Source organism: Lytechinus variegatus, chromosome 12 (assembly GCF_018143015.1).
Source record: "Lytechinus variegatus isolate NC3 chromosome 12, Lvar_3.0, whole genome shotgun sequence".
In the NCBI taxonomy this organism is placed as follows: Eukaryota; Metazoa; Echinodermata; class Echinoidea; order Temnopleuroida; family Toxopneustidae; genus Lytechinus; species Lytechinus variegatus.
The window spans coordinates 367400-511578 of record NC_054751.1 but is presented as its reverse complement, the minus strand read 5'-3'; the positions used below and the strand labels follow the sequence as shown (position 1 = coordinate 511578).

Below are 144179 nucleotides of genomic sequence, written 5' to 3'. Positions count from 1 at the left end.
TTACATGATAAAACCTAGGAATGTTCCTACATACTTGCAAAGAAAAATTTAGATAATTGCTTGAAATCAAAATTGTTAACACTATTATTCATCTTGATGTGCTAATCTGCAACACATTGAAATCACAAAACATTTCAACCAATAAATGCAGTGTACTGATAAAGCAATGAAAACAAATTTGCTAAAAAAATGTAAGATACACATGTATTGTCAATCAGCAGTGCTCGTCGTTTAATATGAATATCTTTCCAATTGGAGAGAACGAAATAAGGCTCACACTTAACAGTAGTTTATTGCAGTAAAACTGCCATATGGCATATTTTCACATATACCACCATTTATATCAGAACAAAATAGGAACCCCACATAGTGCGTCTCGGACACCTGATTTCCTCAAATATTGGTGTCAGCTCGTCAGTTCAGATTGGCAAAATACCAGGGCACTTTTTCTTAACTTGCAACTGATCGGAAACTATTTCAATTTAGAATGAAATGAATGCACGTAGACATCTCTCACCGTTTGTGGCAAAGCGGGTTGGACCATGAGAGGGAGAGTCGAAGGGATGGTATGATAAGGCACCATAAAAAGTCCTCCATCCACGGTCCCTGCCGGTATATTAACCATCCGGTGGGATTGCGTAGGGGGCAGAGCGGGGGTTCCAGCTGGTAGGTGTGTTAAGAGGCTGCAGTCTTTCCCCACCGGCTGGTGAACGGGATGAATAGGGATCAGATCGGTGTGGTAGTAGGCGGGATCTGTGGTTTGCCACATGGCCAGGCTACAACAACAAGTGGTACGGACGGAGAGAAGAGGGGGAACCACCTAGGGGAACCACAGGAGCGACGACGGCAACACCAACGGAGGCAGGCACTCGAGCTGGAGCTGGTAGCGGATCGTTGCTGGTGGGAGAACTTCTGCAATCAATGTGGTCTCAAAAAAAGCACACGTGTGCATAAGTTTGGCTACCAGCTACTGAAGCACGTCGCCATCGTTGAGACACACTCATCACACACATGGGCTTCTCAACGACTATCACCTAGCTCATCCGTCCCTCTCCACAAAAACCATTTGCATATCAGCCCTCATTTTAATAGCCATGAACTAAACCGACCAATTGGGGTAAAAGGTGTATCAGTAACATAGGACACAATGGGGGAGGGGCTGTTCAGCATTGTTCATATTGTAATCCTTTACAAATAAAGGAGTAATCATTTGTGTACCTCACCACCAACGACACCACGGAGTACTGCACAGCTGTTGTTTCCACATGAATATTTGATAACAAGTAACAGTAGCCTGTATCAATATGGGAATATTCATACAAAAGACTGGGGTTGGTAGACAACCAACATCAATCTCCTCAACAATTTTTAAACACCATTTTTTTTTATTCATTCTGTCTTTCATTCATTTTTTTACAGACCATCCCTCCCCCCCCTCTCTCTCTCTATCCTACATCCTCTTTTCCTTCATTATTTTGCAGAGTTACTTTTTATTTAATTCATTTAACTCTCATTCTATCTCTCTTTGGAAATTTAATCACACATTTTCTTCAACAACAGAACTTTTACACTTCTCATGAATTTACTCTTCTCATAAACTTAAAACCTGAATATTTTAAAGACGAATCACTTCTAAAGTTCTTTATAAAAAATTTACTTTACAATATAAAAGAATAATTACAAAAATATACTTCATGCATAATATGTTAACATAACATGAGAGACGCATGAACGCCAGACATAGCAACAACTTGAAGTGCCTACAGACTACACTGGAAGTACTTTTAGTATAAACATTTAACAGGTAAATAATTTCTCAATACCAGGTTCTCAGGAAAGTAACATTAAAATTTCATTGGCTTTGTAAAATGGGGAAAAAATATATAAAGATATTGCCCAGAAGAAGCATGTTGACTGAATGTAACTTTATATTTAGTTTCCTGATTGTTCCACGTTGTCCATTTCAAGTACAAAGCCGAGTCAAGGATGTGTATTAAAAGGAGGGTCAAAAAGAAAGATAGGAAATATGAAAAAGTACTGGTAGACCAATGTAATGTTCAAGTAGGACAATGGATATAGTCCCGTTTTAAGTTATTAATATTAAATATCACTGCAACATGTGGTATTGTGTTAGTGGTATAAAGTGTAGTGTTTAAAATGCCCCTCCATTTTGGGGGGTAATTAATGTTTACCATGCATGTACGACAAAATTTTGCACTATAAAGTACATACACTCAAATTTTACATTTTTAACAAATAATACCATGTCTTGAGTCGAGACTAGAATAAAAACCTTAGCCGCCACCTACATGAGTGTATCTAGTCTCACTACTTCAGACTCTACATTATGTATTATGTGAAAAACCTAAGATTCATGCCAGCAGACTAGTGTCTGTCTATCACAGACTAGCATTTCTATAATAACTAATACTGGATTTCCAATCCAAGCATGAAAGCAGGTATAGCCATGATCCATGCTTGAGCAGTACCTCTATCAGTTGGGATTTGATAACATATGTTTGAATTCACATGCTTCACAAAGAAACTTGGACTCTCCGTACGATTCCATATCAAAAGACCGATTGATAGGCCTGGGCATACATGTACCAGTAGGTATTTCTTGAATGATTAATTTTTGCTTTGTTTTCCCTTTTTACATAAAGATACAGTACACATCTGCAGCTCACAAAATTATTTGCTTTAAAAATTGTCTCTTTGCTCAAAGATAAGATTCCTCTTGGGTCCATGGTACACAAGTTTTGTTCTGTATACAAATTCTTCAAAATGCTTTGCAAGTATTGAAATGCCTGGACACTATGTTTCAATCCGGGGGGAGGGGGAGGGGGCACTCAGTATATAATGCATAGTGGACCCCTATTTTTCCACTCAAGTTCCGTTCCAAGGCATAGCATTTTTGTCTTATTGAGAAAAAGAACAAAGAAAGCTGCTCCAAAGCATAGCATTTTCTTCTTATCTAGAAAAAAATCCGCTCCAAAGCTTCGCAAATTTTTCGTTACGCCGTTCCGGTCGCATTGATCTGCTACAATGAGCTGCAATTTCGGTGAAAAGCGGCTGCAGAGCACTGTCCGACCGTCGCCTAAGCGCGAGCACACCCGGCGGCCATGCCGCTGGGCCAGCTGCATCATACACGCATGTACCGTTCCATAGGGATGCATACACACTCACACGCCGGCAATCCGTTCTAAGGACCCCCGTTTTCACAAGCATTTGTAGTTCCGAAGCCCGTTCCAAGGACCCTCCTTTTTACAATAAGCCCGCTCAAAGGCCCCCGTTTCTTGTCTCGCCCGCGGCACACCCCCACCACTTTTTTGGTTGAATGCCCCCCCCCCCTCCCCCCCGTTTCAATGCTATTTCTTTTCCCACAATAACAACAAAATTGGTCACTGATTAAGATATATGCATCTGGATGTAAAAGAGGCTGAGGGTAAATACCAGCAAATAATTTTCCAAAAAACCCCACAACTTTAGGTCCTTTCCTGGGGACCTTGTAAAGCCTGATACCTAAGCAGCTTCCTAGCATTCCCCTTTGTTTTGTCTACATGTATGGTGAAAAGCGAGAATTAGTGATTTGAGGTTCATGTATTCGTGGGATTAATTAATATGTCCATATATATGATAGTAAAAAAAAGTGAAACCTGACAAATCCCAATTTAAGGAAAAAACAATTTTATGAACACATAATTATCATAAATATGGCCTGAAACTGATAGAGTATCTTCTCCAGAATAATTTGATACCATATTTAAATGTTGTATTCGATAACACTTGGATAATCAGGAGTCATTTTTTACCCCGATGTAAAATTCCATTTGTCACAAACCAATTACCATTCAGTGTACTGTTCGAGTATCTTCTCTGGAATAATTTGATACCATATTTATGTGGTATGTGTTAGCACTTGGATAATCAGGAGGTATTTTTTACAGTGATGTAAAATTTGATTTTCGCCAAATCAATGCATGGCTGCAGCCTTCAATGAATGAGTCCAGATGCCAATGGTGTCATAATCCTACATGAGTTAGTAAAATATTTGCAAACCCATTCCAAATGAAATTAACTTGATAATTGATACTAAAAAGTGTTCTCAAACAATTCTAAATGTTAATTTAATTATTGAATAGGTACTTTGTAATGGATTTTAATGCAACCCTTGTAGGATTATGACATTGACATCTCATTTCATTAATTGGAGTCATGCCGTACTTTGTCAAAATTTACACCATGCACATCACTGCAAAGAATACCCACTAATTATCCAAGTGTGAAGACATAACACATAAATGTCATATCAAATTATTTGAGAGAACATACTCTTTCTGGCTAAATATAATGATTATGTGCTCATGTTATATTTTTTCCTTAAATGGATTAGTTCGGTGTCAAGTTTTTTTTTTTACTCACATGGTTAATAGTGCTGTTACTATAAAATTGCACTCAACTGCGCTTAATACTTGTTATATTACTACCCCAGCTGTAGCTGAGCTGCAATTTCAGCGATAGAGCATTCAAGAAATAAGTCCTACTGGGTACCCATTCACAAATACCTCCAAAACCTCACCTGGGTCGAGTGCAGCACAATGTGGATGAATTTCATGCTCAAGGAATATATGCGATGGCATGGATTCAAACTCACGACCCCCTGTTTTAAGGTCCAATGACTAAACCACTAGGCCACAATGCTCCAATTGACACTAATAAAGAAATAAAAGACTAGATGTACAGCAATGTCTGGTATAGAGACTACACTTGAGTTTGGTTGCTATTTTTTTTTTACAAGTAATGACCAAATGTCATGGAAAAGTTCTCTGCACACATTAGTAATGTCATAATGATTGATCACCTTGTTTTGTTCTGAAATTAGCAAGAAATACTTTACCAGACAAACTACATAATGGAAAGAAGTAAGGTAGTGGATCGTATAACCAAACACTTTTCATTTATTCACTCATATCAAACAAATTATTCTCAAAGAATTCACCAACTTTCACTATAAATACACAAATACCTACAGAACATAGATATGTAAAAATTTGGCCAAAATCGTTTTCCTTTTTTTCGATATCAGCTTCCAATTGGAACCCTCTTCGCAAGTGAAATATTTTGGTCACTTGAAAATGGTAATGTATCTAACGCGTGTTTTCTGTGGGAAAATTTGAGAAAACAAATCATTGATGACCATATTTTATCATTTTGAGATATAAAGACTTTGAAAATGTATTTTTGACCATTTTTACATCATCTTTCTGTTCAAGTTCCCTTAGGAAGGATGTTGCAAAGTTTTGAGCGCACAAAATTATTTTCTGACGCGTATGATGCAAGCATTCGGTAATACAAGGCCGGTCGGTAATGCAGTCACTCACTATACCTAAACGTTATTTTAATCAATAACCAATGAGATCCCTTGAAATCATCAAGAGGAATATCAGAAATATGATAAAATTTGTAGATTGCAAGATCACTGTTCAAATTATGTGAAAATGTCATAGACATATCAAACAGGTGTTGTACCTCAAATTTATTATTGAGCAATGTGCATAAATGTTTGCTTTTGACAGTCATATTTTAATTAACATATCACAATGTTTGCAGCTTTGGTATTCATCACACTTGATGTATTAAAGGGGAAGTTCACCCTGACAAAAAGTTTATTGTAAAAATAGCAGAATAAATAATAAAAAATATTGACGAAGGTTTGAGAAAAATTCATCAAATAATTAAAAAGTTATTAGAATTCCAATTATTTGATTTGTGACGTCATATGCGAGCAGCATTCCTACATAGCGAATGGTAAAAAAAACAATGAAATGTCATTTTCTCATAAAATTGAAAATGGTTTTCACTGTACCTTTTGTATATCAATAGACAAATCATTTCACACCCGATCATGAATAGAAAACAAAATTAAGTCATCAGCAACCATATAAAATTTGAAATTCATGCATTTTATATTACATAACACATGGGGCAGCTGCTCGTTTATGACGTCACAAATCCAAAACTTTGAACTCTAATAACTTTCTTATTCTTTAACGGATTTTCCTCAAACCCTCACCAATATTTTTTACTATTTTTTCTGCTATTTTTACAACAAAGTTTTCTTCAGGGTGAACTTCCCCTTTAACAGTTTACACAACTGATCGTAGGACTGTCTGTGATCTTTGGGCACATGTGCAAAAGACATAAAATGGTTGCAAAACTGTTGCACAGCCAATTATGAAAGAGGCTTTCCCCTAATCATAATCCATACAAACCCCAGGGGCCTGTCTCACAAAGAGTTATGATTGATCCAATCAATTGCAACTATGGAAAGCCAGCAAAGTCATCATATAAAATGCATGTTTGTTCCACAAAAAATCTAGATATGAATGTATATCCATGAATTCATTGATTTCTTGACAATTTGGTGTGATCTCCTCTGTTTTTAAAAGACATTTTGCAAATTTCCGGTAGAAAAAATTATGACACTGATGGATTTCCATAGAATTACGATTGATTGGATCAATCGTAACTCTTTGTAAGACGGGGCCCTGAAGCTCAAATTCAGGACAATCCATTGTTTTCTTTCCAGGATGAACAAAACTGACCCTTGAGAAGATGGAATAAATTAAAAAATAAAGGAAGCATGGCATAGTAAAGAAGTATCAATCTCGCGTTTCGTATTACCCTTATTTGCGTTCTGCCTTACCAGCTGTTGTACATGCAGTTAGTAATTACAGATTTGTCCACATGGATACTTTCCATATAAAGTCTTAATAATATTAAAAGTAATATATTTGTACACTTCACAATGCTCTGAGTCTCTCATTTCTACTTCTTGAGGTCATATAAAGTAACAACTGCAATTCTGGGTGCTGATTTTATGCACTCTACATGCTGTTTTTGCACCCTAAGGGCTAAAATCAGCACTTCGAAATGCAGGTTCCTGAAGATCATATTTTTGTGCACTTTATTTTGGGAGTGTAAATATACATGTAGACGTAGAGGGTATTTTTTTTAAACAACACAAATGATTAAATTTCTATTCCTGCATTTAAATAAAATAAAATTGCACACCCTTTGTTTCTATAGTTTTAGCATACCAGTAGAATCTACAAACCATATGGGATTTTCAAACGACAGTTCCTTATATTAATGGAAACAGATACCTATGCATATAATTATTCCAATGATATTTAACATTGAAAAAAAGTCAAAAGATGTACATGTTTACAACCCTTTTATGACCTTTATTGCTCCATTGCAAAAGACTGCGAACTTGCAGCAATTACCAATGTTGCATCATTGCAATGAAAAAAAAATGGGCCCTCCAAAACTGTTCATTATTTTCACAAACCAATTGCCCCAATAACCCAAGCTTGGTGTCATCCAAAAGCTCATATTGTCTTTCCCTAGTACATGTATGACTTTGTTCAATTCTGTTTGAAATCGATTAGCATGTGAGAATTTTAACTGAATAGGGTATATTCCACTATCTGTGATTCAGGAATTTTTTCCTTAACTCTTGGAATATTTCTGGTATTCCAATATCATATAAATACTTCATTACCCGTATATGTCCAAGTTTCATGAATTAGATTCATATACTTTCTATGACATTTCAAAAACTGAACCTTAAGGTTAGGATTTTGATGTTGATTCCCTACCATGGTCAAGTTCATTGACTCTAAATGACCTTTGACCTTGGTCATGTTACCTGAAACTCAGGCAGGATGTTCAGTAATATTTTATTAACCTTTTGTACAAGTTTCATGAAATAGGCCCATATAATCGCTAGAGGGTATTCATTTGTCTAGCAATCTACTATGGTCAACAAGGAAATTCGTGATCACTCTCGCAAAAAGTGTTCACTGGCTTTCTAGGAAATTCGTGATCACTCTCGCAAAAAGTGTTCACTAGCTTACAAGTTCACGAGCTTTCGAGTGCCGCTGCAACTCTTTATCAAGTAACGAAAATTGTCTATCGTACTCTATTTATACTAATCTCCAGGACCGTACGCACGAACGCGAGAACAATAGGTGGGCACTGATCCATTGTGTGATTGGTCAGGAGTTATGCAAATAAGCCGGGGGTATATGCAAATACGCCGTGGGTCGGCAATATGCAAATGAGACCAAAATTGGCGGGCTCGCTAGTTTCCCGTGGGCGGGGGTTGACTAGCTGAGCGGTCCCTCGATCGGGGCCGGGAACAATCGGGTCGGCGTGCACTGCCAGGTAAGGGGGTATTGTGATGTCGGATGGTTCGCATCCAGAAATCGGGGATGTCGATACTTTCTAAGTTAAAGATTGATCAATGTTGACACCGCCACCGTCGTCGGAAAAGCGACGCATATAGTCTCACTCTGCTACCCAGGCGAGACAAAAATTACCATGATGACCAAACACTTGTTAATAGTGAAATCTAATGTTTTGGATGTTACATTTGCTTCATAAAAACAACATACCGTCATCTTCTGAAACCGCATGTTAACATTCTGATTTGTTTATTGATTTCTTGTATTTATATTTTACTTTTTTCATTTGTATGTTTAAAGAAGAGTGTCGCTAGGACGAGCACATAATACGCCTGCCTGTAACGCAGAAAAATGAGTTATTGGTCATGCAAGAAAAGTGAAAGGTTGCAACTAAACCTTTGACCTTTTGACCTCCAAATCAATAGGCTTCCTGGAATCTATGCTAGTATCATACACACCAAATTATATGAGCCTACGTTAGATTAAACTAAAGTTATCACATTTACAAGGACTTCAGAAGGGTAAGATGAAAACATGTCACTGTGACCTTGACCTTTTGACCTCAAAATGAAGAGGCTTCCTGTGATCCATGCTAGTATCATACACACCAAAATATATGGGTCTAGGTTAAGTTAAACTGAATTTACTGCATTTACAAGGTCTTCAGAAGGGTATTAAGATAAAAGCATGTCATTGTGACCTTGACTTTTGACCTACATATCCGTAGGCTTCCTGGGATCCATGCTAGTATCATACACACCAAATTATATGAGCCTAGGTTAAGTTAAACTAAACTTATTCTGCTTACAAGGACTTCAGAAAGGAAAGATGGAAACATGTCACTGCGACCTTGACCTTTGACCTCAAATTCAAGAGGCTTACTGGGATCTATGCTTGTATCATACACACTAAATTGAATGAGCCTGTGATAAGTTGAACTAAAGTTAGGGCAAGTCCAAGAATTCGCGCGTGTTACGTATGGGACATTTCAGAGGCTTTAATGACCTGAAAAATAGTGTTAAATGACTTTGATTAGATTGAATACCCTCATGATGGTAGACATCTAGGAGAAGAATAATCATGCAAAAAATTGTGACATATGACCTTGATCTTGACCTTTTAGAGCGAAAAGATGCGCCGTTACGTATGGGACGCAGAGAAAAGACAGTTTTTAATACATTAGTTTCAAGTTGAGAATTCTCTGAAAGTATTTCACTTGACAACTTGAAACTTAGTGTGATAGAAGTCTCAATAGTATAGTACATTTATGGCAAGTTTCATGTCATAAGCCAAATCCCTCTAATTACAGACTCTAATTAAACAAATTAATGACATGTTACGTATGGGACAGTTACGTATGGGACATTTTGTCCCCATAGAGAACGTACACAATTTTCCCCATAATTCAAAAATTGAAATAATTTAAAATATGGAAATAACAAAAGAGTTTCTTTCTTTTTAAATGTTCTACTGAGACATATTTGATATCACTGAAGGGGAAATTAGCCATTTCAACCTTTTTATTCCTTGTTTTTCATGGTTTTATGAATTTCTTATGTATTTCTATTGTTTTTATTTTTTCATATTTTTCCATTTTCACATTTTTTTTGGCTTCATTTGTATTCATTAATCAGTATTCATAACAAATCAGTGTTTAAAAACTAAAGAAAAGGTAAATAATCAGTTTTTAGAGCACTCTTCAAATTTGTTTTTCTCCATTCACTTTGTACACAAATCTCCCCATTGACATTGTGTGTAAATGTCCCATACGTAACATGTTGTCCCATACGTAACAATTTTTTAATTAACTTTTAATTAAAAAGTAAACTCCATTTTTGAAACTTTTTGTGGTATAACATTTTCATACTTAATAAATTAGAACTTCCCAGAGATGCAACAATACAAGTATTGTATTATGAGAAATAACTTAAAAAAACATCCTCAAAATGTTACGTATGGGACATTCCATCCTTGGACAAGACCTAATTTGCATAATTAATTAGATGACACCACTTTTTTCTGCCAAAAGTAATAAGATGTAAGGGGGTCCATGTCCCACCTATGACTGAATCTCAGAAGTTTTGTTTTCATTTTCTATGAGTTTTTATAATTGTCCCATACGTAACGCCCATTTTACTGATTATGCAAATTAGGTGCCCCAAATTAGCATAAATATGCATATTATCAAATATTTCTTAATGAAATTTTGAAATTCCACATTTGGGCTTTCTTACCCCACCAAAGATAACTTCTTAAATTAAAGATTAAATTTTGCCTTCCAGGGTGACCTTTTCTTGGACTTGCCCGTTAACACATTTACAAGGACTTCTGACGGGTGAGATAAAAACACATCACTGTGACCTTGACCTTTGACCTTTCGACTTCAAAATCAGTAGGCTTCCTGGGATCCATGCTAGTATCAAACATTAAACTATTTGAGCCTAGCTTAAATTAAACTGAAGTTTTGCGTTTACAAGGAAAAGTTAGCGGACAGACGGACAGATGGGCAGACAGACACCGAGCGTGATACCATAAAACGTCCTGTCTAGGATGGCCGTATAAAAAGTGAAGATATGAAATAAAATTAATTCAATTAAATTCTAAATGCTGAGTAAACATAAAACAAATTGGAACCAAGCACAAGCCCTTCAGGAACCCATTATCAACAGCAACTCATTGAAATCTTGAATGTTCAAATCGGAATAACACTGTTGATAACCTTGTTTGCCCTCATTTCTTTTTTAAACTGAGCCCAAAACAACTCTTGACCATCTTCATCTTCTGTGACTAACAAATAAGGTTTGTTCCTACTTAGCAAGAGTCTCACAAGATACGGTAAATTTTCTTCCTGGATATCCTCCAGGAATATCAAGACAATCTTGTCCAACTTGGTGTCGTTCACATGCTCAACGGCCATCCGTAGCTTGGTCATGAACCAAGCATCCTCCACTGACTCGTTACTTATCAACAATGCTGTCTTGAAGCTGTTATCAAGATTATGATATAAGGCATTGAGATAGTACATCCCTGGATGAAGGGCTTCATCTCCAAAGGCTACTTTATGCAGATGAGGCATCCTTTCTTCAAGTGCAGGTCTCAAGATTTCATTAACCCACTGGGTGTGATCATCATGGAACATGATGTTAAGCTGGTATTCATAGTCATCTGGATCAGCATCGTCTGTGATTTCATCATAGCCAATGACGGCTAGTTTTAGAAGAAACATCTTGTGGTTGAACCACCAGCGCTTGTAATACACCACAAGACAAAGAAAGGCGACTACAACAAGGGCAATGCTGACACCAGAAACTAGGATGGTGTTGATGTCGCAGTATTCTTCTGGATGAAATGACCAAACTGGCTTGTTATGAAGCCCACTGAATGAATTACTAGAACAGAGAATTTCGTCCTCATGTCCCAAAGACACATTGGTGGTACGAAGCCAATTCATAAACCAAGACAGCTGACAGTTACAGGTGAATGGATTTCCTGAAATTGGTAGACTGATCAAAGAGGGCGGCATAGTCATATCGGCTGTGATTGTAAATATCTGATTGTTCTGTAGGTAGAGTCGTTTTAGACTTCTTGTGCCTTTGAACAAGTCCTTATCTATTGATCTTATCCTGTTGTATTGGAGAAGCAGATCATGCAGATGGTGCAAATTCTGGAATGCATGTTTAGAAATATTCACAATCTTATTGGAATTTAGCCTGAGCTCTTCCAGTCCAGTCAAATTCTTGAAAACCAGTGATGTGATTGTAGCCAATGAACAAGAAGTTAGGTCAAGTAACTTCATCTGCTGTAGAGGAGAAAACATCCAGGACACGTTGGGCAAAGTCACCAAAAGGTTATTCCCACTCAATCTGAGAGTGTGGAGTGATATCAACCCATCGAACAACGATTCTTTGGTTTCCTTGTTCACCAAATCATGATATTCAATGTTTGAGTGAGACACATTTAAAATTTTCAATGCAGGGGTGTGTGTAAACTGATGCATGGAAGCAAACTTTACCCCATAAGAAGTGTAAGAACAGTCCAAGAAGACAAGGTTCCTCAACTCTGCAAGAGTATCATCCAGAAAAACCCAGCTAATGTCCTCCATTGTAAGAGTAGTGAGAGCTGTCATCTCTCTAAAAGTGTCATTGGCAATGTTGTTAAGTTGGCTATTCCCTTCCAGTCTCAAAATCTCCAAGCGAGACAGGCCCGTAAACATGAGTCTCACAATAGAATATAGATTATTAAATGACAAGTTAAGTATCTGCAAATGTGTGGTGTTCCAGGAACCATGTTCTATTTCATTAATGTTGCTTCTGAATAGATCCACTTTTCTGAGTGATGTGCAACCTGCAAACCATGCAGGATCTAGGGTGTACAAGCTATTTCTTGCCAAGTCGATATATTTCAAATTTCCAAGACAAGTGAAAGCCCCATGCAGAAGACCTTTGATCTTGTTTTGTGACAAATGCAATACTTTCAGCATTATCATTCCACAGAAAGATTTGTTGGACATGTCATATATTCTGTTTGTACTAAGAGCAAGGAACTCCAGGTACTTGAATCCCAAGAAGGCAAAATCAGGGACCTTTTCAATGTTGTTATATCTCAAATTTAATATTTTAGTTTTGGGGAACTGTTCCCTTGAAACATTAGTAGAATCATTCAAAGGAATGATGGAAACAATCTGTGATCTTTGGACTGATAATCTTGTATTCTTGATTCCCAAGAAGGAAGAAACCTGAAATTTTCCAAGGTTTATATGACTCGCGTCGAGTTTTTCTATCCAAGAGAAACGTGAAAACACCCTCTTTGGGAAATGTGTCAACTCGTTGTCCCCCAAGTTGAATTGATAAATTGAGCAGTTACTGAAAGATTCAAAGTCTGTTTCTTCTACTGATGTCAATCTGTTGTGCGAGAAGTCAATCAAGGTAATGTTTCTCAACTTGGACAATCCTGAGCTCCCTGTCCCAGATTTATCATCACAAAGTCCATTCAGATGTGGAATTTTCCAGAAATAGTTGTGAGAAAGAATCAAAGTTGAAATGCTTGGACTGTTCAAAATCAGATTTTCAGAGACATTACTAAGAGCATTGTTGTTCAAAATGATCTTCTCAAGTCTGCTGAGTTTTGTAAAAGTGCCGCTGTCGACGACATGGATGAAATTGTGAGAGATATTCAGAATGCGAAGGAGGTTGTACCTTCCCAAGGACTCATTGTGAAGAATTGTGAGGTTATTATATGACAGGTTCAATACTTCTAAGGTGTTTGGCAGGGACTGAGGTACAGAGGTGAGGTTCAGATGAGAGCATGTTGCTACAGTCTTTGTAATGGAAGCACACTTGGGTGTTCTTATGGCATTGACACCGACACAATTATTCCACAGAATAAGGAAGGCAAACAAACATAAGGTACAAATATCCATCTTCAATGTTAACGAAATTCATGAAAGTGTTCAGTGAAGTGGCATCAGTTCAACAAAAGTTTTCTTTTTTTCAAATGCTGCTCTCAATTATAAAGAGGAATATCATTATTCTTGACAAATGACAAGTGTGCATGGTGAAGAGGCTTCAGCAAAAACTACCTTTCATTGTGTTAAGCCCCACTTCACGAAAATTGCGTGACGGAGTTACAAAATTTTGATCATTAAACTTCATTCAGGTCTGTTTCAGTTTCAGAATCCACAATAGCAATGTCTATGATTATTTGATTATTGTATTGCAGTAAAGATTAACTTGTTAGCCATTACGTCAATGATATAACCTACAAAAGTACAAAATCTTTACGCATCCTGATGTAAGAGTACCAACAAATTATCTTCTTTAATTGAGAGCTTTCAGTTTCCATTCCAAATATTTTCATCCCCTTCACAAGTATATTTTTTGTTATTATGCACCATCAATTGTTTGAAGTTCACTTTTTTTCTAACAGTAGTTAACTGAAAACCGGTTTTGGGAAGATCGCTTTGCTAGCATTCCCATTTTATCAGCCGAAAGGGGTTTTCAAAACCACTTCACGTAAAGTGGTCTTGTTGCTATAGGAACGCTCTCAATAGGGTGATATGTTATGTGCGAAATTCCAAAGCGTAGTGTAGACATTCTACACACAGTGTGCAGAGTAGCGCGCTCAAATAGTGTGAAGATCGCTTACTGAAGATTGGTCATGTCCTCACGCTTGCTAAAACCAGTTTAACGAGGCAAAGTGATCTTGAAAGCTTTATCACGAGGGGGCTTTCCGAACTGGTTTGGAAGATCGCTTCCAAGACCACTCTCATTTCATGTTAAACACGATTCCATTCAACTAGTTTTAGGGCAATAATGAGAACAGGGTCTTAGACACCATTCTCATTATACATTCTAAAACTAGTTTACTGGAAACTGGTTCAGAATAATAGTTTGGAAGATCGCTTTGCTAGCGTTCCCATTTGATCAGCAGAAAGTTGTTTTCAAAACCACTTCATGTAAAGTGGTCGTATATATATGAACGTTCTCAATGGGGCGACATGTTACGTGCGAAATTCGAAACCGCAGGGTAGACATTCTACAGACAGTGTTTGGAGTAGCACGCTCAAAATGTCCGAAGATTGCTTCCAGAATCTGAACGGATGTGTCCTCACTTACGCTGAAATCAGTCTAACGAGGCAAAGCGATCTTGAAAGCGTCATCATGAGGTGGTTTTCCTAACTAGTTTGGAAGATCACTTCCAAGACCCGCTCTCATTTAACTAGTTTTAGGATGGTAGTGAGAACGGGGCCTTATGTATACTGGGAATTCACCTTCAGTAAAGTATATAATTAGGGCATGACACAGAACTTTGGTTGCCCACATGCCCATGGCAAGTAAAACAACATATGGACAAGCACTTCTCATAAATATGAAAATGATTCATCTTGTATCACAGCAACTATATGAGAACTTGCAGTGCAATATATATATATCATTGTATTTTATAATACCATGATTTGTGTTCAGTGTTAATTATCTTTTTTATCAAAATTATTATTACTTTATTATCCATGTTTTATTTATCATTATCATTATTTTTATTATCATTATCATGAGATCAGCTCAATCTATAGATAATTTAGCATCTTATCTGTCTTGAGTATCAAGCCACTTTAAATGCATGAATATATTGGCAAAGTCAGTATTAGTGCCAAAGAAAAATGTGACTGCAAGCAAGTACATGATCCTTTTTTGTTTGATCTCACCAACAGAGGGCACTTGTCAAATTAGTAATTGCATCAATATCAAGTGTATAGATAATTACGAGCAATTCATTAAAACATTGCTGCAACAGAAACTGATTTAAAGGGGAATTAACCCTGGCGAAAAGTTTGTTGTAAAAATAGCAGAAAAAATAATTTTGAAATACTGGTGAAGGTTTGAGGAAATCCCTTGAATATTAATCAAGAAAGTTATCAGAATTTCAAGTTTTTGATATGAGACGTCATAAATGAGCAGCTGTCCCAAAATGCATTAATATCACTTTTCAATGGTTCATGACTACTGATTTTTTTTTCTCTTTAGGAGCACAAGTGAAATGATTTTTGTATAAAGATATACTGAAGGTAACTGTACAATAATAAAACATCTTAATTTTTTGTTATACGGTATCGGTATGTAGGAAAGCTACTTGCAAAAATGTCACAAATCAAATAATACAAATTATAATAACTTTTTTATTGTTTGATGGATTTTCCTCAAACCGTCGCCAGTATTTCAAATCATTTTTCCCGCTAATTTTACAATAAACCTTTTGTCAAAAAGAACTTCCCCCTTATAATGCTAGTTAAACTTTAAGAATATATATATTGTTTTAAAGATCATACATGTATTCACCACGACTGTCTGATACTAAAACAAACAACACAATACGGTGAATACTTACATTAAAACTTTAAAAAATGGTCTCAGGATTAAAACAAATCAATGTGAGAGACCATCTACTCATGATTTCTGACTAATACTCTCTGGTGATTTTAATACATGTAGTGGTGCATGAAACATAGCGAAATTCATGTTCACTTAATGAGCACAAATATTGTGCACATGTGCAGTAGAACGACTACCGAAGCTTGAAAGACTGCTTCAGACCACACTGAGCATGTACATGTACATTACTTCAAGAAATTATCCCATAGGTTCAGCTGAGTAAGCAGCCAGAAATTACTTATAAATATAACTTGGGCATATTGAGGATTGAACCAAGTCATTTGTACATGTAAATGGGTGAATTTTCTTCCTGATTACTCATTGCCACAGAAGTCTAGATCTATTCAACAGAAAAGTAATGAATTAGAATGCACAAGCAAAATTATCAGATTCTTTCAATTTTTTTATAGAATTCATAAAAAAAACTTACAAGCAGTTTGCATGTAATGGCATAGCTGTATTATACTTTGATGACTTTTCACAGAATTTTGACAAACTTATCTGATTTTTCTACATTTATTTTTGTTTTAAATATTTGATTTCGGCATGGACTTTCTTTCCCCTTTAAATACGTATATGTATGGTGTCATTTATTTCTGACTGATCCATACTTTTTTTACCTCCTTGATGATCAGTTATTGCTATACATTCACATTTATCAGCTTGACGGAACACTTGCAAGAGGCCTCATTGCTTTAATAGGCTTAATACAACGAAGGACACGCCATCTGTTCTTTATTTCATTATCATACATGTACATTGCTCTGTTTATTTTAGTTATCTATGCAGGCAGCTTCAAGCAATATATAATAAGTTTGTTCAATCCACATCAATACTCATTGTTATAAAACTGCTTTGTAAATTGTATTGAATTCATTCTCTATAATATTAATACAGAAAAATTCTACACTACATGTAGATCATCATTCATCCTCCACATTACTGTACAAGCAAATTTTTTTTATCAAGTCTTCGCACCAATTTATCAAGGCTACATGTATGTTCTATTTTGGACATTATAAAGGGGAAATTTAGGGACAGTGATCTTCCGTTTCTAAAAATTGCCTTTTCCGTTTCAGAAAATCTCAAATTTTGTTTCAGCATGTCTGAAAACGGAAATTCCATTTCCCCATAGACTTTGTGTACAAGAAAAATTGACAATTCCGTTTACATAGAAAACCAATACGTAACGAGTAGCCATGTCAAAATGCTAGCGCTGCTCAAAATTTGCATCTACCAATGTACTAACATCGCTTTAAAATCCATATTAATCGAAGAGATTCGAGCTCATAAAATATTTAGGGAAACATAATCAACATGAATATCACCTTTCATATTATTAGCATTATTTTATTGTTAAATGCGATTTTATCGCTGATTTGGGGACTTTTCGGACATCGTTTTGAGCAGTCGACGACTTCCGAATATCCGCCGTTTGGATTTGATGAATCACCATGATCATTATACTATGATTGAACGTAGAAGGCAGCAAAACACGGCCGGATTCTGCCTTCTATGCGGACATAAGTGTAAACTAATTTTGATACAATCGAGTGATGGAGAGGCTTGAGTGTAGTTACGATGTGTTGATTGTCACGATTGTTGTTGCAAAGTGAGATCGTGTTTTTTCAGTTGATATTCGTATTTTGTTGAGGATTTGGGATCAATTTCTGTTGCTTTTTTGTGCATTTTGAGAAAAAACATGTTTTCCGTGATTTTCCTTTTGAAAAGCCACTTTCCGTTTCAAACAGCCGATTCTGTGAATTCCATCCGTTTTTCGCGATCGCGGAAAATCACTGTCCCTAGAAATTCAACGACGATATTAGGTTTTCAGAAAATCAGATAGAGAAAGCATTTGTTAAGATTTGATGAAAATCCATAAATGAATAAGAGAGCCAGGAGTTGTTGTTTTTTCGGGTGTGTGTGATGTACATGTATATGCAGTTTCCCTCACATATGTTACATAAATTTCATGAATTCTAAATTTTTTCATGAAACATGAATACAAAATAATTTTCTTCGAGAAGGTGGTATGAAATGTGCCTGATGATATTTAATAATTATCGATGAAATGAATTAAATCAACGTTTGTCTGTTTTAGATAAGGTAAATTTCTTTGTAGCACTCAGTGCACAGGACAAAAGAAGACTGCCCATCCACTACACAACAACAATAAAATGTATGTAATAAGGGAGTATAAGTACAACATGGAGTCTAGTCAAATGCATAAAAACAGAGATAACCACAAAAATCAATATTTATTAATCACAAATTAAATCCATTGTTATCCCATTATGTATCATGTATGAATACAGTACACACATACATGTACATGCAGGAAGTATGAAATGAGGTGAAAGGTCATAAATGTAAAACACAACAAAAAACCTTACAAATGTTTCTGGAATAGTAAAATATATCGTACTTCCTTGTTTTTTGTCTTTGATCTGACAGAACATCAGCTAAATTCAATTAGTTACCCATTAGTAAGAAATCAAAAGATCTAAAGTTTTCTAATGCTTGTTTGTTGAGAAAAAATTTGATATCGGGCAGTGTTGTTTTTTTTTTCTTCTCTTTAGAATTTTTTTTGTATTTCTTTAGGGGATTTTTATACCTACATGTACGCTATGTGTACATCATGATCCAATACAGGGGGGTGATCTTTTTCTGGGCCCTGTCTTACAAAGAGCTATGATTGATCTGATCAATCTCAAGTATATGGAAATCCATCACTGTCATAATTTTTCTTCAGGAAAAAAAAAACAGTGACTACATGTATATGAATATGCAACTGTACATGATTTCTAGAAAATATTTTGAACAAACATGTAATTTTAGATGTTGACGCTGCTGGCTTTCCATAGTTGTGATAGATCAGATCAATCGCAACTCATAGTCAGACAGCCCCCCAGGTATTCATATACATCAAATTGATTAGAATCATGCTCTTGCATGCATCAATCAATAAAAATAAACTATTATGTGCAAATGGAAATTAAGGATAACTTCTAGATAATCTCCTTTTGAAATACCCCAACCTGTAGAATAAATTCAAATGTTTAACATGGAAAAAACCCAAACACAACAATACAAATAAAACAAATACATGTATGGCACGCTCATAGGGAAACAATTAAATATATATTTCACTTGAAAAAAATATGTTTCTCTTCCACTAAACCATTTCACTTTTAAAAATTGTATTCCACTTTTGATATTAAAAAAATATATATTTTTTTTCAAAAAAATATATTTCACTTTTCAAAAAATATATTTCACTTTTCAAAAAAAATATATTTCACTTATCAAAAAAAATATATTTCACTTTTCAAAAAAAATATATTTCACTTTTCAAAAAATATATTTCACTTTTCAAAAAAATATATTTCACTTTTCCAAAAAATATATTTCACTTTTCCAAAAAATATATTTCACTTTTCAAAAAAATATATTTCACTTTTCAAAAAAATATATTTCACTTTTCCAAAAAAATATGTTTCACTTTTCCAAAAAATTCATTTCACTTTTCAAAAAAAAAATATTTTTTTCGACGAAGAATCATTCCAATTAATACATTTTAATTTTGAGAGAAAACAAATTCTTTCACTTTTTATATACAAAGCTATATATCTGTCTCTTTATCTATCTATCTCTATCTATCTATCTATATCTATCTACATCTAACTATCTATTATTCAGGGGCCGCGGAACGGTTTTCAGAGTGGGGGGGGACCATGCAAAAAATCACAATCATATGGTCATTTTTACGTTTTTGTACACGGTTTCGGAAAAAAGTGGGGGGGGGGGCTGAAGCCCCCCTCCCCCAGTTTTCGCGCCCCCTGTTAATATATCTATCTATCTTCTATTAATCTATCCACCTATCATTTATCTCTCCAGCCATCTATCTATTTATCTATCTTTGTTATATGTATCTGTTTGAATATGTATGTCTGTTTGTCTATTTATCTTTCATACTAGTATATCCACTCATTTGTTTAAATAATTATGTATGTTTATCTCTGTATCTACGACAGACCATCTCATTCGTCCGCACGATGAATTAAAATCTAATTTCACTTGTTACATATTAAATCTGAGATAAAACAAATCCTTTCACTTTTGTGGGATAACACGTACGGCTGCAGTACTTAGACCGTAAGTAAATTTCGTTCTTCACGTAAATATCCATTCCTCTCGCTACGAAAAACATTTCACTCATGTTGCAAATTCAAAATACGTTCCTCTTTTTTCTCGGCCTGTAGGCGGCGCACACCATTGTTGGTGGGACGAGGACAATGCACCACGAGGTGGGCCCATAAACACAAATCGTGAAGTTTGAATTTATCGCTGATTATACACAGCTGCCAGGGCAATCAGCTGTTGCATTCGGCCCTACGATCAATCACTAACCTTAGCACGGTCTGGCAATGCGTTTTGTAGGCATGAGGCATGAATACTTTATACATACACTATCTACGGAGCTGAATGGTCAAGGTAGAAGTGTTGAAATTTCCCTTTTCTCCCTTCCGTCTGTCTTTTACTTCATTGACATACGATGGTCATAATGATTGATGAAATGAAGCTTACAAAAAGCTACATTTCACTGGTCAACTCACTTGTACCTGCACTGCAAAACCAAATTCTCTCCATTTTGTCCGAGACATGATAAGGGGGGGGGGGGTCACCATCTTTAGAACAGACATAAAAAGTGAGTATTCGGGACTGAAGTTGGATGATGACGTCATCGCTCAGCCCGAAAAGGTTGGTGTTGGCCATAGAGATACTTATAACGCGTAATTAGTATACATCTCTGTGGTGTTAGCCGAGAATGTCCATGATGTCATTACCCTACTTCAGTCCCGTATACTCACTTTTTATGTCTGTTCTAAGAATGGTGACCCCCATTCATGTCTCATACAAAATGGAGAGAATTTGGTTTTGCAGTGCAGGTACAAGCGAGTTGACCAGTGAAATGTAGCTTTTTGTAAGCTTCATTTCATCAATCATTATGACCATCGTATGTCAATGAAGTAAAAGACAGACGGAAGGGAGAAAAGGGAAATTTCAACACTTCTACCTTGACCATTCAGCTCCGTAGATAGTGTATGTATAAAGTATTCACGCCTCATGCCTACAAAACGTATAGCCAGACCGTGCTAAGGTTAATGATTGATCGTAGGGCCGAATGCAACAGCTGATTGCCCTGGCTATTGTGTATAATCAGCGATAAATTCAAACTTCACGATTTGTGTTTATGGGCCCACCTCGTGGTGCATTGTCCTCGTCCCACCAACAATGGTGTGCGCCGCCTACAGGCCGAGAAAAAAGAGGAACGTATTTTTTGCAATTGAGTGAAATGAATTTGCAACATGAGTGAAATGTTTTTCGTAGCGAGAGGAATGGATAATTACGTGAAGAACGAAATTTACTTACGGTCTAATACTGCAGCCGTATGTGTCAGTGTTATCCAACAAAAGTGAAAGGATTTATTTTATCTCAGATTTAAAATGTGACAAGTGAAATTAGATTTTAATTCGTCGTGCGGACGAATGAGATGGTCTGTCGTAGATACAGAGATAAACATACATAATTATTTAAACAAATGAGTGGATATAAGTATGAAAGATAAATAGACAAACAGACATACATATTCAAACAGATACATATAACAAAAATAGATAGATAGATGGCTGGAGAGATAAATGATAGGTGGATAGATTAATAGAAGATAGATATATTAACAGGGGGCGCGAAAACTGGGGGAGGGGGGCTTCACCCACCCCCCCCCCCCACTTTTTTCCGAAACCGTATGCAAAAACGTAAAAATGACCATATGATTGTGATTTTTTGCATGGTCCCCCCCCCACTCTGAAAACCGTTCCGCGGCCCCTGATTAATAGATAGATACATGTAGATATAGATAGATAGAGATAGATAAAGAGACAGATATATAGATTTGTAGATAAAAAGTGAAAGGATTTGTTTTCTCTCAAAATTAAAGTATAACAAGTGAAATGATTCTTCGTCGAAAAAAAAATATTTTTTTTAAAAGTGAAATGAATTTTTTGGAAAAGTGAAACATTTTTTTTGGAAAAGTGAAATATATTTTTTTGATAAGTGAAATATATTTTTTTGGAAAAGTGAAATATATTTTTTGAAAAGTGAAATATATTTTTTTGAAAAGTGAAATATACTTTTTTTGAAAAGTGAAATATATTTTTTTTTAATATTAAAAGTGGAATACAATTTTTAAAAGTGAAATGGTTTAGTGGAAGAGAAACATATTTTTTTCAAGTGAAATATATATTTAATTGTTTCCCTATGAGCGTGCCATATACATGTATGTGTACAGTAAACTGATACCACAGCATTGAGATTTATTATCATGTCACAGTTGATGAAGTTTTTAGACAGCCAGTGCTGATGAGCATGAGAGAACATGAGATGGGTCTTCATCGGCCTTAGATTTTAGACTTTAGACAACTCGTTGGCATAGACCTTAGGCTGCATAAAGACCACTTTCCCTATTAAAGTGAAGAGTTTGCACAGCAGATTAGCTGAAATACTGCAATTTCTGCAAATACTTGGAGAGAACGTCCTCAAAGAAGATAAAGTATATCATTTTCAGTTTAAAACTACATAAAAAGATAATATAAAAACAAATCATGAATCTGTTCATGCTGCACACCTAAAGCAAGTTACAAATTTTGTGTTGTAAGCTGCTGATATACATGTTACATGTGATGTACTGCAATTTCTGCAATTGTGTGTAGAGAACATCTTCATAGAAGATATCAATTTCAGTTTAAAATTAAAGGTCAAGTCCCACCCAGAAAAATGTTAATTTTAATAAATAGAGAAAAATCAAACTAGCACAATGCTGAAATTTTCAACACAATCGGATGTAAAATAAAGAAAGTAATGACATCTTAAAATTTTGCTTACTTTTCACAAAGCATTTAAATGCACAACTCAGTGATATGCAAATGAGACAGTCGATGATGTCTCTCACTCAGAATTTCTTTTGTTATTTATTGTTTGAATTACACAATATTTCTTTTTTACAGATTTGACAATAAGGAACAACTTGACTGATCCATATAATAGTAAACAAATGCTAATTCTACATATTCAGGGAGGAATTAATCATTGTTTAACTTGACAATGAGGAGAAATTAGAATATTTCATACTTCATATAATAAAATACAAAAGAAATAGTGAGTGGATGACGGCATCAGTCCCCTCATTTGCATATCGGCCAGGATTTGCACAACTGTTTTGTGAAATTAAGCGAAACTTTATTGTCGTAACTTTCCTTTTTTACATCCGATTTTGATGAAATTTTAGTTTATGCTTGCTGGATTTTCCTCTTTTTATTTAAATCAACTTTTGTTGGGGTGGACTTGACCTTTAATAACAATGAAACTTGAATCTATTTGTAAAGCTTGCGACGCCGTTCTCGTTCACTGCTCCTAAAACTCTCTATTAATACCCCTTTCATAAACCCAATTATGCGGCTAATAGCAGCATAATTTGGTCATAAAATTGGAGGAGGACCAGAGTTATCTGCATTATTTTGATGCTGCTATTATCCGCATAATAGCAGCATCGGGACAAGATTTTGAGTTTATGAACGCATTTCCAAATAATGCGGATAATTGCCATGGTGCGGTCACAAGGTCACCCTTTTCCAACACAACCGCATCGGAGGAGGCGTGTCCAGTTGTCATGACGATTATCCGCCTTTTTCAGGACGGGCGCTCGTAAAAATAATGCGGCTTATTTTCGGAGTTTGTGAACGCAATTTTTATTGAATTATCCGCATTACTCCTAGGCGGCTAATTGGAGGATAGGTTTATGAAAAGGGTATAAGGGGATTGGCACTGGGTCATTGAATTAGGGGGTCGGTCAGCTTTTGGGAAAGATAGTTTCTCTCTATCAACGTCCAACTTGGATTGGGCTACATAACACAAAGATTTGCAATGAATTGCAAATACGAAAGAACCCAACTGATATATTCCCGGTCAGTATTTTAAACAGTGTGCATGCAGCAATAACCTTGATTGGTCATTGGTATTAAAGCGATTGATTGCAAACTTTTGTGTTAGGTTGCCCAGGTCCCAGTCAGGACGTTCAGGCTGCGTATTCAGACCACATTCCCTGAGCAAAAGATTTTCCATAAGGAACTTTTCAGCCCCACCCCCCCCCTTTATGATAAAAAACAACAACCTTGTCTCCTTGAGTACAAGTGAGGTGATTAGCACCAGCATCAATCGAGCATTTAAGTGTAATATTTCAAGGATTTCTAAAGATCCGATTTTTAGTTCAAACAATGAATTAATGCTGTAACCGATTTTTATTCCAATTCCCGATCCGATCCGATTTTCCCCTTTTTTCTACATTTTTCCGAACTCCGATTTTCGACCAGTGGGGAAAAAATCGGATCGGAAAAACCAAAACATAACAAGACAAAAAAAAAAACATGTGGCGACATGTTTGCCGTCAAAATGCGCTGGTGATTTGTTTAGATCTCAGACAAAAGCGGTGGAAGGAAAAGAAGATAAAGGGGAAGAAAATTATGATTTGTTTTTATCTGTGATATTAGCGGAAAGGCAGGTAGAGAAGAAGATTATGATTTGTTTTGATCTACGACATAATCGGGGAAGAACAAAACGATAATGATGATAATTGGTGATAATTTGTTTTGATCTCCGACAAAAATGGAGGAAGAAAAACAACGAAAAGACGATATGTTTTGATCTTAAGCGGAGGCAAATAAGATTTAGTTGAACACGCTGACATGCGAGGTAATATTTACGACTATCTGACTATACGTCCTCTAAGAGTTTACGATTACCTCCGCTATCACTACGATGTTGTAGAGAAGGTAAATATCATGGTGAACAACTCTGGATAATAATGCGTCTTTTTCGGGAGGTCATGCGACCTTTATGAGATTACGATTACCTCACTATGTTGTAGAGAAGGTGAATATCATGGTTAACCAATCTGGATAATAATGCGTCTTTTTCGGGAGGTCATGCGACCTTTAAGAGTTTACGATTACCTCCGCCATCACTACGATGTTGTAGAGAAGGTGAATATCACGGTAAACAACTCTTGATAATAATGCGTCTTTTTCGGGAGGTCATGCGACCTTTAAGAGTTTACGATTACCTCCGCCATCACTACGATGTTGTAGAGAAGGTGAATATCACGGTAAACAACTCTTGATAATAATGCGTCTTTTTCGGGAGGTCATGCGACCTTTAAGAGTTTACGATTACCTCCGCCATCACTACGATGTTGTAGAGAAGGTGAATATCACGGTAAACAACTCTTGATAATAATGCGTCTTTTTCGGGAGGTCATGCGACCTTTATGAGATTACGATTACCTCCGCCATCACTACGATGTTGTAGAGAAGGTGAATATCACGGTAAACAACTCTTGATAATAATGCGTCTTTTTCGGGAGGTCATGCGACCTTTAAGAGTTTACGATTACCTCCGCCATCACTACGATGTTGTAGAGAAGGTGAATATCACGGTAAACAACTCTTGATAATAATGCGTCTTTTTCGGGAGGTCATGCGACCTTTAAGAGTTTACGATTACCTCCGCCATCACTACGATGTTGTAGAGAAGGTGAATATCACGGTAAACAACTCTTGATAATAATGCGTCTTTTTCGGGAGGTCATGCGACCTTTATGAGATTACGATTACCTCCGCCATCACTACGATGTTGTAGAGAAGGTGAATATCACGGTAAACAACTCTTGATAATAATGCGTCTTTTTCGGGAGGTCATGCGACCTTTAAGAGTTTACGATTACCTCCGCCATCACTACGATTTTGTAGAGAAGGTGAATATCACGGTAAACAACTCTTGATAATAATGCGTCTTTTTCGGGAGGTCATGCGACCTTTATGAGATTACGATTACCTCCGCCATCACTACGATGTTGTAGAGAAGGTGAATATCACGGTAAACAACTCTTGATAATAATGCGTCTTTTTCGGGAGGTCATGCGACCTTTAAGAGTTTACGATTACCTCCGCCATCACTACGATGTTGTAGAGAAGGTGAATATCACGGTAAACAACTCTTGATAATAATGCGTCTTTTTCGGGAGGTCATGCGACCTTTATGAGATTACGATTACCTCCGCCATCACTACGATGTTGTAGAGAAGGTGAATATCACGGTAAACAACTCTTGATAATAATGCGTCTTTTTCGGGAGGTCATGCGACCTTTATGAGATTACGATTACCTCCGCCATCACTACGATGTTGTAGAGAAGGTGAATATCACGGTAAACAACTCTAGATAATAATGCGTCTTTTTTGGGAGGTCATGCGACCTTTATGAGATTACGATTACCTCCGCCATCACTACGATGTTGTAGAGAAGGTGAATATCACGGTAAACAACTCTAGATAATAATGCGTCTTTTTTGGGAGGTCATGCGACCTTTATGAGATTACGATTACCTCCGCCATCACTACGATGTTGTAGAGAAGGTGAATATCATGGTAAACAACTCTGGATAATAATGCGTTTACCGTGATATTCACCTTCTCTACAAAATCGTAGTGATGGCGGAGGTAATCGTAAACTCTTAAAGGTCGCATGACCTCCCGAAAAAGATGCATTATTATCAAGAGTTGTTTACCGTGATATTCACCTTCTCTACAACATCGTAGTGATGGCGGAGGTAATCGTAAACTCATAAAGGTCGCATGACCTCCCGAAAAAGACGCATTATTATCAAGAGTTGTTTACCGTGATATTCACCTTCTCTACAACATCGTAGTGATGGCGGAGGTAATCGTAAACTCTTGAAGGTCGCATGACCTCCCGAAAAAGACGCATTATTATCCAGAGTTGTTTACCATGATATTCACCTTCTCTACAACGTCGTAGTGATGGCGGAGGTAATCGTAATCTCATAAAGGTCGCATGACCTCCCAAAAAAGACGCATTATTATCCAGAGTTGTTTACCATGATATTCACCTTCTCTACAACATCGTAGTGATGGCGGAGGTAATCGTAATCTCAAAAAGGTCGCATGACCTCCCGAAAAAGACGCATTATTATCAAAGAGTTGTTACCGTGATATTCACCTTCTCTTCAACATCGAAGTGATATGTTGTAGAGAAGGTGAATATCATGGTAAACAACTCTGGATAATAATGCGTCTTTTTCGGGAGGTCATGCGACCTTTAAGAGTTTACGATTACCTCCGCCATCACTACGATGTTGTAGAGAAGGTGAATATCACGGTAAACAACTCTTGATAATAATGCGTCTTTTTCGGGAGGTCCTGCGACCTTTATGAGATTACGATTACCTCCGCCATCACTATGATGTTGTAGAGAAGGTGAATATCATGGTAAACAACTGTGGATAATAATGCGTCTTTTTCGGGAGGTCATGCGACCTTTAAGAGTTTACGATTACCTCCGCCATCACCACGATGTTGTAGTGAAGAGGCCTATCGTTGATCGGCGGTAGTGTCGCGCGCTGGAACGTCATTATCTTATTTTCCTTCCTCCGATTATGTCGGAGATCAAAACAACTCATCATCTTCTTCCTCCGCTTTTGTCGGAGATCAAAACAAATTCTGCCATCAGTGTAGCGTGCCGCATTTGTCCACGCGCCGGCCACATACAAATTTTAATGTATTTTTTTGTTTTTGAATATCTTCCGATCCGATATCCGAACCGATTCCGATTTTAGGAGCAAAACTTCCGAACCGAACTCCGATCCCGTAATTGCTCTAACTTACAACATTACAATGAATATTGTTATTTTTCCTGCGCACTTTGTGATAGATACGCTATTTTATTCATGAGTCCACTGTTTTTATTCATGAGTCCACTGTTTGAAGAGTGGACTCATGAATAAACTTGCATATCTAGACATGGTAACAGGCGTCAACTTGGCGCACTGTGACAAAAGCCCGCATCAGAATTTGACAATTTTTTTATACACGCGCCCGATACGCGCTAAATTAAGCGTAATTTATACAGGAAATCTGCATAAACTATGGACTCAACCGTGAGTTTTCAAAACCACCTTTGTGAATTCGGGCCTATATCATGCAGTTTGCCAATGCGGAAACCACGGGTCTGTGCCTACAGACTAAGTTGACCAGTCCTGGATCTTGATAACATTGAAGAGTAACTGAAGAGTATTTTAATTGCATAATTAATAAAGTTACACATTAGTTCAGGGTTGTTCTGACCGCAAAAAATGGTTTCTTGGATAATCATGGAGCAACATGGGTTGGGCTAGTGAGAACAGGCCTGGTTAGGGTATGGGAAATCCATTAAATCTTGCAAGGGAGTACTCCCTGATCTTATTATTATCACACACAATGCTTTCCATCCACCTTCTACTAGAAGCAAGCGAATATCTCCACACATTTATGTACAAATACCCTTTTTACACAGGCTAAAATTTCCTTAACCCCGTACTATAGGTGGGGCTAAATGGCAATTTAGCCCCACCTATAGTACGGGGTTAAGCTTAGCCCACTTTCTTTTTACACAGCATTTTTGCAAAGTGGGCTAACCCCAACTATAGTACGGGATTATTTGGCCCTGCAAAAAAGCAGGGTTATCCCACCAATTGCGGTGCTAAGAGCAATAGTACGGGGTTAAGATCGCATGTGTAAAACGAAAGTGGGCTAAGCTTAACCCCGTACTATAGGTGGGGCTAAATGGCAATTTGGCCCCACCTATAGTACGGGGTTAAGGAAATTGTAGCGTGTGTAAAAAGTGTACGAGTGAAGTACTTGTACTACGAATGATCGACAAAAACCACTAGTCCGGGGTTAGCGAGTTTCGTGTGTGAAAAGCAAGCATTCCTAATCCGGGGTTAGCGATAACAATTTGGCATGTGTGAAAAGGAAAAAAAATAGTACGGGGTTAAGGATAGTACGGGGTTAGCGATAGTCCGGGGTTAAGAAAATCCTGTGTAAAAAGGGCAAAAGAGAACAGGTCTTTCATCTTCTTAAAGCCAACTCCCCTTCCCCTTCCTCCTAGTAGAGTAAACACCTTTCAGCCAGCACTATATTCTTCACACGTCATGCAAAGGACGGCTTAATGAGACAAATGGTTTTATTCATTTTACTCTTCAACTTATTACAAAAAAAAATATTCAAAAAGGGATTACTTCAGAAGAGACAGTTCATTTTGTTCTTTTATGGGAGGGAGGTTAACATCGGGAAAAGAGAGGACACAAGCTCTCTAACAAAAAAAAATCAACAACTTCACAATGATATCAACAGAAAAAACTTTTTATTTGTCAATGAAAATGAGAATTTACAAAACCAGAAAGCCAGTGAGTTAAAGAGAGATTGGAATTGAATATTAACAATTATAATACGATTCATTATCTTTTATGAACAGCAAATAGTAATTAAACAGTGTTTTTATCTCAAATCATTCGGAATCATTTTCATGTGGTATCAGTCCGAGCATGAGATACTTATACCACACTCAAGAGTTATGATTTGGGATAATCTGACTTTGAACATTTGATAATCAAATTTAGGTGTATACTTACGTGTAATGTGTAAGGTGTATGCGTTGGCCCTACACATTTTTATTCCACTCAAATGGTTCATGAGTAGCAGGCTGAACATGCTACCTTACACATAGCTTTTGAAAAATTGTGAACACTTGTTTTAATTTATCTATTTATTTTCTTATCTTTCGTCAAAGGAGACAAATCACCAATGATTTGGCATAATAATAATATATGTGATTTGTAATGCGCCAAATCCACTCGGCAGAATGCCCAAGGCGCAGTGAAAGAAGAAAGAAAGAACGAAAGAGAACAGGTACAAATATAATAGTAATAGATCCAGGAACAATTAAGAGTAAGAGGCATTGAATGGACGAGTCTTAAGGTAATGTTTAAAAGTATCAATGGACGCGCATTCTCGGATTGTCAGGGGAAGACCATTCCATAGAACAGGGCCAGCATGAGCAAAAGCCCGAGCCCCCATGTCTTAACGGATTTAGGAATAACTAGGGAACCAGAGTTTGATGAACGTAGGGACCTGACTGGAGTGTATTTGCTGATTAGATTAATATTGTACTGTGGAGCAGAGCCGTTAATTGCATGGAATACAAGAAGGATTTTCTATTTAAAAAAAGATAGTCTCTCCCGTTTATGAAAACCTGTGATCCTGTTTCAAACTTGATCTAAAATGGAAATTCTGTTTTCTCATAGAAAATTTGGACAAAGCAAAAACGTGAATTTCATTTTGCAAAGGAAAATCAAATGAATTTTCTCATGTAAAGTAAAGGACAAAATGCACATCACTCTCCCCGACAGTGGTCTTACATGGAACCCTGGATAACTACAAATACATTTAAATCAAACAATAACGCATACCACATACAGTTACAACAAACATCCAATAAGATTTATCCAAAACAATTCAAAGACATTGAATATAAACTCACTATAGAGGCTTGTCAAATACTGTCCTGCCATTCATTGCTGCCATGGCTGTTTCTGCCGTCACACTGTCGAAGAATTCTACGAAACAGTAGGGATCACTATTTCCTTGCTGTAAGATAAAACAAAATAAAATGATTGAAAAATAGTTAGAATCACTACTTTTTTCTACAAATCATAAAATAAAGTTACAATCAGACAGAGATCATTACTCAAGAATCAAGATTCCAGACAATAACAATACACGATATGTACATGAGGCTACATCATACAAACACCTACATGTACAAGGCATCATGTTTTGAATGGGTAGACTTTCAAGCAACAGGAAAACAAAACCTTCAATTGGGTTTCCAGTTTTCACTTCTAAGAAATATACCATTCGCTTTGAATTATTACTTCACTATGGTACTGTACATAAAGTATGCTTTTCTCAAAACAGGGCTCCACATTAACTCTTTTTTCCTACCGGTCCAACCTGTTCATGTCGGGCCAGTAGATAAGCAGTTTTTTTTTAATTTTTACTGCTCCAAACCTAAAACTTACTGGTTCCCCAAAATTGAGAAAAACAATAAAATAGAATCAAGTTTATTTTGCTGTCATTTGTTGCTTTTATTGCACCCCCAAATAAAACAATACAAACACACACACACTATTCACATTATGAGAGTCATTTCCCAATTTTGGAGAGCCATTTTTGAAGATGCCATGGCCATATTTTTAATTTACAAAGATGAGAAAATATGATTTTTATCAGTTTGATAGATTTTTACTGGTCATGTTGGACCAATAAATCTGGCTATTTCTGCAGAATAACTGGCCCAATGGCAATCCTTTTTTCCTGGTCTGAGATCGTCATGCACTGCTCAAAGCATATTTCAACGAGGAATAAGGATTTCTTTTAAGAGAGAAATGCAAATTGAAATCTAAATATTTCAGGACAAGGTTCTGACCAATAGGCCCTGTTACATGTACAATAGTAACTTTACCATCCAGTTGAAACTGGTGATCAAAACCAAGGATTCTGTAGAAGCTACCACACATGTTATAATAACTTTTATGCAACAAGGTCCTAAACATGTGACATTTTGAAAATTTAAGCTTTATCTTTCAATCTACTGAAATTTTAGTTGTGTCAAAAGGTTCAAAAGACCATGAACCTGCAACAGAAGTCAAAATTATTGTTGTTTTTTCAAATAGATTCATAATGAAACCATATGGCAAATCATGGGACAAGACAAAAACAAGTGGAACACCTCTGGCAGTCTCGTATGCATTATGCGATTCAATATAGCAGCAGTGCTGACTTTGAAAAAAGCTATTGACATAAAATGACAATTATTCACAAAGGAAAACATTCATACATGTGTATGATACTGAAATACCGGTACTATGTCCACTGACCCAAAATGACCTTTGACCATGATCATGTGATGTAAGACATGTGCAAAACAATCATTTATACTTGTTTACCCTTATGTCTACATGTATGTTCTTCATTATGTAGATCCATAAACTTTCAAAGTTATGATATCAATATAACAAATTTCCCAAACACAGCCAAAGATCACTGACCTTAAATGACCTTTGATCTTGGTCTTGTGACCTGAAACTTGCACAGGATATTTGTTGATACTTGATTGCTCTTATAATTTATTAAATGGATCCATAAACTTTCAAAGTTAAGGTGGCAATTCAACAATTTTCCCCAACATGGGCAAAGCTCATTGACCTTGGTCATGTACAATGTAGCCTGAAACTCGCACAGGATATTTCAAAAAATATTTCCCAGGAAAATCATATCAACCACATTTGTTCCTGTGACACTTATGAATTAGGGTAACAATCTTGTCTTGTTTCTATAATCGTATCTGAACTAAAATACAAGTCCAATTTAATTCAAGTTCAGTAGCAAAAGACATGCACATTTGTTTTTCATGAAAAAGACAAGCTCAAACCAAAGGTTTTGAAAATGTTGTATTGATAGCAATTCAAATATAACAGTTTATGCCTGTTGATTCAAATTTAGACCAATTTTATTATTCCATAAAATTAAAGCTGGAAATAACTGAAAGGAAACAGTGAACCATGAATTGGAATACACTGAAATGAAAATCAATTCCATCTTGTATTAACATACACTACTCTTCTTCTTTGTTATGATAAACTTTCATTTGGCATGCACAAATTTCATTTTTTACTCCTTCATGAAACAAGAAAGAACTTAGAATCAGAAGATGATTCAAGAAAATTGAGTAAATAATCATGTACATGTTGTGCAAACTTTTATTAATTTCGTATCATTTAAGTGAAAAATGAGGAATGGTTGACCCATACTTCCCCACGTTTACTATCTTGAGCTCCTTGATTCTTGAGCTGGCGATGTTGAGTTACCATTGACATTGCCAGCTGTGGATTCACAGTCATTTTCATTTGAAATAGGGCCAAAATTTGGCTGAAATTTGATTGTTTAAGTTGACATTCAGACTATATTGTAGCTACATGTAATGTATCATATTAGGCCAAGTTGGTAGAGCGTCCGTCTCACAACCGGGAGGTCGGGGGCACTTCAAACCCAGGCCGCGTCAGACCAAAAGATGTTAAAAGATGGGAGTTGCTGCTACCCTGTTTGGCGTTCCAACAATTCAAGGGATAGAGCCTCGTCGATCTGGCGCTGCACGGTGGCTGCCAGGCCCACGATCAATTGGGCAAAGCAAATTTTCAGAGTATTTCATTTCATGTCTATTTCGAACAATAAATTATGGATTTTCATTTTCATAACATGTACTGATGATTTTGTCCAGGAATCCTGCAAGGGGCCTTTCCTTACCGATTCACATACTTCATCAAAGGCAAAACAATGGCAATGGAGAAAAGGCACTATGAAAAAAGACTTATACTCATAGCGAGATTCCTGCTGATAGATATGACACAGCCTAAAAATCTTGAATGTAGCAAATATAGGCAGTAGATCTCATCCCTAAATTGTGAAGAATTCTCACAAGGAATGACAAAAATAAAGATCTAGAGCAAAGCCAGGAATAAAGGTTGATTTTTAGCATTTGTATGGAGCAGAGGTAACAGTTTCGGTGAAAGGTTTTGCCGTGCTCGACTTTGTTTTTGCCGCCAAGTTCTTCATTTGTTTGTGGTCTACTGGTTAAAAAGGCAACAGGTGGAACCTGAAGCTCAACACTACACATAACCCAGGGAGCAGCTACGGCCCGTAAAAAAAAACTCGCAATAGAACCCCCCAAAAAAGGGGAAAAAATAAATCATGCAGTTACCTCGATGATATGGATGAAGGTCTATCTTGACACAGAATCCCGACATCGAGGCACAAACTGGACCCTCAAAAAATAGGAAAAGTGTTGTCTCGTTCGTTCTCCTTATTTCAAAATTGAAAAAAATGGCCATTCGTTACCAAGAACGAGAGCAACATAAACGTCTAACTTTTCCTTGTTTTGAGGGTCTAGTTTGTGCCTCGATGTCAGGATTCTGTGTCACGATAGACCTTCATCCATACAATCAAGGTAAATGCATAATTTATTTTTTCCCCTTTTATTTTGAGTGCTATTGCGACCCCATTTTAGAGAGACAGAGAGTACGTCTGCCTAGTATTACACGGACGAGTCCTGGGCTCCCTGGGTTAAAGAGAAATGCCAGTAGTTGCAGTAAACACTGATATCATGAGAAAGTCTGTAAAACAATGCTTGTCAGTATATCATCGAGGATCTAGATCTGGTACAGTTACATAAACTGAACTTTGTGAAATCTTGAAATCTACGCTGAAAAATGTTCACACTGAAGATAACCAACACAGATAGGCACACGTGGGACAGTGTATTATTATTGCTGGAATAAAGACCCGACGGAAGTGACCGAATCCGCGCTTATTTTGCTGATTTCTCTGCAATTACACAATTTCTTCCAGAATCCTTTGGCACATATTTTTTATTCATACAAACAGACACTTGGGTGGTCATTATATCAGATTCTGTAAAAAGTCATTTTCAGATCGTTACCAAAACTGGAATTTATCTTTAAACTACACCTAAACAAATGGGCACAATTCAAATCCAACTCTTGAATCAATGTCCAATGAATGGTGGCTAACATCAATATTTTGTCAGATCTATATAAAATGATTACCATAAATCTACTGTTAATACATTTACTTCAGTGCATTTATTCCACTGAAATTTAGACCCGACATATTAAAGCCAAAGTTAGGTGATGCGACAATGGAGCGTTGATTTCAACAATGAAATTTTTTAAAACTAAGAGAATCTGCAATTATAAAAAGGCTGTATTCTGACTATGATCTAGTCTCAACCATCACTCAGCTGGGCATGCCGGGGTGATAATTTCATGAATTTGGCTGGCCTTTTTCCTTTTCTGAACTACAGTAGGCTACTTCTTTATTTTTCATTGATGTGTGAAACCCCAGCCCCCCTCAAAAAAAAGCAAACAGATGTCAGATGGACAGCCCACACGGACTCAGTCAACATGTCAAATAACAGTCAAGAGCCATTATCAATATACACGTGGACATGCATTCAAAACGGACCTGGCTGAAAGTTAAAAAAAAAGGAATCTCACCTCTGCAATCATTTTACAACTCTTCGTCTTTGACGGAGCAATCTGTAAAAAGAGGTGGGAAACCAGCTCCTCTGTGACCCGTCGATCAAGGTTCCCAACATATCTGTCAATAAATTACAAATGTATTGTGATAAATTGGGGTTTCAAAATGTAAAACGAAAATAAAACAAGGTCAGGAAAGTTCTCGTTTACATCGCATTGCATTGCACACCACACAATACCGGTACCGGTTTACATGCTCGGGGAACTTACATGCTCAACACACACATGACACAGCGCGATAAAAAAATATGCGATAAGAAAAAGGCTTAATTTTACTCACAATGTTCTTGGTTGGGCATCATCTTCGTACATCTGAATATCAAAGAAAGAAAAGAAAAATCATGTTAACAAATGTAATGTCTTCATTCATCTAATATACAATAAAAACAACTAATAAGTGAATTTACTTACCATCCGCGAATACGGATCCATGTCCATGATTGTGTAGCCGTCCATATGACGTTCACATTTCCTGATGAATCGATAAAGAATCGGTTTCTAGACGTGATTCAAGTCGTCTAGATCTGATTTGATAGTTTATACGTTGATCTTCTATGCCGGAATTTTCGCGATGATTTCATGAATGTGAGGAACGGCTAAATATTGCTAAGAGACTAGTGTACTGATCTCGGCGACCTCGACGCAACTCGTGCAATGCACGCTGCCCGACTTCATTCATTCGGGCAACGCAAGTGGGCAAACCCAACGGGGCCATCGACTATTAGTGTACTAGTACAAGTTGTCAATATTAGGCCTATATGTATTCAAACCATAGAGATATACTACTAATTGTATATCTCTATGATCAACAGATATGTTGTGTGTGTGTGTTCGGGGCACAAAGAGGGCCTTCACTTGCATATGTATTCCCCTCAAAAACATTTTTTGCTCCTAAATGGGGGGGGGGCATCCATGGACCCGAAGAGAAAATACCGGGTATACCTTTTAGCTTTATTGTTTTTTTTTTAATGCATATAGCTTAAGTTGCTAGGTACATTCTATAAGCCTAAATAATTAATTCGCGCGAGTTGACTTTTTTTATATCAGAAAAGTTTTTTTTTTTTTTTATATATGTACTGATCATAGCTGGAGCATTGGTGGTGGAACGGGCGGGGTACTTTACTTCCCCTTCCCTCCTCCAAAAATCCCTTAAAAATGCCCTAATGAGGCTACCCTTTGTGAAGTATCACCTTTTCAATCTGCGCATTTTCTTCCCAGAATTTGATTCTCTTTTAGGCCTATTTGTATTGTGGAATAGTTACTTCTTTCTTTTTTTTATCATTTTGTTCTCTCATCTTTTCTTTTTACCTGAACTTGGCGAGCGTATGACATAGTCAGGTATATTTCAATCAAGGAACAATTTATGTCAAAAAGGTCATTTATCATCTAATCTTATTAGCAAAATTAGACCCTCCCACTGTTTTTCCAACTACCTACCCCCCTCCTTCACTTTTAAATAATTACAGTTATTCTAACTTAAATGTTCCTTTTGTTTGAGTTTACCCCCAAAAAATGAAACATGTTTTGAAAAATATGATTCGTTAATCATGGTGGTTTTTGTGATTGTATATTTTATGCATTTTTGCTCCCAACGGGTCATGCCCGTCGTAGAATTAAAAAAAAAGCAATTAACGAAGAGACATGTGCATCATTCTTCAGCCTAGAGGCGCTTCTCGCGTTTTTTTTTAACAAGTTCACACCTATAGTTACCAATAATGCATATAGCATTTCCATTTATTTTAAAGCAGGATAAAAGAGCATTAAATGCCTTACTCACGGGCATAGCTGCATGCCGCGGCCGGGGATCGAACCTCGGACTTTTTCATGCATAGCCAGGCGCCTTAGACCTCTCGGCCACGGCACCTCCACCGCGTTGAACACTGCCATCGATCGCGGTGACAAATATTCAATCTTTTTAAGTTGTGTGTATGATTTTTTTTAATTAATATAATCTCCTCATTAATCAGTTTGATTGAAGAATATGGTAAACGAGGGAGGAAAAAAAGAATCTTAACTTGAGTTTTATATACAGATTATAAGTGTATTTCCGTAATTCAAATTTTTGCTGTTATTGTATATGTTGTACCCGGATTCTGTTCTGTATTGATCCCTTCGTGATTATAATTTGTTAAAGAAATGTGAGCAGATAAAGTTTACATTTGAAATTCATATATATTCCTTTTCTTACCATGTTAAAATGTTTATGTGTAAACTTGAAACAATTATGTTTTAATGATGTCATGTTATATATATTTTTTACATGTGATATGAGGAAGAAATAAATATGATTTAAAACAAAAAAAATATTTTTTCGTGATAACATGGCTCCGGCTATATTATGTTCTCTTCAAGAGATAAAAAGTTGTCTTTCCTCTGACGGTATAAGTTGACAAACAAATTCACTTCAAGTAGAAGAATTTGCATTGACTGTACAATCATGCATGACTGTATTTATATACAATGAATTTACTGTCGTACAGATCTAGCAGTTGCTATAAATCAGACATGTCAATTACATTGAAGGATCCAGCTAGCTTTCACCGATCGGGGGGGGGGGGCGGGGGTAATATTTTCATCTACATTTTCCCCGACCGGCTGCTCAAAGCTGATATTTGTTGGTTTCTATAGTTAACTCTTAGCTTTATTCTTGCGAACAATGTAGGCTTAATTGTATCTCATATAAGCCCTGATTAAATAATACGAGCGCGAAGCGCAACTTATTTTTAAAATCTTATGTTGTCTTTTTACCTGAAATTTGAATTCTGAGCAATGTGTATGATACTGATCAAGATGCGTATGTAACTACATAATTAGGGAGCTAGAATTGCGATCTGAAATATTGAATATACTAGCCTGATAGAAAAGAGGCCTGTTAAAGGTCAAGTCAACCTCAGAAAAATGTTGATTTGAATCAATAGAGAAAAATCAGACCAGCACAATGCTGAAAATTTCTTCAAAATCAGATGCAAAGCGAAAAATAAAGACACTTCCAAACGGAAAATATCACCACCAGATTACTCAGCCTGTAAAGGGAAGTAAGGGGGAAGTTCGGACCTGATTAAGTTATAATAAGCAGCAAAAATATTGGTGAAGTTTAGATGAATAGGCCTCCTATCCTTAAAAAAAAATATTGACGATCAGTACGAGACGAGCAGCTCCTCTCTACGTCGCGTGATAATTATGAATTCAGAAAAAAAACTTTTAAAAATTTTAAAGTGATGTTTTTTTTAACGAAAATCCCATAAAAAAACAGAAAGAAAAAAAAGAGAGAGAAAGGGGGGAAGAAAGAAAGAGAACGAGAGAGAGAAAGAAAGAAAGGAAGGAAGGGAGGGAGGGAGGGAGGGAGGAAAGAAAGAAAGAAAGAAAGAAAGAAAAAAAGAAAGAAAAAAACCCCAACATTTCACATTTCTCTTATTATGGATTTTCATCAAGCTTTCACAAAACTTTTTATTTCCTTCTGCTCAGTAATAAGAACCAAATTAGTGTCATTGACCTCCCCCTTGACGTAGTTGTTGTAGTCATGCAATTCCAGGAGCGAAGCGAGCGAGTACAATATTCCTTTTGTCTTTTCTTTTTAACCAAAATCTAATTTTAATAATAATAATTGTATAGCCCGCTTTCCATCTTGATTGGATGCTCAAGGCGCTTTAGAGCCGAACAACAAAAACTATTTATTGTTGTTATAGATTTTGACATACCCGGGTATTTAAAGGGGAAGTTCACCCTGAAGAAAACTTTGTTGTAAAAATAGCAAAAAAAAATAGTAAAAAATATTGGCGAAGGTTTCAGGAAAATCCGTTAAAAAGTAAGAAAGTTATTAGAGTTCAAAGTTTTGGATTTATGACGTCATAGACGAGCAGCTGCCCCATGTGTTATGTAATATAAAATGCATGAATTTCAAATTTTGTATGGTTCCTGATGACTTAATTTTGTTTTCTATTCATGATCGGGTGTGAAATGATTTGTCTATTGATATACAAAAGGTACAGTGAAAACCATTTTCAATTTTTTTAGAAAATGACATTTATTTGATTTTTTACCATTCACTATGTATGAATGCTGCTCGCATATGACGTCACAAATCAAATAATTGAAATTCTAATAACTTTTTAATTATTTGATGAATTTTTCTCAAACCTTCGGCAATATTTTTTATTATTTTTACTGCTATTTTTACAATAAACTTTTTGTCAGGGTGAACTTCCCCTTTAAAAAAAAAATATTGTTCACCACTTTTCCTTTTTTTAAATCCTTCTTGCGTGGTCGTGAATTTTTTGTTTGTTCAATGACCAAAAGCCCCCCCCCTATTTGCTGTACGCCAGTAGTACTATGGTTGTCCTGGTAGGGGCACCCCGGTGATGCCATTGTAGGCCACTTTGCTCCCACCATCAGAGGTCTGTTTCACAAAACTTAGATAAAATTTGAAATAACAGTTAAAAGTTATTTACATCCTTTAATCTGATTGGCGGATATACAGTGTTTAATAGAAATTATGCATTTGTTATTAAAACAAGTCTTTATATGAAACAGATGCATGCTGCTCTACGGGCCTGTGATGACAATAATGGAGGAGTAATACCGTTACTTAGGAAAAGATAAATGTAATAACATTTGCAATAGAAATATTTATTTGCTTTAAGCCAAAATACGGAAATGATGATAAGCTTTCTACCCAAGACTGCTCGGATATAGGGTATGGGAAGAGTGGTTACACTTCGTAATTCCGAAGCTTCGTAATTCCGAAGGTTCTTTATTCCGAAGGTTCGTAATTCCGAAACACGTAAATTGCCTATACCTCGATGTTCGTTAATCCGAAAACGAAAAAGGGTTCGTTAATCCGAACATTTGTGGCGTAATTCCGACGATTCGTTATTCCGAAGGTTCGATAATCCGAAAACGAAATAAGGTTCGTTGTTCCGAAGGTTCGTTAATCCGAAAACGAAATAAGGTTCGTTGTTCCGAAGGTTCGTTAATCCGAAAACGAAAAAAGGTTCGTTTTTCCGAAGGTTCGTTGATCCGAAAACGAAATAAGGTTCGTTTTTCCGAAGGTTCGTTAATCCGAAAACGAAATAAGGTTCGTTTTTCCGAAGGTTCGTTAATCCGAAAACGAAATAAGGTTCGTTAATCCGAAAACAAAATAAGGTTCGTTAATCCGAAAACAAAATAAGGTTCGTTAATCCGAAAAATGAAAACCGGGAAAGCAGAGGCAAGGGGAGGGGGGAGGGGGCGGGGGACACTTTTGCCGTTCAATTATTATGAGGATGGGAAGGCAAGGGCGGCCGAACGAATTTTCGTTGGGGGTAAAGCCAAATTGAAACTCATACGTCAAAATGGGCACTTTGGTGATATTTTCACCTTAAGATTATCATCTGCTTGAAGTCATTGTGTGTTTGATAGTGATTAAGTAGAGAAAAACTTTTTTGAAGTGACTTCTTATTATGGCAAAATGTATATTTAGGCTTTATTTTTCGGGAGAGAGTATATGAGCGAGCGGCTTGGTAAAACAAATTCAAAGGTGAAGTTGTATAACGTTTTTTTTTTGTGGTCAATTATTCATAAAATGGCATTATTGCGAGGTGTTGCGAGCATGAATCACAAGCTAAAACTTTAGGTTATTTCAATAAAAAATGAAAATTAGTTTTTAAAAATCCGAGCAGATTTCTGCTGTCATTAAAAAGATTTGCATCTAACTAAAGAATTAACACGAGCGCAAAACGCGAGCTTAAACATACTGACCAGAAAAGGAACCTGTTAAAGAAAGCATTTAGTGACCTTTTTAGGATGCATATTTCACCAATCGAATGAGAGTGCGAAGCGCAAGCTGAAAATTTTCAATATTCCAGCCTGAAAACTTAACTTAACTTGTATACTTTAAAAAGAGTATTATATTTCGAAAAAAAAGCATGAAAGACGGCATATTTATTTTTGAAAAAGGAACTTTCCCATTTTGGAAAATATTAATTCCCCTGTTTTTTATTTCATTTTGATGCCCCTGCCTCCCTCCCGGCGGATCCAACTTTCGTCAAATAGAGGGGGGGCAATTTTGTTAGCCATATATTCCTTGATCGGCAGTTTAAAGTTGATTTTTGTTTGTTTCTTTGAAAGGGTAGTCCTAACAGTCAATAATCAGATTTATCCTTATAAAATAAAGTAAATATGTAATAACATGATAAACCCTTTTTAAATAATGCGAGCGCGAGCTTTATATTTTTTTAATATGATGGGCAATATGTTTGTGATCTTCAAAGCGAGATGCCTATGTAACTAAATTTAGATAATAACTGCTAGCAAGAAGCGCGAACAGAATTCTTAAATATATATGCTCTGACTTGATCTAAAGGGGACATTTTAAGAACTTTTTGCAGTTAGCCATAAAGACGATGCATGTTTTAACCAATGGCGGCGGAACTTTTTTTTTGGGGGGGGGGGCAAAGCAAAAAAAAGGGGCCAATAGGGGCAATTTGGTGGAAACGGATATTTTCACCATTAGATTATCATCTGTGTAAAGAGGTTGTGTGTTTTGTAGTAACTAAATTGAGCACAATATTTTTAAGTGATCACTAAAGTTATATATTAACGTTTCATTTCTGCGAGCGTAGAGAGCAAGCGGTTTGGGGAAAAAGTCAAATCTGAAGATGTAAAATTCACCTTTTTGGTCAATTACTGTTAAAAGGGCATCCTTGTGAGATGTTGCGAGCGAATCACGTGCTCAAACTTTTGGAAATTTCATGTGGGCCTAGAATGATAATATTGATATAGATATTATTTACCCAGGGAAGCCACTTCAGTTCTGAAAACTATTCTCCCAGCTATTATTTTTTTTTAACAAGAATGCTTAGAATGTCCAGTTTTCATGTTGGAAAATCGGAAAAATTTGGCTCACGTTTCTCGCTCGCATCAAGTATTGTTTATTGAGGGACCATTCTATTCCTGGTTACAAAAAAGAAGTATGAAATGTCCAGTTTTCAGGTTGGAATATCACAAATTTTAAGCTTGCGGTTCGCGCTCTCATTATTTAGTTCGTGAGATATATATTCTATTCATGAGTCACTAAATGCAGTCCTTAAAAGATTACTTTCTGAAGCCTGTTGTATAAACCTTTTTTACCTGAGAATACTCTGGTAAAAACTGAAAACTAAGGTTAGTCTGATTTCCGCCATTGACTTTAGCACAGGGCAAAACTCTTGTAAAAACAACCTGAGTTTTCTCAGGTAAAAAGTTTTATGCAACGGGCCCCAGGTCAGTATATAAACAAATTACAGCTCGCCCTCGCATTAATTCTTTAGAAAGATACACATCTTTCTCACGATTACAAAAAATGCTCCGAATGCTCACTTTACGTCTTGTTACATGAAATTTCTACTAGTTTGAGCTTGCGATTCGCGCTTTCAACATCTCACAACGATCATTATTAGTATTATTTTTATTTTTATTACCAGCAGAAGCTGTTATTTAAAATGACATCCCCTCCAATACAAATCCTATTATCTAGAGGTTGCTCGCACGCTTCCAACACACTTGATCCCCTGCATCTTTAATTAAACCAGCAAATTTGCTTATAGGCAGCAATATATTGCTCAGATAAAATCGAAATTAGCCTATGCTTGATCAGGGCGCCTATATTCTTAATGAAATACATGCTTTGGCCCCAACACACGCATGTATCATCGATCGTTATTACTATCATTGCATAATATCGTGTAATCTTGTAATGACAACATCGTTTTGTTACCAAAATGAATTATTTTCATTTTCGGAAATACGAACCTTATTTAATTTTCGGATTAACGAACCTTATTTCGTTTTCGGATTAACGAACCTTATTTCGTTTTCGGATTAACGAACCTTATTTCGTTTTCGGATTAACGAACCTTCGGAATTACGAACCTTATTTCGTTTTCGGATTAACGAACCTTCGGAATTACGAACCTTATTTTGTTTTCGGATTAACGAACCTTCGGAATTACGAACCTTATTTCGTTTTCGGATTAACGAACCTTCGGAATTACGAACCTTATTTCGTTTTCGGATTGACGAACCTTCGGAATTACGAACCTTCGGAAATACGAACCTTCGGAATAACCGAACCTTCGGAATTACGAAGCTTCGGAATTACGAATGTATGCAGGGAAGAGTATGGAAAGAGACAGAAAGGGGATAGTCCAATCCTAAGGGGCCAGGGGCGTGCGGGGGTACCATGAATCCCCAGGCATGAATGATGGGAAAGGAAAGTCAATGATTAATGTAAGGTAGTCTATATAGCCTAAAAATGCTTGAACATTTATTTGAAACCTAAACAAGAAAAGGAAGACTAAAATCAAGGGAGGGTGGGGAGGGAGGGGCTTGCTTTGAATTTGCTAGCTTGGACAGATCGCGAGCGAGCGAGCCAAGCATGAAGGAGCTCAATACCTCAAGCGCAAGCGCATTTTAGACTAGAGAGTACGGTAAACCATGGCTGCTCAAGAAGTCGATGCTGATTCTGGATCTGAATTCGATGACGATATGACGTTCCAGTTTTATCGAGATCGTCCTGAGTGGAGTGATATTAAACCAGTTCCTCAAGACGATGGCCCCAACCCTGTAGTCCGTATTGCGTACTCAGAAAGATGTAGGTAGACTTGTTTTTTTTTGCTGTTTAAATATTTTTTTTCTTCAGTCCCATACACTGGAAATTGTGCCATGGGCATGGCATGACTTACAAATTGAATTTGTGCCAGACGTGGAATTGTCATTTGGAAAGCAAGAAAAGTGACTGAACAGGAGAAGATGAGGGGGGGATCTTGACACCTGGCACCAAAATATACCCACCCTATTATTATCATTGGATGATGTGGAAAACTGGAATATAGAAGTAACATTGGGCATCAAATATTTTTAAACAGTAGGCCCTAGACACTCTAGGCGACACCGCAATACTTACCCGTGTTAAGAAACTGGGACTCCACTCACGCGCATTTGGGCCGCCCTAGCTTAGAACTAAGCTTTCTTTCCGTAAAAAAAAATTATTCTTATGATTAAATAAATATTAATTAATACATGAATACTGTTAAATCGGTACTCACCGGTTCTCTTCTTGAATTTTCTGCCAATTTCCCACGCTGCTGGCTGCAATTCCGCGGTAAATTCCGTCGCCATAGAGAGCTGTTCATGCAACGTTATTTATAAATGGAGCGCCCTTTACGAGAGTTGTTAATGCCGCGGAGAAATCGTTAGGCATTTTGGCCTGTGTTCAAGGCGTAGCTGTTCTATTTTTTTTTATAAAATTATGTGTGAGATCGAAATCTCAGCGAGTAAACACTCTTCCAATATGGAAGAGTGTATACTCGCTGTGATATGATCCCGATAGGGAGGCGCAACACCCCCACCCACATGGGCGCAAACCCCAGGGCCGGGGGACATGTCCCCTCACCCAAAATAGTAGGGGGCACATTATGAAATGTCCCCCTACTATTTTTGGTCATGTCGTTCAAATTCGAAATGTATTTTGGAAGAGACGATCTTACTTTTGGCATGCCCCCTTTTTTTTGCTTGTTTGCTTGTCAAATTTCTTTTGGTCAAGATGACCTTCTTTAGAGGGTGATAAACCTTCTTTTTTTGTTTGTTTTTTGCTTGTCAAATTTTCCAGCCCCTGGTCCCCCTACCTTTGGGGAGAGATTTCCGCCCTTGCAAGTAGACATATACTCTTGATATTGTTTGCGAATCTGCACGGGCGTCGATCGAGGGCTGGGGATGAGGAAAAGCGGTGAGACGAGAAAAAAAATAGAACTTAGAAGGGGAAAGGCGACAGAAAAAAAGTGAACGAAAGAAAAATTAATGGAAAATAAAAGGGAAGAGTAAATAGGGAGAAATGTGATGGGTAAAATAAATTATGGGAAAAGAGGACAGAAAAAAAGTGAACGAAAGAAAAATTAATGGAAAATAAAAGGGAGGAGAAAATAGGAGAAATGTGATGGGTAAACAAAATTATGGGGAAAGATTCTGGACGCACTATTCATGTTTTATCATGAAAAGGATAAGTTATTTATCCGCGAGCAGACACTTTTTGATATTGTGATCTGAAACTGGATAATGATTTAAATAGAGAACAATCTGCGTATCTGAATTAACGTGTGTTTTAGATTTCGACCTAGAATTTGGGTATTCTAAGTAACTTTCTTATCATGAAAATCAATAAAGAGAGCGCAAAGCGCGAGCTAAAAATATATGATATAACAAAGGGTGAATTTAAGCTCTGTAATGCAAACACTTTGTGGGAAAATTGTGAATTGTGATGGATCACAGTTAAAAAAGAGCTGATGTATTTTATTTTTATTACTTTGAGTTTTTACATAGGACCGGAACATGCTATGAGGGCATTATGTCATCATATGAAATTGATGACCATCTTCCTATTTCTCTCGCATGGGAGCGCGAAATGTGTTAATTTTATGGCCTGAAAACTGGACATTTAAAGCACTTTGTAATTATGCATAAGAGGCATTATATATCTATCAATGCGAGCAGAAATCGCGAGTCGAAGTTTTTGATAAACTGTCATCAAATTAGTTTGATTTAGAATTAATATTGGGATATACATAACCGACTAATCCAAATGCTATAGCGTGCGGCGCTAGCTGATACGTTTTAACAATCTGACCTGAATAGGGAACTTTTTGAGAACTTTATGGAATACAGGAAAATAATACGTACCTGAAAATTCAAATTTTGCGAGCGCGCAGCGCAAGCAGAAAATGATAATGTTCAGATGATATCACAGACATTTTTACAGAGCACTTTTTAAAAATCAATTTGTAAATGAAACAAAATAATGAAAGTTCAATTTCCCAGCTGAAATATGTTTTGTATAATGACTTCAAAGTTTGATTTTTCAAGCTCCATATTGAGCAAGATATGCAAATACCCTAAAAGACAATAAGGCGCGAAGCGCGAGCGAAAATTTTTTATCCTAACAAATAGATTTAAAAAAAATTATTTTCAGAGTCTTCCCCTAATGTTATTTCATTTAATCATGTTCCTCCTCTTATGTTTGCCTTTCTTCTTTTTTCCTCTCTTTTCCCTTCCTTTTCTTTTTTCCTTTCTTTTTTTTTCTTTTTTTGCTCCGCCAATAGGGGGGCCCGGGCCCCTCGGCCCCCCTGGATCCGCCTATGTTAGCGGTTGTAGGTATAAATCGCGCTCTAACGCTCTAAAACTGTGTTCTTTATCAAAAAGCTGTCTTTCATATTCATTTTGTTCGCAAAAGAATATAAAGTTAATTTCAATCATTGTATATAGTTATCCTGTTTATGATAAAAATACTTAGAAATTGGGTTAGGTTAGGGTTATCAAATTATCAGGGCAGAAAATATATATTTTTTTCTCATTTTGCGCGTCGAGCTGGCACTATTTGATCTGTGTTATTATGTTTTTGATGACATTCATTGTATTCACAACAATAATAAACATTGCGCACGCGCCGTGCGCCGCATGAATTATGTAGATCAGGTGAATAACTTACCGCTACACACGAGCAGTTGCTCTATATATTCTATGTAATATAATATATAGAGCAACTGCCCATTTTTAATGGTCCATAATATACCCACTTTCTTCTTTTTTTGGAACGAGTATGAATTTATCTACTGATATACTGAATGTACAATAAAAGTCATTATCATGTATTTCTTGGCATTTCATTTACTTTTTTTACCATAATTATATCACACAGCTGTTCGCATAGGCCTACGCCGTCACAAATAACAAAACAAAATCTCACTTTTTTTCTTTTTTGGTGGGGGATAGATTTTCCATACGCATACGTACAATTTTTCAAATTATTTTTTTCTGCTATTTTCATAATAAACTTTAAATGATTTCGCCTTTGCACTATTATTTTTTTAAAGACAAAATTACATCATCATCATATCATCGTCACCAACTTCATTCTCATCTTTATCACCACTACCACCATCATTATTATCATCATCATCATCATCATCACCGCCACCATTACCACCACTATCATCTTCACCAAGATAAATCCTGCTTTTTTTCCTTCCTATTTTCCTCTTTTTAGAGGGCACACCACCACGCCCCCTTACTGGATATCCGCCTCTAACGTTTGTTGTTGTATATAAGTTGGCGGATGCCTCATGAAATGAAATAATATAAAATAAGGAAAGGGAAACTAATTAGAAAAAGGACTGAGGAGAAGAAAAAAGAAAGCCAAACAAACAAGAAAAAACAATATCAAAATTTTGTTGTAAAGTCTTCTACGTCAGTTTAATAATTATGTTTTCAATGAAATGAGAACATAAAAAAATGAAACAAGTAAGATGGGCTATACATCGTAGCAAAGAAATAGAGGGAAGCTCCGAGACAATAAAAAGGGTGAGAAAAAGAAAAGACTTTGAAATACTCACAACACGAGCATAATAAAAAAAATTGGAATAAGCAAGGACAAGTAGCTGAGGGACACCCCCCCCCCCCTCTCTCTCTAGTTATTTATGTATCAAACTCGCATACACAAGAATTTCTTACTAATCAAAATATTGCGAGCAAAAAGCACGAGCTGACATTTTTTTAAATATTCAAAACTGATAGAGAGACACATTTTAAACAATTCATGAATCATAATAATTATACAACTAGCTTACCAATCGAATCATTCGATTGCGACAAATGATCTGAGAATTAATGCTTTTAGGAATTCATTAAATTAAAGCAAAGTATCTCAACATTAAAATAATTAAGGCGGGCGCAAGGTATCAGCTACTACACCGATAATTTTTTTTTTGACATTTGAAGTATTTTCGGTAATCATGAAAAAGATCGGATATTTCATGAAAGCTCAAATCCCGAAGAGCGGAATATTTTTATTAATTGACTTTTTAAAAAAATGTTCTAAGCCCCATTTAATATTTGATTATAAGTCGATGCATTAAAAGCTGAAAAAATAAAGTATTTTGTGTTCCTCTATCATAATTGTCTTTCTCTTTAACCCTGGTTCTTTTTTTCTGGGGGGAAGCATTTTGGTTAAAAAAAGAGAAAAAAGATAATTGCTGGCTTGTGGACGCCCGGTGTGGACGGTGGTAGGGACACCCCCCCCCCCCGTAGTTACGCCAATATGGGACCAAATGATCCTAAATGTCCGAGGCGAAACTTGTGCAATCAAACGTTATTTCTGAATAAATTAAAGCTTGCGCTGTTCAACTTCAATCTCTTTCAGCTAAATTTGCGATGAACGCTGCGTTATGAAATATATAATTATCAACATCTGGCGAAAAGAATAACCGACCGATCACCTGACGAGAACGCGTATACGTGATCTGCATATCAGGTCCGATCGAGAGTCAGAAGTGAAGGACAACTGCCAAGAAAATCAGGAAAAAGTCGTCAAAATGTAAGTTCCCCTTCATTTCTTTCAATTTTTTATTACTTATTGAAGCATTAATGTATCATTAAAGCAAAATTTCAACAAAAGCCTCAAATTTAGCTAGTACTTTTGTTGAAATTACAATAAATTTAGATCCACATAAATCTCTAACCCAATTTTAGCACTGATGTCGCCTATGAGGTCCATACATGTAATGTTTGGACCTCATTGGTACTAGGAGTGGCCCTAGAGGCACACAGCCAATTAGAGACTGTCTTTAATATGGGAGATTATATCCAATATCAGAGACTTGTAAAGAATTTGGGTATCCAATTTTAGAGACAGTCTCCAGTTTTGGAGACCAATGTCCTTTGTTTACATTTGCTGCAAAAGGATTACCTTGGCGGCAAATAAAAATGTGATGAGCAGATTCCTCATGAAAAATTACCCCTTTTCACCATCTACCTGACCTCAGTGAGACAAAATTTTGGGTGGAAAAAATCATGCTTTTGTTGGTGTTTCTTTTGTCCTTTTCCCATATTGGCCGTGCACCTCTACTGTTAAATCGTCATAATCAGATAGGCACTGCCTGGCCAGAGAATTGGGATTGTCTCAGCACTCATGGTCTAGTGCGAGTCATCATATTCATAACCTTGTTCATTGAATGAGTCGTGCGAGGTTATAGTATAAGTATACTAACAAAGTTAAAGGACAAGTCCAGCCCAACAAAAACTTGATTTGAATAAAAAGAGAAAAATTAAGCAAAAATAACACTGAAAATTTCATCAAAATCAGATGTAAAATAAGAAAGTTATGGCATTTTAAAGTTTTGCTTCATTTCACAAAACAGTTATATGCACATCTCGGTCGGTATGCAAATGAGGAACTGATGAAATCACTCACTCCCCATTTCTTTTGTATTTTATTATTTGAAATATGAACTATTTTTATTTTCTTGTCATTGTCATGTGAAATGAAGTTTAATTCCTCCCTGAACACGTGGAATTTCAGTTTTTTAACATTTTGTGCTTCAGGCGCGGGAGGTCCTAATCGTCAAATTCGTAAAAATTGAAATATTGTACAATCCAAACAATAAAAAACAAAAGAAATAGTGAGTGAGTGACATCATCGACTCTCTCATTTGGATGCAACTGGCTCGTTCACATAACTATTTTGTTAAATACAAGCGAAACTTTGAAATGTCATAACTTTCTTATTTTACATCCGATTTTGATGAAATTGTCAGCATTGTGCTTGTCTGATTTTTCTCTATTGATTCAAATCAACATTTTTCTGAGGTGGACTTGACCTTTAATACTAACCTCGCACACACAAAAAAATTTGCAGAGGATTTCTACCTAGTGGGTCGTGCCTAGCGAGGAGGCTCCTGTAGGTTAATGTCATATCACTGACGTGCTTTATCTCCACGGAGCCAGGGACGGGGTGCCATTGCACAACATGCATTGCAAGAGTTACCACGTGCTAACTTAAAGGAAATCATGCATTTTATTTAGGGTTTTGAGCCCAGACTTAAATGTAAATTGGCTACAATATTGCTTTGACCCTATATGTAATACCTTAGAGATGAACCTTCAAACGTTTTAATAATTATATATTGCAGTTCAAGATGTATTTGACTATTTACGAGCTGTACTCAAGGCAGATGAACGCAGTGATAGAGCACTGGACCTTACCAAAGATGCTGTGGAACTCAACGCAGCTAATTATACTGTCTGGTAATTGATAACTTTACCATTTCTCTTTTCATTACATGAATAATTTTGCAAAAAATCGAGAAATTCTGACAATTATCTGAAATTCTGAATTGTTCTACAAAAAGTGAACACCCAGTAAAAGTGGTCGTTAAGAAACGATCAATTTGAAAGTAGCAGAAAAGGATCTAGTTTCATAAAATGACAATTGAAAATGATGTTGCCTTTGGTGGTAACTTTCATGGACACCCTGATTGTGACCATGGTAATTAAAGCTGATGACACAGTTTTTTTTCATTGTGTTTGCAAAAGAGCCTAGGTTTTGAGAAGAAAGTTTGAATTTTGTTATAAACCAAGTGTATGATAGAGTAGTATGATAAGATTATTCCACTTGTGTGGGCAATTCTTACACCCTATTTGTTTTTATTATTTTTATCATCATTATTTTTATTGTTGTCATTTTTGTCTCACCTGCGAAGCAAAGTGAGACTATAGGTGCCGCTTTTCCGACGGCGGCGGCGTCAACATCAAATCTTAACCTGAGGTTAAGTTTTTTGAAATGACGTCATAACTTAGAAAGTATATGGACCTAGTTAATAAAACTTGGCCATAAGGTTAATCAAGTATTACTGAACATCCTATTAGAGTTTCATGTCACATGACCAAGGTCAAAGGTCATTTAGGGTCAATGAACTTAGACCATGTTGGAGGAATCAACATCGAAATCTTAACCTGAGGTTAAGTTTTTGAAATGTCATCATAACTTAGAAAATATATGGACCTAGTTCATGAAACTTGGACATAAGGTTAATCAAGTATCACTGAACATCCTACATGAGTTTCACGTCACATGACCAAGGTCAAAGGTCATTTAGGGTCAATGAACTTTTACCGTATGGGGATATCTGTTGAATTCCCATCATAACTTTGAAAGTTTATGGATCTGATTCATGAAACTTGGACACAATAGTAATCAAGCATCACTGAAAATTTTGTGCAAGTTTCAGGTCTCATGATTAAGGTCAAAGGTCATTGAGGCTCAATGAACTTTTGCCGATTCGGGGGTATCTGTTGAATTACCATCATAACTTTGAAAGTTTATTGGTCTAGTTCATTAAACTTGGACATTAGAGTAATCAAGTATCACTGAACATCCTGTGCGCGTTTCAGGTCACATGACCAAGGTCAAAGGTCAATGAACTTTGGCCGAATTGGGTGTATCTGTTGAATTACCATCACAACTTTGAAAGTTTATGGATCTGATTCATGAAACTTGTACATAAGAGTAATCAAGTATCACTGAATATCCTGTTCGAGTTTCAGGTCACATGATCAAGGTCGAAGGTCATGTAAGGTCAATGAACTTTGGCCATGTTGGGGTTTTTGTTGAATAACCATCATATCTCTGTAAGTTTATTGATCTAGTTCATAAAAAGTGGACATAAGAGTAACCATGTATCACTGAACATCTTGTGCGAGTTAGAGTAGTATTCAAAGTCTGCTGCTATATTGAACCGCGTGATGCAGGTGAGACGGCCAGAGGCATTCCACTTGTTGTTGTTACATGTATGTATTGTATACTTTTCTTTAACTGAGATTCATCACTTTGAATTCTGCTTCTTTTGACTTCCAGGCACTACAGAAGAGTATTATTGCAGTCATTAAAGAAAGATTTACGTGAGGAAATGAAATACATCTCAGAAGTAATCTCAGATCATCCAAAGAATTATCAAGTTTGGTAAGGGAATAGCTGCGGTTCCATGACATTTGCTCTGGCGACAATTGCTCCAAATGGAAATCTGCATGTTGGTCCAAACATAACATCTATTTTTAAGCGTCCAAAGCTAAATAAACCCCAATCCTTATCTTTACATTATTCTGAACCAAACCTAACTCTAACCCTATACTCTTTGAGATATTAAGCCAAGAGCAAATGTCGCAGGAGCACATGTCGTGTCACCATAGATTTAAGATCATAACTTGAGATATTTTGGTTATATGTGCTTTTAGTTTAAATACACTAGTAGTGGTTATATTTCTGTGTTAATTCTAATCAAATTCAGCAAAATTGAAAATCAATATCAAAATTACTTTATACGGTCATGTTGATTTACAAAATAATGACTTAGGGCCTCTAAAATGCAGTATTTGCTTGTGGATGAGGCCTAAACAGTAGTTTCAGCACGTATTCTAACCACTTCTAAATGATGAAAATGCCTAGAAATTTGAATTTGCAAGTGACATTAATTTTTATACATAAATAGGTATAGATTCCTTCATTAACTTGCAGTTTACTACTATTCTTCAAATAATATTGTCAGTGTCTTCATTGATGTTTATATCTTCCTTCACCCCTCCTAATATTCCCTTTAAGAGCATTTTCAAATGTCTGTGTATTCATCCCCCAGGCACCACAGGAGAGCGATCGTAGAATGGCTCCAAGACCCCTCCGACGAGTTAGACTTCACAGAATCCATCCTCGAGAAGGACTCCAAGAACTATCACGCTTGGTCTCACCGCCAGTGGGTCCTGCAGGCTTTCAAGGTGTGGGACGGGGAGCTTGACTACGTGCATAGACTGCTCCAAGATGACCTCCGCAACAACTCGGCCTGGAATCAGAGATACTTTGTCATCAGCAACACGACCGGGTTCGGTGACGAGAGTGTCGTAGACAGAGAGGTCAAGTAAGTTTCATATTAATTTTTTATTTCTTTTAATTATTCAAAGTATTGTTATGTAGTATGTATTTAACTTCCTGTTATTATTTCAGTCATTCACCTTCTCTTGTTTACAAACTCCCCTAATGTCATCGAAGAATTCCAAAACCCCCAATACCATTTAACTCCTAAACCCTGACCATAAACGACCAACCCTCAGTGACATCAGCCAACTTCAAGGAACAAAAGTTCTAAGAAGTATGACTCGCACTTCCAGCCCCAGTCACTTGCACAGAGCATGACCACAGCCCTTATAACAGAGAAAGTTTTGATAGACAGTTACCTGTAGACCAATCAGAGCAGGTTTAGATCACTCCCACTTCAAATTGTTACAACCCCCAAAACTAATGATATAAATAAAGAGAGATAATACTACTAGATCCACACTCATCCATATAGACTGACCGACTTAGGTTGTAGGATTACCTCCGAGAAATACAATAGGATTTATGAAACTTGTAATAATGACGATTTTTTTGTATCTTTTTTTCTTCAAAATTTTGAAGAAAAACAAGATTTTAGGCTGGAAAATAGGATAAAAAGAAACTTCAGGTGACCAGCTCTGAATTTGAAGGATATGGGCAGTGGGCTTTTACCAAAGAAATGTTCTTTTCTCTCTCATTTTCATTAGGTATGCAGTAGAATTCATCAAGAAGGCTCCGAATAATGAGAGTTCATGGAGTTACCTCAAAGGGTATGTTATTCATCACTCTAACCATCTTATGTCAGGTTCATCAAAAGTTGTAGAGTGAACGTAACATGTATGTTGAACTACATTTGGTGCCAAGGTGGGATTTGAAACCCTGACCTTGTTGTGAATTGCCTTGAGACTTGATCACAATTCTGCAGCTCTTCAGGGCATTCATGCATTCTTATGTTTCCTTGTTTTGATGATGATTCATCATTGTCAGGATTTTATATCAATAAACGTTTGAATTTGAATTTGCATGCAATGGGAATCCGGGTAGGAGCACATCCGTCCTGTGCCCCCCCCCCTTGAGAACCAGAAAAATATTTGTTTGTGGAAAATGTTGTGCACATGCAAATGAAGTCCTCTTCTTTTTTTCTTTGCATTTATTAATATTTGGGGGGAAGGGCTTGTCAAATTTTTCTGGCATAAATCACCATTAATTAGGGATGAAGACCTTGTTTTGTGGCTTGTTAATTTTTTTTTTCGGCACAAAAATCCCTCCCCCCCTCTTTTGGAAAATCCTGGGTATGCCCCTGCATGCATGAACTTGGATAATCAATCAACCAGATTAGAAAATGGAGTCACCCATTTTTTTCTTGCTTCCTTTTAATTGTTCAGGGTGTTAGCATTGAGAGACATCTCCAGCTTTCCCGCACTGATGCAAGCCTGTCAGGATATGTACGACGAGAACATCAGATCTCCATTCCTTCTGGCCTTCATGGTTGATATATATGAAGACCAATTAGAATCCAAGACTCCTCCAGAAGATACACTATTCAAAGCTACCCAGGTAATGTTAACTCTTCCAAATGATCCTTGATTATTTAGAATGTATGTCAATTTCTACAGGCTAAAGACAAGTTTGTTATAAAAAAAAAATACAAATTATTGGTAAAGGTTTGAGGAAAATCTATTAAAGATTAAGTAAGTTGTTAAAATTTTAAGTTGCTCCATGTTTTGGAATATAAAATGTATAAATTTCAATTTTTTATGGTTCATGATGACTTACTTTTGTTTTCATTTTAGTAACGGGTGTGAAATGATATGTCTTGATATACTGAATGTAAAGTAAAAACCATTCTCAATTCTCTGAGAAATTTTGGTTGATTTTTTTTACAATTTTATATACTGTTGGAAAGCTGCTTGCATATGACCTCACATATCAAATAATTACATTTCTAATAACCTTTATATTCTTTGATGGATTTATCTCAAACCTTCACAACAGTTTTGATTAGTTTTTTCTGCTATTTTTACAATAAACGTTTTTCAGGGTGAACTTCCCCTTTAAGGCTGCTGATTCGTATCTGCTTTAAGTATGCCCAACAATAGATAATTCATTTTTCAGCAAATTACCTGAATCATTACACAATTTATTTAAAGGTTTTTTTTTTTCTTTGGTTCATAGCTACAGCCAACAAGAGTTAGTGTTTTGAAGTCATTCAGAGGCCTTTCTGACATTTTGTATAATCAGCTTTTTTTATATCGATGTCCAATCTATCTTCTATTTTTGTAGTTGATTTGTTTTTCTCTGTTTCAGTTATGCGATGTCCTAATCCAAGTTGATGCCATCAGACTGAAATACTGGGAATACATCAAGAGATCCCTGACACTTCGCTTTGGGAAACAAGGAGAAGCATGAACTTTTGACGCTTGAAAGTAAAAAAGCCTGCATATATTTGTTGCTGTAAAGACACTTGCAAGGAAACGCTGAATGGATATCTACAGAATGCTTTTGCATGAGATCATGTTAAAGGAAGAGTTTGGAGAGGAGATTTTATAAATGCCTAATTTACTTTTTCGCTAACAAAGACCTTTCATACTCGATCATTCCAGGGTCTGAGATGGATAACTTGCTAGTGTAAATGATCTTTTTGTCTTACAATTATATTCAGTGTGATGATCAGGGCCCATTCAGACTAAATGGATGATCCACTGCTTGATACAGCTGTTCTGCGAGTTTGGTACACTTCACATTCAGAAATCCTAGTTTCAGTTGTGCTGAAAAGTTTGTGAACCCCTCGGCAGAATGCACTCCTTCATGCTGAGTGTTGAATGTAGACAACTACAACACAATAATGTTTGGCAAGCCCAGAAAAACAAACTTTATTGAATGTAATGTTTTATCACTTGATTTCACAGTTATATCTAAAACATGGCAGAACTTGAACTCTTTGAATATGTTCATTTTCTGGTGGGATTCACCAACTTTTGAGCACCATTCTGCCGTACTCTGGCAAAAAGAAGCAAGTTACAAAAGTATCTTTTGTTATACATGAGCAATGTGTGTTTGTCATTTACATAGGCATCAGTGAAATTTATCAGCATATTTTCTTCAATATCTTTCCATAGAATGATCATTTCTCCCCCCTCCCCCAAAAAAAATGTTTTGCCTGAATGTGCAACATACAAAGGGTGTTTCAGAAACGTCAAGAACTCAAATTTGACTGATGTGTCACTTGCTACCTTTTGCCAAAGTTGGGCACCATTGTATGTTTGTTTTATCAGTGTGCTTCCAGAGTTTGTTTTTGTTTGTATCCATCTGGAATACTAACAGGGGCCTGTTGCAAAAAGAGTTGCGTTAAAACGCAAGTCAAAAAATCAATCGCAAGTCCCAAATGCGCGCTGTTGATTGGTTGAAAATCAAGTTGCGCATGACTTTAAGAGTTGCAATTGATTGCAACTCTTTCTGCAACGGGCCCCAGATGGTCAAATTGTCAGATCGTCTAACACCATCAGGGCCATAACCCACTTGGTCTACTGTCAGTTTGGTCTACCGTTTGGTCCAATCATGGCTTCGTTTAATACTCACTTGTTCTCACTTTAATTTTGTCTAATGCCCAAGCGTCCAATTTCCTCTTCATCCCTTTGATGAAGGAAAATGTGATTCATAAACATTTCATCTAATTACATGTATATCAAACAATGTAGTGTTGCTAGAAACTTTTGATCGATTAAGAGTCGATTTTATGTGCCCATATCATCGCAAGTCTTTCAATAAATCGCAAATTTGCAATTGATTGTTGGTCTACTTCTTGTAACAACATGTATAAATCAATTTGCTACAGTTTGAAATTGATTGCATCACTTTTGAATTTACATTTGTATTTTTCAAATGATTACAACTGTTTTGTTGCAATACCCCCTAAGTGATGTTAGACCCGAGTACATATTAGACGCAGTAGGCTAAGCCTGACTGGAAATTGGACAAAACAATGCATGGGCTAAATGGTTATTAGACCAAATGTAGACAAAGTGGCTATTCATTATTCGTAAATTTTGTGTCTGCCAAAGACTAAAATGAAGCAATGCATTTTAAATGCACCTCTGCAAAACAAACACTTTTAAAGTTTTCATTTATTAGCTTTGTACACATGCCTGAATACATGACATCATGCTTTTGAAAGGACAAGTCCACCCCAAAAAAAAGTTGGATTAGAATAAAAAGAGAAAAATTCAACAGCATAACACTAAAAATTTCATTGAAATTGGATGTAAAATAAGAAAGTTGTGACATTTTAAAGTTTCGCTTTATTTCACAAAACAGTTATATGCACATCCTGTTCGTTATGCAAATGAGGGGACTGATGCCAACCCACTCACTATTTCTTTTGTATTTTTATATGAAATATTCTATTTTGTTCCAAAGTTTCCTGTGAAACAAAGTTTTATCCCTACCTGAGTATGTGGTATTACCATTGTTATAACATTTTATGGTTCAGTTAAGTTGGTCCTTTGATTTTTCTCTATTGATTCAAATCAACATTTTGCCAGGGTGGACTTGACCTTTAAGTGTGTGGGCGACACAATAGTTCACCCCCCCCCCCCTCCTGAACATTAGGATCGCTGTGTTAATGTATGCCAGTGGCCTTTAATACATACATGTATGTACGCATAAAGAAGATTGTGCCTGCCGAATAGTCTGCATGCACAGACCTTTGGTTGTTGTAGTTTGCATAAAGCATAATGTAGAGTCTGAAGTACTGAGACTAGATACACTATGTACTGTGGCTGCCTCTATTGAATCTTATTTGACACAGAGAGTTTGGAATGTAGTCTTCACCCCAGACCCGTCAAAGTGTCAAATTTGAGTCTGTATTTGCAGACTACTTGCTGAATGGCAATCTTCACATGTTAATGTAGAAGTGTGCTCGTAGTCTCTTTGTATGTAAAGAGTGTGTATATACCGTACAATGTATGCAATACCGAATAATGTATACAAGCACTTTGACATTTTTTGTATATCGCTAATCATACCACCGTCATGTTTAACATTCGGCTTTTGTACCAAAATCTTTGGGAAAATGATTTTGCCTTTTTTTGTTGCAATAGTCCAGTATATAATACAATATTAATGTCAAGATGAAAATATGATTAAACAAGGCTGCTAAAACATCATTATACATGTATTTATGTTTGATATTCTTTCTGTCAGTCTGGCTAGTGGAACAAACCTATACTATAGGCCCTTAATCTATTAAACCTCCAATTTATATTACAGGGACGTTCACTATCATCTGGTTTAAAGATAAATGAAAGTAGTTGCAGTTACACTAACTTCATGAGAGAGTCTGTAAAACCTAGACTAATTGTCCCTACATCATCATAGAACTAGATCTTGTGCAGTTGATTAAAGGGATGGTCCAGGCTGAAAATTTCTATATTTAAATAGAGTAAAATTCACAAAGCAAAATACTGAAAATTTCATCAAAATCGGATAACAAATAACAAAGTTATTGAATTTTAAAGTTAATCAATATTTTGTGAAAACAGTTATAGGAACATTGTCATGAATATTCATTAGAGGTGCTGATGATGTCACATCTCCACTTTCCTTTTTCTTAAGTTATTACATGAAATCATAAATGTTTCATTTTTTCATACATGTGTAAATGATGTGTCTCCATTATGATGAAATAAGTTGCAGCAATAAATAACTAATGCACTTATCAGTTGTCAGTCCAGTTGTTTTAGTTCTTGGTAGAAAATTTTTGAATAAACCTAATTTCATATAATGAAATACAAAAGAACAAGTGCAGATATGACATCAGCCCACCTAATGAATATTCATAAAGACATGCCTGAAACTGTTTCAACGGAATAATGCAAATATTTAAAATTCAATAACTTTATTTGTTATCCAATTTTGATCACATTTTCAGCATTTTGCTCTATGAATTTTACTCTATTTATTGAGATATAAATATCTCCAGGCTGGACCATCCCTTTAACTGAACTTTGTGAAATCATGAAATCTAAGCCGAAAACCAATTACACTGAAGGTCCCTAACATTGATAAGCACACGTGGGACATTGAATTCTTCTTCGAAAACAGACCTGAGAAGTTCATGCTTGTGTTGTTAATTTTCCGGGGGGGGGGGGGGGGGGGGGGCAGTCAAATGTATTACTGTACACATGCGTGGCCAAATTATTTACAAACACCCCCTAACAAGTTCTTCTGTGTGTGCAAAATAAACCCCCTAAACAAGTTTTTGCAAGCTTCATTTACACATTTTGGCCTCTTAAGAAGTTGTTGTCAGAATACGACCCCTAGACAAGTGTTGTCTTCTTGCTAACAATATATTTGAATAGAAAAAACTATATTCATGGTTATTGCATACCCCCCAGTGCAGTTAGGGTTGAAATACCACAATCGGGAATAATCTGAACACTTATCAGAAACGAGGAGGAAATAGCCCTGGGAAAAAGCTTGGGGGAAAACATACCCTAAACATGTTTGGCTAGTCTTAGAACAAAAAAGCTTTGGAAAAAACACATACCCAAAATGTGTTTGACCCTGCGATTGACCATTGATCAGTCTTTCAAAACGACCATTATTTTTGAAAACCCATGTTTTTGATACCCTTATTGAGTGCACTCACGGTCTACGTCCAAAACTGAAAAAAAACCTCGTAATATTTTTTTTGGTCATGCATGTGTACAGCAATATATTTGACTCCCCCCCCCGGCTAATTTCTGAGCATTTACAGAGTTCATTCCAGAATTCTTTGGCACATATTTTTTATTTATACAGACATGACACTTGGGTGGTCATTTTATTGGATTCTGTACGAACTTATTTTGAAATCCACTTGCATATATCTAAAAAACATATTATATTGGGTTGCTCAGAATTGGATACCACAGATATTCTAAGAATTGAGGCCAATAAAGCATGAACTGCAGACGAGTGCGATATTCATGTAATATTGACTGGCCTTGAGGGGAATATCAAATATGTTACCCGCAACAGAATCATATTGGCCCAGTCTTTAAAGGAGGGCAATATGGTTCTTTCAAGGGCAACATATTTGATGTTTTCTGAAAGAAGAGCCAGTCAATATCATTACTATTATCCAGGGTGACCAGATTTCACAAATTGAAATACGGGACAATCGACAATAAAAAAGATAATTGAGAAGAGAGAAAGAAAAAATGAAGGGGAAATAAAGGAAAAAAATAGAAAAGAATAAAAGAAAGTTAGAATAAAAGAAGGATGAAAGAAAGGCTACTTGTGAAAAAATATAAAGAATTGGAAGGGAGGGTGAACGAAATGATGAAGGAGAGAAAGAAAAGACTCAAAGAAAAGAGATGAATTGAGAAGAAAGAAACAAAAAAATGAAGGGGAAATAAAAATTAAAAAAAATAGGGAAGTTAGAATAAAAGAAGACGAAAGAAAGGCTACACAGTATTAGAATCGTGAAAAATATAAATAATTGGAATAGAGGGTGAACGAAAGAAAAAGGAAAGAATTAAAGAAAAGAGATTAATAGAGAAGAAAGAAAAAAAATGAAGGGGAAAAAGGGAAAAAAATAAAAGAAAGTTAGAATAAAAAGTAGGATGAAAGAAAGAATAAAAGGGAGAAAAAAGTATAAAGCATTCTTTGAATTGAATATAGAAAGAAAGACAAAGAAATTAAGGGAAGATGAATAAATGTGTGAAAGACAAAATAAAGGAGAGAAAGCCAAAAAAAAAGAGAGAAAAAAGGAGAGGAAAAAAGAATGAAGGAAAGAAATATGTTTCATTCTAATTCTCTGAAAGAAAAAGAAAGAAGAAGAACAGGAAGGAAGGGAAAGAAAAAAATAGAAGGGAAAATATAATAAAGAATAAAAAGGGAAAGAGAGAAAGAATCAAGAGAGGAAGAACGAAAAGAAAAAGAAGGAAGGGAGAAGGAAGTAAAGAAAAGTTTAAGGAAAGAAAGAATGAAGGAAATTTTAGAAGGCAGGTAAGAGCTAGATAGAAGAAAAGAAAGAAAAATGACAGAGGGGGAGAGAGAGAAAGGATCAGGAAAGAAAGAAATAAAGATAGATGGAACAAAAAATGGAAACAGGAAGGATAGAAGGATGAAGAAAGTAGGATAGAAAAAAAGGAACAATTTCAAACTTCAAGCAAACAAAAACAATGCAGTCAACTAACAAAAATAATGATATTTGGTGAATTTTAAATATACGTTTAAAAAAAACTAGAACTGTTTTAGAAATGAATAAAATTTCAAAGTGAAACATTGTCAACTTAAAACTTAGATGAAACATTGCGGCATCATACACAACAAGACTTGAAAAGAAAGCTGAAACAATTAGATCTAGTTATGAAAACTTGATATAACTTTTCCGATTACATCTCCAAATCAGTACTCTGAGAATCCATGTTAATTATTTCCACCGATTTTGTGATTATTTTGGTGGAAAACTGTTTATCATGTCATTGTTTGCACAATTGAGAATCTCCTCCGAGCCTGCCATGCACAGGCATGCAGGGGGCCAGTTGGTTTTATATTGGGTTAGCAAGAAAATCACCGCAGATCTTGCAAGTTTAGTTATCGATTTTATTAATGTCTCTGCTACGTCATCCGTTGGTTATTTGATGAAAATTCGTCACTTTTAATTGTATTAACTACATTTTGTTCAATATTCTGAAATACGGGACAAATTGGCGTCCCGGGAAGGGTTTGTCGGGACGCCGGGACAAAGGAGCAAAATACGGGACGATCCCGGGAAATACGGGACATCTGGTCACCCTGCTATTAACTAAGGGATGTACAAAGTGTAGTTCAAGCTATCATTTGGAACAATTTATTTGCCTGTTTGCTTTAGGTTATTGACAAACTTGCGAAGTAACCCTTGCTAAGCAATTGTGGCGTAAATTGTTACCTTGCAGTCGCGCATTATCCACAATTTGTTCGTTCATAAACTGGTTCCGGGCAGAATTTTCAAATACTGAAATTAGTGATCAAAATCGGCAAGCGCACTAGCAGAAATGTGGCCAATATTGCCCTCTGTGTTTGTACAGGCTACTTATGGGCAAAGCCCGGGGAGGGCAACATGGCAAATGTTTACCTCTTTGGTCTCAGATTGAAAGTAGCAAGTGAAATACATTTATTCATCTGCTAAAATGCCTTGTATAGGTACTAATGTTCTATATTCAAGTGGAATATGTATGGTTATTATATTAAATAAAGCCATCCAATAATTAGCTATTCATTCACAAATCAAAATAAGCCTTGAAATTTCCAGGAATTTTTTCATAGTCCCACGGACCTATAACCTGAATACTTTCAATTCCCCATGCATATCCCATATATTACAATTTTGAGAACACATTAACACGACACAGCACTATACAACTGATTATGTAGATCTTTCAAATGCAATGAAATTTTATTATCTTTCAAGCTTTCCTTTCATACAAAAAGCAAATACAATAGCTATGCAAAGAAATTGTTTGAAAACATTGTGATAAAAAGGACAAGGGAATTTTTTCCATCCAACCACCCATATATAACGGTTTCTATCATACACAATTATCTATCTATCCATAGTCTATACTCTGCACTGTTGGGTTTGTACATTGGGATAATCACAGGGATATCGTCGTCACAATCGCATACATGATGCTGTTGCCGTACATTGACGGCAACCCGGGGGCCCTTGACACAAAACATGGTGAATTGATCGTAAGATCAAATGATTGCATTGATAGATATGCGCAATCAACCATAAAACTCATTTGTACAATTGATTGCCAAACAGGGGTCCAGAATCAATAGACTTCTTTTTTCCCATCACTTAAGACCCGGTTACATAAAAATTTACTATTAATCGTAACTACCATCAGTAGTATCTACCTCGGTAACATTACCCAACAGCCATTCAAAATAAAGTTTTCATAATTCTTAGTTACTACCAAAAGTGATCTTATGTAACAGGTTAATCATCTAACTTATTCATAATGAAACTTTTTAATATGTCAACTTTTTTTTAAAAATATCTGCAGGATAAAATCATAAAGATGAAAATTAAGAGGAATATGTTGAAGACCAGCCCTGCCAAGATTAATGAATAAACATTTCTCCAATAGACTTACTTTGTACACATCACCCGGGCTGGCAAAATATGGCTTATAATCATCCCCAATGATACAAAAAGATTTCCTATAGAGAAATAACCATTTGTTAAGGGGAATCATTTATCAAAACCAATATTTGTCAGCCTTTCACCGTACCAAGGGCTTGCAGAGTCAGAAAAAAAGAAAATCTCATTTGAGCTATTGACCATATACAGAGATTGAAGCATTTGGTCTAACTTGTCCATGCTTTATTAAATTCTACTCATACAATATATTTGTTTTCAAATCAAGGATCAAGAATAAAGTCTATTAGCCAGCAATGCAAATCAACTCTTCAGTCGCATACAGTTAAAATATAAATCATTCATATACTGTAATTACCAAGTCTGTATTTTTGTGGTATTTCCTGGTCTAATTTACCGCTGCATTAACTAATATGAAAACTCCCACATCAAAAAGTCAACCTTTCATTACTGAATTACGCAAAATGGAAATTCAAATCATGAAGAAATTAGTTGTTAACCATACCCACATGGGTCAAAGAATTCTGAGTGGGGTATTTGAACTAGCGAGTGAAGTCTATGCATCCCAATTGGACGTCCCTCTAGAAGCTAATATTTCTTTTCAACAAAGCTTCGAATAAAATGTTGAAGCCATATTTGTTTTTCACACACAAGTATTCAAATGTTTTGACTCTCAGATACAAATCATATGTTATATCAAATGGTTCCACTGTATGTACAAACCTACTGAAATGATGTGGATTTGAAGGTCACAGGTGACCACAGATTTGTTCATATATTTCTTGAAACGAAGATATCAATATCGTCAACATTTATAATCATGTATATATATTTATATTGATATATACACACATCGCACACTCACATGCACTCATCAACATTTGGGAGTTTATGTGTTGTTGGAGAGCAAGTTCTTAGACAATAACTAGCGTGATCAGGTGGATGTATCCTAGTCATTGACAAAAATGATAAAAATCTTGAAATGTGGTCCTTCCTGGGAAACTTGGCCTTGCGGGTGAAATTAAGGCATCTAAAACCATGTATGGTTGGTAGTAGCTTTTGGTGCTACTCTCTCATTATAACATGCAGATTACAGTGTTGGAATTTATTAGATTTCCAGAACGTACAACACGTTTCCACAAGTACCGGTACTGTGTTGATTGTTGGCACAAAGGATGAGCCAGAAAGAGGCATGCTGAAACTAAACAATATCAATGTCAGGGTTCTGTCTCATGAAGACTTGTTAAAATAACAAGTACACAATTTCTATAACAAGTTTTCTATCAGCCAATCAAATCAAAGGATTTCAGTAGCTTAAAACTGTTATTGGAAATTTGTCATCGTAACAAGCTTTAGGAAATGGACCACAGGGGCCTGTTGCATAAAACTTTTGCCATAAAACAAGTCGCAAATAAAACAAAAACTCTTGTTTGTCTTTGATGCAACAGGCCCCAGGTCAAGGGATTGCATGTTATTTCACCCTCTAGGCCAAGATACCCCATGAGTATGTTACATACATACATACATACATAAACATTTGTATTTGAACAACTAAAGCAAAGTCGAATAGAAATTTACATATAGCATACATGCCATTGACCCTCACATTTGGGATACTGTATATGACAGAAACGGTAGGATATGAATATCTTGGGACAAGTGTACTAAAGGCCTGGTCACACCGCCCGAGCGGTCGTGGAGCGGAGAGAAATAATCATCACCGCTCGCTACCATTCACCATTTTCGATTTCGATTGTTTTTATTTTGTTTTCGATTTTTGTTATCAATTTTTTCCCCAGTTTTGTGAGCGAAATTCGACCCTCTCTCCCTACCGCTCTACGACCGCTCCAACAACGCTCGGGCGATGTGACCAGGCCTTAACATGTTAGTCTGCTAGAACAAACCCTTCACTCAAGTAAAGGGTCTGAATTGCAACCTACTCATGCCTTGTGTACTGAAGGCCCTCTCGCTCAGGAATTGAAACAGCAAGTTTTGTATGTGCTAGTCTTTGCGTGGAGACACACCTGCTGATCAACATTTCAATCAGGGTCTGTGTCTGCAGACTACTAACCTGTAGCACAAATGAGTCATGCCCGGACACAAAAGCCACACTACCTGGTAATGTGTATAAGATGAAATTTTTTGTGGACATAAAAGCAAGCACAGATAACATAATCAAATCTGACACGAGCCAAACTCACAGGGACCGAAGAAATGGCTTCAACCTCTAAGAAAAATATGAGGTGTGAAAAATAATATAAACATAAATTTCCATTAAAAATGTTGAGTGGGGCAATTCTTCAAATGAGCACATTCACAGGCATACTTTACTATGTGAAGCCTACAAAGTAAGATTGAACATTAACATATCACAGCACTGGAGCATTTCATGAAAGAAATTATCAATTATTTTCACTGACTACTTGTTATAAGCTTCTGAAATCCTTGCTTCTGATTGGCTCAGAGCAAAATAGTTGGTGAAAAATCCTATTTGTTTCATGAAATGCACCCCTCCCTTTAATATGGTCTGGTACTACTACATCTTAAATTACAAAATAAATGACTTACAGAAATTGCACATTTTCAAAGTTTAGGATGGTTGTTCCCATAATCTTTACTCATCTTTCCGTTATTTATTTTCTTAATTGGTTATTTGAATTATAATACAACTAATTTCTCTATCAAGTTAAAATTAAATTCAATCCACCTTTATAGATAAACTTCATCAAGAATGAATTATATCTATCACATTTTACTTTAGGCCAGTCCTTAAAAAGCATAAACTACTGGCAGTTTAATATATACAGGCAAAACCACCCCCCAAAACCAACAATAATTACAGATTGATATCTTATGAAGTATCCATACCGGTAAGTAATAACCATTTGGTAAATATCTTTAGGATGTATAAAAATAACTAAACCTCGATTAGAAATTTTATATTTTGTAGATCTTGAATTGCCATAGGAAATCAATAACTAATGGGGGGTGAACAGAGGAAAAATTCTGTATCGCTTGCTCAAAATAACAGATATTTGGGAAGTAATTATTGCTGGCAATGAATATCAATGTTTTGATGGCAGTAATAACTTCTCAAGGGGGGTGTTTCACAAAGGTTAAAGTATGACTTTACAGTCACACTTAAATGCCTAGTTGCATGCGATATAAAAGGCACGACCATATTGGTCAGATCATGCAAAGAGGATGCATACTATTGCGTATTAATCAATAAGATTGCACGTTGCATATCATACACCCTTCGGCATTTATGTGCGACTCTCAGACATACCTAAATCTTTGTAGAACACTCCCACGAAATCATTGATAGAACTTAACACAATGGAGCGCCAACAGGTCTAGAACAAACTAGGTGCCTTTGACAAGCACTAATTCACTGGAATTAATCAAGCACATTTGAGCTGACATTACAAAGAGAATGGATACAATGTTTGACAGAGCTGGATGAGAAATATTAACCCACAGACAACGAAATCTCGTCCACGACTAGTAGAGCAGGGAGAAAAAGAAATATTTCAGGCTCTCATTCAAACCATACAGGCCCGTATTCTGAAGTCGGGTTTAACTTAAACTCAGGTTTAAAGATGTGGTTTAAGTATGGGAAGCCAAACGTGTCAAAGTTTTTATGAAGTTGTATGTTTCTTATGTGCTCTTTCCTCAATAATAGATGGTGAAGACAATCACCTATTTATACTTCTTAGACAGTTATGAATCATTCGAGAGCCAAATGAGCTGAAGAATGATATTTCTTCTATTAGTGATTTATGTAACAATTGGCTTTCCATACTTAAACCACAACTTTAAACCTGAGTTTAAGCTATACCTGCAATCAGAATACGGGCCACAGTGTTTAAGATAATGAAACCACGACCAACCACACATATAAATCTTGCACTCCTTAAATTTCATAGGAAAGCTTTAAAGAAAACATCTCTAAAATTGTAATTAAACCTCTTGAGCTCCAAATTTTATAACACAATAAACCTTAGCTATGATTTGAAAAGATTGACAATTTGAAAACACATATATTCCTGATGCATTCACGGTTAAATGACCACATCCAACAAAACACATTCTTATTCACAAGATTTTATATGGGACGACACGGTATATCTCACATATACAATTAAAAATTGTGATTACAAATACACAATATTCACCAGTTTGGAGGTCCAATGACAATGTGATGATGATATAAACGTTCACTTCACAAATATACATACTCATATGATCGGCACAACTATTTAGACTGGGTCCACAATTAGATACAAATGGTTTTTAGAAGAAGGTACAGGTAAATGAATGGGCAGCTATTAGAGAGTTGCAAGGTTCACACAAATCTCTCAAAAATCAACCTTGGTAATAAATTCGTAGGTGTACAAGCAGAAAAAATAATGAAAAGATACTGGTCAATCTTTGAAAGAAATCAGACAATTAGGTATTTTGAAAGAGGAGATCAGTAAGACTATGTAAATCTCAAATTGGCAACTTCATGGGTGAATTTTGACAGTGGTAGGGACAACTTTCCCATTTGCCATGTACTCCTTTCTTTCTTTTTTAGGATTTCATGGTTTTCAGCGGGCAGTAATCAAAATATTAGTTATTACAGAGAAAGCGTATTAATATGGGTCCTAGAAAAAATATATGATTTTTTAATGATTTTTAGTAACTCCGCTGATAACTTTTGACATTTTTAGTTCATAGGTGTATCGGCTCAAATGGCAAAGTTACCCCTTCCCGACATCAAAAATGCATCCGATTTGAAGTGCCAATACATTGTAGGTATAGAGATTGACACCGAGACTGAATTTCCAATAATCTTCATGGAAATTGTCACAAAAAGTATACTTTACATTAGAAACATTCTGTTATAACAAAAAAAAATGACTGATATGTGATTTCATATGAAAAGATTGTCTTATATCCGTATCATCGGTAAAGTCAAGCAGGATTTCAGGCACAGCTTCATCGCACAGCAGGGGATTTAAAGTTTGATGTTCATGCTGGTGGTTGGTGTTGGTGTTACCAGCACACTAGACTGCCTTTCCTATCACCTACATGTAGCACCAAAACCTCATCTGAGTTTATAAAATGATCCAAAGTACATGTAGATTATGAACATATGAACACATAGTGATTCATGTGATACTTGTCCTAGGATCAGCTTCTCTTTCAGTTTGGTGCTGTGCTGACATAAAAATAAACTCAACACCAACATCAAAAGGTGAAGACTGAAACGGAAATCACCAGGTGTTAATATCTCAACACTTAGTGAAAAACACTCTCAGACCAGCTTCTTTCTCAGTTTGGAGCTATGCTGGTGTAAAATTTACCTAACACCAAGACCAAAAGGTGAACACTGAACTTAAAATCAACACATTGTGTCTTTGAAGATTTGGCAACTAAAACCCTCCACCCACAATTTGCTCACAAAGAATTTGGAATAATAGAATAATGAAATTTGCCACCACATGCATGAATACAGGACAGGTCAGGTCCGGTTTAAGGTAAAGGAAGTAAATATCAACGGGCTCCGAGAAGTGACATAAAAGAGTTGTCTATTCAAGAGCAGTGCATTTACAAGGAACACATCACAAAGTATAGTATTCATCTTTAAGATTTAATGACAACGAACAGGATTATATGACACGTTATGACACAGACTTGACAAATATAAATGTAAACATACATATGTGTGTGTATATAAGGCAAACTTCATTCCATACCATAATGATATGTTCAAATAATACGAATTCTGGTCCCTTTTTTTTGCAAGATACAATCGTCATCATGAACCACTTCACATGATCTAGTCTAAACTGCAAAAGATAGGGAACGATAAAGGAAATTCTACTTATAAATCTTATTTGAATCACAACATTCGCTACAAAATCAATATCAATAAATATCAATCACTTTTGTTTGAATAGAAAATAATTTGAATATTAGAACCAGTGGTCGATACTGAAACATTGATTGTGCTGTTGAGGCCCTTCGTATAACATCTGAACACAGCTATAAATCATCGCTTGGCTGGTAGAAAGGTGGAAGATTGCACATGCGCGGCAATTTTCCATATCTGTGAGTCTGGCATAAGGGCTTTTAGCTCAAGCATACGCTACATGAAATGTAAAGTGCGTACAAGAGTTTATGCTCTACTGCCTGACCAACAGACTATGAAATGACAAAGGCATTGATCCTGATGCCTTTCTGCCAGCTTCATGTAGATGTTATGTTCATCGACACTCTCGAGTCCATCCACCACATCACGCATTTAAGAATCATGGTCCTGACCCCTGCCTTTCTATTGGAGGGTCGCAGGTTCAAGTCCACCATGGCATTCGGTGTCTCCATCTACAGTTGCCTCTCTTCACCCATGTGTTAAATGGATTCCGGGTAAGACGTGAATGCCGATGTTGTTGGCTTTTAGTAGCAGTTGAGAGACTTGACCTCTCGTTGCTGGAATATTCCCCTGGGAGTGGACAATGTGTGTATACTGTGTGCATTACAGCTTTGTCGAAACCATTAACTGTTCATTTAGTAGTCTGCATGGAAAGAGATTTATCACCAAATATTTTCAAAATTCATATAAAATATATATCTGGAACAGAAGTATGAAAGTACTCTGTCTGTTTCAATGCCAGTCTATACCTTCCATTTGACCACACTTAAAATTTAAAATCTGATTATACAACGATGACAGTCTATATTTCTTACAAAAGACATTTCCCATACAGAATCACAATAAAAAAGTAACTGAAGCAAGCAACCTGTTATGGATTGCTTGCATCATTGACTTACATACAAGTCCAAATTTGAGATGAATGTTCAGACTGTACATAACAATTTATCTCAAGACTAGGCTATCTATCTATAAATCTGGAAAAAAAATCTATGTGTAGACTCTCTCTCTCTCTCTGACTCTATGTCTGGGCATAAAGTTTCTTCCTCTGAGTAGCTGTATCCTTGGAAACAATGTAAATATTCAATATCCTTCGATCGGTATTGAGGTTGCAGTGATTTCACAAAAATACTTTGTCAACAACGCAGACCCCAGTGTAGACTCCAACTCCAGAGTGTAGACTCCCACTCTATAGAGTGTAGACTCCCGCTACAGAGTGTAGACTCCTGCTCTGGAGTGTAAACTCTCACTCTTGAGTGTAAACTCTCGCTCTAGGGTGTAGATTCCTGTTCTAGAGTGTAGACTCCCACTCTAGAGTGTAAACTCTCGCTCTAGGGTGTAGACTCCCGCTCTAGAGTAAAGACTCCCGCTCTATAGTGTAGACTCCCGCTCAAGAGTGTAGACTTTGCTCTAGAGAGAAGACTCTCGCTCCTAAGAGTGTAGACTCCCGCTCAAGAGTGTAGATTCTTGGTCAACAGCGAAGACTCTAAGTCTACAGCAAAGCCTCCCACTCGACAGTGAAGACTCCAACTCTACAGTGAAGACTCCCGCTCGACAGTGGACACTCCCACTCTGTAGCAGAGACTCCCGTTCTACAAAGTCAACCCATAAAGTTTCAATCACTTTCAAACCGCTTTCGGTCCACGAAACAATCCCGACTGCCTTACCGGCAGCTGTTGGAGACATAGGTGTAGGTGCGTGTCGGCGACTTGGAGGGTTGTTCAGGGGGAGTCACGTTAAGAAAGTCCCATATGAGGATGGTGTCGTCGTGCGAACTGCTGACGATTTGGAATTCATCAAATTGAAGTCTGAACACCCTTCCTGTATGCTCCTGTAGAGTGAATACAAGGTAAAGGCATTACATCATCATCTGGGCCCTAACGTGAAACTTTGAAACGATCGTAGAACATTTTTTTACAATTGATTCCATTGACTACAATGTACAATCAATCGTGAATATCAAGCATACAATCAATCGCTAACCTTTGTGTTATGGGACCCTGATCATACAAAAAGATACGGAAAGCTTAAGCCTATCATTAGTGTAGGTAAATCCTCCAAAATTGCATATTCTAATTTATTATTCATTAGATTACATGAATTTGTATACCCCAAAACAGTTACGATGTGAAGGATGTGAAGTAAAAATTTGTTTTATTGGATAAATTTTGTTATTTTACATCAAAATTTATGTTGATTTTGTGTCTGTTCAAAATAAAACGTCTATGTGTTTTGGTATTCATTTATATAGCATTATAGCATGTTTCAAGCATGGGATGGGCTGAAAATTTTAGCTTTGTACACAGCTCTAGCTAGTAGGCACAAGTCCTCAATCTGTAAAATCACACAAAAGTGGGATGAATTGAATTATGCATTGTGTGGCATTCACACCAGAAATTGAACAAATTCTTCTCTCATGTTTATATTTTTTTTGAGATAGCAAACACTACCACTGTGTGTGTGTATTCAAGTTTTGTCAGACGTGAATCAATCAGATATGATTATTCACGTCTGGGACCGACCTTTAACGTCACCATCCGAAAGACGTGACAAGGGCTCGGACCTCTGCATCAATTTGTAACTCCCCCATATGGCTTGGATTACAGGCGCACGCCACAATGGCCTTGTTTTCTAGACTTCTTTCAAGTTTTCTAGACTTTTATCAAGACCCACTTGTTGGTTAAAGTTTCAATCTGGGTCTGTGCTTGCAGACTATCTTTCAATATAGATGATTTACTCTTGTTAAATGGCACAAAGGGAGAAACAATCACTTACAACTAGTGTCCTAAGGCAGAGAGTGCCTGCTGGTGAACGTGGATCCAATGCGGCTTGTAAGTCCCATACTTTGATTTTGCTGAAAATGACACAAATTCAAAATATTCATAGAAATATTACAAAATTAATGTAAATGACATTGAGACATGAGATTTGAACTCTTTTTTTAAAAATAATTCATAACACACCATCAAAACACATCTTCAACAAATAAACTAAATTCAAACATTTGAAATCAATTTTAAATATTATAAAAGTACATTTTCTTCGAAAGCTGTGAGCACCAGAATCGATACACTAGCATTGCTCGGGTAATTGTCCGATTTCCAAAAACTAATCACAAGAGTTTGAGCAAATTTAGAACGTAAATTGCCAAATGGTCTACACCGGCTTAGTCTAATTTACATTTAATTCTTATTTGTCTGCAACCTGTTCATCTACAAGTCATTTATTCTAAATTGCCACTAACAATTAACCATTAAGAGTAATGATAATAATAACCCAGTTCTTGTAGAGCGCATACCACATCATGTCATAACGTCCCTATGCGCTTCCAAAGGACTTGGATACTATTACCCTGGCTGAAGCCCCGCAGCCTTTTACAGCGCGTTGGCATTTAAAGGAATAAATTTCTGCCAGGTACCCATTCATCTCACCCGGGTTGAATGCAGCACAATGTGGATGAATTGCTTGCTGAAGGAAATCACGCCATGGCTGGGATTCAATCCCACGACCCTCTGTTTCAAAGTCAAAAGACTAATCCACTGGGCCACAACGTTCCAACAATTGTAATTTTAAATTAGGCAATATCCACCTTTTTCTAATATCCATTTGGTCTAACACCACCTTGTCTCCAAGGTTAGACCAACTGGGGGTTAAAATTCACGAAAATTAGTCTAATATACGCATTAGACCATGGGGGGGGGGGGCTTGTAGGGGTGTTTCACAAAGATTTAAGTACGACTTAGAGTCACACATACATACCGGGTTGCGTACGGAATGAAAGGCTGGACCGCATTGGTCAGATGGCATCATATGGACAGGCACTACTGCGTATTTATCGATAAGATGTATAGCATGTACGCATCGGCATTTAGGTGCGACTTAAGTCATGCTTAAATCTTTGTGAAACTCTCCCCTGATGAGCATTAGACTAAATTATAATTGGACTAAGTGGGCATTAGACCAAGTGTAGCGTAGACCAAGTGTTGCGTAGACCAAATGGCAATTAGACCCCATTGCAAGTAGACCAAATGGGTTTTGCCCATGTGGTATTAGACTGAGTAGTAGCCCAACTGCTTTAGGCCAACTGCATGTAGACTGTAATACATACCCATCATAAGCTCCACTGACAATCCTCTTGTTATCAAACCTGATGCAGCGTACCAGCTCCTCATGGCCTTCAAGAACTCTCAAACATGCACCACACTCTATGTCCCATAATCTACAAAAACCAGAAAGAAAAATAATTATTCAATAAACTATTTTATCGTCAAATGTAGGCCAAAAATTAATTTTCAATTTTTTTGGGCTCCTTTCATAACTTAGTTCCTGAATATGCAAAATCAGACAAGCTCCAACATTGCAATTAATGGAGATTTTCCAAGGCTCCAATATGAGTTTCCTGGGGCCCATTGCAGAAAGAGTTGCGCTTAAATGCAAGCCAAAAAAATCAATCGCAAGACCCAAATGCGCACTCTTGATTGGTTGAAAATCAAATTGCGCATGATTTTTAGAGTTGCGATTGATTGCAACTCTTTCTGCAACGAGCCCAAGGACTCTTTTGAGCATTTGGGGGTGCAAGCGCCCTGAGCCCCATTTATTTTTTTTCCCCTAAAATAATCTAAAATACACTGATAAAGGAGAAAATCATGCAGTTTTTACACAATCTTAAAATTGGTTTATTTAACAGGAATAGAATAGGGGAGGTAATCAACTATTTTTGAGAGGGGTGTGCCAACAATGTTATTCTTGAGACCAAGACTAAGGCTAAGGCCAAGGCCAAAGAGTAGACTTTTTAGATTCAAGGCCACAGAAAAGGTTCTCATAATTCTCAAGGCCATTCCCAATGTCAAGATCAAGCAAGAGGATCACAACACAAAGATTTCACATAAAAATATTTTGATCTATCAACTCGCAGTTAACAGAGTCAAAATATGTCGACTACGAGTTTCTGAAATATTTCCTAGTTTCATCCCACAAATGTAAAGGTGGATCGTCCCTTCTATGCATGTATTTAAAGATAAATTCCAGTATTGGTAACGATCTCAAAATGACTTTTTACAGAATCTAATATAATGACCACCCAAGTGTCCGTTTGTATGAATAAAAAAATATGTGCCAAAGGATTCTGGAAGAAATTGTGTAATTGGTTAGAAATAAGCAAAATAAGCGCGGATTCGGTCACTTCCGTCGGGTCTTTATTCCAGCAATAATAATACACTGTCCCACGTGTGCCTATCTGTGTTGGTGATCTTCAGTGTGAACATTTTTCAGCGTAGATTTCAAGATTTCACAAAGTTCAGTTTATGTAACTTTACCAGATCTAGATCCTCGATGATATACTGACAATTAAGCCTTGTTTTACAGACTTTGTCATGAAATCAGTGTTTACTGCAACTACTGGCATTTCTCTTTAAATATCCATGGTATTTATTTGGTAATTACCTGATTGTATTGTCTGATGAACCACTAACAACTAATCTATCTCTGTACTGCAAACATGCAATGCCTCTCCGATGCCCATTCAGAGTCCTCACAAACTCACAGGTTGACGTGTTCCAAACCTGAGTGCATACGATGACAATCAATAGAATATTGATTAATAGATTAATCAAAGTAGATCAAAAGAACATATTCATGAGGTCATTAGAAAATCATATGATGCCTTGAATTCTTGAGCACTAAATCACTTTTTCTTCTTATCTTTTCTGCTCATATCTATAATCGTCAGCAATTCCACATCCTGTTGCACATGACAGTTTTAATTACAGCTTTCACAACTGACATATCACTTTACATGTTAGAGGTAGTTATGTTGATAAGCCGAGCACAGCAGGAGTAATACGAGGAGAGATATTAGATATTGATTCAACAAATATTAAATGTTATAACACAAGTTTCATCTTCAATCACCTTCCTGTTCAATCCATTGTCCTCATATTTCTCATCATTACATCACCAATATAATTATCATCATAAACACAACCACCACCCACCCCAATCATCATCATTGTTGTCTTCGTCATTGTCATCAACATCATCATAAGCATCATCGCCATCACCATTGCCACCCCCACCACAATCAGCATCATCATCATATCTACACCAGCATCATTATCATCACCATAGTTGCCATCACAAATATTATCGTCATGATCATCATCACCATCCTCCTCCTCATCATCATCACCGTTAACGTCATCAAATGCAAGCCTACCTTGATTGTCCTATCTCCAGAAGCAGATACAATGTATTTATCATCAAAGTCTACTACATTGACAGCAGCACGATGTCCAACAAGAACTCTTCTTAGGCTGATATCACCTGCCGATTGCATGTCCCACACTGCTATGGATCGGTCCTGACAAAAAAAAATCAATCAACCACACATCAGTTTAGCATACAAGTATTTATTTGAGACAAGAGTGCATGCTCTATCCCATACAGGCATAGGCTGACAAAAATACCCTTTTTTCTGACAAATTTCCTGGATTTTGACTGGCTGAGAAGTATCATTAGTATGGCAACTGTCGGATGAAATGGGACTTGTTGGATAAAACGTTTGACAAGTCCTATCATGAAACGCCCCCCCCCCTGAAACTGAACATAACCACACTTCATACAAGCAAAGGCAAGTAAATGCAAGCAAGGACAAGCAACGATGAGCGACAGCAAGCAGCTTACGCAGGTACTGATGCAACATCAGTGCTTGATTTAGCTCAAATTACCTCGCTTTAGCTCGCATCACCTCCCTTTACTGCATGAAACTTTTTACAGGCTCCGAGAAGCTCGAAGGCATAAGTGTGATTGCAACCAGTCTTAGCTGCGCAGTCTGCTGCGTTGGGCTACTGTTTTGGGCAAACGCTGCCATACGCAGCTTAAAACACAAAGGTAGGAGCCAGGCTTAACTTTGGTTGACAGGCAATATGACAGACGAATAATGAACTGTTTAATAATAATACCTTTGAGCATGTGACCATGAGGCCATTATTGAATCGTAAATGAAGAACAGCTTCACTATGGTGGACTAAGGTATTCAGCATGTCGCTTGTATTCACATCCCATACTCTGCAATAGGGAAAAAAACAATGTCAATGTCGACGTTAATGTCAAGGTCAGAGAATGACACTAAGTAGGGACACAACAGTACACATATGCAACAACAATCATGATGACAAATAACCAATTTGCAAAGGGTGGCAACCCTTTGTGCTGTTGAGCATTGGTCTCTTGAAAAACATTAGGATGGAGGTATCTAAAACCAAGGCTGTAACTAAGATAAACAGAATCAAACTGACTGCCAATTTAAATCTGTCTTTAAATTTTTAGCTCAAGATCAAGCAAAAATAATGCTGAAACTTTTACATAAGTGGGTAAAATTGAACACGACAAATTGTTACAAATTATTCGATTTCATTTCAAAGATAGGTAAAACTGAACCAGTTTGTACGACAAAAACATGTATGTATTCAGAACTAAAATATGACAGGCATGTTTTAAGGACTTTTGAGTCCGAAGTGGGTGGTATAAGGAGGGGACGGCCAAAGAAGACAAGGAAGAAGCGAGAGGAGAAGAGTAGGATGGTCGTGTTAAAGATGGCAGTGAAAATGGAGGGAGGGGGTATGGGTAATTGGCTCAAGATTCGGGCCAGCCTTGTTAGGGGGACAAAATTACATTTAATAATACTAATAGTCAGTTCTTGTATGGCGCATAACACATGTGCTTCCGAAGGACTTGGATATTATTACCCTGGCTTTAGCCCTGGTCCTAGCCCAGCAGCCTTTACAGCGCTGGGGCATTTCAAGGAATAAATTCCTGCCAGGTACCCATTCACCTCACCTGGGTTGAGTGCAGCACAACGTGGATAAATTTCTTGCTGAAGGAAACTACGCCATGGCTGGGATATTTTGATATTAGACAACTGATTGACTAAAATAAGTCATAACATACCTGACGGTGGAATCGCTAGAGCCTGTGATAATGACTTTATCGTCATACTGTAGACACAGCACAGAGCCTGTGTGACCCATTAATACTGTTCTACATTGCAGAGATTGCCGGTCCCAGATCTACAAAAATAATAGGGGAAAAGGGTATTACTATTAGAGGGTCAAACAAAAAGACATCTTGAGACCAAATCTTTCAAATGCAGAGTGCACAGCAGGTGCTCTGCTAAAGCCAAGGTAATTATGCTGCAATCTTGTAAGTTGTTAAGTGCTTAGAGACTTCATATATCAGTAAGTGATTGTCAAAAAAGTATAATTAGAATATTATTACTATTTATTTTTGCTACAGAAAGCAAAAGGAAAATAAAACACTTTTTACAACTATGTGGTTATGCCAACATTTAAAACCACTTCTGTATTAAGAGTTTTTCTGGTTAATGTGGTTTATATGGTTAGTCATTTCAAAAGATATATTTCAAAACACACAAATACTGATCTTGTGATATTCAGTAAATACTTCTGCTCTTTTTTAATGACTAAAATGCAACACATCTGTGATTTTTTTACAAGGGCCAATTTGACCATTTTCACTAATATATGCTTGTAGACACACAATTGAAGTTAAATATTTCATGAGGACTGACATGTGAAACTCAAAATGATAAATATTTGTACAGTAAAATGAAACTTATGGAAAATGGCCTTGCCCTAAAGAAAATTTTGACATTTAAAGCCTGAAATACATATCAGGCATTCACATTATGTAGTCATGAAACACATCCTTCATAATCTGTTAAAAATATATGTTTTAACGTTCATGTACAGAAAATTTAGGAAGAAGAGTTTCATCAAGAAAATCGCCTGTGATTCTCAATGTCATATCTTTTAACGTTCATAAGCTACTGAAAATCCATGCATCTGATTGGGTGAGATGAAATTAGACGATGAAAAATCACAGTCAACGCTCTTAATGAAATGCCCCCTCCCCTCCATGATAATCTTACCTTGATTGTGTTATCCCTAAGACCACTAACGATTTTTGTGTCGTCGTACTGGAGGCAGTAGACGCCTTTTGACGTTTCACTATGGCACTGGATTCGATAGAGTTCATGGTGACCACACCTCCAGTTGTGTTCAATATTCTACAATAGGAGAGAGGGAGAAAGGAAAAGGAGAAAGATGGTTATTAAAACAGACAGGCCTGTATTCTGAAGTCAGGTTTAAAGCGATTGTTTAACATTGGTTTGACTTTTAAAAAATCTGAGCTAGAAGGTCACATTTGTCACCTGTGTCTGTGATATGTTACAAAAATGAAGCCCTGAAAAAATTGCGGTCGAAAATCATTATTTAGTGCTTCAAAAATTGAAATATAAAGTGACCGGAAACACAATCTTAATTTCATCCCATACACTTATGTGTACCATTTAGGTGTCTATAAGACGCCTATTTACTAAATCGGGGTTTGCCTTGTAGTTAATAGCTTTTCATTCTCAATAATGGTTGTTTTCAGGGTTTATTAGTTCTAATACATGCACTTGTACACATGTTTCATCTTGGTTTGAGAATTTTTTAAATCGGCTGCTCACAAAGTTAAACCATACCTTTAACTTAGACCATGGTCTAACTCTGTGCTAGAATTATGGGAAGCCAAACATGTCAAATTTTTTATTAAGTTACAGTATGTTTCTTATGTTTACTGTGCTCTTGCCTGATTCATCAATGGTGATATTTGAACTTCCTAGACAATTATGAATGATTTGAGTGCCAAATGAGCTAAAATGTGATATCTCTACCATTCGTGATTTATGTTACAATTGGCTATCCATACTTAAACCACAAAACCCAAGTTTAAGTTAAAACCGACTTCAGAATACGAGCCACAGTGTTTGGGATATGCAATGTATATGTAATGGGAAATAAATGAGAATAGAGAATAATGGCATGTAAAATCAGTGGTATGTCATTTCCCACAAAAATAAGGGTCACCATGTAAAGTCATGGGTAAAGTCATACTCAAATAAATGAACAGCTTTATGAAATGGCATTGAATCTAGTATTATGCAATAAGACAAGATATTACCTCTATATTTTGAATGATTCTTGGATATAGTTTCCTGAAGAATGAATCCCCTTGTTGCTGGTCTCCTGGCTTGGGTTTGAATAAATATTGAACCCTGCAAGATACAAAGAGGGAGGGAAGATAGAGATTGTAAGAGCAGGGTATGGAAAGCTACATACCACAGAATACAATATAAAGAATGAACTGCATTGTTGCTGGTCTGCTGGCTTGTATTTAATTAAATAATGAACCCTGCAAGATAAAAGAGGGAGGGAAGATAGAGATCGTAAGAGCAGAGCATGCAAGACTTGATAAAAGTGAATGAATCGCCTTGTTTCTGGCATTGTGGCATGGGTTTGAAGTTTTGAACAGATAGTGAACCTGAAAGATAAAGGGGGGGGCTGAGTTGGAAATTGTAAGGGCAGAGTATGGAAGACTTGATAAAAAAAAGAATATTAAGTGCAGTTATTATAGAAATAATGAATGTTTATGAGTGCAATGGGCAGAATACTTGCTTCATGAGGTGAAAGATGAAAAGATCCATTCACTCGGCATAGGCAAGTTGGATCCTCAATTTCATCTTTCACAGAATGAAGTAGTCTTCCATTGCACAAATGAAAAGAAAACTCATTATTTGTTTTATATGGTACCTAAAAATAGTTCCTTGTCTTTCAACATTTATAAATTTTGAATGCAAAATGCATTCTTTATGAGCGCGGTCTGTTGATTGTCGTATACATACAACATGCACTCTGCAAACACGAGAGCTTTTACGCGAAACGCCAGTGGCTTTGGCAAGCGTGCAATAGTCAGGATCGTATGGCTGAATGATCAATATCAAACAACCAATCAAATGACAAGGATCTATCTACATGTAGGTGTCGTATAAATTTGCATATTTTATGTGAAAGCTTACTGGTGGACTACCAAATAGCATGCGTCCCTTTTATATGACTGTATGACAAACATGATATTTTAATGTACTACAAGAACACACTTTCCTGCTCAAGAATGAAACCGTGACCTAAAAATCTACATGCTATTTGTCACAACTCTTGTATGCTCTGATAAAGGAAGGGTGAAATAGAGTTGTAACTTGAGCTAAACTTAGAACAGGAAGGAAAGATTGCATGGAGAAAAGGAAAAAAATAACTTGGGCAATATCTATGAGGCAATATTCTGATTTGAGCAATAAGGGAAGAATGTACAAAATAATACAATTTTAAACTTTTAAAATTTAAAACATACATTGTAAAGTGAAGAGGTACACATATTTATGAATTGCATACTTTGATATATTTTTACAATTTTCAAAAAACATTAATGAATAATGTGGATTACTTCGTTAGTTCATTTTATGATAAAACAGTAATATCATCAATGATTTTGCATGATTTCAAAACTATTTAATAAAAAAACAAATGTTAAATAAAGAGGCTTAATGGCAAATATTTTCAAGCAATCTCCTGTACATTGTACGTACATGTAGGCCTCTGTGTAATACATGTACAGGCCTATATCACACTGTACATGTACATGCAGTCTCTTTGACGATGAACAAATACAAATATGTAGGGGAAGGCGGGGTAAGTTGTGACAGTTTTTGCTTTTTGCATGTTAGAATTGATATGATTAATAATCTTGTCGAAATAAGTACCTTGCCTTGAAATTTAATTCTTCTGAAATATTTTCTACCTACATATAACTTTCTATCCCCACACTGAAAGTCATCGTGACCTTTGAAAAAAACGATGTCAAATGGCTCAACTTGCCCCATATATGGGGTAAGTTTGAGCCACCTTCTGGGGTAAGTTGAGCCACAAAAACTATGTACAAAATGTATGAGGGGAGAACCAGCATGTCAATTTTTTGTTTAAAGTCTTTTCACTTGCTAATTCTCAATAAATACTAACATCCTTTAAAAGGAAAAGAGCAGTCATGTAAATTTGCTCCTTTCAGCCAGCATTTCAATCGATTTTTATGGTTTGTTTGTTTTTTAAGATACATTACCATAGGAATTACCATGGCTCAACTTGCCCCATGCTGTTTGGCTCAACTTACCCCAGTCCGAACTAAGTGCGATAATTTTGTATCCACACATTTATTATGCATCCATCATATAAAAGACTATGACAAGAATGAAGATCCATACCTGGACTAATAATGTTGTTATCATGTCTTTATTATATTTAAAGACGTGTATGTTTATAAAGCACTTATCTATTTCACACTCTTTTTTACTTTTTTGGCTGAAATTCATATTTTTCCCTCTAAAAAACTACTTTTTGTTTCAAAGTTGAAAACAATGTGGTGGGGTTAGGGGTTATGCTATGGGTCATCAATACATGACACCACCACAATGTCTGACTCATTCATTATTGGCCTGGGGCTGGTGGCTCAACTTGCCCCTATGCTCAACTTACCCTGCCTTCCCCTACTGTAGGCCTACATTGTTGTTCACATCATGGGGGGTAATAGTGCCATGTAATATTACTCTACTACATGAATCTCCCCCGATACAGTACTATCTACATGTATCTCACACTGTGAATGAAATGATGAATGACTAATTGAGGGTAGATGACTAACCCTGTGTATTAACCTTGCAGTTCATATTGCACTGGACATAACAATGGGAGCAGCTAATTCATCAACACACTTTCATACCGTAGCATAGCATGGCACGGACACATGACTCTGTCACGTTCATGCACCGCACTACTCTACATGTACGCAGAACTGTTATGATGAGCATCATAAAAAAAAAACAGAACGCATGAGGTACAATGGTCATGTAGATGTTTTGTGATGAAATGATAAGGCACAAACACTGCACTGATCGGGGATAATACATTGTAATATGTTCTTTTCAAGAAACTATAGCCCTATAGAAAGCAATCATTCTTCTACACGCATAGAGACTATTTATTTCATAAGGAATTATGCGTCTCTGAGAACAGCTTTATTATTATTAATATTATTATTACTATTATTATTATTATGTAGCTCATCTATTCTCCATGGCAGCATGTGCCATGTAAAACAATTGAAGTACAGTCTACAATATGTATGTATTAATCATGCTTTCTATGACATAAAAAGAGTTGTTTTCATATTTCATTTCTACACAAAAAGGAAGTACATGTAGTAGAATCTCTCCCTGAAAATGTACAAATAATGTCCATCGATTTGCTCTCTCTAAATTTATGATTTGTATCATTTATTACATTATTATGGCAGAATCATACACCTGTACTACAGTCAAAGAATAATAATTAAGAACTTTGTGACATCTCATGGGAGCAGATTTAATCCCCTCCCAAATGAAAGAAAATCCATAAATACCATTTTTTTAATTGATATGAATATGATACTTTTTTTTCAGAAACATACATGTGTTTTGTCAGGCTTTAAGACAACATTTTTATCACTCTGAGAAAATGTAAAATTTTCCAATTTACATCTTGGCATTTTATACACAATGCTTAAAGGTCAAGTCCACCTCACTTATTTTTTAATGGATTATTATCTGCTACTCTAGTGGATTAAAAAAAAATACAAGAAAATGAATTTTCATTTATAGTGTGCTATCACATTTTCATAACAGCAGGGAGTATACAACTTTTGTAACTTTTCCCTTTAAAGGTCAAGTCCACCTCAGAAAAATGTTGATTTAAATCAATAGAGAAAAATCAGACAAGCACAATGCTGAAAATTTCATCAAAATCGGATGTAAAATAAGAAAGTTATGACATTTCAAAGTTTCGCTTATTTTCAACAAAATAGTTATATGAACGAGCCAGTTACATCCAATGAGAGAATTGATGACGTCACTCACTCACTATTTCTTTTGTTTTTTATTGTTTGAATTATACAATATTTCAATTTTCACGAATTTGATGATTAGGACCTCATTCCCTGAAGCACAAAATGTTAAAATAATGGAATTCCACGTGTTCAGGGAGGAATGAAACTTCATTTCACATGACAATGATGAGAAAATGAAAATATTCCATATTTCATACAATAAAATACAAAATAGTGAGTGAGTGATGTCATCAACTCTCTCATTTGGATGTAACTGGCTTGTTCATATAACTATTTTGTTGAAAATATGCGAAACTTTAAAATGCCATAACTTTCTTATTTTACATCCGATTTTGATGAAATTTTCAGTGTTATGCTTGTTGAATTTTTCTCTTTTTATTCAAATCAAGTTTTTGTTGGGGTGGACTTGTCCTTTAAGAATACATGTACAGCCAAAAGTGCTTTTTATAATATAAAATGACAAAGAATAGCGGTATATGCTTGGTCTATGGAAAATATGTGAGACTAAATAAGCATAATCAGCAAGTCTCCAATGGATGAAAAAATGATTATTTTTTCCATCCACAAGTTTTCGCTCCAAACCTTTCTCCAATTGTTCTGTTTTATCGATACCATGCAACTTGATTAAAAGATGGACCTCCCCTTTAAAATTATGGATCCCATCCATGTATATTTTGATATATTCATGAATCTGGATTAAACATCTGTAGCATTCCCATACAGTGTACAATATGCTTCTCTCTAGGGCTCTTGTAGGGCTGGATTGTCTACATATTTCTAATTGTCTAAAAAAACATTGGCACAATGTGCATGAATGAATGAAAATAAACCTTGGATTTTACATTGTACACTCTATTGTACATGCTGTACATGCACAAATTAGCTAGTCCTTGCAATCCAAACTATTAAAAGTGAACATGTGCATATCTTCCCAAGGTACACGTATGTACATAAGTTCTCCTAAAAATTTGGTCTTTTTATAATAGAGAAAGTGTTGAAGAGATGAAGGAAATTGGGGCATTTACAGTTTTAAACACCGCTCGAATCAAATGCCCTCAGAATGGCATTGGTGCCCTACCAAATATTTGTACCCTAAGGCCAAAATAATTGCCCTTTGCCTAAAGCCCTGGTGCCCTGTGGTAATCCAGTGGATCTGTCGCATTGAAAAGTACATTTAAAGATAAATGAAAGTAGTTGATTTCACAAGAAAGTCAGTAATACCCTTTTCATAAACCCATCCTCCACAGGGGGAGTTGTCCTCCTGGACCTGGGGGGTGTTTCACAAAGATTTTAATCATGACTTAAGTCGCACTTAAATGCCGACGTGTAAATGATATGCAACGCGCGATCTCATTGATAGATAAGCATTAGTGCGCATCCTCATAACATGATCTGACCAATGCGGTCAAGCCTTTCACACCGTACGCAACTCGGTATTTCAGTGCGACTGTAAGTCATACAGTGTACTTAAATCTTTGTGAAACACCCCTCCCCCAGTTTTCTAAGAGCCATCTTCTCATAAAAAAAACCAAGAACAAGAATTCCATACATTAAACTACCAAACAAAAGCTTAGTCTCCAGGCACAGACTCATACTTGACATTTTGAACAATAACAGGTCTTGAGTGAAGACTAGACTCCAAACACTCCGTCTGTGCCAAATAAAGGCCACCACACACCTTACGACCCGACTGGTCTGCGACTGGCTTGCGACTGAGTGAGGGGAGATGAATGGCAAGGTAGTCATGAGCCTCGACACCGCACACCTTGTGATCCAATCTGCGACTCACGCATGCGCTTTTTGCCATGTAGCAACTGAGAAAGTGCGCTTACAATCGTGAAACTCTGCTGTCTGATTGGCTGGAAGTTTGATTGAGCTTGCGATTCCGTCATAATGATTCGACACGTCAAATCCTTACGATTTTCCTTGCGACTTGTCTCTGACCGGTCTACGACTCTCAAGCTTACAAGAGCTGTGACTTCACACCTCCCCTCACTCAGTCGTGAACCAGTCGGGTCGTAAGGTGTGTGGTGGCCTTTAGACTTGGTAGAACCAGCCACAGTACATAGTGAATCTAGTCTCAATAATTCAGACTCTGCATTATGCACTAAATGCAAATTGCAAAAAACAAGGGTCTGTGCATGCAGACAAAAGCTTGAGGTTGCTTCTTTTATTCAGACTTAGAAATAACCTTACACAACAGATGTCAGATTTTAAAGAGAATCTTGTGACCTGGGCCCTGTAACATAAGGCTATTAAAGCGATTGATCGTTGGGCTTACATGTATTTTTACGACTGATCAATACACAATGGTCAATGCAATTGGTACTAGAAATCAGCCCCAAGATCGATCCCTACGCTCCATGTTACAGGGTTTAACTTACCATCCCCTTCTCTCTAGAAATAACATTACACAACAAATGTGAGATTTTATAAAGAATCTTGTGACTTGGGCCCTGTAACATAAGGCTATTAAAGCGATTGATCGTTGGGCTTACATGTATTTTTACGACTGATCAATACACAATGGTCAATGCAATTGGTACTAGAAATCAGCCCCAAGATCGATCCCTACGCTCCATGTTACAGGGTTTAACTTACCATCCCCTTCTCTCTAGAAATAACATTACACAACAAATGTGAGATTTTATAAAGAATCTTGTGACCTGGGCCCTGTAACATGTAGCTTAGCAATTGATCGTGGAGCTTATTCTTATGACTGATCAATACACAATGGTCAATGCAATCGGTACTAGAAATCGGCCACAAGATCGATCCCTACGCTTCATGTTCATACAGGGTTCTGTTGAATATAAACTTACCATCCTCTCCTCTCTGCCAAGCCTCTCCATAGGTTATCCGTTCTAACTTTGTGTTCGATGAGTTTCTTCCATAGCATGCCGTCTGATATTACACGTTTCCATTCCTTACACACTCCCTCGGCAGCACACAATGACTTTGAGTCCAGATAAGATAAGATCTTCTCAGCAACATGATCTAGGCCTTTCTCTGTAATTAAGAAAAACAACCCCATAAATTGTCAAATTTTATTCAACTGCAGTTTTTTGTATGATTTTCAGAAGCATAAAATGCATTGCTCAAAGATAAGATTACCAGGACAAATTTGATATCAAATGGGGTTCCGATAGGATGTGAGGTTCCTGTTTCACCAAGGAGTATGATTGATTCAATTGATCTCAATTATATGGAAATCCAGCAGCACCGTAATTCTTTGCTTAAGGGGGTATCTCACTGGGCTTGAAACTAGTTCGCGACTACAAATTTTGCTAGTTGCAGAGACGTCTCCGTGACATCTCTGAGACGTCTCATGAAAATTACAGAGTCTCCGAGGAGTCGCAAGAAGATTAAACATGTTTAATATTTTTGGAGACTGTTTCTAGTCTCCGCGACGTCTCCGAGAAGTCTCCATCAGTTGCTGCGACGTCTCGGAGACTAATGATATCCGCGACTGCTGAGACGTCGCCGCGATGTCTCAGAGACGTCTCAGAGACATCGCGAAGACCTGCTGGAGACCAAAAAAAATTATAATACATTGCGGAGACGTCTCCGCGACACTTCTTCACACTGTTTGACCCACTTCAGAAACCATGTGACTGAACGCGTGCTGATATCCCTCCTCCTGCTCCAAGTCAGGTGTACATGTATGATCTTTCAAACGTTCCATCGAGACGTCTCCTTGGTGAGAGCGCAAGCCATTTTTGTCTCCAAGACGTCTCCGCGACTGCAGCGACTGATAAGTTGGAGACTGTCGCGGCGACGTCTCCGTTGGTGAGATAGGGCCTTTACCGGTATACATGTACGTAAAGCATAAAGGATTTCAATTGCTTTAAACCAAGAAAGGTCATGTTGATGGACCAAAAAATGATAATGTGCAAGAGTTTATGTTTATCAAAGGCCCAAGACATACATTACACATGTACATCTACAATGTAGATGATGGTGATGTTGGCTTGCCATAATGTAGTTGAAATTGATTGGATTAGTCACACTCGTTTGTAAGAAGGAGCTCCGATAATGAAGAACACTTTAATACAAGACTTCCATAGGGAATAATAATACCATTAGTTTCCATTCTTCCATTTATGTACATTCCATAGATATTCACAAAATATGGGCAAATCTTTAAACTCTGCTCTCAGACAAAATTATTGTATTCTTTGATACACACAAGCTTTTCCTGGCATAAATGGGGCGGACACATGTTTAGGTTGGCACATGTTTCCCTGATTCTGTTGTCTAGGCAAGTAGGCGTACATGTACTTGCCCTTGATATTACAACAGAATCTGAGATTATTAGCTTAGTGTAAGGTACATGTAATTACGGCCAAAATGAAATTTGATCATTTCATCACTATAAGCACTCTACAAGTGGTATAACAAGACTCTGAATTACATACATGTATATTATTTTTCTTTTAAAATAGAGGTTTTCTCCACGACACACCCTCTTCCTCATCAAGACACACAATGTACATGTACTTCATTCCAATATAGCTTTCTGGAGCGGCAAGAGGAATTATCGCAAAGTAGTTGAAGATTTCAAGCCTTGTACTACTACATACTGTATGTACATACATAGCATTGTCCATAAAAGTACATGTATGGAGTCATGCAGATATTCATATCTCCATCATCATATATCCATTTTATTTTAGAATCTTCATGTACACATGTACATGTACATTGTTATTTGTACAAGTACATGTAGGCCGGCATTAACGGTCATGAAAAGCAAACAAAAATACATGTACATACTGTATACACCTGTACTGTATGAATGAGACAATGATTAATCTACAGCAAATAATCAACAGAAGTTTTTCCCAGTTTCAAGACACAGTTTCGAGCTACGTGCGTACACAAGTCACAGACAAACAACCACACTCACCGAACTCAAACATACTGCCTTCCTGGATGGAAAAAAATACCCATTTCAAATTATGGGACGAGTCTTAAATTACAAACACGTCTCAAAGTATGCATTACTAAAACCCCTTTTATCTGGTCTGCCAGCCTGCCTTGCCTACCTGCCCTGGATATAAAGGGGTTGCTGAGAATTCTAAATACACAGCCATCATACGATGATGTACCAAACACAATAGGATGTCCCTGAATCTACCCAGCCATGACCCCTCGATGATGCAAATTGTCTTGAAATATTCATCAAGACGATATGAGATGCATCGTTGTAAGAGTGTTATTGTCACATCCTAACCTTCTTCGGGAACTTTATAGGAGAGAAGAGAAAATGGAAGAAAACTAGGGTGTGTTCCGATTATTTTCTTGAACTGGAATCACATATGTGTAATAAATTACATTATATGAGCCCAAGGTCCATGCTCAAAAGTTAAGAACACCATACCTGTACATGTACATACATGTATACATATTGTCAACAGATTATTTTCTAATTTTGAAAAATAATGTTCACAGACACAGAGACACTGCAAAAGTGGTTGGTTGACTGAACTGATACCCTTTTTAGACAGGCTAAAATTTCCTTAACCCCGTAGGTGGGGCTAAATGGCAATTTAGCCCCACCTATAGTACGGGGTTAAGCTTAGCCCACTTTCGTTTTACACAGCGTTTTTGCAAAGTGGGCTAACCCCACCTATAGTACGGGATTATTTGGCCCTGCAAAAAAGCAGGGTTATCCCACCAATTGCGGTGCTAAGAGCAATAGTACGGGGTTAAGATCGCATGTGTAAAACGAAAGTGGGCTAAGCGCTCCCATTCATGCCCTGCAACAGAGCCGGCCCTGTTGTCCAATCAGAGGTAAGTATAATGAATATTCATGAACAGCGATCACGGCGATGAAAAAAAAAGCGCGCGCCAGAAGTCAGCGATTTTGGATATGACCCGAATGACCCCTCAGTGCGCTCGTGAATATTCATGAGCTACCAATAGTCCGGGGTTAGCGAGTTTCGTGTGTAAAAAGCAAGCATTCCTTATCCGGGGTTAGCAAAAACAATTTGGCATGTGTGAAAAGGAAAATAAATAGTACGGGGTTAAGGAGAGTACGGGGTTAGCGATAGTCCTGGGTTAAGAAAATCCTGTGTAAAAAGCTTATGAGTGGACTCATGCATGAACCTAAACCCTATTATACCTGTATGTGTAAGTAAAAAAAAAAAAAATTGACACCTCACAAATCCCAAATTTTAGGAAAAAATATGTCATGAATGCATCATTTTTTATATATGGCTGGAAAGAGTATCTTCTCCCAAATAATTTGATACCATATTTATATGGTATCTTCATGCTTGAATAATATTTGCAGTGATGTAAATTTTGAGTGCGCCATTTGAAGTAAAGGCATGACTGCAATGAATGAACCCAGATGCCAATGATGTCAAAATCCTCCATGAGTTTTAATACATGGATTTGTTAAAATCTTTTTCAATAAAATTAACTTGAGAATTGATACCTAAATGTGTTTATTAAACAATTATCATGTAAATTTCTGAATAGGTGTTTTGAAATGGATTTTAATGTACGGTAACCCTTGTAGGATTATGACAGCATTATTGCAGTCATGCCTTCATAATTCGGCGCAAATCAAAATTTACATCACTGCAAAAAATACCACCTGGTCATCCAAGCGTTAACACACATGTACCAAATAAATATGGTACAGTATCAAATTATTTGGGAGAACGCACATGTATTCTTTCAGGCGGTATTGGTAATAACTGTGAGGCTGTTCTCACTACGTTCCTAAACGATCTTCCAAACCAGTTTGGAAAACCACCTCGCGATGTAGTTTTCAAGATCGCTTTGCCTCGTTAAACTGGTTTTACCGTAAGTGAGGACACAACCGTTCTTCGGGAAGCGATCTTCGCACATTTTGAGCGCGCTACTCCACACAACAGGTGTAGAATGCCTATGCTGCGGTTACGAATTTCGCGCGAAACGTCTCACCCCACTGAGAGCATTTCCATAGCAACAAGAGCGCTTTACGTGAAGTGATTTTGAAAACCACTTTCGTGTGATCAAGTGAGAATGCTAGCAAAGCGATCTTCCAAAGTGGTTTCCTGAATCGGTTTCCAGTAAACTAGTTTTAGAAAGCGTAATGAGAACGGCCTCTACATGTATGTGTTTAGGACACTTTTTTCCCTGAAATTGGGAATTTGTGAGGTGTCAAGTTTTTTGTTTTTACTCACAAGGTACAGGTGTACACATGTGTTTACTAAACCAAGAAAATAGGATCTAGGGGGAAAAAAACTTGCTTTACAAATTTATCAGTAGGCATATTAAAAATTCTTATGACATTTGAAATATGGAGCAAAATACAAATTAATACACTGGCTTTGACTTGCCTGGGAAACTTTTTTTTCCCCAGGTACATGTACAGGTACATTACATGCAGCTTCCTGATTTCACTCTTAATATCTATCTTCAATACAGATTTTTAAAAGTAATTATTCAATGATTGGTTTCAGGTGTGAGGGATGACACTTATCATATTGAACGACCTAGCCAAGTCCAGTGAGGAATGCAACAGGCTGAAAAAGAGTGTCATTTGATATTATTAATTTCAATTATGGGTGGCCTCTTTTTGAGTAAAATTGGATCAGGAAAATAGAAAAATATGAAGGAAATACTAATGGAGTAGATGTGTATATAAAGGGTGTGTTCAAAGTTGATTTGCATTAATTTTATATTCAAAGAGCAACATGAATCATGATTGAAAACTCCATTTCTAAACACAGAACACAATCAGCAGTGCACTGTTCAGTGTTGAAAATATAAAGCAGAATTATTGCCAACCATCTTTAAATTTCCTCCTTTCGTTAGCGCAGCTTTAGTGCAGTTTGACCAATCACAAGAAAGGTAAATTCTTGCACCTGCTTGTGCGGGCTTTCACTGCGAGAGCAGAAGAAGTTCCATAACTCTATTGTGTTCAATAATGTTGCAATTGTGATGCTGAAAGTCGAAAAATCTGGTCTGATCGCATTTACAAACACATCTTTTTTAATGTTTAAATTTTCCTTCAAATCATGATTTGAAAGATGTTTACATTTAGAACTGGGAATGGAGGACAATGAACAAATCCTTTGTTTCTCATTATAACCCCCGTTTAGTAATCACATTTTCAATCATGATTCATGTTGCCATTTAAATTTGGAAACCAACATTGAACACACCTAAAGTTAAACTGAAGTATCGATCAATGTTCTATTTCCGGGCTATAGTGGGCAAGTTACTGGTCGCGCGAAGCAGACTGACGGGCGAGGGCGAAGCTCGAGCGCCTACATGTATCATCACTGGTAAAGTCATCAATATGCATACATGTATGGTTATCATTATGTGTGACATACTTTTTATTATGCATCATTCATGAGATAACCCTTATATGGCAATCAAGTGTATTTTTTAAACAATCAAATATCATCGCAGTCTACGTCACGTTCAAGCCTTGTCGCCTATTGGTCCGTGTTCGCGAACAAGGTAAATAACCAGTGATGATAGGCGCTCGGGCTGCGCCCTCGCCCGTCAGTAGTTTGCCCACTAGCCCGACGCATATCGGATAGGCTACATGTGTACAGATACATGCAAAATGGAGTGAACACCAAGGCTCCATAACACAAAGGTTTGCAATCGATCGCTAAATACCAATGACCGATCAAGATCATCGTTGCATGTGCACTCTGTTTAAAATACTGACCGAGAACCAATCAGTGCTGTTCTTTCATGCAATCCATCGCAAATCTTTGTGTTACAGAGTACTGGGTAAAAATTTCTAGTTGTTATTGTTACAAATCTATTTTTCTTTCAATGTTTATACAGTATATCATATACATTGACTTCTTGACTTCCCCGATATTCAGTTTCGTTATCAACTCTAAAAACAAATTGATAATGATCCTTGATTCTATTGTATTTATTTTTCTTTGAGGAACAAATACATGAAAATTATTCATTAGTAGTTTCTTCAAAGAACATGTACCAGACTTTGTACTTTATTTTCATACACATACATACATGTACATGACTTTGTGTGTATGAATATGTACATGTACTAAACCATATTGTAGTAGAAGTGCAAATGCGCAATATGATGCACACATGTAGACAATACATGCAATAGCACAAATGCATTGTCTCTGATCTATTTTTGTCCTTTCAAAGAGTCTGAATAATGCCAAGTTGTTTGTATTGAATTGCATGACACATCAATAGCAATCATGAAAACAAGAGTTTTGTACTGTATGTGCGGTACATTGTACAAGCAGTGTCCATAACTCATGATTTAAATACTAAGAAAAATTATGAAAATATACATGTAGATGGTAACCTCCCCCCCCCACCACACATATCATTGTTGAGTATCCCTCCCCCCCCACACACACACATACATGTACAACTGGTATTGTTGATGTATGTACAATCCCCCCCCCCACACACAAATAAATGTATTGTGTACAGTATTGTTGTTGATGTACAAATGTAGCACCCCCCCTATAACACACACACACACACATGTAAAACCTGTACAACTTTGGTAAGTACTGCAGCCTGTTGCATAAAACTTTTTACCTGAGAAAACTGGTAAAAACTGAAAACTATTAAGGTTAGGCTGACTTCTGCCATTGACTTTGACACAGGGCAAAAAAACTCGGGTAAAAAATACCTGAGTTTTCTCAGGTAAAAAACTTTATGCAACAGGCCCCTGTTGTTGATGCAAAAATGCATCCCCTCCCCCAATATTGTTGGCATCGTTCAATTATCATGCCTGGGTTTACATTTTATCTTTTTAGTCACATGTAATTAATTCAATCAAATTGAAAGAATACATTTAATATCTCCATCACAGAAGTAACCTCCCACATCTTCTTGAATAAGAGTTGAAAATACATGTAAACAATGGACGAGGAAGTGTAAGCATCATCACACATTCAAAGTCATTGTTAAGAGTATTGACGCCCTTCCCGAGTCCAAGAATAAATACCCGATTTCCTTGATTTGAGAATGTATTATCCGGAAAATACCAGCAAGTGTATGAAATCCTAATCCCTAATGACGTTTTAATAACATATTTCAATGAAAAGAGCTATAAAACAAAATATGAGATTCCTTTTCAATGCCATCCAATTCCAACTTGAGGATCCTCTAAAATCTTTCGGGGCCAAAATCAGCAAATATATGGTTGGGTCAATTTTTATTTTTGTCTCCTTGAATTCTGTCATCCAGTACACGTACATGGAGCAACAACTGCACAGTGTAATTATTAAACAAGGGGCCTGTTGCATTAAAGTAAAACTCTTGACTTTTTTTTTCTGGTCAGAATTTTTCAATGTGTTATTGTCAATGGCATAATTTTGTTTGCCATAGTTTTTGTTTATTTGCCATATAGTTTTTGTTTATTTGCCAGAGTTTTTATAACAAAAGTTTTCTACAACAAGCCAAAATGAGTGCTATTTAAATAGCAGTATTAAATATATGGAAGGGGAGGGGGACTGCAACATTCATACTGCATACATCCTCATACATGTACATGTAAAGTACTTGAACCAAGTATGAAGTTGATGTGTCGAACAGTTCTTTATTATTCGAGTATTACATTTTCAAATGAAAGCAGGGCTGAATGAAAGTGTATTTACATGTATGCCATTTAGTGATCGGAATAACAATTCTACATGTACTGTGTTCAACAATCTGCCCTGATTTAATTTAAATAAAATTTAGGCAGAATTATTCATGCTACATGTATAAATTGGGTGTGGTCCCATTAACGAAGCGTGAACTTGTTTTACAATGTAGTTGCAGTGAACTTACAACTGTACCTTTGTGCATTTCGTATCAATCCTAGTTTTAGAGTCTCACACTCAATGTTTGAATAATCATTCAAAATCACTTTGAAACAGTTTCTCTCATTTGACAATCATATTTAGGCCTACTGTAAACTGGTCCCTGCGAAGGCTGTGATACAAGATACAACCAGAACATACATTATAAGTTTTCGTTTACACTGTATGTTCATGCACATGTATAAGAGGTGCCGTTTTTTCCCAAAATTACATAGACTGTACATGTATATAACAATTATTTCTTACATAATATCAATTATTTACATTTTATTTGTAAATTTATAATTTTATGTGATTTAACTTTTATTTTATTATTCATATAAAATTACAAGATTATTCATAAATAATAGCAGTTCACGTTTCATTATTCGGAAACAATGATTTTTTATTCATTATTTATAAATAATGATACTACATGTGTATACTTCATTGTAATTGCAATTCGCTTTTTCCATAATTAATGAATAATAATATCTTATCCCCTATCATTTATAAAATGACTAATAATTCAAATTGAATTTTCCATTAATCATAAATAATTTTGTTGAATTTTCTGTTATTTATCAAAGATGACAGAACATACATGTATATCTTTATCTACAAATATTTTTTTTTGTTTCCCATTATCTATAAATAATAATTATTATTAAATAATGAAATTGTCATATACATGTAATTTTGGTTTATGTAAATTGTCATTTTCTATAAAAAGAAAATATGCAAATTGTGTGGTGGACTATGGATATACGTATATCATCAGACACAACATTTTAGACCCCTTTCATTGAGAAAGATTTTTTATTTATCGTGTTCCATTACAAAATTGAATATGGGAGAGCTGCTTGCTTATTAGTTCGATTTGATTCTTGTTTAATTAAAAAATGTACATGTTGCAAACAAGAAATGTTGAAAAAGCTGCACCTTGAAAGACAATGCTGCATTCGAGTTCTTCAACAACTTAATGCACAAGCAACCTCTTCTTCTACATGTAACTCATACCATCTAGAGTTCATGAATGCAACATCATTTCAACACCTTGATTTTACAACACATAATGTGTCGTTCGAACACATAGCATGTTATTGCTTAAAGATCTTCATCTGGCTGTCACAAACAATTTTGCAATTTAATACAGAATAAAATTAGGGCAGTTTTAAGAAATAAAAAAAACCCAGCAGAATGAGCTGAGCTTCATTAAAACAAATTGTCAGAACACAATGAATCATGGGCAAATTTCGATTTATAATCATATGATCCTTCTTTATCTTCCAGTAATCTTGACACACCGAGCCATCCTGATTAATTTTGGAAAGCTAATTAATTACAAGTAGCCAATTTTTCAGGATCTTATTCTTTCTGAAAAACAACCTTATCTACATATCAGGCTGTCTGTCTTGTCTTGAAAATTACAAATTCAAAGTTGCATTGGCTTCTCTGAAGTGGAGGTGTGCTTGATTGCAAAATTGCAAACAATATATTGCAAGAATTTCGCCATACAAAGGTACAAAATTATGACTTTCAATTAATTTTGCAGTTACATGTATACTGCATACACTGTAGAGCTCTCCAAATTGTACTTACATGTACATGTACATGTATGTACACAACAAGATAGAATCACTGCGTTCAGAGAAAGATACAAAATTGTGGCTTGAAATGATTTTTGCAGCCATATCGTGTACTACATGGTAAATAAGCTTTCCAACGAAGACGTGCACGACATGTACATTTGTTCACATTTACAATCGATCTTGTTTTAATAATAGAGAAGAACATGGGCAAGAGTTGGGCGTCAGTACAACAGGATTCAAGTCAGCTACAACAAGATTCAAAGACAGGTGTAATACTGTATCTGTATAAAGGTGCTTACAGCCACAGATTATCAAGTGATATTCAAAAGAGGAATATTATCATCCTTGATATCGGTACTTGAAAAAAAAAGTGAAAGATGATAAATGAAATTTATGCTAAATTTAAAGAATTTCAAACAACTCTTTAAAAACACAACAAGAACGGCCACGCCGTTGACCGACCATGGATCGTTCGGGTGTGTTGATGTGCACGTCATACATGTAGGCACTGTACTGGAACACTCAAATAAGTCAGCTCAGACATGATGCGTGACCCCTGGTAGGTTTATCGGTCAATTTCTTTGTGATTATTGATAATGCAGGAATCTTGATTGTTTGAACCATTTGATTGTTTACCCTGGCGAATAATTGAATCGCAAAAGGGGTATTCGTCCCAACATGTATACCCCATACATATATACCAGAATGAACAATGTACTTACTTGGCAGTGCTGTGATGAAGTCTCTCTGTAACATAGGTTTGAGAAAAGCGTTGATTTGACCATGTTGATAATGACACATACGCAGGATCAGAGCCTGCACAAATTCAAGTTGTTCATTTTCAATCCATTTGTCAAAATATTCTAGGCAGCAGTCCTTTTCTTCTTGATAGTTTGGTGACGGTTCCTTTACTTTGGATACAGAACGTAGTTTTATTGTCTGAAAGAAGAGAAAATAATAAAGGAAATTAAATCATAGTGTGTGCACATGTACATAAATGTACATGTATGTACAGCGGCATTATGGTTGAGTGGTTTTATAGGACTCTCGTCTTTCAATCTGAGGGATATACATTTGATTCCACGCCAAGCCATGTTTTCCTTCAAAAAAAAATTACCCACATTGTGCTACACTCAAGACTCAACCCAGGTGAGGTGAATGGGAACATGTACCCAGTCAGGAATGCCTGAGCGCCTGATTAAGGTGGCCCTGCTAAAGCCGGGTTGATTAATAACATTATCAAGTTATTAAGGCAGGGCCCGCTGGGAGAACAGTTTTCAAAACTGAAGTAGCTACCCTGGGTAAAATATAACATTATGATTATGATTATAATTATTTTATTACAATTATTATTATTATGTACATGTTGGGAATCGTGTCACATATAATACTTCAGAGTAGAATGCATAAGAGAGTTGTCATGGTCTGGGATGCTCGGAATAAAGCTTTCATGTGCAAGTTCATTTGCTGTCAATGTACCCGGGTATATTGGAAACACATCTACTTTATTTTCAACCTTGATACAAGTGAGACTTGATAAAATGGATGTCATTGTCAAGTAGAAAGCAGTCTGCTCACCTCACAGTATATACTGTCAAAAAAATCTGATCCTAATGATACATGTACAGTAGATATAAAGGTTGATATGATTCCATTGAAATGTTTAATGCAGGATTTCACTTTTTAGCCCCCCCCCCCCCCATCAGAAAAAGCAGCCTCCATTATAGTAGGAGGTATCTGCAAAGTCGGGAAAGAAAATCAGGAAATAATGCTACTTTCACTTCCATATAAAGGCTTTTAAACATGTTTGTAAGATATAACAGATGAATTTGATATTAGAACGGGTTTAGTTCCTATTATGTGACCACTGTAATTTCCTTCTTATTACATTGGTCATATAATGAAAAATCCCTAGCACAAAGCAGGCAAATGTCAGAAATATACCTGTAAAAATGTCAGTGTATCAAGAATAACATGAATATTGTATGTATTTTAGGCAGGAATTCCCTTTAATTTTGTCCAGACTACCTCCATATTTTGAGACAGAATACCGACGCCCCTGTTTCTTTCCTGCTTGTCTTTAGTACTAAATCAAATACAGTCTAATTGCTTAATTCCCACTTCCACCACACACTCTTCTGCAAACCCTAAATCTCATACAAATTTTTAAATCTCGAACTCTAACCAAGCAATGTAAAAAATGATGTTTTTTATGGATTATCATCTGCTACTCTAGTGATTAAAAAAAAAGCATATACATGTACAAGAAAATTAATTTTCATTTTAAGAGTGCCATCACATTTTAATAAAAGCAGGGAGCATACAACTTGTGTAACTTTTCTTTTTAAAGCCTAAATCTATACAGGTCCACAAGTTAGTTCAGGATCACATCAGCTATTGGCAAAGGATGCAAAATATACATTCCCTATTTCATAGGCAATTTCCAATTCTTGTTTGTTTTCTTTTTCAACTTTTTTTTTTTGAGAGGGGTTGAATGTTTGTTTAAAAATTTAATCAATACTAAAAATTGATATCAAATCAGTGCTTGAAATGATCAAAGGCCAACAAAGGCCCCTACTCTGGATGCCCTACTAATTGGCCTCAATTTCCCTCTCAATTTATAGCCTTGGATATTTTCCTGCCCTTTTTAGTTTGTTTCCATTTGTGCAGTATCTTTTATTATAGAAATATGCCACGTTAGCGGAGCAACAATAACTGTAGTTTGATGACAAAATATACACAAATTGAGTACTTTTAATGTAAATATACTAGCAAATCATAAATGTACTTAACAAAAGTTGAAACTGCGCATTACAGTTTAGATATAGAGCAATGATAAGAATGATAATCCACAGTATGCATCCAAGCTTGGGCTTCAATTGCAAGCACAAAGCCTTACAAGAAACCTGTCATCAACCTCAAGCAAGGACCTGCCTCGACACACAAGGATATGGCTGGGAAAGGGCATGCTTGAGATACATGTAGGAGACGATCAATCTATTTACACATACATGCAGGTAATTGATTACGACTACACAAAATCAGAACTGTTTCCGAAGCACCTGGAGGGACACTGCACCCCCCCCCCCCCCGGGCCCCATGGATACCAGGAAAGATGCTGAAGGTGTCATGATCATGGTGGTGGAGATGATGATGACAGTGGTGACGGTGATGATGGTGGTGGGGGTAGTGGTGTTGTGATGGAAGTAGTGACGGTGGTGTTGGTGGTGGTAGTGCTCATGCTGGTGGTCATGTTGTTGATGATGATAATGAAGGTGATAATGATAGTGATAGTATAGCAGTGATGATCCAACATCCCCTAGCATGGGATTTTCAGTTTGCAAACATCGCTTCATAACTTGTCTAATATTAAAAAGTATAATAATTTTATTTTTTATCATAAAATGATTTTTTAGAAATTGCTTCAATATTCGCCTGGTCAGTGGTTCATAAGATTGGAATCTCTTTTTCAGGGTTTCCTATGGTGGTGCTAATTACATGTATATTCATTTAGCCCATCAGCAAGTTTGATTATTGAACTGCATCAATGTACAATTCTTTGATTGGTAGATCTGCAAATCAATCAACAAACTACCTTTAAAAAGTCCTTACAAATCATGATTGCTGATGGTACCACTTCTGACATAAAATTTGGCAGCAAAAAATTTTTACGAAATATTACAAACCCCCTACATGCCTTGAACAAAACCAACAGTACAGGGTTAGTTTGTAAACAGTGTATTCTCTATTGGCGACAATGTTGGTCTCCTTATCGCTCCAGTCAACCATCATGAGAGCAGAAGAAGATAATTCACCAGAATTCTTGAAGATAAATTGGGAAAGTTTCTCCTATAAGTTTCATAGAAATATTTAATATTGTATTTTTCTTCTTCTGCAATAATCTTAAAAGGGCTGTGCAGCCTATCTCAAAAATAAAGGCTAATTAATGCCTTTCAAATGATGATCAAAACATACATGTAGTCATCTTCAATCCTTTCGTCGGTCAACGAAAGTTGCCATCTTGGATGACGTCACCATCCTTACACTTTTACAGATGTATTTACCAGTCGCCATATATGTGATTTGTGCCGCTGCTTTGCGCTTGTTGATGTGCGTGCGTTCGGAACTTGTCGCTCGCATTGATTGGCCAGGATTTTATCGAAAATTTAATCGGAAAGCCTTGACAAAAGCACATCTCATTGAATGCAGAGGGCAGCAACACACGGCTCCCATTTTTTCCTCTCCAGCAGAAATTTTTTTAAAAAGGGAATAAATCATGCATCAGTAACGTATATTTTAGAAATTTTCTTGCAATGTTTATATGGGTAAATCCACGTCAAATCAACCAATTTTCAGACAATTTGTCACCCGACCCTCTTCGATTTTCTTCAAACTCGCACGAAATGTTGCCCCAAGTGTCTGACGGAAAAATATGAAATATTTTGCCCCAAGGTCAAATGGTTGCTAAGATACGGCCTCCCATAGCAACCAATGTGCACACAACAAAATTATTTTAAATAAAATTGCTTATTTTTTGACTACTGCAGCAAAGTTTGATTGATTACAGTCTTTATTTTAAGTAAATTGGAAGAACTTTTTGGTCTAAACATGCAGAGTATACTGCAGCGCGGACATGTCAACCGGATTTCGCACACGAGGTCACCGAATATGGCGTTAAGCATCCGTGTCAATGATTTCAGAAGCATGCATGGAGGCTCATAAATCCAAAACTAAATTAGCTTAGAACCAAATATTATGCACATTTACGGACTTTCAGATACTCAACAGAATTACAAAAAATAGACCCAAGAGTATGTGTCGTTTTCCTGTAGGGCGCCCTCAAAGTTGGATTTTTTCAAAAGATGCCAAGTTCAAGGTCACAGATCACCTCCCGTCCCATCGAGGAGGGGGACCAATTTCTGTGTTTTGATAGACATTTACCCATATTTTCAAGTGTTACTTGAGAAATTTTGCTACCGGAATGTTTAGGGGCTGATTCGCGCATTCCAAAATGGTCGTAAACACCCTAAAATTGATGTTAATGACACATACATGCTTTTCAACACTTTTCAAATTGTGATAACTCAAAGATGAAGAGCCCAGAGACATTGATATCTTCTGTGATGATAGTCTGTTATTAGTATTAAAATGTTATATCTTCAGAAATAGTTTTTATTGTTGGTAATGACCTTGAAAACACACCTAAAATTCAATAAAAACAGTAAATTGGCTAATTTTCCAGAATCATAATGGCATTCAAAGGGTGTCTACATTGACTTTCAAATGGGTGTCATTTCAATACAAAGGGTGAGCTTTTTCCAAAACTTGAAAAACATGTGCAACTTTTGGTCTACTTTGAGCAACATAAAATATTTGAACTCAAAACCATATCATCTGACCTTGAAATTATTCCAAATATAGCTATTTGTTGCTTCATAAGTAGCGTATTCAAATCGTGCGTGTACATTGTACTTTGCAACACATTTCAAAATGGATTTTCTCATAGAGAGAATACCTGATCAGGCTGATATTTGCAGTATTAGTAGTTGATAATGAGTTCTTGGAGGATCTACAGATTAAGTACCTATTCTCTCATGACTATGACCTTGAAAATACGAAAATACATGTAGTGTGTCTTCGTTCAAGATAACATGATGTCATTTAGAATTAAAAAAAAATAGATCTAGTAATTTATAGACAAACCCGGTACCTCGAATTGGAAGAAATGATTACCCATGCAGGCTCGCACTAGCACAGTAGTCAGTACCGTCAGTGAAAGGGGATGATAGTAAAATGTCAGAAATTGTTAAATAATTCCCCAGAAACGACAGTTATTCCTGTCTAACGTTAGACTGGCCATAGACCAAAAGCTTCGGTCTCTGTTATGTTGGTTGTTCAGCTGAACTCTGTTGGCTTCACTCACCAAATACAGAGACCGAAGTTCAAGCGCGATCCTGCTTGTCATCCAAGCCTTGAAATAAGCGGGCGCTGAGCGCAAATTCGCGCTCATAACGCCATCAATTGCGCCCATGAAGCCCCAAAATCATCAAAATTTTGACAACCGGGCGCAAATATTTTCCAGGTAATTGCGCCTGCCGTGAGTGAGCAGTGAAGCCATATCATACATGTAATTTAAATATCTGTAAAGCCAAAATCAAATAACTTTCAATTTACGATAAACACAGTTTAAAATTGCCAAGTGCGTGTTTTTTTCTGTACCATAAAAAGTGAGCTACATCCGTCTTTTTTTTTCCTGTAATACATGTGCGCGCGTTCTTCCGGTAGCGGTTTTTCCATACTTCACCATGTGCAATTTCTAATGCACACATTTCCAGTTGGGATATCACAATTCTGTGATATAGTAATTCGAATTGCACAGGAGATAAATCCCTGTTCACAGCACATACGATGTGCAAGTCTTATCTTATCCTCACAGTCGCCGACCTTGCTTGACAAAACGGAGCCTTAATAATCTAAAATAACTTAGCTTATAGTTGTGAATTGTAGCTTTTTAATTTCTTTCCTGGAGAGGGGTAAATATCAGACAATAAATAATCAAACAAGGCTCCATCTAAAAAAAAAATAGGAGGACACCGCGTGCACTTGAGTGTGGTGTTAGCAAGCCAGTTTTGAGCTCATGTTGTCTACCAGAGCTCTGGGTGAGAATTCTATCAGTAATGGCCTAAGTGATGGTGATTTTCCGTTTGAGATAGAGTTTAGATTTCATGTTAATTTTTGAAAACTTTCAAAAAAACTTTATGATTTCTTCATTGTGATGAATATTTAAGTTATCAATTGATACATTTTCACCGAATTCAGACTCTCCCAGAATGAAAGGTATTTTCTGTGGAGATCTGCGTTTTCAAATAACTTGTGAAAAACTTAAGGTACGTGAACCTACAATACATGTACATAGCCTGTGGCTATGTGCTGGAATTTGAATAGACTGAGTTATTTATTGATTTCGTTTAATTTCTTTAACATAATAAATTTATATGCAATCCAAGTGCACCTCACAGACACAATCACACACAAACACTCACCCACTCCCGTGATTCAAACCTTAAAAAAACCCTTAAAAAAATTTTTTTTTTCTAAATTTTTTTTGAATTTTTTTTTTTTTTTTTTGGGGGGGGGGGGGTGTTCATTGATCATGGTTCATTAAAGACGAAAAATAAATAAGCCCATGTGTGTGTGGTTGTAAAGGGGATGTGGAGTGAGGGTGTCAAAACACTTAAACATTTAAATCTGATTTCTTAAATGTTTGAATAAGCCTAATACTTAGCATATGCTATTCATGTACTAATTAAAAAATTGCAGGAGCTGCGCTTACTATAAACAAATTTGTGGTGTGGTTCACCGTTATATATTTTTAAAAATTGCCCCTGGTTCCAGAAAATTGCCCCCGGTTCCTGTAAAAAGCCCGTGAGCCGGGGGCAATTTAAAAAAAAAATTGCCCCCGGCTCACAGGTGCTTATTTCAAGGCTTGTTGTCATCTGAAGTCCACAATAGCTTACTCCTAATTTTTCCTTCACAAAATCCATACCTCCCGTTCTAAGTCTCTTGAAATTTCCTAACATCGGATCTGTGATTAGATACATTTACATTCCATCTGGAACACAGGAATCTCCAAAGTGGAGGGATCAGCTAAGAGAGAGAGATCTGTACAGGGGACTCAATGCCAATGGCCATGTTTATGTACTAAGATCGGATAAAACGGGGAAGTGAATTTGCGCGACAGCCGAGGTAAGTCACTGTTTTTGTTCCTTTTAACTTGATTTTTCTCTGTTTTTTGGCATTTAATGCCAAGAGGGAATATTAATTTGCATTTTGGTCGCGTTTATTCTCCAAATTTTTATTCATTAAAGACAAAAATTGAAGAGCCCCGACGGGGGGATTTTGCATTGCAAGTCCCCTAATGCCTAGTAATGGTGGCTGCACGATAGCTAACCCAGGGAACTCCCGCCCGCGTAACAAAAATGGCCGATTGAGACGGGGGTAGGAGAGAACTTTTCGTTTTTTTGAGGTTCCAGTCTGTGCCCAGATGTCAGAAAAACTACCACTCGTTAGACCATCATCCATATAATCGTGGTAAGTGCTTGATTTCTGTTTTAACTATTTATTCGGAGAATTATTTTGACCATACTTCACGCTTGTCAGGTGAGTATGCCAAATTGCACGTACGATCCTGGGCTCCCGCCCGCTATGCGGGCGGGAGTTCCCTGGGTTACACGATAGCGAGCCGTCTGTGTACGAGAAAAAAAAATGTTAAAAACTCCTCGAAACAGACGGTTGCAAGCTGTCTAGACTGGCCACTGCCATGGCACTGCACTGACACTGCACAAAAACTGTTTTACTCACACTGATGACGACTCACACATTATTGACAGTCATTGGAAAGACACAGACAAGACGCAATCCAAAAAAATTATGAACAAACATGACAAAGCTAGTCAACGGTTGGTTAATGTCATTTTCGCTGGAATATTTGATAAAAAACTTCAAATTCATGCTCACCATTCCTTCTGGTATCTTATCTTCGTTGATAGTACTGGTCTCCATGATTGATAAAGTGAGATTTCATGCAGGTTTTATGTGAAGCCCTACGCCTTTTTCATGTCACTGTTGTGCAGTTCGCTGATCCAACAAAAAATAAAACATACTACTGCACTGTTGCAGTATAGTACTGCACTACACAGTGCAGTAGCACTAGCGCTAGCACTGATGAGACCGTGTGCGAGACACGATAGAGCGTACTCTGAATGAGCCCAGCGAAATGCTTTAGCTCTCAAAGCTCAATGTATATCTCGACCTCTCCGAAAAATTCTTTAAAAAATAAATAATATAAGTATAGGGGCCTACTAATATTAATATATAATAACAAGTCTTTAAAAAGAGAGCAAAATGTTTTATTCATTTTTGTTTTATCGTCCCCATAAAGTTAAATACATTTTGGTGGCTGCGAAGATGATTTGGGACATGGGACCCCCACTTATTTTTTCAGGTTACATATATGAGCCCCTGCCCCTAAAAGAGTAAAATCACCATCTTATTACATTATGATTTGTTTTATGGTCGGCCACCATGGCCCCCGTACATGCAGCTTTGTCCCATGCACTCCCTCTTTTTCATGGGGGAGACAGTCTTGCAATGAACTTCATTTGTTTACACACACATAGGGCCTATTCATAATCAAATATGATTTCATGTAAAAGGAAAGTGGGTCCATGACATGCGGCCCACCAATAATTATTAAAAACTCATGATGCCACGGCATGAATATATTTTCACAAATTATTCATCTAAAATCAAATTCAGTTACTTCATTTTGTATCAGTTCTGCCGGTTAAATTTTATTCTCTTAATTTTTGCACATTCAGTTATATAGACCATTATTTCTTGAAAAGAAGAGTAAATGAATTCTCGGTTATTCAGTAAAATTATATATAATGATTTAATGGAGTACTGTGAGGAAATAGTATATCGGCATATGATGGATGCAGGTTTTTTTTTTATATTCATTAGATATTTATTTCTTTATTTTTCTATTTCTTCATTTTATTTTTTTTGTTGGGGGGGGGGGCCGGGAGAGTAAATCTCCATTACACCTTTAATCATAATACGTTATACTCATATCACATATGGATCCAGATTTTGCTTATATGGGGAGGGGCGGAAAAATATTTTCATCCACAAAGTAGAAATTTTATTGTATATTGACTTGAAAAATTATTTCATGCGGGGGGGGGGGCAGTCAAATGCATGATTTCTACTTGCTAACGCAGTAGACAAATTGTATTCATAGGTATGCCCCCCAGTGCAGTTAGTGTTGAAATACCATAAAGAAAAAAAATGTTAAAAAGCTTTGGGAAAAAACATACCCTAAACACGTTTGGCTACATGGTCTTAAAAAAGAAACTAAATACATTTGACCGCGCGATTGACCATTGACCAGTCGTTGAAAACTACCCTTTTTATAAAAGTTTTTCATGGGGGCAAATATCCCCCTGCCCTACCCCCCCCCCCAGGATCGACAAGTCTGAATCCAGTGGCGTACCTAGGATTTTCCAAAGCGGGGCCGGGGGGCAAATTCGTCCGCCAAAACAATTGACAAGGAAAACAAAAAATGGTCTTCAACCACAAATAAAGGATTTCGTACCAGTAAAAAATTTGAACAAGCAAAAAAAAAGTCTTCAAGTTCAAAGGAGCAGGCAACTTGTGGCTTGCCAGGGATCAGTTGTGACTCGTCAGGGGGGGGGGGGGGGCAGTCTGCCCTCCCCCTTGTACATACGCTAATGTCTGAATCTCAGAAAGAAAGAATGATTTTTTTTATGTGTCAGCAATATCTGCAAATAATTTCTCACGTTTTTGTAAGCCGGCACCGTGAGTGCGGGGATCGAGTGTGCCTCGGAATCAATGTTCAGGCATGAGGGAGGAACTTGTGTGGACTCGATGGGAGCTTACTGTGAACCCCGCCCCTTTTAATACTCACTTTTAATTTACCGTATCGCAATATTCGCCCCCCCCCCCCGTATTCGGGCTGGATATGGAATCACAAACCAATTAGTATTTGAATAATTAATCAATTTATATATCTGCAATTGCACTTTTTCTATTGTATTTAAAATAATGTACGGCATTTTGTTTTGTGTAGTAATCCCACGGTATATTAAGTCTATTTCATTCTGTCTATGTGCATATGTATTTGTAATTTTTGTAAACCCGATGTGAAATGAATTTCCTACACAGGACAATAGATACATTCAATTCAATTCAATTCTCTCATTTGGATGTAACTGGCTCGTTCATATAACTATTTTGTTAAAAATAAGCGAAACTTTGAAATGTCATAACTTTCTTATTTTCCATCCGATTTTGATGAAATCTTCAGCATTGTGCTTGTCTGATTTTTCTCTATTGATTCAAATCAACATTTTTCTGAGATGGACTTGACCTTTAAATTACTCTTTCACCGAAAGTAGGAAATGAGTTATCTTCATATAGAGCATACAAATTTTTATATCGACATTATGCATTCAGATGCCTCTATTCATATTACATTCAAATTCTAACATATCATCTTACAAAATTACAAGCTAAAAAGTTTTATAGTATTTTGATTAAGCATCTGATATGCAGCAACAACCATGCCGCATCGAAAACCAAACATTTTGTATTAAAAAGTCATATTATGATTAAGGTTTGTATTTATGTTTACTTCACTTTATATATAGGAGTCAGTCAATGAAAGGCAATGAATATTTAAAGACAAAATGGTTAGTCGCGTGTATTTGAGTTTCCCGAAAGTCCACACACACAGCTTCAACACAATTTACAGTGGTTTTCATGACTCTCACGAATATATTAAAGGACAAGTCCACCCAAACAAAAAATTGATTTGAATAAAAAGATAAAAATGAGACAAGCCCAATGCTGAAAATTTCATCAAAATCAGATGTAAAATAAGAAAGTTATGATATTTCAAAGTTCCGCTTATTTTCAACAAAACAGTATATGCACATCTCGGTCGGTATGCAAATGAGGAACTGATGACATCACTCACTATTTCTTTTTTTATTTTATTATATGAAATATTTTTATTTTCTCGTCATTGTCATGTGAAATGAAGTTTCATTCCTCCTTGAACACTTGGAATTCCATTATTTTAATATTTTGTGCTTCAGGCAAGCAGGTCCTAATCGTCAAATTCGTAAAAATTGAAATATTTTTTATTCAAACAATAAAAAACAAAAGAAATAGTGAGTGAGTGACATCATCAACTCTCATTTGGATATAACTTGCTCGTTCATATAACTATTTTGTTGAAAATAAGCGGAACTTTGATATGTCATAACTTTCTTATTTTACATCTGATTTTGGTGAAATTTTCAGCATTGTGCTTGTCTGATTTTCTCTAATGATTCAAATCAACTTTTTTCTGAGGTGGACTTGACCTTTAAACAAGATACCTTTCTAGGATAGTTTCACTGTCTTGCGGCATGCCATAAAAGCATGGATAAGTTAACCATTTATTTTGTTAAAAAATAGATATTTTTACAAATTATATTTTGTAGGGCTAAATTTGGACATTTTGAACAGATTTATCTGTATAGGCACTACCAGTATTTATAATACATGGTTTGTAGAGGTACCTTGAATTATTGATGTAAAGATATGAGGGGGCTTAGGGGTCATGGTCCCCCGAAAGGATTCTTGACCAAGAATAAAAGGAAAAATAAATAAAGAAAAGGAAAAGGATGAAATATGATTTTTTTGAATGGATATTTCACAAGTCAAAACGATATCTTGACTGCTGAGGTGGAATATTTCTCAGAACTTTTTTCAAAATCGGAAAATATAGAAAGTAAGGATATTAATGATTATTTTGAAAATATTCACATAGAAAATTCATTAAACGAAAAACAAAAATTAATGTGTGATAGCACACTGACAATTCATGAATGTAATAAAGCTATCCAAAATTCAAAACTTGGTAAAAGTCCAGGTCCAGATGGTTTAACGTTTGAATTTTACAAATGTTTTTGGGATCATTTAAAAACTATTTTGTTAAATTTATTTAACCATTCGTTATCAGTTGGGAATTTATCAGTTAGTCAAAATAGAGCTGTTATTACACTTTTGCATAAAAAGGGACGAAAAGATTTACTATCCAACTGGAGGCCTATCAGTCTTTTAAACACTGATTACAAAATATTGGCATCAGTTTTGGCAGAGAGATTGAAACCAGTATTAAGATCATGTATTTCGTTCGATCAAAATGCCTACTTAAAAGGCCGTTTTATTGGAAACAGTATAAGACTTATTGATGATGTGATAAATTATATGACAAAACATGAAAAATCGGGGGCTATTTTACTTTTGGACTTAGAAAAGGCCTTTGATAAAGTTGATAGGAATTTTCTTTATAGAGCCCTTGAAAAATTTAATTTCGGTAATAAATTCATAAGTTATATAAAAGCCTTATATGCTGATGCAGAAAGTTGTATAATGAATTTAAATTGGCAGTCAGTTTATTTCCCTCTAACTAGAGGAGTAAGACAAGGTTGTCCAGTGTCCACCCTGTTATTTTTAGTAGTTGTAGAATTTTTGTCAATTGATTTGAATAAGAATAATAACATTAAAGGTATTACTTTGACGAATAATGTAAATAATTCATTTGAGATCAAGATAAGTCAATTTGCTGATGACACCACAGTATTTGTAGCGGATGAACTGTCTTTAAAAAAAGTAATGGAAAGAGTCCAAACCTTTTGCAAAGTTGCTGGACCATCGTTAAATGTTTCGAAAAGCTCAGGTTTTAGCTTTGGAAATTTTAATTGCAATTTTTTTCAAAAGATTGATTGGAAAAGTGTGTTTATAAAAACTCTAGGGGTGTATTTTAGTAAAAATATGTTTGATGCTTATGAAAAACTTGGAAAGAAAAAGTTACAAAAATTGAAAACCAAGTATTATTGTGGAAATGCCGGTATTTAACATTTTTCGGAAAAGTTACTGTATTAAAATCTTTAATTCTTTCAAATATAACCTATTTAATGACTGTATTTCCCATGCTTGATCACATTAATAAAAAAGTTGAACAAATTATATTTAAGTTTATTTGGAAAGGGCGAGATAAAATAAAAAGAAAAACAATGATTGGTAAAACTGAAAAAGGAGGAATAAATATGCCTGATTTTGTCTCACAATGTAACGCCCTAAAAACAGTTTGGCTAAACAATCTATTTGAAAACAAGGATCACAATTTTAGATGAAAGTTCCTTCCTGAACTACACCTCAATTACTTTGGACCGAATTCACTTGTTCTTAAAATGTCTTTTGAAAAAGAATGTCAAATGCCTGAAATGAAACAACTTCCATTATTTTATCGTCAATGTATAATTGCTTGGAAAATGTGTAATAATAAACCCTCTTTTGAAAATACAGGTGAAGATATTAGGCAACAATTCGTCCCTGTTTTCACGAAGTGACGGATAAGAGGAAAATTTTCACTTTTTTCAATTTTGAGTTTTTTGCATTTTTGGACATCTATGACTTATATCTTGAACCTCAAAAAGTTTCAGATCACAATAATGTCTAATTACGTTGCTATGACGACATGACATTCAATAAAATACCGGGTAAAAGGATTTCTTGTTTTCACGAAGTGACGGATAAGCAGCCGTCATTACGTGAAAACAAACGAATACGCTTTGCACTCAAGAGTTTTTTCACGAAGTGACGGAAGGCAAATATTTACAGTTTGGAACAGCCGAAGACCATGAAATGGTGAGTTTTTTGTAAATGTAGGAAAGGAAATAAATGTAATGCAGCCTTTAAAGTCATTTCGAGTGATTTCAACCCTTTTTAAACGTCTCTGATAGCAAAAATCCTTAAAATAACGTCCAATCTCTACGTACATTGCCCCACATATTTATTTTCGTGTCAGTGAAAATTGAACTGAGTATTGCGTGTACTTTATTGTCACTCAATCGAACTTGAATGTAAATTCAGTCAAACCATAAGGGTTAGAATATTTTATAACATTTATCAAGACTAAATAGATTTAATGAAGGCTGAGGATTTGGTGAAATAATCGTATATAGGTGCAAAAGTTTAGGCCTAGCCTAGATCTAGTCTAATTTACATGCATTGCCATTGTGTTAACTCATACTCGTTAAGTTCTAACTTGTCTTCACAAGTTCCCAGGCCATATGAATAGTATTTGCAATAAATTTCCATAAAAAAATCACAAATGAATACATAGATTTTATTATCTGCTTTGCTATAGTGAACTCATCATGTAATTACATACTTTAAAAAATATGTAATGGAAAGATACCCCCCCCCCACCCCGGGGGGGGGGTCTATAAATAACAATATGAATGCTGAGATCATGAATTAATTTGGTAAAGTTAGTGGCCAACCTGTGTGGGCAAATAAGTTGAGTCCTTAGTTAAACTGAAGATTACTGGGGATTTATGTTTTAAATAAATCATCTCAAGTCCAGACTCAGTCTACATCTAATGTAGATAGAGCTTTATACTTTGTTGTTTGGTGGCCACTTCCTCGCCCTTATCTCTATATAACGTTTTACAGAAACTGAAAGAATCTACATAAATAATTGCACCTCGGATTTGATCATAATCATGATGATGAAGATATTTTCATTTTTTTCAGATGCAGTATATACAATAAGTGATGTTTCAGAGAACAAATGAGAGAAGTCCTGGAACTGGTACACTTGTTGCTGTGGTCAGAAACAATTCCAGGTGAGAATTTTCATAGTGTTATAAACTCACATGACATCCTGTCAGTATAAGCAATTCATTGATTTTCACTCACTACCAAAATTAATTTCAATTGCAAATCTGGTAAACAATGAAGCTATAAAACTACGTTGATTCAAAGTTATAATCAGAAAATATTAATTTTGGAATACGTTATAATTTAGCAGATATACATGTATTTCTAAGTTGTAAAAGAACATTATTCTCATTTTAACAGATGCTTTGTGTACTGCCCTAGAGCATTACAAATTTGACATGTGATCATATTTTCAGCTGAAACTTTCTTATAAATTGGAAACATCTAACTGAAATATTTGCTTAAATTATCATTGGTAAATAGAGTGTATAAAGTATATTCTTGTACCATACTGACTGGGGAGGTTTATGTTTGGTAAGGGCAATTTAAAATATTGAGTCTGCTATCTATTTTACAAACTTGATATTGGATTGACAAAAAACTTTGAAAACAAACAAACAGATAATTTGTACATTATTTCATTCCACACACATAGGTTAGATCCAGGGGCCGACACGCTTGTCAGATGTGTCATTGATGATTCCCTGAACATCGCAGATATGATCTGATTTGGTGACATGACAGTGGAATTGGTAGTGACTGGATTTTTATAGTGTGCCCTGGTTTTGAACTATTGAAGTAACCAAACTAGAAACATCTTCTGAGAACTCTGACTGCAATTCTAATGATGAAACTCTGTCTACACTTGTGAAAATGTGAAGGAGTTGGCTCTACCTCGTGGCCTTTCAGGTTCAGTGCTCTCATCTAACTTTCTTTTTCCAGCTGGGTAACTGATATCAATTTTAATTTTCTTGAGATTTTGACTTCAACATAAGTTTAGTTTTAATTTTGATAGGACTTTCAAATCTGGTTTCATTTTTAGAGCAGTGTATTATATAAAGAAACTATACTGCTTGAACTATAAGTCTCTGCTCTTATAGTGATATGATTATGAACTCCTTTAAAAATATTTTATATATATAGGCTAGGCTACAGTCAAATATAAAGTTCAGAATAGTCACTTATCTTCTATACTTACATGTTAAAATTGCTTGTACACATCGTCCACATATGGATGCAGAATAATTACCCTTTTTCATTCATTTGATTCGCATGTTTTCATTTTGCTTGGTGCTATCTAAAAAACAGAAATACTGCATATTTCTACATTTAAAATAAAACTGAATGTTATTAGCTGTATTGTGCTTAAATGAATTGTGTTAATACTACATATTCTTTAATAATAACAATCATACAATTTAGACTGACATGCATTGTGAAACTCGATAGCTGCATGATATATTACTAGTAAGGATGTAGGGGTGAAAATCATATTAGGTTTTTGTAAATTCATTTTCAAAAGCCAAATGTATTAATACAGACACCCACCCCCCCCCCCCCTCTTCCATGAGGTAATGTTTTATTGGTTTATCAGGGGTGTGAGAATTCTTAAGCTGATTTTAGTTATTTTTTGCTTTTTATTTTAAGCTTGATATCCCCCATTTCTGTACAATAGTTTGAGAGCTCATTCAATTTAATCCCCCAACTCTTTACAGAATTTGCACGTCTTTATTTGTCATCGCTCACACACCTGGTTCATGCAGTTGATGTGTCGTAATTTTATTCCAGAAAATCCAACTGTTAGATTTTGTTATTCACGAAAGAAGTAATACATGATTATGTTTAGCTGGAGGTTAAAGATACACTGCAGCACATGTTTTTCTGTCTATTTGTAGTAAGAATTTTACTCTTTTTAATCCCACTAGATCAAAGATGTTATTTTCTAAAACCATGAAGACGATTTTTTGTAAAGTTTTCAGATTTGGAAGAAACTAAGGTGTATTTTAATATATGTTCCTGTTTTGGACTCTGACAATAATTTGCAATTAAAAAACAAGTGTTTGATTGGAAAATGTATTGATGAATGTTATTTAGCCAATGACTTGAGAATGATGGAAAAAATACAAATCTACTTAGTCATTCGTATTTTTTATCCTTGCATTTTTTTTTGCTTTTGTCGCTGTTTGGAATTTTGATTATAAATTTGTTTAAAAAAATTATCCTGTTTGATATGACGTTAAATTATTGATTTAAAATTATATTTCTTTCTTTGACCATCATAGTTTATAATTGTTTATTCAAATGTTTGCATGTTTCCTTCGGTAAAGATAAGCTTTTTGTACTATTGGACTTTTTAGTCCTTGACAGTGTGTAAAAACATGAAATAACTCTCAAGGCAATTGATTTAATTATGACATTCTTTTCATTAAAAAATTCCAGAGTAGTGAATGTAATACTAGTAAGTAATGTTGACTATGTTACTTCTATTTTGATGGAAAAGAAATAGGCCATTATACTTGTATATGTGTATGTTAATACAAATATACATTAGAGAATACAACTTTCCTGCACCACTAGCATTAATTATTTTCCAGTAATCTTGTAATTGAAAGTTTATTAATTTGTCATTGGAATGTTTTGAATGTAGAATTTGGTACTTGATAGCAATTCTGTATTTCTAAATGTTGCATTCCCAGACTAGGATTATACTGATTGTGTTTAGCAAGGTATGATATACAAATAAATACATTGTTGCATAACAGTATATTCAAATTTTATGAAATGTATAAAATGACAAAATTCTGACAATGTGTACCTGATGGTTCATTTCCTATACCTTTCACAGTGCAATATTAAATTAATTTTAATAATTATGAATGTCGATGTGTTTGTCACTAGCGATTATGGTCCTATATATTATTGAATTTAAAAATTTGTCAAAAATATTTTTCCATTGTTAACATTGTATGGAGATGATACTTTAATGAATTTATTAAGCATACCTTTATCGAAATGATTGATATGAAAAAAAATGTTATATTTTAATTTTCTATTTGTCACTTGCTGCTATGATTTTATATGTTATAGAATTAAAAGTGTTCTTCTAAATTTATTCACATTGCTAAATTTGAAGAATTTATTTTATATCGTTAGTATTTTCAATGATTTATGACATAACTCTCATTTTGCATGAAAAGATATTTTAATAGGATTTTCAGGAGAGAATACATGACCATTGTGATAAAGGAAAAATGGAGTAGAGAGAGAATGAGAGGGTGAGTGATATGTAACTCGAAATTTGTTCGCTTTATTTTGACAATTTTTTTTTGGGGGGGGGGTAGCAATTAGTCATAATTTACCAATTCTTGTTGCCTTTGACAAGTTAGGTCCACATTTAGTTGAGTACAATTTTCGAGATATTAGTCTCAAAGAATAATGTTGAATTACTAACTCGGCCTTAACAAAGAATTAATACACAACATTTAAGAGACATTCAATCGGGATTTCATTTTATGAAGGGGGTAGGGAGGTTAATAAACTAACAAAAGTTTATAATGTTGAATTTTCAATTTCCAAACGGAATCAGAGCACACAAAGGGTATATAATTAAACTCTTTATAAAGACAAAAGACAATTCGACTACATTGTAGTCACATTTTTCATGACCTGTTATACAAAGCTTTCGTATTTCAGTGTTCATCTATCAAAAATGAATATGATATTGAAATAAAATAGGCCTAAGAATTTAAAACGTGTGTCTATTGGGCTTCCCTTTTATTACGTGAAAAAAAAAGAAAACAGTTTTAGAAGTGATTTTTTGTACTTATTAGCGGAAGCTGCAGGCCCTATTAATCTCACATTTAGGATTAATTTTGTTTGCAAAAAGAAATAAAGAGTTTGTGTATATCTAAAACATAAGTATGGAATTGCATCCACTAGGCTATACGCGGGACTAAGGCGGAACCTCTTCCCGTCACTTCGTAAAAACAAAATTGAAGCGCGTCCTTGAATTTCGGGTTTTCACGAAGTGACGGTTATGCGCGCGGAGCACTATCCGTCACTTCGTGAAAATAAATCTAAGCGTGTCCCGTAATATTTTTTTTTCACGAAAATATGGTTCTGTTTATAGCTCATTATCTTCGTAAATACTAAAGGAAAATGCAAATGATTGGAATCGAAGATTGTCTAGAATATGCTCTCTACGAAAATATGATATTTATTCACCCTGCATACATTAAAGAGGTTGAGATTGAGGTCTAAACCTTTGCAAGCGATTTACTCAAAACTGGCTTTTAAAAAGTTGCGCGCACATCCGTCACTTCGTGAAAACAGGGACGAATTGTTATGGGGTAATAAAAACATTTTGTATAAGAATAAATGTTTGTTTTGGAAGCATTGGGTATGCTCAGACATTCTTGTTATTGGAGATATTATTAACAGCGATGGACTATTGGATATATTGCGTATTCATGCAAAATTAAAGAAAAAGGGAAATTATTTATGTGAATCGAAATTAATTTGGAGTTGTATACCAGAAAAATGGAAAAACATTTTGGTTAAAGAAAAACATTGCTTAAATCATTCAATTGTTAGCTACTTTCAATTGAAGGACCATGATCCTGTCATACATATAAAACAAAGTAAACATTTATCTTTTAAACTTTCTAAATTATTATACAATTGTCTTGTGGATAAAAAGTTTATAACCCCAAATGTTGAGCAATATTGGTCACTTTATTTCAAAGAAAATCTGATTTGGAACAATATCTGGAAAGAAAAAGTTACTTTCATTGAAGAATTTCGTTTAGCTGAATTCAACTTTAAATTTTTGTATAAACTTTTGATGTCAAATGAATATTTGTTTCGATTTAAATTGGCAGAATCTCCACTTTGTCTTAAATGTAAAACTATTGACAACTATTATCACTTATTTTATGATTGCCATTATTCTAGACTCTTTTGGTTAAAATTCAGTAACTTTTGTGTTACCATCAATCTGAATATTAGAAATGTGGATATAAGTTATAAAGACATTGTGATTGGTAGACATGGTGGTAATGGACATAACGTTGTATCTTTCTTTAAAGGAAACCAAAACCCAAGAAGAGAAGCAATCTTATTGGAAAGAGTAAAATGAGAGGAACAATTTAAAAAAAGTTTCATCAAAAGCGGTTATGAAATAAGCAAGTTATGGACGATTAAAAACTCTTGTTGTACTTTCTATGTGGATCCTCAAATTGGCAAACGTGTTTCAAAATGGCTGATTTTGTGGACAACTCTCCATTTGTTTTGTACACATATTTTCAGATTTTCCCCTTTATTTTACATATTTCACATTATCTCCTCCTGTCCTTGACATATATGGTGTGGATTATATTTTCACATGACATATGTTGTGCTCAGAAGGAGGCAAGATGCAATTTGAAAGATAATGAGAAAAATCTGAAAATTTGTGTACAAAACAAATGGAGAGTTGTCCACAAAATCAGCCATTTTGAAGCACGTTTGCCAATTTGAGGATGCCCATAGGAAGTACAACAAGAGTTTTTAAACTCCCATAACTTGCTTATTTCATAACCGATTTTGATGAAACTTTTTTTAAATTGTTCCTCTCATTTTACTCTTTCCAATCAGATTGCTTCTCTTCTTGGGTTTTGGTTTCCTTTAATGTATTAATCAATTTAGCTTTTTATACAATTTTTCAACAAAAGAGAAAATCAAATTTTAAAGAAATATTTGAAATATTCATAGAAGAAATAAAATGGAGAGCAAATATAAAAAGAAGTATTTTTTGGAAAAAATGCAAAACAAAAATTGAATAGTCAATTTAGGCATTATGTTTGCTTACTATTGAACATGTATTTAAAATTCTTTCTTGCTATATTTATAAAATGTTTTTTTTATGTTGAATTCTAATGTATATCATGATGTTGATTTTTTATTTTTGTTCTATGTACAGTGACGATGTAAATGAGAACATACAAAAAAAAAAAAAGTTTCATTCCTCCCTGAACACTTGGAATTCCATTATTTTAATATTTTGTGCTTCAGGCAAGCAGGTCCTAATCGTCAAATTCGTAAAAATTGAAATATTTATCATTCAAACAATAAAAAACAAAAGAAATAGTGAGTGAGTGACATCATCAACTCTCTCATTTGGATATAACTTGCTCGTTCATATAACTATTTTGTTGAAAATAAGCGGAACTTTGATCTGTCATAACTTTCTTATTTTACATCCGATTTTGGTGAAATTTTCAGCATTGTGCTTGTCTGATTTTCTCTAATGATTCAAATCAACTTTTTTCTGAGGTGGACTTGACCTTTAAACAAGATACCTTTCTAGGATAGTTTCACTGTCTTGCGGCATGCCATAAAAGCATGGATAAGTTAACCATTTATTTTGTTAAAAAATAGATATTTTTACAAATTATATTTTGTAGGGCTAAATTTGGACATTTTGAACAGATTTATCTGTATAGGCACTACCAGTATTTATAATACATGGTTTGTAGAGGTACCTTGAATTATTGATGTAAAGATATGAGGGGGCTTAGGGGTCATGGTCCCCCCGAAAGGATTCTTGACCAAGAATAAAAGGAAAAATAAATAAAGGAAAGGAAAAGGATGAAATATGATTTTTTTAAAATGGATATTATGTAAAAATTATTTAGAAAAAAAGATGATTTTGGTTCGCTCGCCTCTCTCACTCGTAACTTTGCAGGTCGAATATAGGTCAAATACATAACAAAAAGTATGAATACTAACATGAGATGGCCAAAAACCTTCAGAAACACAACTCAAAAGTTGAGCAAGTAAGTAATATATATAAGCCGGGTAAGTAAAGTAAGATTGAGCAGTTGAGATTTTTTTTCTTCAATATTTTCTTGAAAGCAAGTGTTTTTTGCAGAAGACAGAGAAGACAGAGGTATCAATAGAAGAGGAATAGCGCCATCTTTGCCCACGTTGGCGACAGTAGTGCTGAAAGGGTAAAGTCTCGTACAGTCATGATGTACACCAAATCTAGTGATAATCCCTTGTTTTATGTGGGAAACCGCATTTGTAAGTGATCGGAACTACTGTTTTCCCGGCGGCCGGCAAGAAACCTTGGCCTTGCCAACTTGGATGTTCTCTCGCTGATCGAGACGACTCGACTACATACGATTTTTGCAAGCAGATCACTGAAACAGGTTGAAGATCATCAGGTGAGGGGAAGTGGAATGTGTTAACCACTGTCTATGAGCAACAATGCTCGGGCCTCAGCCCACGTCAAGCGCAAGCGGCGCCATGGCCATGGCCATGCACATGACATGGGCATGCCGCCGGCGGCCGGCTCAGCTCCGGCTGTCACTGTCAGAGGGGCCAGTCACCACCCCACAGCTCTCTGGAGCTGAAAGCTCTGTCGATCTCGGATGCTAACACAGGGAGCCCAGGACTCGTCCTGTAATAGTAGTCAAAGTAACATATCGGTATAGGCCTACTGTCCAAAATGGGGTGATGTAGTCGCAATACAATTCAAACAATACAATGAAATATAAAATAGCACTCCAAATAAAATTAAAAGTCAAACTAAAAGTAAAACTAAGGGGGAAACATGAATTATGCACTTACCTCGATAAGCCTTATCATAAGGGCTATTGTGACACACTAATCCTGACATCGAGGCACGAACTGGACCCTCGAAAAAAGGAAAAGTTAGACGTCTATTTCGCGTTCGTTTTGGTATCGATCGGCCATTTTGTTTTCATTTTTGACAGAAGGAGAACGAATGAGACGAAACTTTTCCTTTTTTTTGAGGGTTCAGCTTGCGCCTCGATGTCAGGATTAGTGTGTCACGATAGACCTTCATCCATATAATCGAGGTAAGTGCATAATTTTTTCCCCTTTTATTTGGAGTGCTACTGCGACCACATTCTACCCCATTTTGGAGAGTATATGTTTGACTAGTATTACAGGGACGAGTCCTGGGCTCCGTGGGTTAGGCTGCTAGGGCCTAGCAGCCGAGTCTAGGCTAGGCTCAAGTTGAAGTTTCAAGTTAAATGTTTCATTTTTTTTAAACATGTATAAATGGTGTGTCTCCATTATGATGAAATAAGTTGCGGCAATAAATAACTAATGCATTTAATCAGTTGTCAATCCATTTGTTTTAGTTCTTGGTAGAAATTTTTGAATAAACCTAATAGAATACAAAGGAACAAGTTGGGATATGACATTGTCAGCCCACCTAATGAATATTCATAAAGACATGCCTAGAACTTTTTCGCCGGAATAATGCAAATCTTTAAAATTCAATAACTCTTATTTGTTATCCGATTTTGATCAAGTTTACAGCATTTTGCTTTGTGAATTTTACTCTATTGAGATATAAATAGTCTGGACTATCCCTTAAAAAACGTCCTCAAAATGTTACGTATGGGACATTCCATCCTTAGACAAGACCTAATTTGCATTTTTTATTAGATGATACCACCATTTTCCCCCAAAAGGAGTAAGATGGTTAAGGGGTCCATGTCCCACCTATGACTAAATCTCACAAGATTTTGTTCGATTTTCTATGAGTTTTTATAATTGTAGCACCCATTTTAAATGCAATTTATGTGCCCCAAATTAGCATAAATTTGCACATTGTCAAATTTTTCTGAATGAAATGTTTACATTTGGGGTTCTTACCCCACAAAAGATAACTTATTACAATAGAGATGTAATTTTGTCTTCTTGGATGACCTTTTCTTGGACTTGCCCCGTGGTATACCAACAGATTTTTTTAGGAACTGAGAAACCAAAATTTTCTGTCAGGTATGATGAAATGACTTAAAGATCTTGAGTTTTCTCCACGAAATGCTTAGTTATACCAAAATATTTTTTAAAAAACTGAGAGAATTATCTATTGGTTTATGTTGGCATCTTCCCTTGGCCTTTGTCATGAAAAGCAACAATTAACGGTAAACAATTGTTTATTTGATTGTTGGGCTGAATGGTTGGGCCTATTGATCAGAGCACTCTTAGTTGGAACCATGCAGTCTATTGTGACTGCTGATATATGGCAAAGATACTACAAGGAGAAGTTCGGACACTGCGGCGATTTTTTGAAACGCTCGATAAATGCTCATGGTGTAGGGTGCCCCCTAGCGTTGAGTAAGTAAACCATCACACATCGCCACGCTGCTGTGTATAAAACATGTGGGCAAAATGAGGGAAGGGATTTCGAAGAGGGTTCAATGGCGGTGCATGGGAATTATTCCACCTTTAATTACCCAGGGACCTCCAAAATATATTCATCTCTAATTTCATAGACACAAAATTGAAGGAAAAATTCTAAAATGTAAAAATCGTCTACTCCTTCACCATTTCTCTCATATGTATTGTACACAACCATTTCACGATACGCAAAGGTAAAAAAAAGCTTGTTACTTACTCCATGCTGTAGGGCGCCCTCTTTAGAGCATTTCATTACGTGGTCTATGTACTATCCGATCTTCCTCTTGTAGTATCTTTGTATATGGAGTGTCACTGCAGGAGATCAAGAACAATTTCAAAGAAAAAAAAAAAAAATTTGAACACTTATTGAATGCTAGATGATCATTCAAGAATGATGTGGGACTTTTGTGTAAAAGATTAACCACTGCCCCCCCCCATGATGACAATTGATAACTGACCTTTTAATTCATATCTCATTTCTTAGGACGATTGCAGACATTGAATCATGGCAGCACCGTCCGCTGAAAACCTTGGTAACCGGGTAAGTTGAGGATATTCAAAGACAGAGAATCATTAGTTTTCATTGGGAATTTAATAGGGGATTTACCAGTAATTGGTGTTCATCATCAGGGTGAGTATAATGAGTTTCCTGATTTCTATACCTCATTAGAATAAAAGACTGTTTGCGTAACACTAGGAATTACTTCGGGATTACAAGTGGGGGGGGGGATGGGTTCAATTGCATGCAGCGCAAGGGCAGAAGGTAAAAAGTTCCTGTTGTCTAGAGCACACATTTCAGAAATGCGCTGAAGTTGAATTACAGATGAACTTGCCTCATATACATGTAGCTTTCTATTATTCAAGCAATAGTGGCATACAGTTTGCAGATATACTTGGAGCAACAGTTTCTGATTCCAATCAATTTTATGCTATTTGGTATTTATTTAGTTTGAACTAATTGTTGGATAGTTAGAAAAGCATCAGAAAATAATTTAATCTTCTCAAAATATTGCAACATCCAAAGAGAACTTGAATAGAAAGATAATGAAAATGGTCAAAACACATTTTCAGGTCTTTATATTCTCCAAATAATAAAATATTATTAAATGTAGCAAAATTAAGTCATCAGTGATTTTGTTGTTTTCTCAACTTTTTCCCATAGAAAACACATGCTCTGTAATACGATACCATTTTCAAGTGACCAAAATATTTCACATGGGAAGAGCAAATACATATTCATATTTTGTAGGTATTTGTGTGTTTATGGTGAAAGTTTGATGAACTTTGTGAGAATATTATGTTTGATATGATTGAAGTTATGGAAAGTGTTCGGTAATACGATCCACTACCATACTCTATCAATCCTTCAAATAAGATATAAAACTGTACATTAAAATTGTATTGTTTCCTTTCATGTCATTTTAAAGCTTGTGTATAGCTTTGGTAAAGGGTCAATAATGTGATTGATAATCGAATATCATCTAATATGACAGTCTTACTGAAGCGTAGAGACCGTTAGATATTTTTCCAACTGCACTTCTCTGAGAAAATTTCAAATATTCAAATCTTGGATATATAGCGCCCTCTCTCGGCGATGCTTGTTTTGAATTAAAAAAATGGGCATTCAAGCACTTATCTTATAAATTTAGTGATTAGATATCCAAAAGTTACAGACAAAGAACATATCTTGAAAGTTTCAGCCCATTCCATGATTTGGAATAGGATTTAATTGAAAGACAAAAACACACAGATATTTTAATTTGATCGGGTGACCCGATAGAGTTAAATTTCCATGTAAAATCGCAAAATTTATCCTGTAAAACACATTGTCATTTCATATCCTCCCCATCATAACTGTTATAGGGCATATCCATTCATATTAGCTAGCAATGAATTGGAATAGTGATAGGTGCATTTTGGTGGATTTACCAAAACTATACACAAGCTTTAACTTTTTGTTGTTCACATCATTCATCTTTAACAGGAAGACGTGGAGATTGCTTGGGCCAAGACAGCTTTTCACCATGCAGAAACATACTTCAACGTGAGTATACATCACAGGGCTGTGACCCCAGGGGGGGGGGGCACTCAATATGTAATGCGTGGTGGGTATGTGCTGCGGAGGGGACCCCCATTTTTACACTCAAAGGAAGTTGCTTCAAAACATAGCATTTTCTTCTTATTGAGAAAAAAGAAGAGAGAAATCCGCTCCAAGCTTCGCATATTTTTTTTGTTACGCCGTTCCGGCCGCATTGATCTACAATGAGCTTCAATTTTGGTGAAAAGCGGCTGCAGAGCGCTGTCTGACCAGCTCATGAGACATTTCCTACGCTTAGGCCAGTCATTCAAATACCAAGGAACAACATTTACCCCGGCAACAATTGCTACAGGCTTTATTTCGTCTTTAAGATATAGGGAGTGATGCAATATGGTTTTATGTTCTTTTTGGGGTTAGGTTTAGGATAGGGTATAGTGTTACATCCAGGGTTGTAGTTGGTCATTCCATTAAGTGGAATTCACAGCGGAGCAATTGTCGCCGGAGCAATTGTCACCGGGGCAAATATCATGGAACCGTTCATGAGATGTCCCATTAATTTTGTGTCTAAAGAAGCATAGTAAAGGTAAATTAGTTGACCTTCTATCAAAGCATTTTTTAGACCAAATTTTGGAGTCAAATGATTATATTTCTCCTTCGTTGAACAAATGCTTGTGGTCCAAAAAGATTCTGCTTCTTGGTAAAGTTGCCTGTGGTTGGTTTCGTGCAGATATGTAGATTATTACTGAATTATTTATTTTCCCTTATTTAGTTGGTATCATCCGTGGACTCTACAGGGCTAAAGCTCACCAAGCACGATGATGAAATATTTCAACACTTCAAACATGACTTCCCTGATATGAAGATAGACATCATCGATCCCGAGGATCTTAAAAGTGAAAAATCCAAAGCGGTAAATCTTGTGTTTGGTACTTTTTGTCATCATCATCATCCCCACCACCATCATTATTATCATCGTCGTCGTCAACATCATACTGGTCATCATCGTCATCATTATCACCATCATCGTCACCATACTAGTCATCATCATCACCATCATCATCACCACCATCACCATCATCATCATCATCATCATCATCATCATCATCATCATCATCATCATCATCATCATCTCACCATCATCATCATCACCATCATCATCATCATCACCATCATCATCACCATCATCACCACCATCATCATCATCATCATCATCATCGTCATCATCATCATCATATCGCCATCATCATCATCATCACCACCATCATCATCATCACCACCATCATCATCATCATCATCATCATCATCATCATCATCACCATCATCATCATCATCATCACCATCATCATCATCACCATCATCATCACCATCATCACCACCATCATCATCATCATCATCATCATCATCATCATCATCATCATCACCATCATCATCATCATCATCACCATCATCATCATCATCATCATCATCATCATCATCATCATCATCATACTGGTCATCATTATCACTATCATCATCATCATCATCATCACCATCATCATCATCATCATCACCATCATCATCATACTGGTCATCATCATACTGATCAACGTCATCATCACCATCATCAACTTTGCCACCACCACCATCATCAGTCGGAGTTTGTCCCATTTTTTTTTGCTCATTCAACATATTGTGTCATTTTCACGTTATTCATTGTCAATATCTAAAAGTGAAGAGTTTGGCGATGGTGGATACGCAGAATCAGTCAAAAATAAAAACCAACATAAAAGGTATTTAAATACCAGTTGTGGTAACGATCGAAAATTGAGTTCAAACAGAATCTAATGAAATTACCGCCCAAGTGTTAGTATGTATAAATGAAAAAATGTATGCCAAATGGCTCTGGAAGAAAATGCATAATAGCTGAGTAATGAGCAAAATATGCACGAAATATGCACTGAAATGCGTAAAAGCTGAGAAATGAGCAAAATATGCACAGAATTCCATCAAATGTCTTGTATTTTTCCAAGCAAATATAAAACACTGTCCCACATATGCTTTTCTGTGTTAGTGATCATCAGAATTGTCGGTTTTGAGCAAAGATTTCATGATTTCATAACGATAAGTGTACATTAATGTACAAGATCTAGATATATGATAATATGGTGACAATTCACGTAAATTTAAATGACTTTCTCATTAAATAATTGTTTGCTGTAAGTACTTTCTTTTACCTTTAAATTTTCTGCTTATACAGTTAGTGGAAATAGTGTATTATTGAAAAATGTCATTATTGATAGATTTGTGATCATGCTCAATCTGTCCATTTTTTTTTTTTAGGTCCAGTTATTGAAAAAAACTCAAGTTCTTTCTCTCCCATAACAGTCTTCTTGTTGCATTTAAATTGAAATACATTGGCAATACATGTATAGTAAAAGGAAGGTCGATTATTGTTGCACAGGCAGTTAAATATTTGTGTAGATGCATATTTACATGTAGTAATGTTGTATCTCCTACGTCTCCTTCCTCAGAAATGGCGAGTATTTTGTAATCATTTTGACGGGACTGTAGATAATTTCAACTATGGAACGCTCCTGAGACTGAACGTCAGTGAAGACTACTCGGAAATCAACTCAATATTTGGTAAGTTCGAATTTTTGCCATTTACTTCGAAAATATATATATACCCAATCATTTCTCACAGTACTGTTTGATCGCAGTATGTGATAGAGAATGTTTTGTTTTTCTATGTAATGTCTATATAATTACTCAAGTCCTGTCTTAAATTACAATGGCCCGAATTCACAAAGGTGGTTTTGAAAACCCACGGTTGAGTCCATGGTTTATGTAGGTTTCCTGTCTAAATTGCGCTTAATTTTGATAGCGCATATCGGGCGCGTGAATGAAAAATGTCCACTCCTGATGCGCGCTTTTGTCACAGTGCGCTAAATTGACGCCTGTTGCCGTGGTTATCAAAGATATTTTATTCATGAGTCCACTGTTTTTGTCTCACCTGCGAAGCAAAGTGAGACTATAGGCGCCGCTTTTCCGACGGCGACGGCGGCGGCGTCAACATCAAATCTTAACCTGAGGTTAAGTTTTTGAAATGACGTCATAACTTAGAAAGTATATGGACCTAGTTAATAAAACTTGGCCATAAGGTTAATCAAGTATTACTGAACATCCTATCAGAGTTTCATGTCACATGACCAAGGTCAAAGGTCATTTAGGGTCAATGAACTTAGACCATGTTGGAGGAATCAACATCGAAATCTTAACCTGAGGTTAAGTTTTTGAATTGTCATCATAACTTAGAAAATATATGGACCTAGTTCATGAAACTTGGACATAAGCTTAATCAAGTATCACTGAACATCCTGCATGAGTTTCACGTCACATGACCAAGGTCAAAGGTCATTTAGGGTCAATGAACTTTGGCCGAATTGGGGATTTCTGTTGAATTCCCATCATAACTTTGAAAGTTTATGGATCTGATTCATGAAACTTGGACATAATAGTAATCAAGCATCACTGAAAATTTTGTGCAAGTTTCAGGTCTCATGATTAAGGTCAAAGGTCATTTAGGGTCAATGAACTTTGGCCGAATCGGGGGTATCTGTTGAATTACCATCATAACTTTGAAAGTTTATGGATCTGATTCATGAAACTTGTACATAAGAGTAATCAAGTATCACTGAACATCCTGTTCGAGTTTCAGGTCACATGATCAAGGTCAAAGGTCATGTAAGGTCAATGAACTTTGGCCATGTTGGGGTTTTTTGTTGAATAACCATCATATCTCTGTAAGTTTATTGGTCTAGTTCATAAAAAGTGGACATAAGAGTAACCATGTATCACTGAACATCTTGTGCGAGTTAGAGTAGTATTCAAAGTCAGCACTGCTGCTATATTGAACCGCGTGATGCAGGTGAGACGGCCAGAGGCATTCCACTTGTTATTCATGAGTCCACTCTTCAAACAGTGGATTCATGAATAAAATAGCGTATCTAACCATGGTTACAGGCGTCAATTTGGCGCATTATGACAAAAGCGCGCATCAGCATTGGACATGGTTTATATACGCGCGCAATACGCGCTAAATTAAGCGTAATTTATACAGGAAATCTGCATAAACCATGGACTCAACCGTGGGTTTTCAAAACCACCTTTGTGAATTCGGGCCAATGGTTTTTATTCCGATAGCCATCATTACGTGAATCTCCCGTTTGATTCTCGACCGCACTTCGGACTGCAAACTGCGGTCCTATACCCCATTTTTCATTTGAAAAATCTCAACAACATTTCCAACCCCGATAAACCCATCTTGGCCAGGTAATCCCCTTGTCTCAATTTCACCACCACGGGCCAGTAAACGAGCGTTGAGCCAAGGACGAAATGATAAACAACAGCTGTGCTATTACGTAAGACTTGTCTGCCTGTAGAAGAAAGAAAGAAAGAAAGAAAGGAAGGAAGGAAGGAAGAGAGAGAGAGAGAGAGAAAGGAAGAAAGAAAGAAAGAAAGGAAGGAAGGAAGGAAGGAAGGAAGGAAGAAAAAAGTTTATATCAATGCGACGTGTATGGAACTCAATGCACTCACCAGAACTACACACATTGCAATCCATCGTGTGTGGCCCCCTGCTGTGACCGTTGATGCTGGGGTGTGTTATCTTCGGACCGAGGTCAAGAAACAGGTGTTTCTATACTTAAATTTCATGCTTGAGGGCAATAGGGTTTGTAGTACTCGGAGAAGAGAATTGATAAGGGAAACTGGGGTATACTGCTCTTCAAAGCAAGATTTTCGTCATGATGGTTTAGTTAAACCTGGGTTAACTTAGACTACACTTTCATGGAGTGCTAGTTGTCAACTGATTCACCAATAAAAATTAATTTATTCCTATCTTGCTGCAAAAAGTTGTGAAAAAAATTGAGACGTGAAAAGGTGGAGAATAGGAAAATACAACCATTGTGAATTTTCTTGAATTAAAAATTGCCATCAATGTATAAAACGTTTTGAAGACGAGCATTCGATAGAGAAGTGGTTTCAAATGCTTGTTTAGATTAGGGTTAAGTTTAATTATCAATATTATTATTATAATAATTATACTTGCTTATATAGCGCTTAATACTTACTTTGTCAGAAGTCTCTAAGCGCTCTACAGTATGCAGCATAATTACCCTGGCTTTAGCAGTGCAGCTGTTACGGGCGCTGCGTTTCAAGGAATAAATTCCTGCCAGGTACCCATTTACCTCACCTGGGTTGAGTGCAGCACATTGTGGATCAATTTCTTGCTGAAGGAAATTATGCCATGGTTGGGAGTAGTAGTAGTAGGGCTATTCCATAAATAATGTACGTCGGACCCCCTATATTTGGGACCTTCAAAAAATTTCTGTCTCTCTGATTTTTTATTATTTGACAGTATGTAATGCTGTCAAATGACCATGACTTGGCCAGTTTATTAAGTGAAGTAAGACTTTAGAAAAATGGGGGTCTGATGTTCAAAAAGGTTGATTATTTTATGGAATTGCGTAGTAGCAGTAGTAGTAGTAGTAGTAGTAGTAGTAGTAGTAGTAGTAGTAGTAGTAGTAGTAGTAGTAGTAGTAGTAGTAGTAGTAGTAGTAGTAGTAGTAGTAGTAGTAGTAGTAGTAGTAGTAGTAGTAGTAGTAGTAGTAGTAGTAGTAGTAGTAGTAGTAGTAGTAGTAGTAGTAGTAGTAGTAGTAGTAGTAGTAGTAGTAGTAGTAGTAGTAGTAGTAGTAGTAGTAGTAGTAGTAGTAGTAGTAGTAGTAGTAGTAGTAGTAGTAGTAGTAGTAGTAGTAGTAGTAGTAGTAGTAGTAGTAGTAGTAGTAGTAGTAGTAGTAGTAGTAGTAGTAGTAGTAGTAGTAGTATAGTAGTAGTAGTAGTAGTAGTAGTACTATAGTAGTAGTAGTAGTAGTAGTAGTAGTATAGTAGTAGTAGGTGTAGTAGTAGTAGTAGTAGTAAAAGTAGTAGTAGTCGTCGTAGTAGTAGTAGTAGTAGTAGTAGTAGTAGTAGTAGTAGTAGTAGTAGTAGTAGTAGTAGTAGTAGTAGTAGTAGTAGTAGTAGTAGTAGTAGTAGTAGTAGTAGTAGTAGTAGTAGTAGTAGTAGTAGTAGTAGTAGTAGTAGTAGTAGTAGTAGTAGTAGTATAGTAGTAGTAGTAGTAGTAGTAGTAGTATAGTAGTAGTAGTAGTAGTAGTAGTAGTATAGTAGTAGTAGTAGTAGTAGTAGTAGTAGTAGTAGTAGTAGTAGTAGTCGTCGTAGTAGTAGTAGTAGTAGTAGTAGTAGTAGTAGTAGTAGTAGTAGTAGTAGTAGTAGTAGTAGTAGTAGTAGTAGTAGTAGTTGTAGTAGTGTATTAATATTAGTATTATCATTATTAGTATTACTATTTCATCATTATTACTACATTTGGATTAACCTTGATAATCCACTTTTTACGGGTCGTGTGGTCCAGTGGTTAGAGCACTGGACTCATAATCGCAAGGTTGTGAGTTCGAATCCCAACTCTGCCATTGTCTCCACTTTGATAAAAAGGCCCAAGAGTGATATCTGTCGTCTGTTATGTCAGCCACTATGACTGATTAACCTAGACGTAAAATGTTTCCAAGGTAATTGGTTATTTACCAGCTTGGCGTTTACCAGCAAAAAAATGCTGTCCTGCCAAGTTTCTACGGGAGTTACCACAAAAAAAACAAAAAAACTTTGATTTTTATACTCCTCCCATATTAAACTCTGTAGATTTTTCACCTTATTGTCACTTGTCATTATAGAGAAGTATTGTCTTGTGTATTATTGGTGCATTTGATGTGTCTCAAATCTCTTGAATTTGATTACATATGAAAAAAAGCCCCATGAAATAACCCCCTCCCAAATGATTATTATCATTTCCTTCTAAAAATGAGTAGTTTTGAACACTAAAACAAATTTCTATATATAGTACCAAATAAGAATAACCCATTAAAGATTGGGTATAGTTTTGGTAAATCCACCAAAATGCACCTATCACTATTCCAATTCATTGCTAGCTAATATGAATGGATATGCCCTATAACAGTTATGATGTGGAGGATATGAAATGAAAATGTGTTTTACAGGATAAATTTTGCGATTTTACATGGAAATTTAACTTGATCGGGTCACCCGATCAAATTAAAATATCTGTGTGTTTCTGTCTTTCAATTAAATCCTATTCCAAATCATGGAATGGGCTGAAACTTTCAAGATATGTTCTTTGTCTGTAACTTTTGGATATCTAATCACTAAATTTATAAGATAAGTGCTTGAATGCCCATTTTTTTAATTTAAAACAAGCATCGCCGAGAGAGGGTGCTATATATCCAAGATTTGAATATTTGAAATTTTCTCAGAGAAGTGCAGTTGGAAAAATATCTAACGGTCTCTACGCTTCAGTAAGACTGTCATATTAGATGATATTCGATTATCAATCACATTATTGACCCTTTACCAAAGCTATACACAGGCTTTAAATTCTATTCAACTCAAATCTTTGATTATTAATTGCACAATTATTTTATTGTTTTATTATTTCATCAGTGACCAGAATTCAGTTCTATGCTATCGAGATCGCTCGGAATCGAGCAGGACTCAATCTGGCAGTGAGGAAAGGCTCCCCGGAGAAAGAGACTCCCGCCCAACCTGACAACAACGCCCAATCCGACAACGCCAAAGCAAGCGAAGTTGCTTCATAGCATACGGCCCCTTCTCCACAATAACTGAGCCACTAACTTTATCATCAACATTTATCATCCGAATGTCAATGGACTGCAATTCAAGATGGAAGTTGGGACTAGTGTTCCCACACCAAAAATGTGTAGCTTTATTTTTTTTCATTACCAATATTATGCTATGAACAGGTGTTATATGTATGATACATTCGCAGTGTTTTATATATTTATGTATTTTATCATGTTATGAGATTATTGATTGATTTTTAAAAGGAAATTTGTATTTTTGAGAGGTTGAAGTGACTCCAAGGGGGGGGCATTTTTGTTCAAAAATTTGTTGACAATTAGGGTCCTCACTCCAAGATTGAGGTGATGTGATATATATGAGTTATGTCATGACAAATATGCACAACATTTTTTTTAATGTTTCTCAAAGGGGGGCATGGGAGGATGTGCCTACACCTGGGGAGCGTTTCATTAATATTTTCATCCGACGTGTTGTCAGATCTGACATCTTTCCATGATTTTGATTGGCTGAGAGGCACTGTTCCTATGGTAACTGTCGGATAAAATGGGACTTGTCGGATAAAACGTCTGACAGGTCCTTTCATGAAACGCCCCCATGGTGGGTGCTTCATAAAGCTGTTCGTAAGTTAATAGCGAGTGTAAGAACGACTGGTGATCCTTTCACATGCACAAACCCTCGCCAATGATCGTTTTTGTGCTTACCATTTACCACAAGAAAGGATCACCAGTCGTTCTTAAAGTCGCTCTTCACTTATGAACAGCTTTATGAAACGGCCCCCTGGATTTGCAACCGGAATACATACAATTTTTTTTACCCAAAATGTATTTGAAAAAGAAATCACATTGCTTCCAATTTTTTAGGATTCATCAATTTTCCGGTGATTCCCAGAGTCAATAAAAAAAGAAAGAAATGTATTGAATTTCCAGGGGCATCTGTCTTGTTTGTGACACTAGTAAGTGGTAGTGGTGCGCAGTTACAAATACCAACATTGGCATTAATTTGTATGCGTAGTTCAATGTAGATTTGGTGTCAGCATCTGCATCGAAATAGTAAACCTGTAAATTTATTTCTACTGCATTTTCCCCATAATTCCAGAGTAGAGCACAATGTATGGCCTTGGGTCTGTTGCAGAAAGAGTTGTGTTCAAATGCAAGTCCGAATATCAATCGCAAGTCCCAAATGCACGCTGCTGATTGGTTGAAATTCAAGTTGTGCATGATATTTAGAGTTGAGATTGATTGCAATTCTTTCTGCAACGGGCCCCAGGTGGGTGTTTCCTATAGCGAGCAACTTTACAAACGACTTGACAAATGGCTGGTGACCTTTTCTTGTGATGAATTATGTGCACCAAATTTTCATTTGTGTTGATTTAGCTTGTAAGATAGGGTCCCCAGTATCGATATCAGTATTTCGTAAAGTCGCTCGTAACTTGCGAAAAGATTTTGAAACGGCTACTCGGACCGTGGTTGGCATGGCAAAGCTTGTACGTAGCCAAGAAAATGCGAGATGCTTAAAAATGCATGATTATGTCAAACTGTCGTACATGTACACTACACTATTTACCATGCAAAATAGATGTTTTGTATGGAGTACTACTGTCTCTATGCAGTGGTGTGCTATGTATTTTGAAGAGGAGTCTCTCTAATACTTGACTGTACTAATACCTCAATCACATTTGCTCTACGGTTGCTGTACGGCGAGTGGAAAAGAGCCATTTAACATATTTTTGTACCCGCTACATATTGGTGGTTTGTATAAAATGAGATAAAACGGCTGTTTTTACTCGGCGTACGGCGTTTGTACAGGAAATGTGACCGAGTTATTAAGCATTGAGAGGATAAACTGCTTTGGTACTAGTATATGGTCATATGCAACTGTTATATGAGAGATGCCATTTATCAACAAATAGCATCAGATCGCAAATGATACAAAACTGTGCTTTTGAAATTACCATACTGTTTCAACTTTGTTAAAAGTTTATCTCTAAAGAAGCTCAAGTATTGGAATTATTTATGTGCATCTGCTTCACAGTATCTAGACAAAGAAAACCTGTTTATTATTTTTCCTCAGTTATTAAAATGCATGAATTAAAAAGTATTTATCAAGCTTACGCTCATGACAAAATCATGTAATCTTATTTTTGATAAATAAAAGTATATACCGAGTATGTATTTGATTTTTACATATATATTATTACACCAGTACAGTACGCCATTTCTTTCCATAGGTGGACGAGACATTTGAAAGCCGACCATTCTGAGGTGTTTAATTATTGTTTTAGTGGGCCAAACATGGAGTAGTGTGTGCGCAGTGCTTTGTAACAGAAAGGAAAAGGCTCTGTATCAAATGACCTTTGGATTGGATTGAAATATCGTTTGCATTTTCAGAAACCATTGGAGAGTATAACACATTTTTATTGTATACACCTAGTTATCTTGTGTCAAGAAAGCCTGTTCACCTGGATAAGATAGGCAATTTCAAGAATTGTGCAAACAATACTTCATGAAGGTTTATATTGTCGGACAATATTACTAAGATTTCACAATTGAATGTGCAGCATTGTCCAAAAGAGAAAAATCTACCTCTGATAAAATGAGGAGATAGTATCTTTTCCTAGTGAAATTTTTTAAAACTATTTAAAACTTGCTGTTTCAATTTCAGAGCGAGAGGGCCTTCAGTACACAAGTCATTATAGGCTGTGTATTCAGACCCTTATCTCGAGTGAAGGGTTTGCACAGCAGACTAAGTGTAAATAAACAACTGAAATCATTAGACAAATTAGATGCCATTAATCAGGGGGGTGTTTCATCAATATTTTCGTCCGACAAGTTGTCGGATCTGACAACTTTCCTGGATTCTGATTGGTTGAGAAGCGCTGTTACTATAGTAACTGTCGGATAAAATGGGACTTGTCAGATAAAACTTCCGACAAGTCCTTTCATGAAACGCTCCCCAGGTGGAAAAAGGGGCAAGTAATTTCAGTTTGCTGTACCATAAGGATATTGGTACTACTATGCTATTGAGATATGTATATTTTAATCATATACACATTGATATATGAATGACGGATCACTTTGTAGTCTTTAAAGGGGAATGAAACCTTTGGAACAAATAGGCTTGTGTAGAAACAGAAAAATCTAAGAATAAGAATAAAGAAATTTTGAGAAAAATTGGACAAATGAGAAAGTTATGAGCATTTGAATATTGCAATCACTAATGCTATGGAGATCCTCCCATTGGCAATGCGACAAGGATGTGTGATGTCACTGATGAACAACTTTCCCTTTGGTGGACTATAAAATACCCTCAAAATGTCTCTTTTTGCTTTTTCTTATGATGATACAAACTCTTCATCCATGATGTATTCTTAAAAATATGTATTACACGCCCTCATATAGAAAGAACACATGATCTATGGATAGATGTGATAAAAGAGGCAATTCAAGTGAAATATATACTATAGTAATGGGGAGAGTTGTTCACAAGTGACATCACACATCTTTGTCGCATTGCCAATTTGCTATCTCCATAGCATTAGTGATCACAATATTCAAATGCTCATAACTTTCTCATTATTTGTCCGATTTTTCTCAAACTTTTGTTGATCTGTTCCTTTGATTTTTCTGTTTTCACACAAGCTATCTTGTTCCAATGGTTTCATTCTCCTTTAAATCTTGGGTTGATTCCTGCTGGGCAAAGTTACTAACTGCCCGTAATAACACTTGTGAAGTCACATTCATGTGTAGAGGAGATTTTTAATTTTTCTCATTGTGTGAAAATCAAACCGCCCACCCACTCTACGTGAAGATCTGAATTTGTAAGATCTTCTTTTGCATTACCTTTAACCGGTTTAAACTGGTTTGTCATGACTACTTTAATTAGTTTTATGTTGTAAATGACAGGAAATACTGTGTGGTAATGTACACTTTCCAGGCTGTAACATAAAAGATCTGTAATTCAGAAATTGTAATTTACATGATATATCCAAGTTATCAACAGGAGAATATTTCCACTGTGCCCAAATTGATGAACAAAAAGGATTGTGAAATTTACTTTTGGGGGGGGCACTCACATATATTGGTGGTACAGGGATGTGTCGCATTTGATAACCCCCTTTTTCAGACCTAATTTTCAGTTCTCTAGATACTCTGAATGACAAGAGTTCCATTTAGAAGCCACCCCGCCTCGCTCGCAAGACCATTACGAAACATCTTGTTCCCTAGCCCTGCCAAAATCTCCAGTACGAGTAACGCATGCGAGAGTTGCACACACGGCTTCACAACTCCTACCGCTAGCGCCCACGTGTACATGCACAGTGCTAGCGTGCAACGTACCTACTGTACTGTTCTGTAGAACCAGTTTTTCACACTGCCCGGTATATATTTAGTTCCGAAGACCCCATATTTTTCCCTTGTGGTCAGTTCCTTAGACCCCCGTTCAGGGTTTCGTGAGGAACACCCCCATCAAAATACAATTTGAGTGCCCCCCCTGGCTTTTAAAGGGGAAGTTCACCCTGAAGAAAAGTTTGTTGTAAAAATTGCAGAAAAAATGATAAAAATATAACCAAAGGTTTGAGGAAAATCCGTTAAAGATTAAGAAAGTTAATAGAATTCAAAGTTTTGGATTTGTGACGTCATAAACGAGCAGCTGCCCCATATGTTATGTAATATAAAATGCATGAATTTCAAATTTTGTATGGTTCCTGATGAATCATTTTTTTCTATTCATGATCGGGTGTGAAATGATTTGTACATTGATATACAAAAGATACAGTAAAAACCATTTTCAATTTTCTGAGAAAATGAGATTTCATTAATTTTTTACCATTCGTTATGTAGGAATGCTGCTCGCATATGACGTCACAAATCAAATAATTGAAATTCTGATAACTTTTTGATTCTTTGATGAATTTTTCTCAAACCTTCTGCAATATTTTTTATTATTTTTTTTTGCTATTTTAACAAAAAACTTTGTCAGGGTGAACTTCCCCTTTAATTATGGATATAGAAAACTCATTGTCAGTGTTGGCAAGGCCAGTTAAAAAATTTGCAGGATTATGCAACTCCCACAAATTTGATGTATTTATGTTTTCATATTGTATACTGAGTGTGCTCATATTTTTGGGTTAGATATTGCGCATGACAGCTCATTCTGCTTGGAGATATGCCAGGCAAACCATCAAGGTATTGCATTGACAGTGTATAAAATGAAAGATGTGTTTGTTTTGCCACTTGCTTTGGTATTGCTCCAGCTCAGGGTAGAATAACAGAAATTCAGATTACAGGTAACTTTGCCAAAGAAAATCTGTTGGGACAAATTTGTTCTACTTGGAAGAAATTCGACTTTATAGATGGGGTATATCACATCCTGTGCATAATCTGTTTTAAAAATCGCTTCAACTAACAGAAGATCGACTTGCATAATTGTACGTGTAGTACTCCTTGAATCATTGATATGTACATGTGAGTGCTTTTAGACGTAACCGCTCGTTTTGGATAGCACTATCATTCACCAGTGGTGATCAGTCTACCTAAGAAAAATGTTGATTTGAATCAATAGGGAAAAATCAGAAAAGAATAATGGTGAAAATTTCATCAAAATCGGATGTAAAATAAGAAAGTTATGACATTATAAAGTTTCGCTTATTTGTCACAAAACAGTTATATCAACGAGTCAGTTACATGCAAATGAGAGTATCGATGATGTCCCTCACTCACTATTTCTTTTGTTTTTTATTGTTTGAATTATACAATATTTCGCTTATTTGTCACAAAATAGTTATATGCACGATTTAGTCACATGCAAATGAGAGTATCGATGATGTCCCTCACTATTTTTTGTTTTTTATTGTTTGAATTAAACAATATTTCAATTCTTACAGATTTGACAACAAAGACCAACTTGACTGAAACATAAAATGTCAAACAATGGTAATTTCACATGTTCAGGGCAAAATAAAACTTGTTTCACAGGACAATGAGAAAATTTGAATATTTCATATAATAAAATACAAAGGAAATATTGAGTGAGTGATGTCATCAGTTCCCTCATTTGCATACTGACCAGGATGTGAATATAAACTATTCTGTGAAATTAAGCAAAACTTTATGTCATAACTTTATTTTACATCCAATTTTGATGAAATTTTCAGTGCTATGCTTGTTGGATTTTTCTCTTTTTATTCAAATCAACTAATGGTTGGGGTGGACTTGTCCTTTAAGTAAGTTAAGGCAAACTGTCAGTAGTCTGCCGCATATTTTCGCAGAAATCCCGCTTTAGTTCTGCCCTGTTCATAGCAGCTTTCCCTGCATTCCCCATTATTTTTTTCTATGAAGAAGCGTGAGGATTGGTGATGAAAAGCCGCTGGTAGGATTCCCTCTGACAAGGTGCCTGTATGCTCCTTGGCAGCATCATGATGTATCATGTAGTTTTCGTACAATATGTGACAATGCAAGTAATATCGCACCGTGTATTACAGAGTACAAGGTGCGATAACTCAGTTGTAATCTTTAGCACAAACGTCACAAGTAATGACTAATCACCACTGGTATTTGAAAGATCTATCCATAGCGATTGAAAGATCTATCCATAGCGATGTTTGAAAGTATCATGAACGATTAAGAAAGCATAATGTTCACTTTAAATTGTACCCAATGATTAAAAGATTTTTTCTGAAATGCGTTGAAATATAAAGTCATATGAAGATTAGTATTCATTCAGTCTGTTACAAAATGTTGCGCTGATAGAATTCAAAATATTTTCTAGATTATATGTCAAGATACTGCTTGACCATTTTGTTACACTTCTCCCCCCTCCTCCCGGGAGGAGGGGGATTCATGTATAATGGCAGTATGGGTACGGCCCACCAGTCCACCACCCCTTTTCATGTCTTGCCAGCGGTTTCAAAGCATATAATTTTCACCCCTTTTCATTGACCAAAGTGCTCCCCAGTTCCTTAGCCCTTCATTTCAGGGATTAGGGGGGCGTTTCATCAATATTTTCTTCCGACAAGTTGTCAGATCTGACAACTTTCCTGGATTCTGATTGGTTGAAAAGCACTGTTACTATAGTAACTGTGGGATAAAACGTTCAAGTCCTTTTATGAAACGCTCCCCAGTTCTCAAGACCCCCTTTGCATGTTAAATTCCAGACTCCAAGCACCCCCACCCCCATTTGTAGAAGACCATCTAGTTCTTAACCCTTCTTAAGCTCTTATCAAAAGCGATTTCAAATCTTAAGGGTATTAAGATTTTTGGGGAACACGCACCTACCCTTTCCAAATGAGTGCCCCCTAGGATTTGGCATATTTGTTTATGCTATGTCGAGCATATTTTCCTCATAATATATATCCGGCTAAGAATCTCATAAGCTTCACCTTGAAAGATAATTATAACTTATTTTGAATTACTCCTCTCATTTTACTCTTTCAAATAAGAAAGATTCTATCCTTGGGTTTTCATGTCCTTAATAAAAATTTACAACTCTCTTGCTCTTGAATGGATGTTTATCAAATCACTATCGACATTTTTAGCTATATATTCATGAAGGTTAGATTCCACTTTTAATTAGTAGTTTTACAGACATAGCTCTGTTACAAGGAAGAAACCAGTTGCATTTTTTCTGCATTTTGAACTGTAGGAGAAAGCAAATGTAAAGACACACAAAAAAGTATAAAACAGACAAAATATTGTATAAATAACTTTTATTCACAAACGTGGCTTTGGGTAAAACAAATAAATAATCATGAAAATATATTCTGTATCACAAAATGATCCATCGGTGTTTTATGTTATCTCACAAGTAATAAATTCAAACTCAGTATTTTATACAGATAATCCTTCTCCAAGCACCTTTCATTTATTGGCAAATTTATCTTGTGTGATCACATAATATTTCTTCAGAGACCCTGCTAATGTCACCCACAACTCTAAGGAAATACTTACTGCTCTTACAGGTTTATTCTGTAATATGATTTTTCCATATTGGTATTTAAAAAGGAAAATGAATTAAGATAATCAGATAGATTTCTTTAGTAAGTTATTCAAACAATTTTTTACACAGGACCTACATGTTTGAAATATACCATTCATAATTTAACTACGGATATCAGGATTTGGTCCGCTTGTTGTCAATCCTCTGACAAACTATCAGGTTTTCAAAAACCTCCGTCGATAAAACGACAACAGGAAGTTGTGTATGGTTGACTTGCTTGCATTGGTGGGATATCAATATTTTCTTGTAAATTGTACTCTTTCCTGTATTAATAGAACCTATCAAAGAGGCTTCTTGTGCCAAGAATAAATGTAAGTTTGGAAAAGTAGTTCAAACAACTTTCTCAATCAAGTACGTTTATGAAGACCCAGTCTCATCGATCCATGCAAGCCTTGCATGTGACTTGCTGGTAACTATTTCTGCTACCTGCAGGTCGGCCGCATTGACAGTATCTCGCACGCAACTCACACGCAGATGAGCACGCAAGTCTGATTGGCACGTAGAAAAGTTTCGAACATGCTCAAAACATTTTTGCGGATGAGTTGTGGGCAATACCCCGCAAGGCTTGCATGGAACGATGTGACAACGCCTTTTGAAAATACTTCATGGGAGAAAATGTCAAAATACACTGAGGCTCAAAACGGAAGTCAGTTCATCCCCCTTCCTGCCTCCATCAACCAAAAACTTTATATAGAACAGAAAGGGAAATTTAGTTTGGCACCTTAAAAAGAAGTTCTTCAATTTATTTTAAATTGCAACCAGCCCTGTCAACGATGAATGACTTCAAGCTTGGTGCTGATATATACTTGTATTGGTGGTGGCCAAATTTTTTCCTCAAAACAACACCAAATGTTATCTGAAGCCGGTGCTGAGATGGTCACACTAGGTGTTCAGAAGTTCATGATGTAGGTGTTGAGGCTAGGGACAGCTGTCTGATTTGTCCTTGCGAAGCAAACACCAACACCAAACTTGAAATCCTTTTTGCTGTTAACTAAATTCTTGTTGAGGGCTACATGACATGTCATGAATTCAGCGCCGAGTAGTCCCTGTGGGAATTACAGAATCCTGTAGTTAATGGGTCCATATTTTGTGGCCCTCCAAATCAAATATCCGATTTTCTAATGCAGCCACTGCTTCATGAATGTACATCCAGTCTAGTCTCAAGAGGGCAGCACAGTGCTCTAGAAGCCACTGGTACGACCGATGGAATGGCCTCCATGCTGCTGGTTCACCGTCTTGATACATACTAGCCTTGGCTTGCTTAACACTGACTGGCTTGTACCTGGTGTAGGAGACGCTGTAGGAAACAAGTCCTGTGGAAGACTTACCAGGATTGTCCTTACTGACATCTGCTTCCTCTGTCCTTGATAACACCATTTGTTTCCATTGCTCATAGGGTAGTTCCTCAACATCACTTCGGCTCATGGAGTCAGTTCCTGCCCCTTTCATTATCTTTCCAAGGTTTCCATTTCCAGTATTGTCCTCTTCTGTTCGAGTCCTCTTTCTCTTTGTCCTTGTGTACTTTGATGTGCCTTCAGAAGCTGCAGCTGGGTCAGAATCATCTTCATCTTGATGACCTGGAGTCTCTCCTTTGCCTTTAGCTTTACTGCCAGCTTTCTTTCTCTTCCCTCCTCTTTGCTCACTCCCTTCAGGGTAGGATTCTGCCTTCTTCTCTGACATGATCTTCTTCAGTCTATCATCGCTCAATATGCTCTCCGGATCCAAATCGTTCTTCTTACAGAACTTGGTGAGATTCACAAGGTAGTCTACGCTGCTCCTTGAGAAGTTGCATGAAGCAAGATAGTTCTTGGAGATCCAGTGGACACCATCGGTAGCAGTGGGCACAGCACCATGACCTATTCCAGTACCAGACTCCGTACTGTTGGATTTTCCTTCCGATCTCTGGTCAAGACCATTCCTGGGGTATGGAAAGCTGCTTGGAGCATCATGAATACATGACTGGCCACTTGGTTCACCTTGATCTCTGACTTTCATAAATGGTCGCTGCATCTCACTTCCAAGGCTCTGACCTGTATTCAAAATTTCATGAAAAAGGAAGGAAAAGAGAGGACACAATTGCATAAATGTTTATTGCAAATTAAAATTTGGTATGGCAGTCACAAGCTTACTAAAGGGGTGAATGTGTGATATGAATAGCATATTCTGTCAACTGATAACAGGTTTTATGAAACAGGGTCCAAGATATCAGTGAGAGGCTTCCCTTGGTACTTGTGGGATCTGCTGAGGATAAAGGAGGGAAGGTTTGACAAAAGCTATAAACTTATAATTATAACTGTTTCCATGAAACAGGGTCCAAGATGACCGTGAGAGGCTTACCTTGATAAATGTGGGATCTATTGAGGATAAGGGCTATGGTTTGATAATAACTTCAAACATGCAATTGATAAGTTTTTATTATGAAACAGGGTCCAAGGAGACAGTGTCTGGCTTACCTTGACACTTGTGGAAATTATTCATGATAAAGGGAAGAAGGTGTGATAATAGACCAGTTCGTAATTACTTCATGGGCAATTTTGGTCAAATGACCTTTCATTTCTTTCATCATGATAGGCAGATTTCAAAGCAAGATATTATGTAAGCTTGCCTTACATAGCAGGATGAAGAAATTGAATAGACCAGGTGAATAGAATAGCACACCAATGAACACTTAATGAAGGTATTTGTTGCATTCCTACTTTGAATGCATATCTTAGCATGTTGCACAATGTACTTGACAAACTGTGAAATACCAGTCGTTCGTGGAAGCATTGTTGTTTTTGTGGATGTAAATGAAAACGACAATTCAAAAGAATATATGAATAATCAAGACATCAAAGTTGGTGCTTATCTCATTAGATTTTAAAGCACCATGTCACTTTAGTACAAATGACCTTCTTCTGATCATGCGTAGAATCTTTTGATCATGCGCAGAAAGGAACTACGAACTGGCTTATTAAACAGGGTCCAAGGTGCGAATGAGAGGCTTACCTTGGTACTTTACGGCTTTGTATAGTGTTTCTCTTTTTGAGTTGAGTAGGAAGGACTTGGAATGCTGATCGATGAATCTTGAAACATCACTCACCTCTCTGCATGCCCTTCGAACAGAAATGGGCAAACAAAGTTTTTCTTTTGCTGGTGCATTCATTTGGAACAATCTACCTAATTTTTTAAGAAATGCTCAATCCTAATCCTCATTTAGTCTTCTATTTTGGCGTTATGATATTCTTAATTTATAAACTGGCCCCTTGTGTTGTTCTTTTCTTTACAGTTTGTTTGTTTCAACTTACATTGTACACTGTTTATACTCATGTTTGTTAAATGTTTGTATTTTTGTTGTAGGGCCTCCAAGGACAACAGTATATCAATTACTGATGGAGCCACCCTACTAAAAAAAAGACTTATGAATAAATAAATCAAGGAAAAAATAATAAATTTGACATTTTGAAATCTAATACCATATAATACGTAAAATTACACTATTAATTTCATTTCAAAGCAGTTGTATGCCTGTTTTCTATTACCCATGTAAAAATTTGATGACGCATGTACTGGACCTAGTAAATTTGCCATTTTTGTTTTCTTAATTTCATCTGCGTTAGTTATTACTTTGTGAAACTGGTGACTTTGTAGTATTATATAGACATATAACCAAGAGATTTGATGAGGGTAGAATTACTTAAATTTCAAACATTAATAACTTCTGGAGGGAATTCTATTCCCAGTCCAAATTGCATTGTAACAAAATAATTGATCAAAATGATAATGAAAAAAAAATGAAGATAGCTATATAATGACTTACTGATGGCTGAAAATGTTGGTTTTGATCTGATGGTGTTTTGCCCTCAGTTTTTCACTAGCCATCCACTCCTCAAATATAAATGGGACAACCTTGCTACCTAAAAAATAATTAAAAAAAGAAAAATTATGTATTTACAAAGAGGTTTACCAATCAGACAATGATTATGTAAATGTCCGCATTCTGAATTCTGGTTTGACTTAGGTTAAAATTGTTAAAATTATGAGAAGCCAAAAATTTCAAGTTTGCATTCCCATTATATATTTCCTAATCTTTACTTGGCTCTTTCCTCATGTTTTAATGATGAAGAGAACTATTTCAGTAATTATTTATTCCCAGTCAGTTATGAATGATTTGAGTGTCAAATGAGCTGACAAATTAAGCTTGTATTGTAGCAGATACAAGTCACAATTGGCTCTCCATTGTTAAACCACAACTTTGGACCAGAGTTCAGAATACCGGCCCTATGGATCAATATCATAACTGATATAGTTGTAATGTAAAGAATACAAAACAAAGAAATTACATCACATATATAATGTGAGTGATAATGGTATTACAATTGCATTCATTTGTGATATTTATTGACCGGTTATAGGTACACATTAATTTGATTTGCAATCTTACACTTGGTTGTCATATTTCAAAGATTATGTAGCCATGTACGTGTGATAATCGAATGCCTCAGATCAGTAAACAACATCTGGCGAACATTTGATTACTATAAAAGGTAATATTCTGTTGCCAATGGTTGATAAACAAGTCAAAAGCTTAAATGGTTTGAGTTTCACTCCCTGGCCTTAATATTATTCTTATAATTAGATCACAACTCTGTGTGGGACAGGTTCCGGGATTTACCTGTAGGTAGTTTGTTCCTAACGATTCTTCCAATCTCTGAAGAAAGCACCTCAGTGTGGCCGTCCAATCCAAAGAGTAGCTTCATCGCGACTATGATGTAAGCCAAAGCTGGACCTTCCTCTATCTCGAATTGTTCCTTTTTATTCTTCTTCTTCTTTTTATTCCGTGGATGATCGACGGGGGCTGGGTATTTGGTCATCAGATGATGGGTGATTTGAAGGAATGATGCTGCAAAGAAATAAAAAAAAACATTGGGGAATATTGTGAGCATATTAAGGGGGAATCATGGTCTAGTGGTTCTGACTTTTGTCTATCAACGAGATGGCCGTGGGTTCAGATCCAAGCCATGGCACATTTTCCTTCAGGAAGAAATTTACCCCCATGGTGATGCACTCAACCCAGGTGAGGTGAATAGATACCATGCAGGATTAATTCCTTGAATGCACCAAGGGCTGTAAATAACAGCTTGAGCTAAAGCTGCGGCTATAAATAATGAGATTCTATCTAGACTGATGTCACTATACAATTGCTTACTATTATTATCATTACTATATAATTTGTAAATACATCCAAGGCAAGATGAAATGTGTGTATAAATGACATTGTGTTTACTAAAAAAACATGTATCAAACAAGAACAATTAAATGAAACATGTTGGATAGTTTACAAACAGCAATGTGAATTTTTTTACATGAGAAAATTCAGCATGGCGATTGATTGGACATATCAAATATGGCCGTATAAATATTGTAAAAATTGGCTGAGATATTCTCTACTTTAAAACACTTCACATATGATATAATTAAATTGATTTTGTTCATACCATGCTTCAGGCCTTTACATCATTTTTAAGAAAAAAAATCAATATGACTGCTAAAGGAACTTGCAGCTGAAACGGAATAATTTTCAAAATTTTTGCCAAGATTCATTTTGATTTAAAGGTACTTCATGTACAGTAAGAAACTTTTGGAATGTTATTTTTAAACTTGAACTCATATAATGGCAATATTCTTTGTGCATAAATGTCATCCAACCACTTAAAAAGAAAACTGTGAGCTAGTACAGCAATTTTGCAAAATGTCAATGTTCAATATTCCCTTGATGAATGCTGCCCCCTACAGCTGAAAACAGGATAGTTTTTTATAGGCTAGCATAAAAGAGGCTTGTTCTGCTTCATTGCATGCATTAAAGAGAATCAGTAATTTCATTATCACCACCATCACTGCCATCATCATCATCATCCTCATCATCATCGTCGTCAGCATATCATCATCATCACCATCATTATCATCATCATCATTATCATCATCATCTTCATCACCAACATCATCATAATCATCTTTATCATCCTCATCGTCGTCATCATATCATCATCATCATCATCATCACCATCTTCATCATCATCATTATCATCATCATCACCATTATCACCAACATCATCCTAATCATCTTTATCTTTATCATCATCATCATCATCATCGTCATCGTTGTCATCATCGTCATCATCATCATCATCGTCATCATCATCATCATCACAGCTCACCTGGCAGATGAAGCGATGAGATAAATCGACCAATGACAAAGTCCAGCTTCAGGTGATCAAAGGCTGGTAGATCGATATCTAACACACTAAGAACATGAGAGACTGGCTCTTGAAGCTTAGAGGTATAAAGCAGATCCTGTGAACCAAATGCAAAAAGGAAATAGGATAGTCTCGCTTGAAGAAACAAACAAAAACTTTATAGCATCATTACATTTCGTCCTATTGTGAAAATGCAAAACAAGGGCACTTTTCACAGTCCACCTATACATTAAATCTCAATGAATATATATCACATCAACATATAGTGTCTTTCCTATTTGTGAAATTGCATGTTTAGAGCAGACAAAAGCATTATCCTTATCCTCACCTGTGTGAGAAAGTGCATATCTTACACCCTCTTAATAGTCGACAGTGCCAATACAATTCATCTCAACAAACTAATACCATACTGTGTCTTGTTCACTTGTGAAAATACACATCTAGAGATCTTTTCATTGACCCCTTGTTAATGAAATCTTGACAATCAAGCAAGACATTTGCCAGAATGTCTCACTCACTTGAGAAAATGCACATGAAGATCTTTTTTCCTGTAGTCCCCTTAATACTAAATACATT

General features: G+C 36.2%; 6 protein-coding genes and 1 long non-coding RNA gene across 8 annotated transcripts in view; 3 read left to right on the top strand and 4 right to left on the bottom strand.

Annotated features, from left to right (window-relative positions):
• Positions 1–10944: 10944 nt before the first annotated feature.
• LOC121425244 (toll-like receptor 2) lies at positions 10945–11781 on the bottom strand. Its single transcript, XM_041621263.1, has one exon. It carries the CDS (start codon positions 11779–11781, stop codon positions 10945–10947), a length of 837 nt encoding a protein of 278 aa, XP_041477197.1.
• An 18887-nt stretch (positions 11782–30668) lies between these two features.
• On the bottom strand, positions 30669–35797 carry LOC121424853 (nucleolysin TIAR-like). Its single transcript, XM_041620678.1, has 4 exons — positions 35717–35797; positions 35586–35617; positions 35264–35366; positions 30669–30776 (listed from the first exon to the last, which is right to left on the bottom strand). The coding sequence occupies exons 1-4, from the start codon at positions 35759–35761 to the stop codon at positions 30669–30671; spliced, it is 288 nt and encodes a 95-aa protein (XP_041476612.1). The 5' UTR covers positions 35762–35797.
• Positions 35798–43733: 7936 nt separating this feature from the next.
• On the top strand, positions 43734–55486 carry LOC121425075 (protein farnesyltransferase/geranylgeranyltransferase type-1 subunit alpha-like). Its single transcript, XM_041621036.1, has 7 exons — positions 43734–43913; positions 50278–50392; positions 52002–52106; positions 52777–53052; positions 53717–53779; positions 54395–54566; positions 55317–55486. The coding sequence occupies exons 1-7, from the start codon at positions 43757–43759 to the stop codon at positions 55416–55418; spliced, it is 990 nt and encodes a 329-aa protein (XP_041476970.1). The 5' UTR covers positions 43734–43756; the 3' UTR covers positions 55419–55486.
• Positions 55487–62410: 6924 nt separating this feature from the next.
• LOC121425469 (F-box/WD repeat-containing protein 11-like) lies at positions 62411–104034 on the bottom strand. Of its 2 annotated transcripts, XR_005971496.1 has the most exons (13): positions 103812–104034; positions 96017–96233; positions 85717–85903; positions 79088–79181; positions 78012–78149; positions 77012–77130; positions 76024–76129; positions 75279–75422; positions 74507–74625; positions 73173–73283; positions 71840–71918; positions 65260–70895; positions 62411–64816 (listed from the first exon to the last, which is right to left on the bottom strand). XR_005971496.1 is itself a non-coding variant. In XM_041621531.1 (12 exons), the coding sequence occupies exons 1-12, from the start codon at positions 103854–103856 to the stop codon at positions 70728–70730; spliced, it is 1527 nt and encodes a 508-aa protein (XP_041477465.1). In that variant the 5' UTR covers positions 103857–104034; the 3' UTR covers positions 65144–70727. The 2 variants fall into 2 exon arrangements, 1 of the variants encoding a protein (XP_041477465.1); XM_041621531.1 differs by lacking the exon at positions 62411–64816 and having other exon boundaries at positions 65144–70895.
• Positions 104035–109262: 5228 nt separating this feature from the next.
• Positions 109263–110514, top strand: LOC121424656. The gene is made up of 2 exons (XR_005971407.1): positions 109263–109580; positions 110472–110514. It is a non-coding gene; the product is annotated as an uncharacterized LOC121424656 (long non-coding RNA).
• A 6891-nt stretch (positions 110515–117405) lies between these two features.
• LOC121425167 (protein PBDC1-like) lies at positions 117406–129884 on the top strand. Its single transcript, XM_041621169.1, has 6 exons — positions 117406–117643; positions 120121–120177; positions 121621–121680; positions 122444–122584; positions 124185–124296; positions 129217–129884. The coding sequence occupies exons 2-6, from the start codon at positions 120142–120144 to the stop codon at positions 129369–129371; spliced, it is 504 nt and encodes a 167-aa protein (XP_041477103.1). The 5' UTR covers positions 117406–117643; positions 120121–120141; the 3' UTR covers positions 129372–129884.
• An 8324-nt stretch (positions 129885–138208) lies between these two features.
• Positions 138209–144179, bottom strand: part of LOC121425543 — a 10214-nt gene continuing 4243 nt past the window's right edge. The window contains exons 4-8 of the mRNA XM_041621622.1: positions 143565–143700; positions 142022–142249; positions 141167–141263; positions 140356–140462; positions 138209–139397 (exon numbers count right to left, since the gene is read on the bottom strand). Coding sequence (XP_041477556.1) covers positions 138439–139397; positions 140356–140462; positions 141167–141263; positions 142022–142249; positions 143565–143700 — 1527 coding nt within the window. The 3' untranslated portion in view covers positions 138209–138438. The remainder of the gene's footprint in view (positions 139398–140355; positions 140463–141166; positions 141264–142021; positions 142250–143564; positions 143701–144179) is intronic.

Excerpts from the sequence above, each read along its gene's own strand:
- LOC121425075 (XM_041621036.1), top strand. The coding sequence starts at position 43,757 with ATGGCTGCTCAAGAAGTCGATGCTGATTCTGGATCTGAATTCGATGAC. Across the intron at positions 50,393-52,001 it reads GCAGCTAATTATACTGTCTG|GCACTACAGAAGAGTATTAT; the intron begins GTAATTGATAAC and ends TTTGACTTCCAG. Across the intron at positions 52,107-52,776 it reads CCAAAGAATTATCAAGTTTG|GCACCACAGGAGAGCGATCG; the intron begins GTAAGGGAATAG and ends TTCATCCCCCAG.
- LOC121425244 (XM_041621263.1), bottom strand. The coding sequence starts at position 11,781 with ATGACTATGCCGCCCTCTTTGATCAGTCTACCAATTTCAGGAAATCCA.
- LOC121425469 (XM_041621531.1), bottom strand. The coding sequence starts at position 103,856 with ATGGAGACCAGTACTATCAACGAAGATAAGATACCAGAAGGAATG. Across the intron at positions 78,150-79,087 it reads GAATCATTCAAAATATAGAG|AATATTGAACACAACTGGAG; the intron begins GTAATATCTTGT and ends CTCCTATTGTAG. Across the intron at positions 76,130-77,011 it reads TCTAGCGATTCCACCGTCAG|AGTATGGGATGTGAATACAA; the intron begins GTATGTTATGAC and ends TCCCTATTGCAG.
- LOC121425167 (XM_041621169.1), top strand. The coding sequence starts at position 120,142 with ATGGCAGCACCGTCCGCTGAAAACCTTGGTAACCGG. Across the intron at positions 120,178-121,620 it reads CTGAAAACCTTGGTAACCGG|GAAGACGTGGAGATTGCTTG; the intron begins GTAAGTTGAGGA and ends CATCTTTAACAG. Across the intron at positions 124,297-129,216 it reads GGAAATCAACTCAATATTTG|TGACCAGAATTCAGTTCTAT; the intron begins GTAAGTTCGAAT and ends TTATTTCATCAG.
- LOC121424853 (XM_041620678.1), bottom strand. The coding sequence starts at position 35,761 with ATGGACGGCTACACAATCATGGACATGGATCCGTATTCGCGGATG. Across the intron at positions 35,367-35,585 it reads GATGCCCAACCAAGAACATT|ATATGTTGGGAACCTTGATC; the intron begins GTGAGTAAAATT and ends ATTTATTGACAG. Across the intron at positions 30,777-35,263 it reads GTTGTAAAATGATTGCAGAG|CAAGGAAATAGTGATCCCTA; the intron begins GTGAGATTCCTT and ends TTTATCTTACAG.